At 39.4% G+C, this 144,179-nt stretch overlaps 6 protein-coding genes and 1 long non-coding RNA gene across 7 annotated transcripts; 2 read left to right on the forward strand and 5 right to left on the reverse strand.

Moving 5' to 3' along the window:
- The first annotated feature begins 21,820 nt into the window (after nt 1-21,820).
- Nucleotides 21,821-22,503, forward strand: LOC104242913 (uncharacterized). The gene is made up of 3 exons (XR_011400333.1): nt 21,821-21,854; nt 21,933-22,032; nt 22,327-22,503. It is a non-coding gene; the product is annotated as an uncharacterized lncRNA (long non-coding RNA).
- Nucleotides 22,504-24,200: 1,697 nt separating this feature from the next.
- Nucleotides 24,201-25,788, reverse strand: LOC138868166 (putative late blight resistance protein homolog R1A-3). The gene is made up of 2 exons (XM_070147978.1): nt 24,979-25,788; nt 24,201-24,344 (listed from the first exon to the last, which is right to left on the reverse strand). The coding sequence occupies exons 1-2, from the start codon at nt 25,786-25,788 to the stop codon at nt 24,201-24,203; spliced, it is 954 nt and encodes a 317-aa protein (XP_070004079.1).
- Nucleotides 25,789-26,357: 569 nt separating this feature from the next.
- LOC104242914 (putative late blight resistance protein homolog R1B-14) lies at nt 26,358-27,756 on the reverse strand. Its single transcript, XM_070147967.1, has 2 exons — nt 27,160-27,756; nt 26,358-27,072 (listed from the first exon to the last, which is right to left on the reverse strand). The coding sequence occupies exons 1-2, from the start codon at nt 27,686-27,688 to the stop codon at nt 26,441-26,443; spliced, it is 1,161 nt and encodes a 386-aa protein (XP_070004068.1). The 5' UTR covers nt 27,689-27,756; the 3' UTR covers nt 26,358-26,440.
- Nucleotides 27,757-36,905: 9,149 nt separating this feature from the next.
- Nucleotides 36,906-38,589, reverse strand: LOC104242915 (putative late blight resistance protein homolog R1A-10). Its single transcript, XM_070147979.1, has 2 exons — nt 37,611-38,589; nt 36,906-37,432 (listed from the first exon to the last, which is right to left on the reverse strand). The coding sequence occupies exons 1-2, from the start codon at nt 38,587-38,589 to the stop codon at nt 36,906-36,908; spliced, it is 1,506 nt and encodes a 501-aa protein (XP_070004080.1).
- A 10,090-nt stretch (nt 38,590-48,679) lies between these two features.
- On the forward strand, nt 48,680-51,319 carry LOC138870191 (uncharacterized). The gene is made up of 3 exons (XM_070147980.1): nt 48,680-49,644; nt 50,081-50,668; nt 50,869-51,319. Exons 1-3 carry the CDS (start codon nt 48,680-48,682, stop codon nt 51,317-51,319), a joined length of 2,004 nt encoding a protein of 667 aa, XP_070004081.1.
- A 9,708-nt stretch (nt 51,320-61,027) lies between these two features.
- Nucleotides 61,028-62,256, reverse strand: LOC104212759 (disease susceptibility protein LOV1-like). Its single transcript, XM_009762112.2, has one exon. The coding sequence runs from the start codon at nt 62,008-62,010 to the stop codon at nt 61,339-61,341; it is 672 nt and encodes a 223-aa protein (XP_009760414.1). The 5' UTR covers nt 62,011-62,256; the 3' UTR covers nt 61,028-61,338.
- Nucleotides 62,257-68,509: 6,253 nt separating this feature from the next.
- Nucleotides 68,510-71,370, reverse strand: LOC104228941 (polygalacturonase QRT2-like). The gene is made up of 7 exons (XM_009781497.2): nt 70,982-71,370; nt 70,752-70,886; nt 70,422-70,593; nt 70,277-70,351; nt 69,545-69,639; nt 69,103-69,219; nt 68,510-68,917 (listed from the first exon to the last, which is right to left on the reverse strand). The coding sequence occupies exons 2-7, from the start codon at nt 70,809-70,811 to the stop codon at nt 68,510-68,512; spliced, it is 927 nt and encodes a 308-aa protein (XP_009779799.1). The 5' UTR covers nt 70,812-70,886; nt 70,982-71,370.
- Between the last annotated feature and the right edge of the window lie 72,809 nt (nt 71,371-144,179).

Here is a 144,179-nt window from a genome sequence, read left to right on the forward strand (position 1 = left end):
TTTTATGACGAAAATAAAGTAAAGAGTTAAAAATAGTTGAAATAACTATATTAGGCCTAAATTAAATATTTATATGCAAAAATAAGAAAAATCTTGGGGAGGGTCAAAAATCACATATCTACAGAAATGATGGAAACTGGGACACCATGTAAACGAACAATCTCCCGACTATAGATCGCTGCCAACCGTTCTGAAGAATAAGTAGTACACAGAGGAATGAAGTGCGCGGACTTGGTCAGCCGATCCACAATAACCCAAATAGCATTGAATTTCTTCACAGTTCGTGGGAGTCCAATTACAAAGTCCATAGTGATCCTCTCCCACTTCCACTCTAGAATATCCATCTACTGAAGCAAGCCACACGGTTCCTGATGCTCATATTTCACTTGCTGACAATGGAGACACCGAGCTACAAATCCCACAATGTCTTTCTTCATTCTCCTCCACCAATAATGCTGCCTCAAATCCTGATACATCTTCGCGGCACCCGGGCAAATGGAATACCACGAGCTATGGGTATCCTCCAGAATCAACTCCCAAAGTCCATCTACTTTGGTTACACAAATCCAGCCCTGCATCCTTAACACCACATCTTCACCAATGGTCACATCTATAGCATCATCATGTTGAACTCTGTCCTTAAGGACAAGCAAATGCGGATCATCATACTGGCGCTCACTGATATGATCATATAAGGAAGACCGAGAAATCATACAAGCCAATACCCGATTGGGCTCCGAAATATCTAACCTCACGAACCGATTGGCCAGGGCCTGAACATCAACTGCAAGAGGTCTCTCCCCAACTGGAATATATGCCAAACTCCCCATACTCACCGCCTTTCGTCTCAAGGCATCGGCCACCACATTGGCCTTTCCCAGACTATACAATATAGTGATATCATAATCCTTTAGCAACTCTAGCCATCTTCGCTACATCAAAGTCAGATCCTTCTGATTGAACAAGTGGTGGAGACTACGATGATCAGTAAACACCTCACAAGACACACCATACAAGTAATGCCTCCAAATCTTCAATGCGTGAACTATGGCAGCCAACTCCAAATCATGAACGGGGTAGTTCTTCTCATGGGGCTTCAACTGACAAGAAGCATAAGCAATAACTCTACCCTCTTGAATCAATACACAACCAATACCAACTCTCGAAGCATCCCAATACACGATATATGAACCTGAAGCTAATGGAAAAACTAACACTAGAGCTGTGGTCAAAGCTGTCTTGAGCTTTTGAAAGCTCTCCTCACACTCGTCCAACCATACAAATGAAACACCCTTCTGAGTCAACTTGGTCAAGGGCGATGCGATAGATGAGAATCCCAAAACAAACCCGGGAATAATAGCCTGCCAAGCAAGAAAGCTGCGAATCTCTGTGGCTGAGGACGGTCTGAGCCAATTCTGAACCGTCTCTATCTTCTTCGGATCAAGCTGAATACCCTCGATGGACACCACATGCCCCAAGAAAGCCACTGAACTGAGCCAAAACTTACACTTGGAGAATTTTGCATAAAGTTTCTTCTCCCTCAATCTATGCAACACAACTCTCAAATGCTCCGCGTGCTCCTCCTGACTATGCGAATACACCAGAATATTATCAATGAAGACTATGACAAACGAGTCAAGATAAGGCCGGAACACGCTGTTCATCAAATGCATGAACGCTGCTGGGGCATTCGTCAGCCCAAAAAACATCACCAAGAACTCATAATGACCATATCACGTTCTGAAAACCGTCTTAAGAATATCTGAGTCCCTGATCTTCAAATGGTGATAACCTGAACGGAGAACAATCTTGGAGAACACTCTCGCTCCCTGAAGTTGGTCGAATAAATTATCAATGCGAGGCAAAAGATACTTGTTCTTAACTGTTACTTTGTTCAATTGTCTTTAATCAATGCACATCCTCATAGTGCTATCCTTCTTCTTCACAAATAAAACCGGCGCACCCCAAGGCGACACACTAGGCCGAATGAACCCCTTATCAAGGAGTTCCTGAAGCTGCTCCTTTAACTCCTTCAACTCCGCTGGTTCCATACGATACGGCGGAATAGAAATGGGATGAGTGCCTGGCACCAGGTCAATACCAAAATCAATATCTCTGTCCGGTGGCATGCCCGGCAGGTCTGCAGGAAACACATCGGAAAAATTCCTCACAACTGAAACAAAATCAATACCGGGAGTCTCAGCACCGACATCCCTCACAAAGTATAGATACGAAAGACAACCCTCCCAACTGATGTTTGGCTATAATTATATATTTTTAGTACATTATTTATCTTACATTTTGGTGCTTTAATGCTAAATTACTATATTTGTGCTTAGTTGAGTTGATTTTATGTGTAGGTACTTTGGAGATGAAAGTGTGAGTAAAGTAGAAATTTTATACACTACAATAATGGGCTCATGATTCTCTAATGATTAGTGATGATTGAAGACATAATGATTGGTTGATGATTAAAATAAGAAAAGGAATTAAAAAGTGAAAAGGAAGAATATATGAAACAAAAATAAGGAAAGAAAGGTGAAGGCATTACCTGGAGAAGATGAAAAAACAACAATTTGAAAGAATTAAAGGAAAGCAAAAGTTAGGCACACCAGCACTACAAAGAATGAAGCAGCAAAACATTTACAAAGAAGCGGCAGGCAACGAATTGAATTTGGAAAGCGCAGAATTCAAGGCAAAAACTTACTGGATTTAGCGTCAGGGCCAGCGCTAGGCGCTGCCCAGGATGCTTGAATCGGGATTTTTCCTATTCCGCCCGGGACAGGTTTATTTCGGTCCTACACGGTCTCAACTTGTATAAAAAGAATCTTAAACCTATTTTGGAGGGCGTGGAACGTTTGTGAAAGGAAATTTTGACGAAGGGAGAGCACAGAGCTGTCGTGGAGGCCGGGTTTCATCTTTCTTTCACCAAACTTTGTAATTTTTATGTTTCTTTGTATGATTTGTTGTTTTGCTACCATGCCTATGTGGAGCTAAACTTCACGTTTTAGGATTGTGGTTCTTTCATGACTATTGTTATTCGAATATTGATTCGCATTCTTGATTTATCATATTGGTTTATTTATTCAATCTTGCGCTTAATTATTTGATTGTTTGGTCACCCATTGAATAATATCTATGAATCTAGAGTTGAACTCAAAAGTGAAAATTTAGATTTCTTATAGGATTGAGTGGAGCAAGTTCTTGAACTTGGACATCGGGGAATGGATTCGCGGTTAGGATAGACATATACCTAATTGTCTTGCTTGGTTGATTTACAGGAATTATAAATGCGTTCTTGTTGATTCTAACTCCATAGACATATAGGCGTTAGGTTAGCTTGAATAGGCGAGTAAGAACTCGACAGATTCTTATGAGCAATATTAACCCTGTCAACCAATAAACTAGATAAATTAGTTAGTCAATTCAATTGAAGAATACAATAGGAATGTTAGATAGCCCATAACCCTAGATCGTTTTCATTACATTGATATCATAAAAATTTGTTCTTCCTCTGTTCAAAGTTCATTATTTATATTTCTTTATTTAATTAGTTTAGAATCGAATATTTCTAGGTTTAATTCTTGTTTAGATAATTAGGATAGTCTAATTTAGTTAATAATTAATCACAATTCCTCATGGGTTCAACATCCGACTTTTAGTCACTTTATTACTTGACGACGCGTATACTTGCGTGTGCGTTTGACCGCAACAAGTTTTTGGCGTCGTTACCGGGGACTTAGAATTAGCTATTTTCTAGATTAGACTTTTACTTTTATTTTTACAGATTTTGTTTTTTTTTTCTTTTTGCAAATATTTTTATTTTTATAACAATTTAATTTTTCTCTTAGTGTGTTCCTAGTTCTCTCAACATGACATCTGGAGATGAAATATCCGGAGGTAAGGTTATTGATGAAGACGCTTGGTTGATGGAAGACTTTTATGGCCTGTCTTTTTGGGCTTGTCATAACCTGAATTTTGGGAGGTCTGAATTTGAATATGGCAGTAAGGGTTGGTATAAGGATGGATATTCTCGATTAGGCGAATATACGGAACGACGTTGTCTTCTAACAACGTTGGTGAATGATTGATCTAAGGAGAGAGATGAACTTGCACATAAAATTGATAATTTTGGCTTGGTTGTACATAACTTAGATGCATATTTGAGTGCAAAGGTTGATGCGTGTAACGCCCAATAATTTAATAATGAGTTGTGTGAAGCTGAAAAAAATCTTCTAGACCAAATTGAGGAGCTAAAACGAGAATACCAATCATTAGACCATGTTTTTCTCGAGGGTGCCAATATTGAAAAAAGTGTTCTAAAGTCATGCGAGGAAGTAAATAACATTACTTTGGGAGACTTGAGTGTATGTAAATACGGGGATGCAAATAGTAGTAAATTCATGAGTCAGGGTGCATTAGACCTCATTCCAATCATTTTTTCACATTGTGTTTAGATAGTAAAATAGTAATCGAGCCATCTGAGCCTATGATGGAATCAAATGGTGGGTATGAGAGTGTCTATATTCTTGAATTTATTGTGCGAAAAAGCAAAAATTACATTCCTCATCTAAAGGTCGAGAAGTGCAGAGTGAAAAATTTATTACTTGGCCTGGTTATCTTTGTAGCCCCACCAAAGGAGCATAGCCACATACTGGATGCCCTGTTAGGGGTACAATTCATAAGTTCAAGGTGGAGACAAAAAGTAGTTCAAGTCATGCCGCGACTTTAAATTAGGCGCTTATTGGGAGGCAACCCAGCTTTACTGCTTTCTTTTAATTTTGTTTAATTTTTTTTTTGTTATTTTTCTATATTTTTGTAGTTTTATTTTATTTTGTAGGATTATGAGCTTAGGAAGAAAGCCATTGGAAGTGTGCAAAAGCGAGCTAGTCGGTTGGAACTAGTGTGAGGTACCCGCACAAAGGACTATCATTTGGAGAAGTCTGAGTATCTCGTGAGATGCTATTTCCCCAACATTTAGCCTTTCAGGGAGTTTCTTGTTCACCGTTGTTATTTTTATTTTATTTGTGCATTGGGGACACTACACTCTTTTAAGTGTGGGGTAGAAGATTCTTTGTAGTTTGTATAGTATTATATTAGTATACTATTAGTTTCTTATCTTTTAATTGTTATCTAGCCTCTTGATTTTATTTTCATAGTTAGTAGAATTAAGGGTATAGTATAGTAATTGTAGTTTTGGCAGCTTAATTAAAAAATAAAAATAAAAATCAGAAAAATCAAACAAAAAAAATAGACTTTTTCCGACGATGAATTTCCTAGACAGTTTTCTTGAGGGATTAAAGTCTAACCAAAAAACAATTTTGAAAACTATAAAAATCTAAAAATATGTCTTTTAGCTTTCTTTAGGTAGTAATAATCCCGCATGGTTTTGCTTTGTGCCTCGGTTCTTTTCCATGGGATGTAGTTTGAACCGGGTAATATTTTTTTCTTTTCTTTTACCTTTTCTTAGAGTAGGACTTTGTGATGACCCGGTCGGTCGTCTGAAGAATTAACGCCCCGATCCCCTATTAACTGCTTTCCCCAAGTTTACTTCTTCTAATGTGATTTGCCGGGATGTTCGATTTTGTGTTTCGGGGAGTTTTGGAATACTTAGTCCTTAAATGAGAGCTTAAGTGCTGGAAAAGTGACCATAGTCGGAACAATGTGCAGACGGCCTCAGAATGGAAATTCGGTGGTTCCGTTAGCTCTGTTGGGTGATTTTGGGGTTAGAAGCGTGTTCAGATTTTGTTTTGGAGGTCCGTAGCTAATTTAGGCTTGAAATGCCGAAAGTTGAATTTTGAAAGTTTCCGGTTCGATAGTGAGATTTTGATCCAAGGGTCGGAAGTTGCTGTAGTTTCGTTATGTCATTTGGGATGTGTGTGCAAATTTTCAGGTCATTCGGACGTGTTTTGGTTGAGTTTTTGATAAAAACGGAATTCGAAAGATTTTTGAAACTTAGGCATGAATCCGATGTGTTTTGGTTTCTTTGATGTTGTTTGAAGTATTTTGAAGATTTGTACAAGTTTGAATAAGGTTTTATGATATGTTGATGCCTTTGGTTGAGGTCCCGGGGGCCTCGGGATGAATCCAGATGGTTAACGGAGAAAATTTTGGAGTTGAAGTTGGGCAGCAGCTGGCCTTCTAGTATTTTCGCATCTGCGGTTTGGGGACCGCAGAAGCGAAAATTGGCCATCTCTCCAGGAACCACAGATGCGGGATATTTTCCACAGAAGCGGTACCGCACGTGCGGGTAAAGGGCCGCAGATACGGAATCTGGCCTTAAGTGGAGAAGTCGCAGATGCGACATTTGTTCCACAGAAGCGGGACCGCAGATGCGGTCCAAGGACTGCAGATGCGGAAACTACTGGGCATTATTTTAAAAGAGGTTCCACGACTTGGGAGTTTATTTCCACCATTTCTAATCGTTTTTGAAGCCTTTGAGAGAGATTCTTGAGGAAAACAAAGGGAAATCGCTTGGAGGTAATATCCTTGACTTCATAACTAATTTTTATATGATTAAAGACCCAATTGGTGGTGAGAAATTTGAGAAAAATGGTTAATTAGAGCTTGAGTTTAAGAGGCCTTTAAATGAGGATTTGAGGGTGTAGACATGTGATTTTTGACCCTCCCCAAGATTTTTCATATTTTAGCACGTAAATATTTATTTTAGGCCTAATATAATTATTTCAACTCATTTTTACTTTTTTACTTTATTTTATTATAAGAAAAATCAAAATTACAAAAATTGTTCCACTAATATTTTGTAGTCATTTTTAATTTTGAAAATACCAAAAAAAAAAATAGTTTATTTTAACGGTCACTCTTATTTTAACATTTATTTTATTTAAGTAAGATTAATTAATAAATGAGATCGTCTTTTAATCTCGTTCGCGAGGAAAGAATAAAACTTGTGCTCGAGCAACCCATCTTTAGGCCTAATTTTTGGACCTAATCCATAATTACCAAGCTCCCATGCCCCAACCTAATCCCTACCACCCTTGTATAACAGTACCTAATCCCTACATAAAAAGAGAGACCTAGCGAGTTCCCCGCCGTTCAACGCACAGAGGGAACGGACGCCGAAAAGAAAAGAAGCAATAGCCGCGAGAGATAAAAATGGACGAGAAGGCAGATTGTGTTTTTGTTCTGAAATTTCACCCAAAAGCGGCCGAATTTCTCCTGTTCTCCGTTCAAATTGTTCATTGCTTAATTACATGGAGAAAAGTGGAATGATAAATGTTTGGCTCTAAGCTATCCAACGACCGTCACCATTTGGCAATTGTAGCCAATGCTTTTGATTCTCATTCACTCCTCTTCTTTAGTCTTCACCGGAAAAACTTAACCTCTTATCTTTCGATCTCAAAAGCTTTCAGTATTTCGCCGGTGAAATGACCTCTCTTCTCCCAAATCTCTTTCTGGTGCCGATTCGAGTTTCCGTCCGCGATTCGTCATATTTTTGAGTTCAAAGCAGTGAAACGATCAAATTTCAGCTATATTGAGGTCCAATTTCTCTTCCTTCCAGTAATTTATTTTATATATATTTATCTGTCTTTCTTAAATTTGCTGCTTGTTGAACTACTTCACGAAATGCTGTCATGGTTGATATTATCTTTTGTGTATTAATTTATTCTCAATTGCGCAATTGCTATGTTTGAATCACTGCCTTTTCAATTTGGAACATGAAAAATGAACTGGTTTTGAGTTGCTGGGATATAATATTATTCTTAAATCTCATGCTAAATTTTCGATGTATGCCTATCATTGTTTATTCTGAACTAACATGCTAAATGGTTGTTTTAAATTATACTTTTTCATCTCTTGTGTTTCGATGGTTCACTGCGAGAAATTTTGTAATGAATGTGTTTGGTCTTTTGTCATTTCGTTATTAGTTTAGTATATTGGAATAGTGAGAGTGATTAATAAATTAATGAAAGGTTGGCTTGGTTGAATTGGTCGATTTACTTGGTTGTTGAATCCGTACATGTTAGGTAGGAAAATTGGATTATAATTTTGTGGTGAGAATTAATTTCTTATAGGCCCATATAGTAATTTTTCAGAATGGAAATAAATAATTTGGGCCATGAGGCTGCACGAAGCTGAAACGCAGGCCTCTCGTGTTGGGCCTGTCCATTTCGACCTTTGGTTTTATTGTTGGATATGACACGAGCCATTTTTCTTTAAATAGCCAAATATGTTTTCTTTCTTCAATACAACTTTGCTTTTTGTTAAATTAGCGTAAACGTTGGATTTAAAAGCAAGAGGGTGAAATCCCTATTCATCTATTGTTATTAATTAGATTTTGTTAATAGTTGAGTTGAGCCCTAGTAGATAGCAAGACATAGTTTATGGCTCTCAAAAGCTTAGTTTTACATTCTCTTTAAAAATTGGAATCGAGGTGTGCCGTGCCGAACAAAATATCAAAATGCACGGCCCTCACTTAAATAATTTTAATCCTTAGAAATCGAGGTGCGCCATTTAGTTGAATTTTCCATGGCCCTCGTAAAGATTGAAGGTGCGTAGTTGCCTCAGGCGCGCTATTTTAAAAATAACCTTTCTAAACTCGGGTGTGCATTTATGTGACCCAAATTCAAATCCCAACAATGTTAAATAAAATGTGTCGTGGACCGCAGGTGCATTTATGTGACGTGGTTCAAGGCGTGTTTTAGATGACGTTGAATCTTTCTAAAAATAATAAATAAAAGCGGTTTTTAAAGTTAAAATTGCACCATAGGCTAAAACATGTATTAAAATCAAGTAAATAGGCCAAATATAACAGTTGAGCGACCGTGCTAGAACCACGGAATTTGGGAATGTCTAACACCTTCTCCCGGGTTAACAGAATTCCTTACCTGGATTTCTGTGTTCGCGGACTGAATAACAGAGTCAATCTTTCCTCGATTCGGGATTTTAAATCGGTGACTTGGGACACCATAAATTATCCCAAGTGGCGACTCTGAATTTAATATAAATAATCTCATTTCGATTGTCACTTAAATTGGAAAAACTCCCTTATACCCCATTTCGGGTGTGAAAAAGGAGGTGTGACAGAGGGGTCATTTGGACTCCGATTTCAGTGTTCTTGTTATGTATGGACTTGTGAGAGTACGAGGTTTCTGAAAATGTAAATTTCACCTGATTTTGAGATGTGGGCCTGAGGGGCTTTTTGGTCATTTTACATAATTTTGCATATTAGCTTAGAATTTAATTGTAGAATCAGTTGCTTAAGTGTTATTTACATTGTGAAATTGAATTGAATAGATTTGGGCCATTTGGAGTCGAGTACTCATGGCAAGAGCGTGATTTCAAGTTAATTTTGAACCGGTTAGAGGTAAGTGGCTTGTCTAACCTTGTGTGGGGGATCTTCCCCTTAGGACTGGTATATTTGGTAATTGAAATGCCTTGTACATGAGGTGACGAGGGCGTACTTGTGCTAATTATTGGAAATCCAATTTTCTTAAGTAATTGCTAGTATGTTTCCTTTCCTGTTTCTATTTCTTGCACTATTAAGCCTGTTGTTGGCTTAGGAAAGCATATCTAAGTGACTTAATTTGCTTTATTTGATTTAACCTGCCTTACTTGAATTTTGTGCAGCATGCTAGGCTAGAATCTCTTGTTGCCTTAATATGAAATCTTGCCATTTCTGTATATCTTCCTACTATTGTTGTGTAATTATTTTGGGACTACGGATGTGGGATTCCGGTAGCTCCCCCCTTGTCTGTTTACTTTGGGACTACGGGTTAGATTCCCGGTAGATCCTCTGCACACTTACTTTGGGACTACGGGTTAGATTCCCGGTAGATCCCCCTGCACGCTTACTTTGGGACTACGGGTTAGATTCCCGGTAGATCCCCTGCATATTTACTTTGGGACTACAGGTTAGATTACCGGTAGGTCCCTCTGCACAGTTATATGGAACTACGGGAATGCACCCGGTAGATTTTCCCCAGTACTGGGTATTTACATTTGGGACTACGGAACGGGATTTCGGTAGATCCTCGCGCACTATGAGTTGGACTACGGGACAGTATCCCGGGAGATCCTTCGGACATATATATATATATATATATATATATGATGGACTACGGGACGGTATCCCAGATGATTCACTGGATATGTAAAGATGGGACTATAGGACGGTATCCTGGGAGACCCACGATTGTTATTGTCGGTGCTGAGCTATATTTCCTTTCCATGTTTACCTTGTCCTGTATAGTTGTTGTTGTTCTGTTCATCCTGTGTTATTGTACTACTATACTTATTTATACTGTTCAGTCCTATATTGTTAATCCTTATATTTTATTTAACCTTAGTAGGGGCCTGACCTTCCTCGTCACTACCCAACCGAGGTTAGGCTTGGCATTTACTGAGTATCGTTGTGGTGTACTCATGCCCTTTCTGTGCATGTTTTTCATGTGCAGATCCAGGTACCGCTGATCAGGCCTACTATCGTTGAGGGAGGCGACTGCTTAGAGACTCCGAGGTACATCTGCTCCGTCCGCAGACCAAGGAGTCTCTTTCTATTCATGCCTTTAGTATTTAGCCCTTCTGTACTTTTCTGTTCTTTATTAGAAATTCCGGAGTTAGAGCTATGTAGTATTTCTTTTCTTAGCTTGTGATTCATGGGTTTCCGGGTCTTGGATTTATGTTTGGTATTGAGAGTTAAACATGGTGTATGCCGAGCGACACATTTCAATACTATGATTACTTTATTTCCTTTTTAAATTGTTTATCACCGCAAATTTTGGTTTTTCTTCCGCAAATTAGGCTTACCTAGTCGTAGAAACTTGGTGCCGTCACGATGGTTCACGGAGGACGAACCGGGGTCGTGACAGACTTAGTAAAAATGGAGGAAGAAAGATGAGTCTCCTAGACGCCCTTGACTTGTTTAATAATAGCATATTTAGGCTTTGGCATGCGTAGTATCTTCCCCATATGCTAAAAATTATTGATGATGCTTTGCTTAGTTGGATAGCATGTTTTGTGACGCCTATGTCTCATTTACTTGACTTATGCCACTTTATGCTCAATACTTAGTATCTCGTGGATTTGTGAATACTTAAATTTGTTGAGAGTCGGAATGGGATTGTCCCTAGTGAGTCATGTGCCATGTACGGTGAGGTTTTTATGTAGTCCATATTTTTGTACTTGTGTCTAGAACTTGCCCGGTATGTGAGTTGAAGCGAAATTTTAGGTAATGCTCTGTTTGAAAAATGATTTTAAGCTTTCTTTGACATGTTTTTTTAAGCTTAATTTCTTATCACAAATAAAATCTATCCCTAATTAACCTTTTTGAGCCTATAGACTTTTATTTGGCACCCACATTACAAGCCTATACCCTTTTTGTTCTTAATTAATATTATTTTGATCTTTTTGCCTCTTAAAGCACTTTAATTGTAAAATGAGTGCTAAAAGAGGTAAGAAGGGACTAAGTGTGGAATGACTTTTGAGTGGAACCAATGAAAGGAAGAAATGTGCACTTGTTTTGTAAAAGAATATGCCACTAGTGGAAATTGCAAAAAAAAAAAAGGAGAAAAAGAAAAAAATGCAGATGAATAAATGTCTTGTTCTTGCTGGTGGGATATAAATTAAAGTAGTGCTTAATGAAAGAGGAACATTATTGGGGTGATTGTAGTTGTGAAATTAAAGTGGACTGAGGAATTTGCGCTTAAGTTATCATGTGATGTGTTAAAGTGCTTAGGAGGTTGAGTCACTGTTCCTAAAATATATCCTACCCATCCCTTAGCCCACATTACAACCATGAAAATGTCCTAATTGATTTTAGATGGACTGAGCCTATATTAGTAGAGATTTACATTAAGTGTGGTACGAATTGCATGCATGTGACTTCTTTGTGAGAGTGAGCGATTTTCTTTGATATACATGAGTCATTAAAATATATTTGATCATGAGATTCGACTGTGTGGATTGAACTTGGTCTCTTGTTCTTGTTGTGAGGACACATGGTCTCACGAGGGATAGGTAACGTTATTAGACTTCTCTATGACGTTGGGTGTTCAAGCCAAGCGTGCATTGTGACATTGAGTCGGTTTTTGAGGCTAAGATTGTTGTGATGATGTTGTCTTTGTTGTAAATAATTTTTAAGAATAGTATGCGTTTGTGACGACCCAAAGGGTCATCACCGTAATTCTTCCTTGTTCTGTGCTTCCGAGGCCTTGAAAACCTCGCTTTTAATTGCCTCGATTTGCGTGCGCAGTCTAGGCGCGTAACCGGAAAGCTTTTATGTTGAAATATGCGAATTATGTGAGAAATTTGATGAATTTTGATATTAATATGCATAATATTGACTTCGGTCAACATTTTGGGTAAACGGACCCGGACCTGTGATTCGACAGTCCCGGAGGGTCCGTTGAAAAATATGGGACTTGGGCGTGTGCCCGGAATCAAATTCCGAGGTACCCAAGCCCGAGAAATGAATTTTTGTGTGAAATTGTTTCCTGAAATGTATTAAGGAAAATGAAGAAGAAAATTGATCAGAATACTATGGTATCGGGCTCGTATTTTGGTTCCGACGCCCGGTACGAGTCTTAAATATGTTTTAAGCACTATCTGTAAAGTTTGGCTAAAAATGGACGTCATATGACGTGTTTCGGACTTAAATGGGGAATTTGAATTTTATGAATGTTGAAAGAAAATAATGAGTTTTGAGGCTTGATTCTATGTATATGATGTTATTTTGGCGATTTGATCGCACGAGTAAGTCTGTAACGTGTCTTCGAGATAATATGAATGTTTGGTTTGGAGCCTCGAGGGCTCGGGTAAGTTTTGAGTGGGGCCCGGGAGGTCTTAGACTTAAAAATGCAGGTTCAGATGTTGCAGGCCCCAATGCGGCCACGGTCATTTCCGCGCGGTCCGCGCTGGCAGCCACGCGGCCGCGGTGCTTTTCTGTACGGTTCGCGTGGTGGGGTTCAGAGGGTCGACCAGCGCGGCCGCACACCAAATCAGTGCGGTCCGCGCTGGGTGGGTTCAGAGAAAGCCCACTTCTTCCCTCCCTCGGCGCGGTCGCAGTACATTTCTGCGCGGTCCGCGCCAGCCCCCAGCAAAAGTATATATATTCGGGATTTTCAGTCATTTTTCCACTTTTCAAAAACCCAAAACATAAGAGGCGATTTTCCAAACAACTTTTCTTCTCCAAAACCATTGGTAAGTGATTTCTAACTTAATTTCTTCACTTCTTAACATCTTTTAACATGATTTCAACTTCAAATCAAAGATTTTCATGGGGAAATTGGGTGTTTTAGGTAGAACCTAGGTTTTCTACAAATTGAGAAGTTGGACCTCAATTTGGGGTCCATTTTTAAAACAAAACATATATTTGGATTCGTGGGAGAATGGGTAACCGGATTTTGGTCCGAACCTCGAGTTTCGACCACGTGGGTCCGAGGGTATTTTTGACCTTTTTGGGAAAAACCTTGTAAAAACTATTTTTATGCATTGGGGTTAGGTCCAATAGTAATTATTAATGCATTCAAGTAATTTGTGACTAGATTTGAGCGGTTGGGTGGTGAATTCGAGAGGTAAAGCTATAATCGAGACTTGAGTTGGAGCATTCGAGGTAAGTGTTCGGTCTAACCTTAGCTTGAGGGATTAGGAGTTGAGTCATAGTTGCTACTTGCTTCTTGTTGAGTACGACGTATAGGCAAGGTGACGAGTATCTATACGTTGGTGTCAAACATGACTGTGAGTCTTATATTGTGATTTCCATGATTTTGTTGTATTATTCATGCCTTGATGAAGATTTCTATTTTTGTTGTGTAAAGTTGTGGAAAGAATTGTGACCTATGAACATTGAGGAGCGTTGACTCCAGTTGTGTAATGAATTGTGAAAGTATAAGTGATAATTGAAACTCTAGAGTATTGGCTCGAGCGGTGAAGGGGGTTGTGAAGTAAAAGTGAGAAAGGGAAGAGATTATCACGTTGCACCCTTGCCGGGCTATTGTTGAGTTGTGGTTCCCTTGCATTGTGTTCTTATTTGATATTACGGATGCTTAGGTTGATGATTCTTTGTGTTAGGTGTTGTAATAAGTTTAGTTATAGCTGAAGTAGTTAGATGTTGTAACGAGATTGATTATAGCTGAGGTAGTTAGGTGTTGTAACAAGTTTAGATATAGCTGAGGTAGTTAGGTGTTGTAACAAGTCTAGATGTAGCTGAGGTAGTTAGGTGGTAACAAGTTTGGTTATAGCTGTTTCTCCCTTGCCGGGAAGTTAGTATATTCCTTATGTTCCCTATTTGGATTTGTTCGTGATTGTTTTCATTGACGATATTGATGAACTAAAATGGGAGCGGGTGGTACGCCTACCACAAGATAATGAAATGGGAGCGGGTGGTACGCCTACCACAAGATAATGAAATGGGAGTGGGTGGTACGCCTACCACAAGATAATGAAAATGGGAGCGGGTGGTACGCCTACCAAAAGATATGATGAAATGGGAGCGGGTGGTAGGCCTACCACAAGATAATGAATTGGATCGGGTTGCACGCCGCAACTGCTATATATATATATATATATATATATATCGGATCGGGTTGCACGCCACAACAGATATTATATTGGATCGGGTTGCGCGCCGCAACAGCTATATATATGTGGATCGGGTTGCACGACGCAACAATGTTAAATGATAAGGGATCGGGTTGCGCGCCACAACAATATTGTTATTGTATCGTTGTAGATATTGAGCTGTCCTTTCATATTTTAATAAGTTTCTTTTGTTGGTCTTGATATGTTTCCCCGAAGCATGTACCCCTTCCATTTTAAACTGCTTATTCATGTTTATTTTCCGCAATATATTATATATCTGCACAGGTTTATCTGGAGTCTGGTCCTAGCCTCGTCACTACCTCGCTGGGGTTAGGCCATGCACTTACCAGCACATGGGGTCGGTTGTGCTGATGTTGCACTTCTGTGCTTTTTGCACAGATTACGGTACCGGAGCAGCTTTAGGACCGCAACAGTAGCGTATTGATCGAGAGCTGACTTCAGTCCAAAGACTTCAAGGTAGCCTAGTTGACGTTCGCAGGCCGAAGTCCTTCTCCATGTTTAGTTTGTCTTTATTGTACCGAGACAGATATTTTGTATTTCCATTCAGACTTGTTTGTAGCACTCTTTAGCAGTTCGTGAGTTAGTGACACCAGATTTTAGGTAGAGATTTGTCTTAAACTTCCGGATTTGAATTTCAGTTTTATAAACTTAAAGTCTTTCGTTTTTTTTTATTTAATTGCTTTCGTATATGGTTATTGTTGAGAAGTTATCAGAGAATGTTTAAAGTTTGGCTGCCCTAGCTCCATTAGTAGGCGCCATCACGACTCTCGATGGTGGGGAAATCCGGGTCGTGACAAGTTGGTATCAGAGCTCTAGGTTGCGTAGGTCTCACAACTCGCGGACAAACTCAGTAGAGTCTGAGGGATCGATACGGAGACGTCTGTATTTATCCCCAGAGGCTACAGAGTTAGGAAAAAATTTCACCTTGTTCTTTCTTGTCGTGCGATTCTGTTTCTCAATACTGATTGCCGTTCTACTCTGTTCTTTCGCAGATGGCGAGAACACGTGCTTCACCTTCTACTGCGCAGCAGCCCGAGTACTTTGGTCTCATAATAAATAGTATTTGTATTTGTGATAAACGATGGAAGCCAACACTAGTAGAATAGTTACTTTAAATGGCACAAATTATGTCATTTGGAAGGGCAAAATGGAAAATTACTCTATGTCAAGAATTTTCATCAACTTGTTTTCGCCATTATAAAGCCTGATAATAAATCAGATGAAGAGTGGAATTTGTTACACAGGTAGGTTTGCGGCTTTATTAGACAGTGGGTTGACGATATTGTTTTGAACCATATTTCTGGGGAGACACATGCTCGGACCCTATGAGAGCACCTTGAAAGTTTGTATGCTCGGAAAACTGGAAACAACAAGATGTTTCTGATAAAGTAGATGTTGGGTTTAAAATACCATGATGGTTCCACGATGACAGATCATTTGAATAATTTTCAGGGGATCATGAACCAGTTATCTGCTATGAGCATTAAATTTGATGAAGAAATTCAAGGCCTGTTTCTACTTGGTTCCCTACCAGATTCTTGGAAAATTCTTAAAACTTCATTATCAAATTCTGCTCTGGATGGTGTGATATCAATGGATCTTGCCAAGAGCAGCCTTTTAAATGAAGAGATGAGAAGAAAATCTCAGGGTTCCTCCTCATCAGATGTCTTGGTGACTGACTCTAGAGGGAGAAGCAAGAATTGGAGTTCTCAAAATAGAGAACAAAATAGAAGCAAATCCAGAAGCAGACTTAAAGATATTAAGTGCTATCATTGCGGGAAGAAAGGGCACACAAAGAAGTTCTGCCGGATTTTGAAAAAAGAGAATAGAGACAAGGAAGACAAGAAAGAAGATGACAATCATGTGGCCACCGTCACTACAGAAGATCTTGTTATAGTGCTTGATGCAGATCTGATAAATATTGCTTGTGATGAGTCAAGCTGGGTTGTGGACAGTGGTGCCGCATCTCATGTGACATCAAGGAAGGAGTTTTTTTCATCCTATACTCAGGGTGACTTTGGAACTTTGAGTATGGGTAATGAGACTGTATCTAGGGTGGCTGGTGTTGGAACGATTTGTTTGGAAACTAGCATTGGAACTAAACTAGTTTTAAACAATGTAAATCATGCACCTGATGTTCATTTGCACTTGATCTCTTTTGGTGTTTTGGATGATGAGGGATATGTCAGTACCAATGGTGCTGGAAAGTGGAAGCAAACTAAGGGCTCCATAATTGTGGCTCGTGGGGAAAAGCGTCGTGGTCTATACTAGACTACGGCTTCTACCTATGTTGATACGGTGAATGCCGTTGAGAGCCATAACTCTTCAACGTTATGGCATAAGAGGCTTAGCCACATTAGCGAGAAAGGACTAAATGTTCTGGCCAAGAAGAAATTGTTGTCAAATTTTGAAAGTGCAAAATTAGAAAAATGTGAGCACTGCTTGGCTGGAAAACAAAAAAGAGTTTCTTTCCAGTCTCATCCTCCTTCAAGAAAGACAGAATTGCTTGAGTTGGTGCATTCAGATTTATGTGGTCCAATGAAGACAAGAACTTTGGGTGGTGCACTTTATTTTGCTACCTTTATTGATGATTGTTTAAGGAAACTTTGGGTCTACATCTTGAAGACTAAAGACCAAGTGTTGGGTGTCTTTAAGCATTTTCAGGCTTCAGTTGAAAGAGAAACTGGAAAGAAGCTGAAGTGTATTCGTACTGATAACGGTGGTGAATATTGTGGACCGTTTGACGAATATTGCAAACAACAGGGTATCAAACACCAGAAGACTCCTCCTAGGACTCCTCAACTTAATGGTTTAGCAGAAAGGATGAATAGGACCTTGATGGAAAGAGTCAGATGTTTGCTTTCTGAAGCAAAGTTGCCGAATTCCTTTTGGGGTGAGGCTTTGTTGACCGCCGCACATGTTATTAATCTATCCACTGCGGTTGCTTTGCAAAGTGATGTTCCAAACAGAGTTTTGTATGACAAGGATGTTTCCTATGACCACTTGAAAATGTTTGGTTGCAAAGCTTTTGTACATGTGCCTAAAGATGAGAGGTCAAAATTAACTGCCAAGAGAAGGCAGTGCATCTTCATTGGTTATGGCCTTGATGAGTTTGGTTATAGGCTATATGATCCAATTGAGAAGAAGGTCGTGAGAAGCCGTGATGTTATCTTTAGGGAGGATCAAACCATTGAAGATATTAACAAAGCGGAGAAGCTAAAATATCTAAGTTCTGAAGGTTTAGTTAATCTTGATCAAGTTCTTCATACAAATGCGGATGATGTTGGTGGGCTCAATGATAATGGTGATGCCCAGAATCATATTCCATATCAGCATATTGATGGTGATAGTGATAACAATGCTAATGTTGATGAGGTAGATGCTCCTACTCAAGAAGCTGTGGACGAGTTAGATATTCCACTCAGGAGGTCTTCTAGACCTCGTACTCCTTCCTCCCGTTATTCACCCAATGAGTATGTATTACTCACTGATCGGGGAGAACTTGAATGTTATGCGGAGGCCATAGAAGATGAGCACAAGGATCAATGGATTGAAGCCATGCAAGATGAGATGAAATCTTTGCATGAGAACCATACTTATGAGTTGGTGAAATTGCCTAAGGGCATGAGAGCTTTAAAGAACAAGTGGGTGTTCAAAGTTAAAGCTGAAGAACATATTTTGAAGCGCAAATACAAAGCTAGATTGGTTGTCAAGGGATTTGGTCAAAGGAAATGTATTGACTTTGACGCAATATTTTCTCCTGTCGTGAAAATGTCCTCCATTCGGACAGTTCTTGGTTTGACTGTCAGTCTTGATTTGGAGATTGAGCAGATGGATGTGAAGACTGCTTTTCTTCACAGTGACTTAGAAGAGGAGATTTATATGGAACAACCTGAAGGCTTCAAGGCAAAAGGTAAAAAAAATCTTGTATGCAAACTTAAGAAGAGTCTATATGGATTGAAGCAAGCTCCGAGACAGTGGTACAAGAAATTTGAGTCTGTTATGGGGGAGCAAGGCTACAAGAAGACTTCTTCAGATCACTGTGTGTTTGTACAAAGATTTTCTGATGACGATTTTATCATCCTCTTGCTATATGTGGATGATATGTTGATTGTGGGTAGGAATGCTTCTAAGATTGACGAGTTGAAGAAACAGTTGTATAAGTCTTTTGCAATGAAAGACTTGGGTCATGCTAAGCAGATTTTGGGCATGAGAATTACTCGTTCGAGAAACGAAAGGAAGCTTTACTTGTCACAGGAGAAGTACATAGAATGTGTACTGGAGCGCTTCAAAATGAAAAGTGCTAAGTTGGTTCGCACATCCCTTCCTGGTCATTTGAAGTTGAGCAAGAAGATGTGTCCAACAACAACGGAAGAAAAAGAGAGAATGGCCAAGATTCCTTATTCCTCTGCCATCGGAAGTTTGATGTATGCAATGGTATGCACTCGACCAGATATTGCTCATGCAGTCGGTGTTGTTAGCAGATTTCTCGAAAATCCAGGAAAAGAGCATTGGGATGCTGTAAAGTGGATACTCAGGTATCTAAGAGGAAGCTCACATGAATGCTTATGTTTTGGAGGATCAAATCCAATTTTGAAGGGCTATACAGATTCTGATATGACAGGTGACCTTGATAACAGAAAATCCACTACTGGATATTTATTTACTTTTTCAGGGGGAGCTATATCATGGCAGTCGAAGCTGCAGAAGCGTGTAGCACTATCTACAACTGAAGTGGAGTATATTGCGGCTACTGAAGCTGGCAAAGAGATGATATGGCTCAAGAGATTTCTTCAAGAACTTGGATTGTGATAGATGGAGTATGTTGTCTATTATGACAGTCAGAGTGCAATAGACCTGAGCAAAAACTCCATGTACCATGCGAGAACAAAACACATTGACGTCAGATATCATTGGATTCTTGAGCAAGTGGAGAACAAATCACTTCAAGTCAAAAAGATTCACACGAATGAAAATCCTGCAGATATGTTGACCAAGGTGGTACCAAGAGACAAGTTCGAGCTATGCAAAGAACTTATCGGCATGCACTCAAACTAGAAGATAGTGCTACCTCCTCTAGATGAATGAGACTGGAGGGGGAGATTGATATCGAATCTCATTCAAATGTTGGTAGCCAATTTTGTTGACTTGGTTTGGTTTGGTAGTCAACCTTGTTGAATTAGTATAATTTGGTAGCAAATTTTATTGACTTGATTTGGTTTGGTAGCCAACCTTGTTGAAATTGTAAAAAGGGTGTGTACATTGTCAAATATTGTAGGCTTTAGAGAGTGATGTTTTGGCTATAAAAGGAGAGCCTTAACTCTCATTTCTACACACCAACAAAGATAGAAAAGAGAGAGCAAGGTATTCCATAAACTATAAGAAAATAGTTTGTAAAGAAAAATAGAATGTGAGAGATATTGTAGTGAGGTGGAAAAAACAAAAGAGTGTTTATATCTTTTGAGGGTGTAGTGGTCTTAGGAGTATTTTTACTTGTTACTACACAGTGTAAAATTCCTCTCTATAGTGATTTCAGTTGCTCTTCTTGGCCGTGTTTTTTTCCCTTATTCAGAAGAGTTTTACGTAAAATCTTGGTGTCATTATTGCTGTATTTCTATTCTTGCTGATTTAACCATAACTTAGTGTTCTGCGTTTATCACTAATACCGTGAATACTATTTTTACGGGGTTTATTCCCAACACTTAACTTATTAAAGAAGGTTATTTTTCTATTATCAAAGTTACTGTATTCAGCTTGCTATAAAGAGTTATATGTTGTAGCAGATTTTTACTGTTGGAACGATTTCACAGGAAACAATTTTTTTAAAAAATACTTAACACTTTACTTTGGAAATGTATAGTTTGGATTACAAAAAGTATTTGTATTTATACAAAAAAAATGATTACATAATAGGGAAATGTATAGGTACTATCTGCAGGCTTTTATACTTAAACTTTCCTGGAACTCTAAACTTCCTTTCATATTATCACTAGAAAGTTTGGCGATTCTGCAATTAAGGGTCCTCTGTTTGGACTGGAATTACTTACGTTATCATGAGCCTACAGAAAAAAGTTTGGTTTTGAAAAATTTGCAACGTCTGTCCGGATGGAATCCTTGGTATTGTATTGGGTCTCTCTTTAGACTATTTCCCAATTTAAAGAAGTTGCAAATACATGGCACCCGCGAAGACTTTCATGGTCACAAAGACCTCTATGATTTTCGCTACTTAGATCAGCTCGAGGAATTCGAATTTTATCAGTCTTATCCAGACACATTTGCTTGTGATTAGCATACTGCTCCAATCCTTTGGATACCATCTATTTACACCAATCATTAACATGTGTATTCCCAAGGGCTGTATTTCGTCATCTGAAAACATTCAGAAGAGGTACATGTAGCTTCATGTAATACTATTTCAGGAGAGATACATGTCCAGTTGTAATATGATCTCTGATCTAGATTATTGAACTTTCAATACTAGCTGGAGGGTGGTCGGTACTGACTGGGAGAGCATGGATAAGATTTTGTTTTCTCATCCTTCTGCTGTAATGTGTGAGAGATTCAGAGGCTTACTTGGTATTAGTGATTCGTTGATGCAGCGTATGCATATTTCGGAATGTCATCTATAGTTCTATTGGAGGACTAGATGAGTTAACGCTGTCTGTGCTTGGGCAAAATATGCTATTTATCTTGTAATTCCCGTATATATCATTCAATGTCAATAGGCTTCCTTCTGATTCATGTTTAAGTTTCTCATTGAGTGTCAATGAACTTCCTATTAGTACAACTCCATCGGTCCAACTCTATGTGTTTTGGTCTATCTTACTTTCGGTTGCTGATAGAAAAGGCAGATCTTTCGCACCAGCCCTGATGCACTGATGATAGTACATAATATCTCCTTGGAAATTTCCTTAATTCCAGGACACAAAATAGATCCTGTGGGTGGTCAAATCTTAGGAATTGCAGTTAGTTTTTATTCCATTAAACGCTGATACAAAAAATAAATTCTCTTTGCCGTCAAATATTGGATATACAGTCGTATGCTTAGTCTTACCTGCAATTCTTGTGCTAACTGGATCTACATTGCTCAGAGGTGAATAATTATCATGCATAAAATCTCTGTAGTAAGCTAATTAGAGTAATATTTTGATTGGTCCCTCTGCTCACATCATTTTATATTCCAGGAGGTATATCGCAATGGTGAAGATGTGCCAGATTATTAGAGATAGGAATAAACTGATGACACTATTACTTTTACTGATGAATATTATCCTTGTCCATTTTCAGGACAGGTATTGTTGCTAATACATTTTTTCTTTCTTTCATGGTTATGCAAATTCTGCTTGCTTACCTTCAATTGGGCGTTGCAGTTCTTTTGAATGTGGCACCAAACCATACGCAAAAGACGACTTGTATTTGCTTTGTGGAAAGTTAATCTCAGCTTTGGAGAGGCTTGAACTTCTAAGCGAGGTATGCTAACTAAAACTCCTCTCCTTCCCTGCACCCTAAACAATATAAAATTCTGATATTTAAGTGGAGAAGGGTAGAAGGGCGGACCCATTATTCATTGAGTTTCGAACCGCGCGCCATTGGCCCTTGAGGATTCTCAAAAAAGACTAAAATGCTTGTGCAAATTCTCTTGTTCAGCCATGTTTAGCAATATTTAAACTTTGTAACCTGCATGCTAATGCTTGTTATAATTGTCTCTTTGTCCTTAATTATGGGAATTTAGCATTTCATTTTTGATCCTTCATTTGTCTGCAGGATAAAACGGGTCATGACCTTAAGGTGTTCCGAAGATTTGCTAGTTCTGTGAAAGAAATATCGATTCAGAAGTCACCTGTTTGAGTAGAGATCTTGTTCATTCTTTTTCTTTTCTAAATTTTAGCATAGTTAGGATGAGTTTGGATGTCGTTTAAATGTAATTGTATATCGTCTTTTATCCAGTATCGGTCTTGTAATTTTTTTAATCCTCCAATCAGTTGTACATATTGTATATCATACAACTTGCTGTAATGTGCAATTTAGTATTTTCCATTTCAATGGAGTTTTATTTTGTTTGTTCTAAATTTTTTCACATTAAAATTGAATTATTATGATGTATTTTCCAAATGCTGTATGAAATTTATTATTGACGACATAGTAATTTTATTGGAGTTGGGCGGTGGTGTTGCGAGTTTTCTAGTGATTATGGTGAATGATTCCTAGGTTGCAGGTAGTGGCGAAATCAGAAATTCGAATAAGGAGATTAGAGAAACAATACACTAAAAGTTTTCTTAATATAAAGGGAATTTTATAAGGTTTATGTATATTTAAAATTATTTTTCTCTAAAAATGCAATATAATTTTCCGGTGAAAAGGATTCAATTGAACCCATTCACCGTACATAGCTCTGCCACTGAATGTAGTTGTCTGGTGAATATTTGATGAAGCTTAGAGGAAAAATGGGTACTCCTGTATTAATGGCGTGACTCAATTGATTTTGTACTCTATTATATTATTTTTAGTTTTATGTCAAATCTTTCAAGAGATTTTTGTTTTTACATGTAAGAGATCAAAGAATAAAATACAAGAGTGTTTGGAGGATCCAATAAAATACTTAAGGTGGTACCGTCATAATAAAATGGTTAAAATTTGGTGGGTGGAGGTAGTGTTTGTTAGGGAGAAAATGGTTACGAGAGTGAGTAATCGAAAAAGTCAACTATTTCTCAAAGATTGCTGGTATTTGAATTCAATTCCCCCAGATTTTGCAGATATAATCACACTTGCTCTTAGTTAATATATTTTCAGTTTGATTAGACAACTGTTATACACAATATCGACTTTTTACAGCTATGTAGTACAAATGTACAATCGATTGTATTATAGGGATTTTTACACAAATAGCCGGTCATATCCATTGTTTATTTTTTACAGTCATATACATGGATTATACAATAATTATACATATATAATACACAAATTATGTATATATTATAGGCAAAATGACATCTTGGTCACTTAAACTTGCACCCAATTGCCAACCGATAAATAAAATTATAATATTCTCATTTGAACACTTCTACTTGATCAAAACCCATATTTTAAACACCTCCATCAGAGCGTGAACCTCAACTGCACTGACAAGGATTACACGTCATATGACAAGGTGTAATTTGTGGGTCCCACATCAATCGAGAAAAGGAAAGAAAAGAAGAGAACTTAAGGAGGAATTGGGGGAGGTGAAGGGATCGGGAATAATGGGGGTGGGAATACCAAAAAGGGGAAAGAAAGAGGGAGGGGTCAAATGAAGGGGGAATGGGGAGGGGTTAAAAGGTAGGGGAATTACAGTTTTTTTTCATTTTCCTTTTTTGTTTTTTTAAGTTTGTGTTTTTGTCTATTTCAAATGAAGGGGGAATGGGGAATAAGTTTGTGTTTGTGTTTGTGTTAAAGTCAGATTCTTATTTGTGATCACATATTTTCCCAAGACATTATATCTTCTTGAGTAGTTCTTAATCTTTAAAGCACAAAAGAGATAATGTTGATGGCCAAATTTATGAAGTATAATCGTGATTAATTTTATTTTTATTGATCTTGAGAAAGATCAAAGCAACTGTACCAATGACATTTTCATTTGATATTTCAATTCCTCAAGCTGATCAATATGTTTCTTCTTCTTCATCGTCTTCCTCTTCCTCTTCTTCGTCTTCTTCCTCTTCCTCTTCTTCATCGTCTTCCTCTTCCTCTTCCTCTTCTTTGTCGTCTTCCTCTTCCTCTTCCTCTATAGGCTTGAACTCGAGCTCCTGTTATATAAGGAACTTTTTAATCAAAAATTCAAAATCCCCCTCACTTCATTACCACATACTTGCAACTTCTTTAGATCGCAAAGCAGTCTAAAGAAAGATATAAGAATTACATATTTGTCTTGGTTTTCTTACCATGTTTGATTTTCCTATCTCTTGAAAAACATGACAACATATTTACAATAATTGGGTTTTTCGTCTTTTAGAAGGAATTAAACCACGTTAAATATTTGTGTTTCTTTTGGTATATTTCTCTTTTATTGTCTCATTTATGGTCTTTAGGATTTGTTGAACTAACTTCCACTTGACACATAATAATTTCAAATCCTAACAGAAAAACTTTCATAACCAAACTTTTCACTGTCAAAATGAGTGATCATAATAAATGGATCACTCTTGACCTAAAAAACCCATGGATATTCAATTTGAGCATTTCAAGATTGGGAAAATTTATCAAGCACGTCATGTCACATGTAAACTAACTAGTGATTGGTTAATGAGGTTTCTATCCTAATTTGGACAGAAAACAAAACTGATCTCTACAGAGATTTCTATATATGGTAATTTAAATGGAGTAATGGTTAAAAGTAAATGAATGATATAAGAATTAAATTTAAGGAAGAAGATGTCTTACTATATGGACCACAAGGGAGGAACTACCATAGTTGTCTAGCATGTCCTGTTGAATTTGCTTGGCAGAATTCCCAACAGATTCTGCACAACTCCATACAACAATATGAGCAAGTGTGGTTATATCTGCAAAATCTCGAGGGATTGAATCCAAAGAATAACAACCTCCAATAACTAATCGTTCAAGGCATGGAAAGTGATGACAACTAGCTCTCCAGTACTGAAAATCCACTTCTTCAAGGTACAAGAACTTCAACCGAGGAAAACCGTGGTCCGCTACTTCCCACTCTTTGCCTTTACAGGCATTAACTATTAGTTTAAGAACCTCGAGTTTGGGCAATTTACCAACAATGCTCAAATTCTTCCAGCACAAACAAGTGTTAAAAAGAGTTAATGTCTTCAGATTTTGTGGAAAAGCATCCGGAGGAGGTAGGAGCCAAGGTGGAACAACATCTGGAGGAGTTGGACCTCGCATTTTCAGAAACCTCAGAGGATCTTGTGGAGTAGCACCTGAAGGTGTAATGCTTTCTAGAAAGCAAGCATGATAATCTGCATGAGACATACAAAATCCCAATTCTTCGAGTTGATCTAAGCAACGAAAATCATAGAGGTCCTTGCGACTACGGAAGTCTTCTTCAACACCCCATATTTGCAACACCTTTAAATTGGGAAATAGTCTGAAGAAAGATCCAGTACAATACCAAGGATTCCACATTGAGAGATATCGCAAATTTTTCAGAACCAAACTGTTATCTGTAAGCTCATGATAATACAAGTAATTCCAGCCCAAACAGAGGTGCCTCAGTTGTGGCATAGTCAAAATTTCCGATGGTAATATCAAAGGATGTCGTGGAGCCTCGTAACATGGCTGACCAAGAATAAATGTTTCTAAATAACATAGTCTAGATATGGAAGAAGGAATGTCTATTGACGAGGGAGTCTCTTTTCCTAGATAGTAATGCAGGAAAGACGCAAAGCTAGGTATCTCAAGTGAATTAGATCTAGTATCCCACTAGGAAAAACAATAAAGTTCATTAAAGCAAGATCTAGTACTCTTAATAGCTTAAAAGGCAACAACTCTGACATGAACCCCGACTTACTATTGAAAAAGAAAACAGAACGAGCCTCATTATTAGGACATCTAGCCAATTTTTTCACAATAATACGGTAGTTCAATTGGGTACTGGTCCGACCTCGACTATTTGAGGAAAAATGAATGGATAGTGCACATGGATTTTGATCATTCTTTTCTCCAATAAAATTCACAATATTCATGTTTCGAGCTTCCTTCAGGCAGAGTTCACGGATCACGTTATGTATTCTACAAAACTTCGTCCCTTCATAAAATTTCTCATCATGGATGGAAAGTAAACTTCTATCTATTAAATCTTGTAGACATTTTTCTGCCACTTCTTCTATACTTTTCATCTCTTCTACCTTCAAAAATCCCTCTGCTGCCCATAATGTCAAGAGTTTATTGACATAAATCTTTCATCCTCTGGGAAGATTGCAAAATACAGAAAACATGCTTTTAGGTAATGTGGCAAGTGATGGTAACTCAAAGCAAGCACTCTCATGCATTGGACGTCAACATCAGTGCTTACCATTGAACTTACTTTCTCGGAAACACTTTGCCACTCATCCAATGCTTTACCAATTTTGGAGAGAAGTCCAGCAATCACAGTAATTGCAAGAGGTAATCCTCCGCATTTTAATGCAATTCCTTTTCCAATTTTTTCAAATTCAGAAGAGAAACAATCTTTCTCGAAGACCTTTTTGTACAGTAAATCCCAACTTTCATTAAAATCTAAAAGACGCATTTGACAAGGAGGATTACCTGAGCTAGCATATTTAGCTACTTCCACATTCCGAGTGGTTAAGAGTATTCGGCTTCCATTGGTGTAGTCCGGGAAACATAACTTTATATTATCCCAAGCTTCTGAAGTCCATATGTCATCAATGAGGATCAAGTATCTCCTGCCTTTTAGAAGCTTTTGCAGTTGGTCTGCTAGTTGGCCATCATCTTGCTCGAAATATTCATTAGTCCTTCCACTTATAGAAGAAAGAAGTCCTAGTAGTACATTTCTCGCGCAATACTCTTGTGAAACAATAATTTTTGCACGAATGTCAAAGTGAGACATAATGAATGGATCAGTGTAAAGCTTGTTAGCTAAAGTTGTCTTACCGATGCCGCCCATCCCTACAATCGAGACAACTTCTAGTTCACTTGATCCTCTTGCAAGTCGATCCTGCATCATCTCGAACTCACTTTCATGGCCAACCATAATATTCTCGGGCTCTACAGCACGTTCAGGTATACTGGCTAGAGAAAACTTTTGTGCTTTCAAACCTTTGATGTTAGTGTACCAGTCCCGTATCGCCATCCACTGCTTCATGATGGAATCAATGCGTTCTACTGCTTGTTCCAAGCAACAACAGAGTTTCCAGAAAGCGTTGCTCCGTAAAGTTGGTGTTTTTGAATCAAGAACTTTTATTGATCTCGAGTCAATCTTATCTTCTGCATTGAATACTACCTCTTTGATTTCAGCTTCCAAGCTTGTCAGCGCTTCAATATCCTCTGTTATATTACAGGGTTTCTCCATAATAGATCTCAAGGATTCAAGTTTCTCATAGAATGACAGCAAATTACATCCAGTAAGTTGCATTGATTGATTTATGGTGCTCATAAAAGAAGTAATAGCAGCATAAGCCATAATTATGTGTGATAAAAATAGGAATGTTTCTGCAGAGAGAAGAAGTAGAATATCTCGCAGTGTGTATGTGATGCAATTGGGAGTTTGTGCATAAAGAAAAAGGCAGAACCTCTTTGTGTTGTGTAATTTCTACAAGTTGGTAATTTCTCAATTTTAAAAACAGAAAGTGGAAAGGTCTTTCTTTTGTTTATTGAAATCACAAGAAAAAGGCAGAACCTCTTTTGTTTAAAAACATTGCTTTATATTCCAGCTGGAAAGCTCCACTCTCCACCATAGGCATTATTGGAGTAAAATTGACGGAAGACTTCCATTATGCCAAAAGCTACAATATTTTACTATCCAATTTCCTGCTCAGCTCCAAGAAATCAGCACAAAAGCCAGTAATTGAGGATGGTATGTGTCACGCCCCGATCTCGGGGAGCGGGACCGGCGATCAACCAAAATACCCGACCGAGCAAGCCTGTTAGATTTCCTTCGACCCGACTCGCCCAAAAATAAAGAGAAGATACATTTCATTGATTAAACACCAAAACGATTCCATAAACAACCCCAAATCCATTACCATTGGTTACTCTAAGTCTCAAAATACAAATACCTTCATAGTTTGAAGTGGAACATGTAATACACATACAACATTAGTAACTTGACTTTTCCGACACCAATACACAACCCACACTATGTTTACGGAGCCTCTAATAGATACAAAAAAGTATAATGATAGTGCCGGCAACAAGGCTCCAGCTATACCTCAAAACATAATACACACGGAACAAAAGATGCATGACCAAGAAATGAAGTAGAGCTCACCAAGTCAGGTGGGAAGAGGGTGTACCGCTATCACTGATATGTGACTACCCGGCCGGTCATCTTAAGAATTAATGACCCGATCCCCTATTGACTGCTTTCTCCATGTTTATTTCTGCTATTTTGATTTGCAGGGATGTTCGGTTTTGAGTTTCGGAGAGTTTTGGGGCACTTAGTCCCTAAATGAGAGCTTAAGTATTGGAAATTTGACCGTAGTCGGAACAGTGTAAAGACGGACTTCGAATACAATTTCGATGGTTCCGTTAGCTCCGTTGGGTAATTTCGGGCTTAGGGGCATGTTCGGATTGTGTATTGGATATCCGTAGCTAATTTAGCTTGAGATGCCGAAAAGTCGAATTTTGAAGTTTTCGATTCGATAGTGAAATTTTGATCCGAGGATTGGATTGGAATTCCGGAAGTTGGAGTAGCTTCGTAGTGTTGAATGTGACGTGTGTGCAAAATTTCAGGTTATTCGGACGAGATTTGATAGACTTTTTGATTGAAAGCGTAAATTTAGAGTTTCTGGAGTTCTTAGGCTTGAATCCGTGGTTGATTCGTCATTTCAATGTTGTTTTAGGTGTTCTAAGGATTGATATAAATTTGGATAGTGACATATGACTTGTTCGTGCGTTTGGTTGAGGTCTCGGGGGCCTCAGGATAATTTCGGGTGATTAATTGTATGATAGTTGGTGGTGGTTGTGGGTGCCGACTAGGGTGGTTGTTAGTGGTGGTGTTGGTTATGGATAGTCGCTAGTAGTGATGGTGGCTAGCAATAACAGTTAATAATGACGGTTGGTGGTGGCCGCTAACAATTGTAGTGGATGATAGTAATAGCTAATGGTGGTTGTGGTTGATAGCTATGGTTGGCGATATATAATAATGGTTGATGTGCTGACTGTCGTTGTGACTATAGTTATGTAATAACGGTGGTTGGTAATAATAAATTGTGACAAGTGGCTAGTGGTGATGATTGTTGACTGCGATGATTCGACGGTGGTGGTTGTGATTGAGGATGGTATGTGATTGTGAGTGATGGGTAGTGATAGTTGATAATGATGGATGGTGGCCACCGTTGGTAGTGAAAGTCAATGATCAGTGGCAGAGCCACATTGAACCAAGAGGTGTCGCTTCGCTTGAAAATTACCTATATTGCTAGATAATTTTTTTTTATTTTATGTATATTTACTATACATTAACTCCTCTTGACTTTTTGATGTAACTAATTATATTTTGACATCCTTTGATGAAAATTTTGGCTCCACACTGTTAATGATAACATCTTAATGATTATATATATTACTAAGATTTTGTTATAGATTTTGATCAATGGCGGAGCCTGTTGTGTGTTTTATAATATGTACAACAAATTGGAAGATAAAAAATTATATAGGACAGAGACAGACACTACATAAAAGATAACATACAATTGAATTACAGGCCATCAAAATTCATCCGACCCGCTATGCTAAAATTTAGAAAGGAAAAAAAATTAGGAAGGAGATGGCCACTCAAATATGTGACTTTTGAATCGATATTTCTTTCAAAGAACTAGCTAATCTTCGAAACACCTTTAGGTCATGGCCTATTTTATCCTGCAAACAAATAAAGAATAAAAATGTAATTATGTCCCCAAAATAAAATAACAATTGAAAATTATAACAAGCAGTGCCATACAGGTATAAAAAGTTTAGATATCTATGAATTAGAGCTATATATTAATATTCGATGTTGCTTGTGTTTTTTTTTTTTTTACCATCTTGTTATTGCTAATGTTTTCCTGACTTCCACATTACTACATTTTCTTTCTATATATTGTTGTGATTATGCATGTACCGAAAGACGGACCAAATAAGACAATTTTTTATCCTTCATTTGTTAGGATAAAACAGGCCAGGACCTTAAGGTGTACCGAAGGTTAGCTAGTTCTCTGAAAGAAATATCGATTCAGAAGTTACCTGTTTGAGTGGACATCTTGTGAATTCTTTTTCTTTTCTAAATTTTGGCATAGGTAGGATGGGTTTGTTTTTTGGATGTCGTTTTAATGTAATTGTATATCATCTTTTATATAGTTTGTCCTGTAATTTTTTAATCCTCCATGTTGTTTTACATATTGTATATCACACAACTGGCTCTAATGTGCAATTTAGTAATTCCCATTTCAATGGAGTTCTGTTTTGTTCTTTCTAAATGTTTGTAAGTTAGAATTAGATTTTTGTGATGTCTTTCTAAATTTAATTATTTACAAGCTAAGGGAGTATTTTTATTGGAATTGGGCGGTGGTGTTACGAGTTTTCTAGTGATTATGATGAAATTTGAAGAAGGGGATTAGAGAAACGTTACACTAAAAGTTTTCTTAATATAAACGGAATTTTATAAGTTTTATGTATATTTAAAAATGTTTTTCTCTAAAGATGTTGTATAATTTTCGGCAAAGAGGACTCAATTGAACTCATTCTCCATACATAGCTCTGCCACTGAATGTAGTTGTCTGGTGAGTATTTGATGAAGCTTATAGGAAAAATGGGTACTCCTGTGAGTCAATTGATTTTGTAGTCTAAAATATTTGCACCATTTATTTTCTCCGAGCCATGTTAATTTACTATTGTTAAATGATTAAATGTGGTAGAATATGCATAAATTAACCATGATCATGTGAAAGAAGCTTATATATAAACCACATTTAATTTTGGTATACATATATTAAATTAACCACGGTCATGTAATTATACGGTGAATTAATGAGTGAGTCCCATGATTTTCGACTAATAAAAATGTTACCTGACAATGGTTTTGGTTCTCTTGTTCATTCTTGGCTTGCAATGACTTCCTAATACTAATGAAATCTTTTTACTCTGTTTGTATTAAGCATTGGAAGCACATGAAAAACGCACTTTGGACTTTGGACATAGCATACATCTATCTTGAGACAATTTTAAGGTTCCTTCCGACCTGTTTCTGCTAATCCTCATCCCAAACATTTGCTTAGCTTGTCCTAAGTCTTTCATTTCAAACTCCTTTGCCAGTTATTGCTTAACCAAATTGATCTCATTTATGCTAGATCCTGCAATTAGCATATCATCAACGTGCAACAGTAAAATAATATAGGATTCATCAAGATTTTTGATATAACAACAATGGTCCATCTCACATCGTGTGAAACCATTTTTATGCATGAATCCATCAAATTTCTTGTACCATTGTCGGGGAGCTTGTTTCAAACCATACAAACTCTTCTTCAACTTACACACAAGGTTTTCTTTACCAGAAACTTGAAAACCTTCAGGTTGCTTCATGTAGATGTCTTCTTCAAGGTCACCATGCAAGAAAGCAGTTTTAACATCTAGCTGCTCCAAATGCAAATTTTCTGCAGCTACGATACTTAGCACCAACTTGATAGTAGTTAATTTGACTACAGGAGAGAAGATCTCGGTGTAGTCCATTCCTTCCTTTTGCTGAAAGCCTTTTACTACTAATCGTGCTTTGTATCTCTTCTTACCATCATGCTCTTCCTTGACTCTGTACACCCACTTGTTCTGCAATGCCTTCTTTCCTTTTGGTAACTCCGTAAGTATCCATGTTTTATTCTTTTGAAGAGAATTCATCTCTTCTTTCATGGCTAGCTTCCACTTATCAGAGTCTATCACCTGCATTGCTTCAACAAAATGCTCTGGTTCTCCAGCATCAGTAAGAAGTAAATAGTGAAGAGAGAGAGTTAACCTATCTGGAGCATTCGTGACTCTTTTAGATCTCCTCAATGTAGGTTCATGAGTAACAGAATCCGAATTTGATTCAGGTCCTGATTCCAGATTTGGTTCTGCATTTAATTCTATCTCTAGTTCCGGTTCTGGTTCTGATCCAGGTTCGGCTTCTAGTTCTTCTTCAAATTCGGCTTCTGGTTCTTCATCTTCAATTTCAGAATCAGTTGTAATCCCTCTAGCCACTTCATTTTCTGAGATTTCTTCTAACTCAACTATCTCAGACATTGTCTGTTTGCTGGTGTTGGTTGGTTCTATTTCAAGCTTGTCCTTGTACATCACATTTTCATTAAATGTGACATTCATGTGTCTTAGGATCTTTCTATTCTGATCATCCCAAAACTGATAACCAAAATTATCATCACCATATCCAATAAAGAAACATTTTTTGGCTTTAGGATCAAGCTTATCTCTATTATTAGAGTTTACATGCACATAAGCAACACAACCAAAAAATTTCAGATGTGAGAGAGTTACCTTCTTTCCTGTCCATACCTTCTCAGAAATATCAAAATTCAGCGGTACAGAGGATCCCCTATTTATGAGGTAATCTGCCGTGTTAATAGCCTCAGCCCAAAAATACTTCGGCAATCCAGAATGTATTCTCATACTTCTGGCTCGTTCATTCAGGGTTCTGTTCATCCTCTCGCAACACCATTTTGTTCTGGTGTTCTAGGAACTGTCTTGATCATTCTGATCCCATTCTCCAAGCAAAATGCTTTGAACTCTTGGCTATCATATTCTCCTCCATTGTCAGACTTCAAACATTTTAACTTAAGACTTGTCTGATTTTCAACTTCAGCTTTCCATCTTTTAAAGGTAACAAACACATCAGATTTATTTTTCAGAAATAAACCCATACCTTTCTTGTAGAATCATCAATGAAGGTGACATAATAGCGTGAGCCTCCTAGAGAAGTTACAGGAGCTGGTCCCCACACATCTGTATGCACTAGTTCCAGCTTCTCTTTCTTTGGCGTCCTTCCCACATTTGAGAAACTAACTCTCTTTTGTTTCCCGTAAATGCAATCTTCGCACAAACCTAATTCAACATGTTTTAGGTTTGGCAACTTCTCTTTGGATGCCAAAAGCTTCATTCCCTTCTCACTCATATGCCCGAGCCTCCGATGCCACAATGTTGTATCATGACCATGATCAACTGTTGCTATAGTATCTCTTTCTATTGCAGTTGCATACAGTGTTCCCCTTTTGAAGCCTCGTGCCACAACCAAATTCCCTTTGGTTATCTTCCACAATCCGTTGCCGAATGTTGTTGTATATCCTTCATCGTCAATCTGATCCATAGATATCATATTTTTCTTGAGGCCAGGAACATGTCGTACATTTTGCAATTTCCATAGCGTGCCTTGTGAAGTCTTTATATGAACTTCACCTTTTCCGGCAATGTCGAGAGATTTGCCGTCTGCTAGATAAACTTTCCCAAATTTTCCAGCAATATAATTATGCAATAATTCTTTGCATGATGTAGAGTGAAAGGATACACCTGAGTCCAGAATCCAAGATTCGACTGGACTGTCTGCACAACAAATTAGTGCATCACCGACTTGTTCAACAATTATATTTGCTGAATTTTCTTCCTTCTTCTTCTTTGGTTCTCTACACTGGCTACTGTAGTGACCCTTTTTATCGCAATTCCAACAAGTAATGTCCTTGCGATTTTTTGGATTGTCCTCTTCTCCTTGACTTTGATCTGCCACGACCATAACTCTGTCCTCTTTGGTTGATTCTCCCCCTGCTTTCGGTACTAAAAGCAGATCCTGGGGAATCACTTGATTCTCTTCGGTGAATATCTTCACTTAGAACCAAGTCTCTAATATCATTCAATTTGAGTTTGGTACTTCTTGATGAACTGCTAACTGCAGTTACTGTTGCAGACCAACTCTCCGGTAGAGATGATAGTAGAATCAACGCCCTGATTTTGTCATCAATTGTTATATTAACAGAACTCAACTGAGTTAATATTGTATTAAACTCATTGATATGTTCTGTGACTGATCCACCTTCAATCATCTTTAAGTTGAACAATCGACGCATCAAATAGACTTTATTTGAAGCAGATGGCTTCTCGTACATATTTGATAACGCCTTCATCAGGCCTGCAGTGGTCTTCTCGTTAATGATGTTAAATGCCACATTTCGTGTTAGCGTCAAACGAATCACACCAAGAGCTTGGCGATCTAAAAGATCCCAATCCGCTTTGGCCATAGTCTCCGGTTTCACCTCGGTCAGAGGTAAGTGTAAATTTTTTTGGTACAAATAATCCTCTATTTGCATTTTCCAGAATCCAAAATCTTTGTCATTGAACTTGTCAATCTTAACCTTCCTTTCTTCCGATGCCATTTTTCACAAAAAAATTTATGTGAATAGTACGATGATCAATAGTGTCGCACTATTCTTGTGAATAGTACCTGCACCAATACTATACTTTTCTATCAGAAATACACTGTCTGTGCTCTGATACCAGTTGTTGGGAAGCATGTCAAGCTAATAGAAGGAAAATAATATTTAAGAGAGAAAAGCAATAAATTGCACAAGACAAGACAAGACAAGATTTACGTGGTTCGACAATTTTTGCATACTCCACGACCACACAAAGAATAGCTCTTTATTAATTGAAGAGAGAAAGAAGAAGTTTTGGGATGATCTACAAATGAAAACGTAGATCCCTATTTATAGGCATTTGAATGCCCTGCCGAGGTAAGCGCTTACATCATAAAAATGCCGATATAAGCGCTTACATCATAAGAATGTCGAGGTAAGCGCTTATATCACAAGAATGTCGAGGTAAGCGCTTATATCACAAGAATGTCGATGTAAGCGCTTACATCATATTTTCATCTCTTTTTGATTTTTCTTTCTTTTGTTTTGGCTACTTTCACATACAACAATAGGTTTGGTCCTATCACACAGAACCTTAAGAAATTAGCTTTTCGTGGGACTTATTTGCAGTGCAAGGATTTGAACATTGTTGGTAAGTTTCCCAAACTCGAGTCCCTTAAACTTCAAGGATTTGAACATTGAAGGGTACCCTTGCTTGACGTTCCTACTACTAAAAGATTTGGAGATTCAATACTGGAGAGCCAGTTGTGATCACTTTCCGCGCCTTGAACAACTATTTCTCAAAGGTTGCTGGTATTTGAATTCAATCACTCGAGATTTTGCAGATATAATCACACTTGCTCTAATTGATATAAGCGACTGTGAAAAAGCTATCGGGATTTCAGCCGAGCAGATTCAACAGGACATGCAAGACAAGTATGGAACATCTGTTGCTTGTATTTCTGCTTCAAAATTATATATGCCAAGGCTAAAGCTTGTTTGATCAGAATATTTAATTTAGTTAATGTATTTTCAGTTTGATTAGAGAACTGTTATACAGAATATCGATTTTTAGAGCTATTCGTTGAGGCAAAATATGATGTTTATCTTGTAATATATAGTATATACTTTTGATTGATGATAAAAAGACAGAACCAAATGAAAAACTACTACCAATGTTTTGCTCAAGTAATTAATTGCATCAGGACATAATATCTCCTTTGTTACTTTCATATGGTTCACTTGTGATCAGCATACTGCTCCAATCCTTTGGATACCATCTATTTACACCAATCTGCTCTATTTCCTTATAAGGACAATGTTTGTTGGCGCCGATACTTGTTATAATTTTCTCATGTTCAGTGATGCAACAATAACTATAAACTTAGTATGCAGCCTTACCCCTACCTTATGCAGGTAGAGAGGCAGTTTCCGATAGACCATCGGCCCAAGACAAACATGCATAATCATAACAATATATAGAAAGAAAATGCAGTAATGTGAAAGTCAGGGAAGCTATCATCAACTTTCACGACTAACTGTTGCCACCATCGCAAAAGAAATTTGCAGATCACTGAATGAGAAGTTTTGATTTCCTTGTTTATACAGGTCTATTTTTATTATAATCCACCAACATCTAGAAAAGACTAAACAAAACTCCAATTTTGACCTACCAAAATTTAGAACATATAAATCAAAAATCCACCAAAACTGGAATTGCTAAATATGTACATAAAATTTGGAGCATTTAAAAAAACACTGACAGACGGCTATACTCAAAATCATATACAATTAAGTTATGAATTGACATTTCTTTCATAGAATTGGCTAATCAGTGACGCACCTAATAGGTCATCACCTTTTTCTGCAGAAAACAAAAAAATATTTAGATTTTCCAAAATTAAGGAACGAGGGAAAATTATAGCAAGACAGAGCATGTAGGTAAAAGAACTTGCACAACATTATTGGACGGATTTGAATATAATATTAATGCAGTTTAACTTATTAAAGAAGATTATTGTTCTATTATCAAGGTTATTGTATTCAGCTTGCTATAAAGAATTATATGTTGTAGCAGATTTTTACTGTTGAAACAATTTCACAGGAAACAATTTTTTTTTAAAAACTTACACTTACTTTGGAAATGTGTAGTTTGGATTACAAAAACTATTTTTTATTTAAACAAAAAATGATTGTATAATAGGGAAAAGGTATAATTTAACTCAGTGGCTTAAATAAAGATCAGATTCTTATTTGTGATCATATGGTAATTTAAATGGAGAAATGGTTAAAAGTAAATGAATGATATAATAATTAAATTTAAGGAAGAAGATGTCTTACTATATTGACCACAAGGGAGGAATTACCATAGTTGTCTAGCATGTCCTGTTGAATTTGCTTGGCAGAATTCCCAAAAGATTCTGGACACCCAGTTAAACTAATACGAGCAAGCGTGGTTATATCTGCAAAATCTTGAGGGATTGAATCCAAATAAGGACAATATAAAATAGCTAGTCGTTCAAGGAAGGGAAAGTGATGACAACCAGCTCTCCAGTATTGAAAATCCACGTCTCGCAGGTACAAGAACTTCAAGCGAGGAAAACCATGGTCCGCTGCTTCCCACTCTTTGCCTTTACAGGCATCACCTATTAGTTTAAGAACTTCGAGTTTGGGCAATTTACCAACAATGCTCAAATCCTTCCACCACAAACAAGTCATACAAAGAGTTAATGCCTTCAGATTTTGTGGAAAAGCATCCGCAGGAGGTAGGAGCAAAGGTGGAACAGCATGTGTAGGACTTGGACCTCGCATTTTCAGAAACCTCAAAGGATCTAGTGGAGCAGCACCTGAAGGTGTAATGCTTTCTAGAAAGATCATGATAATGATAATGCAAGTAAGTCCAGCCCAAAAGGAGGAGCCTCAGTTGTGGCATAGTCAAAATTTCCGACGGTAATATCAAAGGATATAGAGGTGCCGTAAGTTCCTCGTAAGGTGGCGGACAAATAATAAAAGTTTCCAAATAACATAGTCTAGATATGGAAGGAGGAATATCTATTGATGAGGGAGTCTCTTTTCCTAGATAGTAATGCACGCTAGGAGAAAGACGCAAAGCTAGGTATCTCAAGTGAATTAGATCAAGTAACCCACTGGGAAAAACAATAAAGTTCATTAATGCAAGATCTAGTACTCTTACTAGCCTGAAAGGCAACAACTCTGACATGAACCCTGACTTACTATTCAAAAAGAAAATAGAACGAGCCTCATTATTAGGACACGATCTAGCCAATTTTTTCCCAATAATACGGTAGTTCAATTGGGTACTGGTCCGACCTCGACTATTTGAGGAAAAATGAATGGATAGTGCACTTGGATTTTGACCATTGTTTTCTCCAATAAAATTCTCTATATTCATGTTTCGAGCTTCCTTCAAGCAGATTTCACGGATCACGTCATGTATTCTACAATACTTCGTCTCTCCAAAAAATATCTCATAATCGATGGAAAGTGAACTTCTATCTATTAAATCTTGTAGACATTTTTCTGCCACTTCTTCTATGCTTTTCGTCTCTTCTACCTTCAAAAATCCCTCCGCTGCCAATAATTCCACAAGTTTATCGACATAAATCTCTTCATCCTCTGGGAAGATTGCAAAATACAGAAAACATGTTTTTAGGTGATGTGGCAACTGATGGTAACTCAAAGCAAGCACTCTCATGCATTGGACGTCAACATCAGTGCTTACCATTGACCTTACTTTCTCAGCAACACTTTGCCACTCATTCAATGTTTTACCAATTTTGGAGAGAAATCCAGCAATCACAGTAATTGCTAGAGGTAATCCTCCGCATTTTAATGTAATTTCTTTTCCAATCTTTTCAAATTCAGGAGAGAAACAATCTTTCTCAAAGACTTTTTTGTGCTGTAAACCCCAACTTTCATTAAAACTTAAAAGGCGCATTTGATAAGAAGTGTTACCTGAGCTAGCATATTCAGCCACTTCCATGTTTCGAGTGGTCAGGAGTGTGAGCACGTGATTTTTGCTTCACGGAAATTACTCCAAAAGAAATCGAAAATAAAACAAGTTACCTTCGAGTACAATTTTAAGAATTTGCGTGACATTTTTGGTAATTATTTTTGTCCGTAAATGTTTACTTTGTTGTAGTTAATCATAAAATATAAGAAATACATGTTGCATGCATATTTAGGATTTAATTGTGCATTTAGGAATTAATCAAATCATAGTTTGGTTCTAAAAGGAAAATCGCAAAAAATACTTATTTTTTCTTTTATGTGTCGTCATTGTGTGATTTTATTTTAATCAAATATTTTTATTTATGTGTTGATTATTGTAAGTGTTAATTAATATTTGTGTAGTTTATTTTGATTTTACAATTTAATTAGAAATTGTGTTTTTTTAATTAGAAAGTAAAGAAGGAAAAGAAAATAGTGCAAAAAATTGAGAAAAAATTCGGACCTGGGCTCATTTTAAACCCAAGGAAAATCAGGCCCAAAACACATTGATCTAGTTCGTCCCTCAGACACAAGAAACGACGCCGTCTTGGCACCTTCCATCTGGACCGTTGGTCAAACAGATCTAACGGTCCAGTTCAGCTCTCTCATTAATCCGAACGACGCCGTTTAGGCATGACCGATCAGAGTTGTTCATCCCATCCAATCCAACGGCTCCAAGCTTTCCCCAGATACCCGACCCACTGGTACCCGGATTGACCCATTCCCAACACTAAACCAAACGACGTCATCCCTTTAAGTGAAAAGATCAAGGCCGTTGATCATCAATGATCCAACGGCCGAAATTCAACTCCCCCGTCCCGTATATAAACCCTCCTCTCTTACCCCCACTCCCCTAAGCCAGACCCCCTCCCTCATCCTCGTCTCTCTCAGAGACTGAATCGAAACCGTCAAGAACTCTAGCGCCGCCCTTCCATCCCCCCACCTGAAACCCGGTGACAAAGACCACCAAATTAACACCCCTAGTGCACCTCGACCCTCTGGACACGGATCTGCAAACCGTTTGGTTCGAATCAACTTACATCGTCTCGAATCTTCATCTGAAGATTCGAGCCAAACCTCAACTTATACCAACCGATCCCAAATGCACACCAGTTACTCCCCTGACCTCCCTCGTGACCAAACCAAGCCTGGTTTGGTTCGAAGCTAACCAGAAAAGCTCAAACCCCTAATCTGAGCCCCAAGAACCCTAGAAATCCAAAACCTGGGGGTTTGTCCAATTAAACGAAGGATTGGGGTCTAATAGACCTTAATCGAGGTGTTCTCAGTTGAGAACACTTCGATTAAAGTCCGTTCAACCCCAAAAGAGGTCCGAGTCAGAATCCAAGACGGGTTCGTCTAACCTTCAATTTCTTAAGGTATTTTCTTTTCCTTGTCAGTTTCATGTTTTGTCTATGTCTGTTTATGTGTTTAAATGTCAGTTTGAGTTTGTTTTCAATTGTGTCGACTATTCTGTCCACCTCGCCTGGACCTTTCATTTGGTCGAATTTGCTTCTGCGCGTTTTGTTGCGTGTAATTACAGTTTGGACAATCGAGTCGAATAGGCTCCGCCGATTGGTTAAGTTTTGCGTAAAATCACTGTGCCTATCAGTATGAAATCACCCCCGTACCTGTTCGAGTTCGATTATTTGTTATCGATTGTATATGTTGTAATATATGGTCTGTTAATAAGTGTCGTCGATTAGTTTCGCAGTCTTGAATGTTAAAATAACCTGATGACAATTTGGTTTATATTGCTTCAATTCTGATTGAGTCAATCTTTACCATTTATCTATCAGTCTAGGAACTGTTTTAACTGATTGAATTGGATTTAATTCACTGCTTTAAACTGTTAGTGGAAGCCATGTGTGGACAGATGCTTTTGAATTAATCAGTTTATCCGACCATGCTTGATTAGAATTAAATATTATTTAAACAACTACTAATGGCCTGCAGAGAATAACAGGCTTTTCAGATTTAAAAAAACTGAAAAGAATTGCATCTGAAAAGGGGTATAGAATGAGTGCTTTTAAAATAAGGAAGCATGGGGGGTCAGTTTTTAATTGGTTTTAACAAGCTGGAAATCAGTAACAACATGGGTTTAATGATAAAAAGCTGAAGATGCACATGAAAATGGTAGTGGAACATGCTGTACAGTAGGATATTCACTACATTTTTGAACTTCAGAAGATTAAAAAGAGGAAAAAACTCCATGCCTAGAGAATCCTAAGTGGAAATGATAGCCATGAGGAGTTATTTTAAGCCATGGGCAGCCTGTCTTTGGAGGGAGGTCCTTCTCTTCTAATAGGATATAAAAGGGAGACTGAAAGAGAGCAGAGGGGGGAGAACTGAAAATAAAAGAGGTTAGAACCCAAGGGAGCTGATCTTGAAAAAAAAGAGAGCTCATTTCTGGACTTCCATCCTAGGTAGACAATAAACAAAAAACCTTTGTTTGCTCTATTGAAGCTGAAAATTCTGCTTTTCTTCACTTTTACTGTTTCGAAATCAGCATTAACTGCTTTGTTCCATTGAAACTTAGGCTTCTTCCTTTGAATGTCTTGAAACATCAGTAAACTACTATTGTCTCGTACCTGTCTCCCTTCTGCTTTGGCTCAGATTGCATTTTGGTGATTGCTGGGTTTTCAATTGTTTGCTCTTGAGTTTGCTGGGTTTATTTGCTACTGCTTCCATTGGTTATAGCAGAATTTTCACTGGGATTTATTCTGCTTATTGTTGCTGTTGCTGCTGTTATTTGTTGGTTACTGCTGCCGTTTGCTGCTGCTGATTTCTACTTTCTTCTTGTTGTTGTTGTGTTTCAACATCCAGGTATATAACTGATCCACTAGCTCAATGTAAGCTGAAATTTGAAGCATGAATGAAAAATGAAGAGTTGAAGTTGTTTTGAATATTTTTTAGTTGTATAGTGAACACTAAGCGGTATACGTATAATTGTTCATGTCTTCTACTAGAATCATGTAGGTATGGGCTATGTATAACTGAACAATATTTTGTAGTAGTTTAGTTGTAAACTTCCTCCCTTGTGCGCTTAGTTAAAATGGATTGATGTTGTAGAAAACATGTTCTGTTGTTTCAGATTTAACAACATACTTAAGAGTAAAAATGGTACGTTCTGTTAGGCCTCTTAGACTATTTCCAAAATACTTAATAGTTACCTCATGGAACAAAAGGCTTGTTTTAAAACTTACAGGAACATTGTTTAATTAGATAGCACGGGTTCACATTTCAGCCCCTTGTAAATATCAAACATATATAAAATAAGTCAATTAGGCCCAACTGGAATAAGGATGGCCCAGGCCTAGTTTCACGCCATGCACATTAGGCATGGGCCCATAACTGTCAGACGGACTGCTCTTATTGCGTTCATTTTAGATTTAACGAATCATGTTCAAAACTTAACTATAATAACTCGAAAGTATGTAAATAAAGTAAGACCTTTTCTTCATTTATCTTAGAGACAAACGAAAAATAGAAAATGTAGTCATTCTAAGATTATCCTTTTAAAAAATAATGAGAAGAGCCTCGCCAAATAAAAATGCAAATTGCGGGGCCCTCAATAATTGGTCATAATAAATACTTAGATTTTCTGGGATGGGCCGTCTAGCGAACCTCACGGTTTGCCCCAAAGATAATAACGTGTTAGACTCTTTAGATGCGATTTTTAATTAAATTACATGCTTAAATTCGGGTGCGCATTTATGTGACCCAAATCCAAATCTCAACGGAGTCAGAACGTATTAACAACCACGGGTGCATTTATTGTGACGTGGTTCGAGATGCATTTTCACAACGTTGCAATTCTATTAAAAAATAATAATAAAAGCGGTTTTAAACTTAATAAAAGCACACAGGTTATAACATGTATTAAAATCAGATATTTAGCCATTATAACAATTTAAGCAACCGTGCTAGAACCCCGGGATCTGTGGGTGCCTAACACCTTCCCTCGGGTCAATAGAATTCCTTACTTAGAATTTTTGGTTCGCAGACTTCATTTGGAAAGTCGAATATTTTCCTCGAATTGGGATTCAAGATAAATCGGTGACTTGGGACACCAAAAGCCAAACCTTTCCCAAGTGGCAACTCTGAATTAAATAAATAATCCCATTTCGAATATTGTCACTTAAATTAGAAAAACTCCCTCACGCATTTATCCTCCGGGGTAGGTGCGCAAAAAGGAGGTGTGACAGCTCTGGCGACTCCGCTGGGGATCGAACCCAGAATCTCTGGTTCAGGGTTCAAGAGTTCGAGCTTAGAATAATTGTTATATTTGGCTTTATTATCTGATCTTTATTACATGTTTGGGCATAACGTGCTAAATGTTGCCTTTCACCGCTTTGATATTATCTGAACTGTATATAAACTGTGTCGAAACCCTTCTCTTCTTACCTCCGGGGAGGAGCTTGCTGGTCAAGACTCCCTATTCTGTTAGTGTCAATACCTTGAAATAAGAAAGAGGCCGGACAAGTTACAAAGCCGGACGATCTCGCGGGTCCCCGGTACGTATCCCCCTCCTCGATTCGAGTTGTCCGCTCGGGTACACAGTCTAGAACAAATAACCAGGTTATAAACCTAGTATAACAAGACCTCATGCCGGATCCCTAGTAGGAACGCGTATTTGCATCATGTTTCATTTGACATAGGGGGCTCAACACAGGGGTTGGGTCCGTCTAGGACAAGCAACCCGAAATGAAAAGACCATCATACTGCATCCCGTTTATTTTGCGCATCTATTTGCTTCAGATCTGCATGCTGACCGGTTTCTGAAATCGAGAAATTTTTTGAAAAGAGGAAAAGAAAAATAGCAGTGTAGGGAGGTAACTACTTATTTTTAGAAAAATAAAACCAATGTCCAAGTAGTGTCAAAACCTCGCCGAATTTTTTTTTTAAAAAAAATGAAAACAAAATTTGTCTTTTAGTTTGATTTATTTTAAAAAAACAAATATATATAATACAAAAAAAATATTTCCTTTTAATCACTCTCAAAAATCCAAAAAATATTTGTTTAAAAATTAAAAAAAAAAATTCAAAATTCAAAAATATTTTTTCTTTTGTAGTATCTCTTTCATAAGTTCAGACTAATAGTCCAAATACTTCCTTAGGAGATTTTTCGAAATTTCAAAAGAAGTTAAAATTCAAAGAAAAATATTTCTTTAGTCGTCGTTTCTTTTCAAAAAAAAAAAAATCGAAATCCAAAAATATTTTCTCCTTTTCTTTGTAAGTATTTTATTCGAAAAAAAAGGGTTAGTTTATTTCCTCTATTCCTGATCGGCCCGAACTACGCCGATTTGATTCTCACAGGGTGTGAGATACGTAGGCAACCCTCATCGGGTCCAACCTCCCCTTTTCGGAAATAGCCAAAATGTCGGAATTTTAATTTCATCATAAATGAGTCGGGTGATGCCGTTTTGTCAAAGAATAGCCGAATGTTCCCGAAAGGGACGCCGGAAGGCTGACTTTGCATAAACAGCCATTTTTGGTCATTTTTTAAAATTTTGACCAATTTGCCCAATGGCCTTAGGATCCTCGTCCCCGAGGCTCTGTGAGGCCGTGTTCCCAATGTCGGGTCACTATTCTGAAAAAAAAAAGAAAAAAAAGAGAGAGTCATAAATACATCAAGTGATGTTGGTTTTGTCAAAAAATAGCCAAATGTTCCCGAAAGGGACGGCGGAAGGCTGACTTTGCATAAACGGCCACTTTCGATCATCCTTTAGAGTTTGGGTCGATTGACCCGCACAGCCTTAAAATCATCATCCCCGAAGTGCTGAAAGGCCGTGTTCGAAAATCGGATCTCTCTTTTCTAAAAAATAGTCAAATCATTTTTCGAGTCAAATCATTTTTGCTTAAATCACCTTAATAAATGTGCAGGATGAGCACAATGCAAAATGAACGCTTTTCGATAATGACTAAAATCCCTGTCAAGTTGCGGCTATGGTGGAATGATCTAGTTGGTGAAGGGCAAGATGAAGTCAAGAAATATCTGAAAGGTCTCACGGGTTTATTGGAAATCCAGCCTCGGGGATATATCATAAGAGCTTTGGTCACCTACTGGGACCCAGTACACAATGTCTTCCACTTCTCCGAATTTGAACTCACCCCGACTCTAGAGGAAATAGCCGGGTACATCGGAAATGCTGAAGTTCCATTAAGGCAAAAATACCTGGTTGCCCCAAGAGCTGTCACTGTGCATCGTTTTCTAGATTCATTAAAGATACCCAGGATGGTCCATAACCCAGATTTGGCCGTAGGTTTCTGTAATCCACACTTTATATACGACAGATATGGTCATGTAGGAGGATTCAACAACCCGGGTAACAAGTTATGCAGCAAAGGCAACCGTCAGAAGTGGGAGGAGCATAGACGAGTGGCTTTCATGATAACATTTTTGGGTCTTTTGGTGTTTCCGAGGAAAGACGGGAACATTGATCTGAAAATATTCGGGGTCGTCAGTACCTTGCTCACTCAAAATAAAAGCACTCTCGTGCCTATGGTAGTATCTGATATCTTTCGAGCTCTCACAGCCTGTAAAGCCAGGGGGGAATTTCTTCGAGGGGTGTAATTTACTGCTACAAATATGGATGACTGAACATCTCTGCCATCGTTCCGAGCTTTTGAGTCATGGTTCCTCGAAGAAAACTTGCATAGAAGAGTTTTACACGAGAACCAAGGAGGTCAGTCTACCCGAAGGAGTTACGGCATGGACGTCATTCTTTCAGACTCTCACTGCCAGCCAAATACAATGGACACTGGGATGGTTGCTTATTGATGAGGTCATGTATATGCCGGCGGCTAGAACCCACTTTCTATTGATGGGACTTAAGAGCATTCAGCCTTACGCTCCCTATCAAGTTTTGAGACAACTCGGGAGATGCCAGATAGTGCCACACGAGGAAGATCTTAGTGCTCAAGCAATTAAGATTAGCCCTGACGGACAATTTCCTGAAACAAAAGTCCGCCAAATCTAGAATGAATGCCAATGTTTGAAAGCAGATACTTGTGTGCAGGATCGGGCCAAAAGTGAAGTAGCGCCAGGGTACCTTGCGTGGTACAGAAGAGAACTTGAACACGAAAGGCCGGCTAAAAGACCCCATATCCTGAATTTTACCGAGTCATCACAAAAGCAATGGGATTGGTTAGCAAAAGAAAAAGGCTATCGTGCTGAAATCAGCAAATTGAAACGTCAAATTGAAGGTCTAAAATATGAGCACAACGTGCAAGTTGCTACTGGTCTGGGATAAAAGAACAGGTTGGCCCAGGAAAACGAGGCGCTTAAGGCCCAAATCCAGCAAATAAGGATAGCCGCTGATAACCAACAAAGAAGCCGGTCGGATGAGCGACTGATAAAAGGTTTAAAAATGGAAATTAGGGAGCGCCGGAGTGAGTTGGAGAATTTTGAGAATACCATAGCAGGACTCGAGGCACACTGGGCAAAAAGAACAGGGGAGCGCAACCGGTACCTGCAACAGTTGAAAAGGGATCACAAGCAAACCATTGCCAATTTGAAGAGAAAGGTGGTCACTCTTGAGGACAGAGCAGCTGAGCAAGCCCGAACCTTTGAAGCTGAAAATAGACATTGCTATGATTTACTGGCCCAAATGGAAGTAGAAATTCAGCAGTGGCAGAATCAGCATCTCCAGAATTCTCGGGTTTTGAAAGCCCGTAATGATCAAATAGAGCGCCTACTCATAGAAAAGGGGCAAACCAGGGATAAGATTAAGACCATTGCCCACGCCATCATTAGGAGGTGTCTACGATGTGAAGATATGACCCGCATTACCTTTTTCTCGGCAGTGATGATTTATGTCAAGCAGACCATGTATGAGCTGGAACAACTTCAAAGGGACATCACACCTAAGCCCGCGGCGAGGCCGAACGATGCCCCGCGGGCGCCAATTCTTAAAACTTTAATGTATTTATAGGTCGAGTCTGTATTTTCCGTCTTGGCGTCTTTTGTTTGTCTTTTCGCATCAGGGTGTATCAGTAGTTGTTGAGTTTGTATTTATTTCAAGTCTGTTATTCTCCCTTTTTCAAAAAATGTTAGTTTGTAATAGATTGTTTCAGTAATAAAAAAATGCTTCTTTATTTTTACACTTATTTGTCTTGAACTACGTAATGATCTGATTCACGCGGCATCGTGATACGTAGGCAATCCTCATCGGATCCGTTCACGTTTTTTAACTTCAAATAATAATAAATAAAAAAAATATAATAATAAAAATAATAATAATAAATAAAAGGGAGCATAAAGAGAAGCCGGAATGACGCATGTCATCGATGCAAACATGTAGAAATTCACTTAACTCTATAGGTACATTACACCCCAACGTGAGATTACATGTCTGTTATTTGTTTCAAACTAACCGTTTGCTTGCTGCTAAGTCCAGGTTTTTAGAAAGGTGGTTTGGTTTGGTGGAGGTCTGGCCTCACATTCATACTTTACAAGGTCGAAAGGAAGTGTTCAGTTGCCCGTCACTAAGTCGAGAGGAAGTATTCACACTTACTTCACGAGATCAAAAGGAAGTGTAGAGATGTCTTCAGAAATTCCTTTGCCAACAATTCCTGTCTCCGAAGAGAGTTCAATCTCGGCCATCCTAACTTCCGAATCAGCAACTGCTGAAGAAAACAGAATCTTGCGGCTTCGCATGTTGGAAATGTTGGATGACTGGAACAATGGAAAAGAGCCACCGAGTGTAATCCCTGGATTCCCCGAGTTGTTCTCTAGGACAAATGGGACTTCCAACGTCCCCATAAGTTATCCAACTAGCCCATTCGGGTACCCTACCATTTCAGCCCACTCCGCTGGATCACTCTCTGATTCTTATCCCCGGATGTCAACGACAGATGTGGCTACAAACATATTCACTGCACCGCCCTGTCCAATCGTGGCACAACCCGCTACACACAGGCCTAATTTGACTTTTCCTCATTCACATTTCAAGCACCATCCTTCTTGCTGGAACCAACTCGGCTTGCCACCAGCACTCACCCTCAGCACCCTCAATACGAGCTTACGCCTAGGTAAGACCAAAATCCCAAAGCTTTTGAACAAGATGAAATGGCAAAAAGAATGAGGAGCCTTGAGCAGAGTTTAAAAAATATGCAAGGTTTAATCGGGCAGAAGAGTGTTTCCTATACTGATCTGTGCATGTTCCCTCACGTGCACCTGCCTGTAGGGTTCAAAACACCGAAGTTTGAGAAATATGATGGGCATGGCGATCCCGTTGCTCACCTTAAAAAGTATTGCAACCAATTGCGTGGGGCTGGCGGCAAAGAAGAATTGTTGATGGCATACTTCGGAGAAAGCTTGGTGGGCATAGCCTCAGAATGGTATATGGATCAAGACATATCTCGATGGCACATTTGGGACGATCTTGCCAGAGATTTTGTAAGGCAGTTTCAGTATAATATTGACATCGCACCAGACATGAATTCTTTGTCAAACTTGAAGAAGAAACCCTCAGAAAGCTTCAGAGAATACGCTATTAAATGGCGCGAGGAAGCATCAAGGGTAAAACCTCATATAGATGAAATAGAAATGGTCACTACTTTCCTCCAAGCTCAAGAATTTCCAAAACATGATGTCGGCCATGGGGAAACATTTCGCAGAAGCAATTAAGATCGGAGAAATGGTAGAAAATGGGCTAAATACGGGTCGAATTCTAAGCCAATCTGCTATCAGAGCTACCTCCCAAGCCATCCAGGGTGGGTCTGGAGGAATAGCAAAGGGAACGAAAAGGGAAGAAACGTTCATGGCAACATCGGGTACAAGGAGAAACTATACTCCCGGACCTCTTTTCTCAGAGAGGACCCCGCAGCACTATTACCCTCATCAAGATTTGGCCTATACTCCCCAGCCCTACTCGGTCATGAATACTCAGCCTTATGTCTGACCACCGCAACAAGCCAATCGGAACCAAGCTCCACCTCCCAGAAATCAGCCTCCTTACCGAAACCACTATAATCCACAACTACCCCAAAATAACTTCCGTCCTCAAGAACCACCCAGAAGACAAACTTTCACACCTATTGGTGAACCGTATTCTACCCTATTCCCAAAACTAGTCCAGATGGGTTTCTTGCAACCAGTCCCTCAAACAAGGCACAATCCAGCATCACCTGCTTACAAAGCTAGTGTCAGGTGTGCTTATCATTCGGGAGCAGAAGGGCATGATACCAATGATTGTTGGACTTTAAGAAGGGAGGTAGAGAACTTAATAGAACAGGGAAAGATAGTATTAAGGGACGAGGAGGTCCCAAATGTGACCAACAATCCGTTGCCCGCTCACAATAATGGGTCGTTGATTGGGATAATCTGTGAGGACAAGGAGTTTGATCCTGCCCTGAAAGCTATAATCGCCATTGTCGATATAGAGAGAAAGCCTAAAGAAGCCCCGAAGCAAGAGAAAGGGGAAAAGAAGACTAATACTGTCAAAGCTGAGCTCGAGAAGAAGGCTGGGACAAAGACGGAGACGATGTTGCCTTCGAAGAATGAAGTTCTCTATATTCCACGAGGTCGATCAGAGAAGCCACAAAGATTCGAAATAAAAAGGGCAATACCGATGTACGTGTCGAAAGGGGCCTATGTGGTCCGGGGGACGATTAAACCGCCTTGGCTGAATGAGCTAGTGGTTATCGGACGCGTGCCACAGAAGCCAATGACAGACCCGTCTACGGTACCGTGGAATTATCAACAAACATTGGTTACATACAAAGGGAAAGAAATCACGGGGAAACTTCCAGAAAATACTTCTGCTGGAAAATATTCAGACATTCAAGAAGTGAACAATGCCACACGGAAGCGCTTCCCACCCAAGAAGCCTGTAAGCACTGAAGAGGCAGAGGTTTTCTTCCAGAAGATGAATATGCCTGACTATGAAGTGGTGGACCAGTTGCGCAACTACCCTGAGCAAGTGTCTATGCTATCTTTGTTAATGAGGTCTGCCGAACATCAGAAGATCTTGCTCAAAACCTTGAACGAAGCGTATGTACTGGCTGAGACTTTAGTTGAACAACTTGAAAGAATGACGGAAAGGTTCTTTGCGGTTAATCAAGTTTTTTAGCAAGAACGATTTACCTCCAGAGGGAGAGACTCACAACAAGGCTTTACATCTGACGGTCAAGTGTGAAGACTACTACGTCAAGCGAGTAATGTTGGATGGAGGTTCGGGTGTCGACATTTGTCCGCTCTCTACGTTGCAAAGAATGGAAGTTGGGTCCGGAAGGATTCGCCCCAATAATGTATGTGTAAGAGCTTTTGATGGCATCAAGAGGGACACCCTTGGGGAAATAGACTTGATATTGACTATAGGGTCGGTAGAGTTCGAAATAACTTTCCAGGTACTGGATATGGACACATCTTACAATTTTCTCCTCGGAAGACCTTGGATTCATGCTGCAGGGGTTGTACCCTCCACTCTCCACCAAATGGTGAATTTTGAATATGAAGATCGGGAAATTGTGGTCCACAGAGAAGACGAACAATCTATTTATCGGGACCCATCCATCCCATATCTCGAAGCAAGGGAAGGGTTTGAGCACACAGATTATCAGGCTTTTGAAGTTGTGCTGGCGGAACAGTATAAAGAAGGGAGCCCTTGTCCCCAACCTTTCTTGTCCAACGTTTCAATCATGGTTGCTAAAGAAATGATCCGTCAGGGATTCAAACCAGGAAAAGGGCTTGGAAAATCACTGCAAGGAATAACTGAACCGATCACCTTGCCTTCCACTAAGAAACTCTTTGGGATAGGCTTCCAACCAGCTCCAAAAGATGAAGATTGGGCAAAGAAGAGAAAAAATGAGGGGTGGAAGTTGCCTCAACCATTTCCACATTTGTACGAAACTTTCGTCAGACCAAAGTACATTGAAGAAGAAGATGACGAGGCCTTTACGGCCGAAGAGATTGAAGAAATATGTGGGGCAATGAGAGAAATGCTTTACGAAACTCACATGGTTCAGCTGGGAGAAGGCACAAGCACCGCTGAGGTGCTATACATGGGGCCAAATGTTAAGCTTCAAAATTGGGAGGCCACACCGTTCCCAGTTAGGCAGGAGTCCGGGTAGACCTGTCCTGCCACCTTTCCTGCATCACGAGTTATCCCAGGGTGTAACTCAGATGTTTTTCTTTAGTTTCCTGTTTTAACTTCCTGAATTATAAACCCTGTTATCTTCCCAATTCTAAGGAATAAAATCAGTATTTCATCATTTTTCCTTTATTCTTTCTGATTTTTGCTATTTTTCTTTTATCTTTTCCTTTTAGTTATAATAGTGCGGCTTTAAATAATATGACATGCTTGCGGACTTCACGCCCAGATCCAAACGAGTTGTTTAACTGTGAAATAATGAACCAAGAACCGGAATATGACGAAGAAGAGGCTTTTAGGGAAATAAATCTAGAACTGGAACACTTTGATAATAAACCTATGCCGAATTTGAATGACACCGAACCGGTTAACTTGGGAACTCTTGAAGAAGTCCGAGAAACCAAAATAAGCATTCACACAGATGAGAAAACGCGCAATGCAATAATTCAACTCCTCTTTGAATTAAAAGATGTGTTTGCTTGGTCATACGATGACATGCTAGGATTAGGTATTGATCTAGTGGTGCATAAATTGCCAATTTACCCTGGTTGTCCTCCAGTTCAACAGAAGCAGAGGAAGTTCAAGACTGATATCAGTGATAAGATCAAAGAAGAAATCACAAAGTAGCTGAAAACAGAAGTAATTCGGGTAGTCCAGTATACTACGTGGTTGGCTAATGTAGTTCCGGTACCGAAGAAAGATGGGAAAACTCGGGTGTGTGTGTGGATTATTGAGATTTGAATAGGGCAAGTCCCAAAGACAATTTCCCGTTGCCCAACATCCACATCCTTGTTGATAACTGTGCCAAATATGAGATACAGTCTTTCGTAGATTGTTACGCTGGATATCATCAGGTGTTGATGGACGAAGAAGATTCCGAGAAAGCCGCCTTCACTACACCTTGGGGTACTTACTGTTATCAGGTTATGCCGTTTGGTTTAAAGAATGCCGGGGCAACTTACATGAGAGCCATGACTGCCATTTTTCATGATATGATGCATCAAGAGATAGAGGTGTATGTAGACGACGTGATAGTCAAGTCCAGGACTCAGGACGATCATGTTCGAGACTTGAGGAAATTTTTTGAGAGGTTGAGAAAGTACGACTTGAAGCTGAATCCGGCTAAGTGCGCCTTCGGATTCCCATCGGGAAAGCTTCTGGGTTTCATAGTAAGCAGGAGAGGTATCGAGTTAGATCCAACAAAGATAAAGTCTTTCTGAGATCTACCTCCTCCAAGAACGAAGAAAGACGTGATGAGTCTATTGGGCAGGTTAAACTATATCAGTCGATTCATTGCCCAACTGACTAGCACATGTGAGCCCATATTCAAGCTATTGAGGAAGGATGCAGCAATCAAATGGATGACTGAATGTGAAGAGGCTTTTGACAAGATCAAAGAATATCTTTCAAATCCTCCAGTCCTGGTCCTGCCAGAGCTAGAGAGACCCCTGTTCTTGTATCTGACGGTCTTGGAAAATTCCTTCGGCTCGGACAACATGACATAACTAGAAAGAAAGAGCAGGCGATCTATTACTTAAGCAAGAAGTTCACCGGTTATGAAGTCAAATACACTTTGTTGGAAAGAACGTGTTGTGCTTTGACATGGGTCGCTCAGAAATTGAGACATTACCTCCAAGCTCATACTACTTACCTCATAACCAGGTTGGATCCATTGAAGTACATATTCCAGAAATTGATGCCTACTGGGAGATTAGCAAAGTGGCAAATCTTGCTTACTGAATTCGACATCGTCTATGTCACTCGCACGACAATGAAAGCCCAGGCATTGCCGGATCACTTGGCTGAGAACCCGGTTGATGAGGAATACCAACCATTGAGTACTTATTTTCCAGATGAAGAGATAAACAACATAAGAGTAGTCTCAGAAGACGCTCATGCTTGGAAGATGTTCTTTGATGGGGCTGTAAACGCCAAAGGTGTAGGAATTGGGGCAATCTTGGTCTCACCCACTGGTCAACACTATCCGGCTACAGCTAGGCATCGTTTCTTTTGCACGAACAATACAACTGAATATGAAGCTTGCATCATGGGCATAAATATGGCGATCGATCAAGATGTTGAAGATTTGTTGATTATGGGGGATTCTGATTTGATTGTCCGACAAGCCCATGGTGAATGGGAAACTCGAGATGTCAAGCTTATTCCTTACCGGCAGCACGTGGAGGATCTCGGCAAATGATTCATATCAATAGAGTTCAGGTATATCCCACGGTGTCACAATGAACTAGCCGATGCATTTGCCACCTTAACTTCAATGTTACCTTACCCGGGGAATGCCCGCATCGATCCTTTGGAGATCCAAATTAGGGAAAGACACGATTACTGTAATGTAATTGAGGCAGGACCAAGTACCCAGCCATGGTAACATGATGTTAAGAAGTTCTTGAAGACACAAGAATACCCCGAACATACTACTGGAGATCAAAAGAGAACTATTAGGCGGCATGCGAGTGGATTCTTTTTGAGCGGCAAGGTATTGTATAAAAGAACCCCGGATCTCAACTTGTTGAGATGTGTTGACGCAGAAGAGGTTAGAAGAATCATGCACGAGGTACACGCGGGAGTATGCGGGCCCCACATGAATGGGTACGTTTTAGCAAAGAAAATCCTTCAAGTGGGTTATTACTGGATGACCATGGAAAATGACTGTTTTAGTTTCGTTCGAAAGTGTCATCAGTGTCAGGTGCACGGTGATTTGATTCATGCACCTCCCACAGAACTGCATCCCATGTCTGTACCTTGGCCATTTGTTGCTTGGGGCATGGACGTCATTGGGCCAATCGAGCCAAAAGCCTCAAATGGACACAGATTCATATTGGTCACTATTGATTACTTCACAAAATGGGTCGAAGCTGTCACTCTCAAATAGGTCACTAAGAAAGTCGTGGTGGATTTTGTACATTCAAATCTTATCTGTCGTTTCGGTATTCCTGCAACTATCATCACAGATAACGCGGCAAACCTGAATAGTCACTTGATGGAGGATGTATGCGAACAGCTCAAAATAACGTATAGGAACTCCACTCCTTACCGGCCCAAGCCAATGGCGCTGTTGAAGCAGCAAACAAAAACATCAAGAAGATTTTGAGGAAGACAATCCAGAGTTCCAGACAATGGCATGAACAGTTACCTTTTGCCTTGCTGGGATATCGCACTACAGTACGCACATCAGTAGGGGCAACCCCATACTTGTTGGTTTATGGGACCGAGGTTGTGATACCAGCAGAGGTAGAAATTCCTTCGCTCCGAACCATTGTTGAAGCAGAGATTGAAGATAACGAATGGGTTAAGACTCGATTGGAGCAGTTGACCTTAATTGATGAAAAGCGAATGGATGCGGTCTGTCACGGGCAGTTGTACCAACAAAGAATGGCCCGCGCTTACAACAAGAAGGTGCGACCCAGGAATTTTGAAGTAGGTCAACTAGTGTTAAGGCACATTCTTCCGCATCACCAGGAAGCGAAAGGAAAATTTGCTCCTAATTGGAAAGGTCCATACATTATTAGGAAGATATTACCAAGAGGAGCGTTATATCTAGGTGATATTGAAGGAAATGATCCTGAAACAGCTGTGAATGCGGATGCGGTCAAAAGGTACTATGTTTGAGTTTACTTCGGTGACGTCTTGGCACATTTGAGATGATGAAGGCTTTTTATTCCCGCTACCCAAACACTATCAACTCTTTTTACAAACCTTTGAGCCGGTTACATTTCTTTGGCTACCCTCTTTGGAATCCAAAAAGCACTGTTGAGAAAAAAAAATTTGATTGGCTTGAACTACGTCTGACTTGATTCCGAAAGATACGTAGGCAGCCTCTCTCTGGGGTTCAGTCACACCAAAATAAAAATCCATTTCCCTCAAAATGAAACTGGGGCAGATGTTATAATGGTCCCGCGGTAATCCCGTTTTGAATGGTTCCAAAGTTGTGAGGCAAGAAAAGGTCACAGCTACTTGGATCCGAGGCAAGAAAATGAGAGAAATAAAATGAGAGAGACTTATTGGTGAAAACCCACACGGGCACCGTAAGGCAATGGTGAGCAGAGAAATCGAAAATGAGAGAGCTTGTTTAGTAAAAACTCGCAAAGAGTGCTATCAGGCGACGGTGAGAAGAGAAATGAGAGAGGTCGACTAGCGAAAACCCGCAAAGGGCGCTGTCGGCTGAAAAGATGATTTCACCACAGAAAGTTCTGGCAAGGTTCCCTGGTTGGGAAACATAGATCTGTTTTTGGTTCATGAGGAAATGCAAGTTCGTGAGGGTCAGACATCCAGTCCAAAAGGCATGTCATGTCAGTTTAAAGCCAACATGCACCCCAGATAAGTCCTTCTTTTCCCCCGAAAGAGACGTTTCTCTTTTAAATTCATTTCTCCGCTCTTTGATTACCTTTTCTTGAATCCCTTTCGTTTTAACTCTAAATTCCAAAATGTGTTGGAAAGAAAAGGTGGCAGGACCGGTTTCACAGAGCTCCGTCTAGCAAGAACTGAAGAAAATACCCAGCCTCAGTGATGCGTCAGTCCAATCCCGACTGATCATAATGTTGATTGCCTCCTAAGTAAAGACACAAAAAAAAATCCCCAATGAGTCTGCCCCAGTAAAAATCCCCAAGCAGAATGAGATGGAAGGACCAAAGCCTTACACGGGCGAATCATCATGAAATCCGAAAATCCGAGTTTGATCAGTTTGAAAGGGGGTCGCCTGTGAATCCAATCAATGGCGGAGTTTCTCAATAGAAATGAGGCCGAGACCAAGCAATTGGAACGATCAAGGTCACCGAACCAACCACCATTTTCAAACTGACAATTGTTCTTTGTTTGGAGAATTGAAACAGGTGCAATCCAAAGCAACCGTGCAAGAAGCAGGTTCAACCAAAAGGGAAAAGAAATGCACAAGTGTAAGAAACTGCTTTTCAGCAAGGAATCAACCCAAGAGGGAAGTTTCCTCCAAATTCTTTCCTGCATTTTTACTGAACAAAATAATAAAACAAAACACCAAAAAAAAACGAAAAAGAAATAAGAAGAAAATTCCAAAAAAGGGTTAGTTTAGAATCCCCAGTATCAACCTATTTTGCGCCAACATTAGGGCTTCAATCCCTAAGTTGAGACTTTAGACATAGGGTCTCCATTCCCTAGTCGCCTTTATCAATATTAGGGCTCCAATCCCTGAGTTGAGCGATTTTTCTTTTAGCCGACATTAGGGCTCCAATCCCTGGGTTGAGCGATTTTCCTTTAGACTACATTAGGGCTCCAATCCCTGAGTTGAGCGATTTTCTTTTAGTCGACATTAGGGTTCCAATCCCTGAGTTGAGCAATTTTCCTTTAGCCGACATTAGGGCTCCAATCCCTGAGTTGAGCGATTTTCTTTTAGCCGACATTAGGGCTCCAATACCTGAGTTGAGCAATTTTTCTTTTAGCCGACATTAGGGCTCCAATCCCTGAGTTGAGCGATTTTCCTTTAGCCGACATTAGGGCTCCAATCCCTGAGTTGAGCGATTTTCCTTTTAGCCGACATTAGGGCTCCAATCCCTGAGTTGAGCAATTTTCTTTTAGCCTACATTAGGGCTCCAATCCCTGAGTGGAGCAATTTTCTTTTAGCCGATATTAGGGCTCCAATCCCTGAGTCGAGCGGTTTTCCCTTTTTAGCCAATATTAGGGCTCCAATCCCTGAGTTGAGCATTTTGCCTTTTGCAAACATTAGGGCTCCAATCCCTGTGTTGCGCCTTTTAGACTAGAGGTTTCCCATCCCCTCATCAATTCTGTAGATTTTTATGGCAATTAACTCACGAAATTTTTCTAGTGAAACTGGGGAAGAAAAATTTCGTTTGTTTGTTTGTTTTGTTGTCTGAGCAGGTCTGACCTCGAGGCACATGGATCGAGATGACCTACGGAGTGAGTCTCAAATCCAGAATAAAGAAAGGAAGAAAAGAACAAAAAGAAGACGTTCCCAAATATTGGAGCAAACAAAGTGCGGATCGCTCAAAATCTGATTGAAGTCACGAGCTCCGCCAATCCCGTTTCACTCAATGCTGCAGAAATAAACAAGCGCCTACAACTTGTGAGCATCAAGATTCGGATCGAAGTCTACAAACAGAATCAGCGAAGACTCAAGATCAAGTGAATTATAGATAGGAATCTTGTAACTAGTGGTTGACAGGCATAGGTAGCTAGTTTAGTTTCAATTTTCCTTGGTTGTAATAAGGAGGTCGGTAAAGCAGTAGCGGCAGCAGCAACAGCAGTAACAGCAGCATTGCAGTCCCATGGTAGTCCCAGCTACCAAAATTTCCCGAACTACATTGACCTGATTCTTGTTTAGCCCAGGATATGTAGGAAACCTTTGAAGCAAAAGAAATCGAAAATAAAACAAGTTACCTTCGAGTACAATTTTAAGAATTTGCGTGACATTTTTGGTAATTATTTTTGTCCGTAAATGTTTACTTTGTTGTAGTTAATCATAAAATATAAGAAATACATGTTTCATGCATATTTAGGATTTAATTGTGCATTTAGGAATTAATCAAATCATAGTTTGGTTCTAAAAGGAAAATCGCAAAAAATACTTATTTTTTCTTTTATGTGTCGTCATTGTGTGATTTTATTTTAATCAAATATTTTTATTTATGTGTTGATTATTGTAAGTGTTAATTAATATTTGTGTAGTTTATTTTGATTTTACAATTTAATTAGAAATTGTGTTTTTTAATTAGAAAGTAAAGAAGGAAAAGAAAATAGTGCAAAAAATTGAGAAACAATTCGGACCTGGGCTCATTTTTACCCAAGGAAAATCAGGCCCAAAACACATTGATCCAGTCCGTCCCTCAGACACAAGAAACGATGCCGTCTTGGCACCTTCCATCTGGACCGTTGGTCAAACAGATCCAACGGTCCAGTTCAGCTCTCTCATTAATCCAAACGACGCCGTTTAGGCATGACCGATTAGAGCCGTTCATCCCATCCAATCCAACGGCTCCAGGCTTTCCCCAGATACCCGACCCACTGGTACCCGGATTGACCCATTCCCAACACTAAACCAAACAATGTCGTCCCTTTAAGTGAAAAGATCAAGGCCGTTGATCATCAATGATCCAACGGCCGAAATTCAACTCCCCCGTCCCGTATATAAACCCTCCTCTCTTACCCCCACGCCCCCTAAGCCAGACCCCCCTCCCTTATCCTCATCTCTCTCAGAGACTGAACCGAAACCCTCAAGAACCGTAGCGCCGCCCTTCCATCCCCCCACCTGAAACCCGGCGGCAACGATGTCGGTGACCACCAAATTAACACCCCTAGTGCACCTCGACCCCCTGGACACTGATCTGCAAACCGTTTGGTTCGAATCAACTTACATCGTCTCGAATCTTCATCTGAAGATTCGAGCCAAACCTTAACTTATACCAACCGATCCCAAATGCACACCAGTTACTCCCTTGACCTCCCTCGTGACCAAACCAAGCCTGGTTTGGTTCGAATCTAACCAGAAAAGCTCGAACCCCTAATCTGAGCCCCAAGAACCCTAGAAATCCAAAACCTGGGGGTTTGTCCAATTAAACGAAGGGTTGGGGGTCTAAAAGACCTTAATCGAGGTGTTCTCAGTTGAGAACACTTCGATTAAAGTCCGTTCAATCCCAAAAGAGGTCCGAGTCAGAATCCAAGACGGGTTCGTCTAACCTTCAATTTCTTAAGGTATTTTCTTTTCCTTGTCAGTTCCATGTTTTGTCTATGTCTTTTTATGTGTTTAAATGTCAGTTTGAGTTTGTTTTCAATTGTGTCGACTATTCTGTCCACCTCGCCCGGACCTTTCATTTGGTCAAATTTGCTTTTGCTCGTTTTGTTGCGTGTAATTACAGTTTGGGCAATTGAGTCGAATAGGATCCGTCGATTGGTTAAGTTTTGCGTAAAATCACTGTGCCTATCAGTATGAAATCACCCCCGTACCTGTTCGAGTTCGATTATTTGTTATCGATTGTATATGTTGTAATATATAGTCTGTTAATAAGTGTCGTCGATTAGTTTCGCAGTCTTGAATGTTAAAATAACCTGATGACAATTTGGTTCATATTGCTTCAATTCTGATTGAGTCAATCTGTACCATTTATCTATCAATCTAGGAACTGTTTTAACTGATTGAACTAGATTTAATTCACTGCTTTAAACTGTTAGTGGAAGCCATGTGTGGACAGATGCTTTTGAATTAATCAGTTCATCCGACCATGCTTGATTAGAATCAAATATTATTTGAACATCCACTAATGGCCTGCAGAGAATAACAGGCTTTTCAGATTTTAAAAAAACTGAAAAGAATTGCATCTGAAAAGGGGTATAGAATGAGTGCTTTTAAAATAAGGAAGCATGGGGGGTCAGTTTTTAATTGGTTTTAACAAGCTGGAAATCAGTAACAGCATGGGTTTAATGATAAAAAGCTGAAGATGCACATGAAAATGGTAGTGGAAGCTGCTGTACAGTAGGATATTCACTACATTTTTGAACTTCAGAAGATTAAAAATAGGAAAAAACTCCATGCCTAGAGAATTCTAAGTGGAAATGACAGCCATGAGGAGTTATTTTAAGCCATGGGCAGCCTGTCTTTGGAGGGAGGTCCTTCTCTTCTAATAGGATATAAAAGGGAGACTGAAAGAGAGCAGAGGGGGGACAACTGAAAAAAAGAGGTTAGAACCCAAGGGAGCTGATCTTGAAAAAAAAAGAGCTCATTTCTGGACTTCAATCCTAGGTAGACAATAAACAAAAAACCTCTGTTTGCTCTATTGAAGCTGAAAATTCTGCTTTTATTCACTTTTCCTGTTTCGAAATCAGCATTAACTGCTTTGTTGCATTGAAACTTAGGCTTCTTCCTTTGAATGTCTTGAAACATCAGTAACCTATTGTTGTCTCGTACCTGTCTCCCTTCTGCTTTGGCTCAGATTGCATTTTGGTGATTGCTGGGTTTTCAATTGTTTGCTCTTGAGTTTGTTGGGTTTATTTGCTACTGCTTCCATTGGTTATAGCAGAATTTTTCACTGGGATTTATTCTGTTTATTGTTGTTGTTGCTGCTGTTATTTGCTGGTTACTGCTGCCGTTTGCTGCTGCTGATTTTCTACTTTCTTCTTCTTCTTGTTGTTGTGTTTCAATATCCAGGTACATAACTGATCCACTGGCTCAATGTAAGCTGAAATTTGAAGCATGCATGAAAAATGAAGAGTTGAAGTTGTTTTGAATATTTTTTAGTTGTATATTGAACACTAAGCGGTATACGTATAATAGTTCATGTCTTCTACTAGAATTATGTAGGTGTGGGCTATGTATAACTGAACAATGTTTTGTAGTAGTTTAGTTGTAAACTTTCTCCCTTGTGCGCTTAGTTAAAATGGATTGATGTTGTAGAAAACATGTTCTGTTGTTTCAGATTTAACAACATACTTAATAGTAAAAATGGTACGTTCTGTTAGGCCTCTTAGACTATTTCCAAAATACTTAATAGTTACCTCATGGAACAAAAGACTTGTTTTAAAACTTACAGGAACATTGTTTAATTAGATAGCACTGGTTCACATTTCAGCCCCTTGTAAATATCAAACGTATATAAAATAAGTCAATTAGGCCCAATTGGAATAAGGATGGCCCAGACCCAGTTTCACTCCATGCACATTAGGCCTGGGCCCATAACTGTCAAACGGACTGCTCTTACTGCGTTCATTTTAGACTTAACGAATCATGTTCGAAACTTAACTATAATAACTCGAAAGTATGTAAATAAAGTAGGACCTTTTCTTCATTTATTTTAGAGACAAATGAAAAATAGAAAATGTAGTCATTCTAAGATTATCCTTTTAAAAAATAATGAGAGGAGCCTCGCCAAATAAAAATGCAAATTGTGGGGCCCTCAATAATTGGTCATAATAAATACTTAGATTTTCTGGGATGGGCCGTCTAGCGAACTTCACGGTTTGCCCCAAAGATAATAACGCGTTAGACTCTTTAGACGCGATTTTTAATTAAATTACATGCTTAAATTCGGGTGCGCATTTATATGACCCAAATCCAAATCTCAACGGAGTCGGAACGTATTAACAACCACGGGTGCATTGATTGTGACGTGGTTCAAGATGCATCTTCACAACATTGCAATTCTATTAAAAAATAATAATAAAAGTGGTTTTAAACTTAATAAAAGCACACAGGTTATAACATGTATTAAAATCAGATATTTAGCCATTATAACAATTTAAGCGACCGTGCTAGAACCACGGGATCCGTGGGTGCCTAACACCTTCCCTCGGGTCAACAGAATTCCTTACTTAGAATTTCTTGGTTCGCAGACTTCATTTGGAAAGTCGAATATTTTCCTCGAATTGGGATTCAAGATAAACCGGTGACTTGGGACACCAAAAGCCAAACCTTTCCCAAGTGGCGACTCTGAATTAAATAAATAATCTCATTTCGAATATTGTCACTTAAATTGGAAAAACTCCCTCACGCATTTATCCTCCGAGGTAGGCGCGCAAAAAGGAGGTGTGACTTTATATCATCCCAAGCTTCTGTAGTCCATATGTCATCAATGACGATTAAGTATCTCCTGCCTTTTAGAAGCTTTTGTAGTTGGTCTGCTAGTTGGCCATCATCTTGCTCAAAATATTCACTAGTCCTTCCACTTATTGAAGAAAGAAGGCCTAGTAGTACATTTCTCGCAATACTCTTGTGAAACAGTAACTTTTCCACGAATGTCAAAGTGAGACATAATGAATGGATCTGTGTAAAGCTTGTTAGCTAAAGTTGTCTTGCCGATGCCACCCATCCCTATAATGGAGACAACTTCTAGTTCACTTGATCCTCTGGCAAGTTGATCCTGCATCATCTCGAACTCGCTTTCATGGCCAACCATAATATTCTCGGGCTCTACAGCACGTTCAGGTATACTGGCTAGAGAAAACTTTTGTGCTTTCAAACCTTTGATGTTAGTGTACCAGTCCCGTATTGCCATCCACTGCTTCATGATGGAATCAATGCATTCTATCGCTTGTTCCAAGCAACAACAGAGTTTCCAGAAAGCGTTGCTCCGTAAAGTTGGTGTTTTTGAATAAAGAACTTTTATTGATCTCGAGTCAACCTTATCTTCTGCATTGAATACTACCTCTTTGATTTCAGCTTCCAAGCTTGTCAGTGCTTCAATATCCTCTGTTATATTACAGGGTTTCTCCATAATAGATCTCAAGGATTCAAGTTTCTCATAGAACGACTGCAAATTACATCCAGTAAGTTGCATTGATTGATTTATGGTGCTCATAAAAGAAGTAATAGCAGCATAAGCCATAATTATGTGTGACAAAAATAGAAATGTTTCTGCAGAGAGAAGAAGCAGAATATCTCTCAATGCGTATGTGATGCAATTGGGAGTTTGTGCAAACAGAAAGGTCTTTCTTTTGTTTATTGAGATCACAAGTTAGCTTCCATCACATTTCCAGCTGGAATCAGATGCTGATCATAAATCTTTCACCTTTTCCCTGTTAGGTCAGTGCATACTTTTAGGATGTGATAATTATCACTAATTCTCATTTCCGTTTTTGAATTGGAGAATCTGCTTTTTAAAAGAGACCAACCACCAAAACCCCTGATTTTACACCATGAGATCTTCTTTTGTTGGCTTTTGACCTAAAGATAGAAGATAATATTCAATAGAATTTTCTTTGATGCTTTTTTTTGTTTGATTCTTTTTGTTTGCCGTGTTGGCAACGGGTCTCATGGACAAAAAGGGCATCCTGGTGCACTAAGCTCAAGCTATGCACGGGGTTCGGTCGGGGAAGGGCCGGACCACAAGGGTCTATTGTATGCAGTCTTACCCTACATTTATACAAAATATTATTTTCACAGCTCGAACTCTGACCTTCTAGTCATATGACAGTAACTTTACTGGTTACGCTAAGGCTCCCCTTCTCATAAACAAATTCTATAAATAAAAGATAGACCCTTTATTTCTTCTGTTTTTAGATTGTGAGAATACGAGCTTATTATAATAGTGCCTCTACTATCATACTCTGAGATTCTGCTTTTTTTTTTTTGGCACAAACTCTCCCTATTGTCATAAAACACGTAAGAGAGAAAGAGAGACATGGCTTATGCTGCTATTACTTGCCTTATGAACACCATACAACAATCAATGCTTCTTGTGCAAGTTACTGGAAGTAATCCAATTTCACGAAGAATAGTTTCTTGGAAACTTCTTTTTTTCATGAAATTAGCATTAGGACGTGTTAGATAGTTATATAGTTAAAATGTAATTAGTCCGAGTCCCATATTGACCAGGAGTAGAATCTGTATTATGTATAGTTATAAATAGGGCTCATTGTATTATAATTAATTGATCAATATAGATTTTCTCCCGTGCATTTTCAAATGGTATCAAAGCATCGGTGAGAAAAGATCGTTGTGCGTCATTCCAGCGACATCCGGAAAGAAAGAACTAAGTTACCGTGCGATTTTCCTGTGACCTAAGTGGTTGTTTGCGTCAAAGTCACTAATTATCGGTGTTGTGCAAAATCCAACATCACAACAAGCTTCCCAAGAGAGAGGCGACAAAATCCAGAAAGATTCTCCTCAAAAAGCCCACTCACACCCCCCCCACGCGCCTGTCAGAGATCTGCCGCTATCGGCACGTCTGTACTACGCGTCGGCGCGTGAGGACTATGTTGAAGTTTGGCAAAAATGTCAAAGTCCCACATTGGTTGGGAGTTAAGTTTGGGGGGGATTTTTCCCCTATAAAAGAAGGCCTAATGTTTAGGATTGAAACACACCTCTCATTTGCCTTCTCATCTGTTTAAGGCATTTGTATCTTCTCTCTTTAGTATTATTTCACTTGTATTTTGGAGTGAAATAAAATATTGGTTGTGTCCGAGGAGTAGGCAAAATTAGCCGAACCTCGTAAATTCTGGTGTTCCCTTTATTGTTGCTTTATTGTCTTATTTATTATTTGGTGGCTGTCATAATTTTGGTATAGTAGTTGTGACTTATTCACACTATATACATTTGGCTTCCGCAACAATTGGTATCAGAGCCAAGGTACTGTCTAAGTATGCTCTGTGGTTGCAGCATAGTCTGATCTTCCACATCAGAAAAGATTTATCTTGGTAACTGAGTCAAGGTTCTGTCTGAGTATGCTCTGTAGTTGCAGCTTAGTCTGATCTTCTACATCAGAAAGGAAATAATCTTGATTTGTGTCGTCAGCTATTAAATAATATTTGTGTCAAATATGGGGGACAATAAACAAGAAGAATCTACATCAAGTGTCAACAATACGTCATCATTGGCATCTTCGCTTATGACAAGAATTGTGTCAAATGCGAAATTTGCGGTAGAAATTTTTGACGGGTCCGGACATTTTGGGATGTGGCAAGGCGAGGTTCTAGATGTCCTTTTTCAACAAGGGCTAGATCTGGCCATTGAAGAAAAGAAACCAGATGTTATTGGAGAAGAAGATTGGAGAATTATCAACCGTGTTGCTTGCGGTACCATTCGATCCTACCTTGCTAGAGAGCAGAAATATCCATACACAAAGGAAACTTCTGCAAATAAATTATGGAAAGCACTGGAGGATAAATTTTTGAAGAAAAACAGTCAAAATAAATTGTACATGAAGAAGAGACTGTTTCACTTCACCTATGTTCCTGGTACCACGATGAATGAACATATCACCAGTTTCAATAAGTTGGTCACAGATTTGCAAAATATGGATACAACTTATGATGATGGTGACTTGGCCTTAATGTTGTTGGCGTCACTTCCTGATGAGTACGAGCACCTTGAAACTACTCTACTCCATGGAAATGACGAAATTTCTCTCAGAGAAGTTTGTTCAGCTTTGTACAGCTATGAACAAAGAAAGCGAGAAAAACAGAAGGGCGGAGAAGGAGAAGCACTGTTTGTGAGGGGTCGTCCTCAAAATCAAACGAGGACAAAGAAGGGAAGATCCAAGTCAAGATCCAGACCCAGCAAAGATGAATGTGCCTTTTGTCGAGAAAAAGGGCACTGGAAGAAAGACTGTCCGAAGTTGAAGAATAAGGCCAAACATAACAATGGAAAGGCTATTATGGATTCAAATGTAGCTGATTGTGATGATTCAGACTTCTCATTAGTTACAACAGAGTCATCAACATCATCAGACATATGGTTGATGGACTCGGCTTGTAGCTATCATATGTGTCCCAATAGGGACTGGTTCGTGGAATTTCAAGAAGGAGAATATGGAGTCATCCACACAGCGGATAACAGCCCTCTTACCTCATATGACATTGGTTCAATACGATTAAGGAACCATGATGGAATGATCAGAACATTGATAGATGTTCGATATGTACCGGATTTGAAGAAGAATCTCATCTCTGTGGGAGCCCTAGAATCAAAAGGGTTCAAAATCATTGCAGAAAATGGAGTGATGAGAGTATGCTCCGGTGCACTAGTGGTAATGAAGGCTAATCGGAAGAATAATAATATGTACCGCTATCGTGGCAGTACAGTTATTGGGACAGCGACAGTAACATCCAGTGACGACAAAGAGGCAGAAGCAACCAAGCTATGGCACATGCGCTTGGGACATGCTGGAGGAAAATCCTTGAAAACTCTATCAGATCAAGGATTGTTAAAAGGAGTAAAGGCTTGCAACTTAGAGTTTTGTGAGCATTGTGTTAAAGGGAAACAGACAAGGGTTAAATTTGGTACAACGATCCATAATACTAAAGGCATTTTGGATTATGTACACTCTGATGTTTGGGGTCCTTCCAAAACACCTTCATTGGGTGGGAAGCACTATTTTGTAACCTTTGTTGATGATTTTTCCCGAAGAGTATGGGTGTATACAATGAAGAGCAAAGATGAAGTGTTGGGAATTTTTCTCAAATGGAAGACGATGGTGGAGAATCAGACAGGCAGGAGAATCAAGTGTATTCGCACAGACAATGGAGGTGAATACAAAAATGATCATTTCAATAAGGTCTGTGAAAATGATGGCATCGTCTGACACTTCACTGTTAGACATACACCACAACAGAATGGAGTGGCAGAACGTATGAACCGGACCTTGCTGGAGAAGGTACGGTGTATGTTGTCCAATGCTGGCTTGGGCAAAGAATTTTGGGCTGAGGCAATTACATATGCATGCCACCTCATTAATCGTCTACCATCTGCTGCTATTGATGGCAAAACACCATTTGAAAAATGGTACGGAAAACCTGCTGTAGATTATAACTCTTTGCACGTGTTTGGCTCAACTGCATATTATCATGTGACGGAGTCAAAATTGGATCCAAGGGCAAAGAAGGCTATTTTTATGGGAATTACTTCTGGAGTCAAAGGATATCGCTTATGGTGTCCTATGACAAAGAAAGTAATATTCAGCAGAGATGTTACCTTTGATGAATTTGCTATGGTAAATAAGGTAACAGAAGATACCAAACAAAATGAAGGTGCTTCTAAGCAGGTGGAGTTTGAGGGAAAATTTATTTTTCCTACACAAGAAGCAGAGGAGGAAACAAATGAAGATTACCCTCTGGAAGGAGAGCCAGTAGAGGAGATTCCAACTCAGGAATCTCAACAACAACTTGAATCAATAGCAACCAGCAGGCCAAAAAGAACAATAACGAAACCTGTTCGTCTCATAGAGACGGTTGCTTGTGCAACCTCAATTGTAGCTGATGATGTTCCTACTACTTATAAAGACGCTGTTCAAAGTTCAGAAGAAGATAAGTGGAGGATTGCCATGAATGATGAGATACAGTCCCTTCATCAGAATCATACATGGAGATTGGCCAATCTCCCGAAGGGAAAGAAAGCAATTGGGTGCAAATGGGTATTTGCAAAGAAAGGAAGGATTTCCTAACCAAGTAGATGTTCGCTACAAAGCAAGATTGGTGGCCAAAGGATATGCTCAAAAGGAGGGAATTGATTACAATGAAGTGTTTTCTCCAGTTGTAAAACATTCCTCCATTAGAATTATGTTGGCTTTGGTAGCACAATTGGATTTGGAACTAGTTCAGATGGATGTAAAAACTGCGTTTTTACATGGAAACTTGGAGGAGGAAATCTACATGACTCAGCCAGAAGGATTCAAAGTTGCTGGAAAAGAAAATATGGTGTGCAAACTTGAAAAATCGTTGTACGGATTGAAACAATCTTCTAGACAATGGTACAAGCGATTTGACGAGTTTATGTTGCGGCAAGGGTACAAGAGAAGCAAATACGATCATTGTGTGTATTTGCACAAGCTTAAAGATGGTTCCTTTGTATATCTTCTCCTATATGTTGATGATATGTTGATAGCTTCCAAGAATTCGGAAGAAATTGATAAGTTGAAGATTCAACTGAAGAAGGAGTTCGAGATGAAGGATTTGGGTGAGGCAAAGAAAATTCTTGGCATGGAGATAATTAGAGATAGACGTTCAAAGAAACTCTGTTTATCTCAAAAGGAATATTTGAAGAGAGTACTTCAACGTTTTGGCATAGATGACAAGACTAAGCCAGTTAGTACTCCACTTGCTTCCCATTTTAAGCTAAGTACTACTATGTCGCCAATGGATGAAGCTGAACGAGAGTATATGTCAAAGGTACCATACGCAAATGTTGTTGGTAGCTTGATGTATGCAATGGTTTGCACAAGGCCTGACATTTCACAAGCTGTTGGAGTTATTAGCAGATATATGCACAATCCAGGGAAGGAGCATTGGCAAGCTGTGAAGTGGATTCTACGGTATATTCATAATACTGTAGATGTCGGGTTAGTTTTTGAGCAGGAAGACAATCAGTTTGTAGTTGGATATTGTGACTCAGATTTTGCGGGTGATATGGACAAACGAAGATCAACTACTGGTTATGTGTTTACTTTTGCAAAGGCACCAGTTAGTTGGAAGTCTACTTTGCAGTCAACAGTTGCTTTGTCTACAACAGAGGCAGAGTACATGGCTATTACAGATGCTGTGAAAGAGGCAATTTGGCTTCAAGGATTGCTAAAGGAGCTTGGTGTTGAACAAAAGGGTATCACAATTTTTTGTGATAGTCAAAGTGCTATTCAATTAGCGAAGAACCAAGTTTATCATGCAAGGACGAAACACATTGATGTTCGGTATCATTTCGTACGAGAAATCATAGAAGAAGGTGGAGTCACGGTGAAGAAAATTCATACTACAGAGAATCCTGCTGATATGCTGACAAAGGTGGTGACTGCGGTCAAGTTTCAACATTGTTTGGATTTGATCAACATTGTTGAACACTGAAGATTGAAGATGAAGACACAACCAAAATTTGTTATTGAGAGAGAATTGAAAATGTGGAATTTTGCCAAGGTGGAGATTTGTTGAAGTTTGGCAAAATGCCAAAGTCCCACATTGGTTGGGAGTTAAGTTTGGGGGGATTTTTCCCCTATAAAAGAAGGCCTAATGTTTAGGATTGAAACACACCTCTCATTTGCCTTCTCATCTGTTTAAGGCATTTGTATCTTCTCTCTTTAGTATTATTTCACTTGTATTTTGGAGTGAAATAAAATATTGGTTCTGTCCGAGGAGTAGGCAAAATTAGCCGAACCTCGTAAATTCTGGTGTTCCCTTTATTGTTGCTTTATTGTCTTATTTATTATTTGGTGGCTGTTATAATTTTGGTATAGTAGTTGTGACTTATTCACACTATATATATTTGGCTTCCGCAACAGACTATGCCGGCCAAAATTTGAATACTTTTTTGTTGGACAGTGTCATCGCCATGCAAATTCGAGGTTACCCATCCAACATCAACTATGGTACTACATAGAAAATTAGCAGTACATAACTTAAACCTTAAATCAAGGCCAAAACAAAAATTTGAATGTACAACAATACTGTGCTACAACACTGACAAGTTTGTTTCATTTTGTTGGTCTTTTCCTTTCCTTTTCTGGTTATGCACACAACAAAGAATTGTTGCCTGTTGGTGTTAGCACTATCATGTAGGTGTTGAGAAAGAGTAAAAATCTCAATATTCTGAGATACAAGGACCAGGTTCAATACTATATTCTTGGCCATCAACATTCCTACAGTAAGCAGTGGTGTCGCTGTTCCTGCTGTCGCTGATGTTAGTTGTATTAGTTGCATTGTTATATCAATACATGGCACTGACATACTGCGGTTCAGCTTTATGGCGATAGCTGTGCTCGGTGTTCCAAATATATTCTGGTAAATAACATTGCTGATTTGCACTCCAATTACCTATCATGAAAAGGGTAACGAATATTTATTTGTACTCGGTGTTATACACCAAATCAAGAAATTTTAACTTAACAGAAAAAAGTGTGTGAAAGGCATTTGTTGTGCATTCATTGGTTTGGTGTGAATATTTAGACAAGTTTTTATTAAGCTGAATATGCATTTAAAGCAATGTTAACTTGTATTACCATTTCCTTACAAGCTCCTCGAACATCACAATAATTCTGGTCAATTATAATGGGATTCTTGACTGAGTTAAATTCAAGATTCTCAAATATGACATCTCGTACATATCCTCTGCCAACCTATTCACATGAAGTTAATGGTAAGCGGCTGATGGATTTCATATACTATTATATACTATGAGATCAACTGAAACCATTATTTTCGACACTAAACATAGATATATACTAAAAAACTACTAAAAAATTCAACAAATACTAAATTATGAACCCATAATCACAAAAAGCTAATTAAGAACCTTGAACATTGAGTCCATTGAGTTTAAATCTTGAATCTGCCTTTCGTTTTGATCAGACATTTAGGAAGAGTAAATTCACGTGTGAAGTTTCAATAGTATTAGTCCTGCTTTTAGTTCATTTTTTCAATGGCTAAGTCTGGTTAGTATACCTGCCATGTCTTGATGCGAGCTCCATTTGTAGTTCCATAGAAGAAAGCATTGCTCACATGAATGTTCTCTACTTGAGCAAAATTACCACCTTTCCCTACAGATTTAGAAGATAAAAACTGCTACAACTGTTGAAGATTCTTTTGTCTTTAGCTTTCAGTAAAATTCATTTACCATAAGAAAGAAGTTAATCTCTACTGCATGTTAGCTGAGTTCAATTTTTGGCCTCGTTGAAGTCTCTATGCCAAAATCCTAATGATGGGGTGGGATGGCCGGAATCTCTATGCCAGATCAAAATATTATTTCCTTTTTGCCGGAAACCTTGGCAACCCATAAGTGAACGATCCCTTCATTTCAAGCCAATTTAAACTTAAGGAACTCTTATAGTCTTTTTCCACCTTTTTTTTCCATCATAGTATAGTTTATTGTTATTAGAATATTAGAACTTCACCACAAAAGGATGGAGTGGGATGGCCGGGATCCCTTCGCCCTTAATCAGGGGCTCAAACTCGAGCCCCAAGAATAGAGAATTTCTTAGTAGGGAGTGCTTAACTCCCTTAGTTGGCCTACCCTGTAGATATCTGGATTAGTCAGACCAGTGGGTTGCAGAAACTGGATAGATAAAACGAATAAAAAGAAAGATCATAACATGGTTTTTGTGGCTGCAAGGGGGACAATAAAATACTGTCGACTTTAAACTACCGCAAAACACCGATGAGAAGACAACCTTATACCATGACCTGGTCCACATTGAATGTTGTATCTTTGGACATTAGAAGAATAATCTCCAATTGAAATGCAATCATCCCCTGTTGATCACAAGGCTAAAACAAGTCAATACATGAGTAATTAGTAAAACATTTGACAAGTTAAAAGTACCAGTGCTGATTTTAGAATTGGTAATGGCCACATATTGAGAAGACTGAATGTGAATTCCATCAGTATTTGGACTATTTCCTGGAGATTCAATCATTACACTATCCACTTTGAATCCATTGCATTTCTCTATAAGTATATGAGTTTGAGCACTGTTGCCAAAGTAGATGTTACTCTGCAAAATTAATAAGAGGTGAAGAATTTAAGTAGGCTTGCTATTCATTTTACAAATTTCTTTAGATTCAAGTTTACATGACCTAGTGCGTTTGATATGACGGAAGTCATTTTTCGGGTAAATGTTAAAAAAAGGAAATCAAGTTAAAAAAAAATTACCTGTACATGTCTAACTGATACTGATCTCAATAGAACCTCCGTAGTTTTCTTCAATGTCATATTGAATCTGCTTGGCAGAATTCCCAACAGATTGTCTACAGTACCTTATCTTAATTAGCTCAAGCGTGGTTATTTCTGCAAAATATTGAGGAATCGAATCTAAGAGCCCACACTCTTCAAAAGATAGTCGTTGAAGACATGGAAAGTGATTACTGCTAGCTCTCCAATACCGAATTTCCAAAAATTTCAGTTGCAAAAATTTTAACTGAGGAAATCCTTCCTCAACTACTTCCCACTCCTTGCCAATGCCGGCGTCAAATAGTTGAAGGGCCTCAAGTTGGGGCAACTTGCCAACAACGCCCAAGTTCTTCCACTGCAAACAAGTTTTGTACAAAGTTAGGTTTTTAAGGTTTTGTGGAAAAGCCTCTCGAGGAGGAAGGAAAATAAATGGACTTCCCTTCAATTTTCCCCAACATGGATGATCAACTCGATAAAGTATATCTTCTTCATTTTCTGCCGCTACCATGTGAAATCTCAATTCATGGAGGTGATCTAAGTAGCAAAGATCCTGAAGGACCTTGTCTTTGCTACGACATCTGTAGTCATGACCGATGCCACATATGTGAAGCTTCTTTACGTTTGGCATTAGTCTAAAAATTGACGAAGTTCAATATAATGGATTCCATCCAGACAGACATTCCAAATTTTTCAGAACCATATACTTATCTCTATAGGCACATGATAATACAAGTAATTCCAATCCAAGCTAAGGTGCCTCAGTTGCGGTAACTTCAACATTTCTAATGGTAATACGAAAGGATTTTTAAAGGAGTCAAAAGGTGGACTCTTGAGTATAAATGTTTGCAGATAAACTAAGTATCAGTGCATTAGGTAATATTATATCGAATATAGCTTATATATATATATATATACTTACACTATACTATGCACTGAGTATTAGTGCCTTAGCTAATATTATATCGAATATAGCTTATATATATAATAGGGAAAATGCATAAGTACCCCCTTGACCTATACCCGAAATCCCAACTACACACTTTTTCTTTGCGGGAATCATATTCCCCCCTAAACTTATTTTAAATGGAATTATTTGCACCTTTAATGCTGACGTGGCAGAGTGTGTGTATTTCACTCTCTTTTGGGAGAGTGAGAAGAAGGAAAAAACGATTTTTCAATTTATTTTTTATTCTTTTTTACCATTTTTTCTTACTTTTTTTTCCTTTTCCTTTTCCTTTTTCTTTGTCTTTTTTATTTTACTTTTTTTTCATTTTTTCTCTATTTCCGGCAGATATTCATTCACCGGCGACTTTGTCTAACCGTTTTTCTTCCATTTTTTCTTTTCACACAAAAATTAAACTCTCAAAAAGATCTATTCATAAGCAAAGCAAAATACACTCAGATTTGGGGGGAAAAATTCATCATCGGAAAATCTTCCCACGTCGGAAAAAAAAATGATGTATTGAAATTTTAGCTGGAAAATTTTTTCTCAACTTACATTCGTTTTTATTTCTTTTGCTCTTCCTCCCACACATAAATTACACTTTCAAAATATATATATATATATATATATATATATATATATATATATATATATATATATATATACATATATATAAAAACACACTTAGATCGAGATAAAAATCTGTCGCTAAGAAAATCCGCCAGAAAAAATGGTGTTTGTGAAATTCCGACGACTACCATTTTATGCCGCCGGTGACCAAAGCAAAAAGAAAGAGAATGAAATAACAAAATAAAAATGAGAATAATAAGAAATAAGAAAAAAAAGGATAAGAAAAAGAAGAAAGAATAAAAAAAGTACTAAAAATACATGTGGGGGCGCGTGTAGCTCACCACTTGCCAAGAGTTTGGTTGTCAGCGTTAAGGGTGCAAATAATTATATTTAAAATAAGTTTAGGGGGGTAATAGGATTCCCGCAAAGAAAAAGTGTGTAGTTGGAAATTCGGGTATAGGTCAGGGAGTACTTATGCATTTTTCCTATATAATATATATACTTACACTATACTATGCACTAAGTATAAGTGCATTAGCTAATGCAATGATACTTAGTGCATAGTATAGTATAAGTATATATATAGACACACACGCACGCTTTGTAGTACTATTCATCCCTTGTATTACAAAAGTATAGTGTAAGTATATATATATTATATATATATATAAGCTATATTCGATATAATATTAGCTAATACACTAATACTTAGTGCAGAGTATAGTATAAGTATATATCACAATATATATATATATATATATATATAAGCTATATTCGATATGTATATAGTAGAAATTTAGGATTTTAATTCAATTTAAGCTATATATATATAATATCAAAATAGAAAAAAAAGTAAATTCATTTTTTTGTAAAATAGCGACCAACTTTGGTCGCTATTTTGGTCAAACGGTCAAATATAGCGACCAACTTTGGTCGCTATTTTGGTCAAATGGTCAATACTTATATAGCTACCAATTGGTCGCTATTTTTAAATCCAGGAGTAATAATCGGGTTTCCCCTCCCAATCTCTTATTTTCTCCCCAAAATTTTCCCACACTCTCTCTCACCATGTTCTCCCCCGTTCTCTATTTCCCTTACACAAATCAATTCCCCCACCCCTTGCCACCACTGTGACCGCGCGCCACCACGCCAGAGCCGCTGCTAAACCTGTCGCCGGAGCCGTTGTCCGCCGCCACCACTGTCGCCGGAGCTGCTGTCCCCCACCCCTTGCCACCACAGCTTTTTAATCCTCCTTTTAATCTACCAAGGTTAGTAATCGACCTTATTAGCTTTTTAATTTTTGCTATATAATTTTATGTAATTTTTTAGAGTTTTTGTCGATTTAGTATTAGAGTTTTTGGTTTGAACTACATTAGATTTATGAACTTAAGGTAGAAATTATAATCTTTTAGTTCTTGTATTAATTTATATTGAGTTTAATTGTGAAAAGAAACAATTCATTGTCTTAGAAGAGGAGCAATACCTAAATAAGAGTACCTAAATTCATGCTTTAAACTATGCATTATACATTTATAAGATAAGAAAAAAGAATTAAAGGGAGGAGTTTATTAATGTATTAATTATGAACTTAAGGTCATATTGGACTTTTAGGATATGAATTGGAATTTTAGTTAACTAAAAAAAGATTAGGCTATGAATTAACTAATTTAATTTGTTCTTGCTTTATTTATATAGATGGAACATCGTACTTGGATGTACAATAGGAATTATCCTAATCGGCGGAGATTGCGGGAGGATTTTTTAGAAGGGGTTGATGACTTTATTAGACATGCAATGTCACTGCCGCCATACATAAATAAAGGAGTAATTAGGTGCCCTTATGTCAGGTGCGACTGTATGAAGTTTGAAAAACCGGAGGAAGTTAAGGTTCATCTTTATAGTAAGGGGTTTATAGCGAATTACTTTGTGTGGACTAATCATGGAGAGATCGATGATAGCCACGGGATATTTCATAACATGGTTGTTGGTGAAAGTAGTTGTGAGCACGTGATTTTTGCTTCAAGGAAATTACTCCAAAAGAAATCAAAAAATAAAAACAAAATCCATCTGTGTACGATTTTTAGAATTTACGTGACATTTTGGTAATTATTTGGTCCGTAAATGCTTGTCGTTGTTGTGATTGATATATATATATATATATATATATATGTTGCATGCACATTCAAGATTTAATTGTGCCTTGTAGAGTCGATTAAACCATGTTTTATTTTTAAAGAAAGAAAATCACAAAAAAGGCATTTTTGTTGTGTTTTGTCATTTATGTGTGCCGTGGTGTAATTTTATTTTTTAATTAAATGTTTGACCTTGTGTGTTAATTGTTGTTAAGGTGTAACATTGTTGTAGGCTAATTTTGGTTTTACAAAATTATTTTAGAATTTTGTTGATTGTTAATTAAAGTAGAAAAGAAAAGAGTTGAAAATATTAAAGAATACCCGGATTTGAGCCAAAAATTGAGCTGAAAATCAGGCCCAAATAGCACCAAAAATCAGCCCAAGTCAGTCAGCCCAGAAGACCCGTCTCCCACGCCATCAAACGACGTAGTCTGATACCAGAACTACGTCGCTTCGATGACAGTTGATCCCAGCCGTCCATCTAGCCCTCATCCAACGGATGCAATCAGTACCCATATCCAAAAGCCTGACCCGACCCATTCTCATACCCGGTCTCACCCACCACTACTCCAAACGACGTCATCCCCCTTCAGTGAATAGATCCTGGCCATTGATCTCACCTGATCCAACGGCCAGGATCTAGCCCCCTAAGTCGTATATAAGCCCAACCCTGTTACCTCTACCCCTATCCAAACACCCCCTCTGTTTCATCGTCTCTCTCAGAGACAATCCCAAACACCCCCCCCCCACCCAAAAACCTAGCAGCCTCCATAGCTCCCTTTCAACGTAAACCCGTCGGCAATAACGCCACCAGTCACCATAGCTACACCACTGAACCTACAAACCACCCTGAACGAATCCTCGGTCACTTAACTTCGAATCATCTCCAGGGTTCTCGAATTTTCGATCAAAGATTCGAGCCAAAACCCTAAATCACCTAATGAGTCCCAAATTCACACCAGTCACTCCCCTGACATCTCTCATACCCTAATCAACGTTGGTTTTGTTCGAATCTAGGTAGAACTCTTCGAACCACAAATCTGAGCTCAAGAACCCTAAAAATCGAATCCATGGGGGTCCGTCCAAATCAACAACAGGTTGGGGTCTAATATACCTTAATCGAGGTGTTCTCAGTCGAGAACACTCCGATTAAAGTCCATTCGACCTAAAAAAAGGTCGAGTCCGGTTTGATCCTGGGTCATTTGTTGTCCTACAGGCATTAAGGTATTCTCTTCTGTTTTCTGCTTTATTAGGATTCTGATAATGTGTGTTTGCATGATAGTTTTTGTTTGTTTTCTTGTTTGATTATTCTTCCGTTGTTTTCTTAGTTCCACCTGTCTTCAGTAAACCTTTCATTTGGTCAATTCCTTCATGTTTGTTGTTATCCTTTGTGTACATATAGTTGATTAGATAAATGTCGCCAATTGATTATCATACTAGCCTATTCCTCTTGTCCATATTGATACTAGTATCAATGTGCCTAATCAGTAGTGTTTCGATTTTAGTTTGCCTGCTCAACTTCCCCCTGATAAATTGAGTGTGAGTTGGTCAGGATTGGTTTCCAATATGGCTAACTCACACCATCTGATTAGCACCCCTGTTGGATTAAATTCAAGTCATTGGTTAAGCCTAAACTGAGAATTAAACATAGGTGTAATACCCTGAGTATTCAACCAGAAATCAGTCTTAAGGTGCAAGCTTATATAGGCTGTGATTCTAACTTCTGAGTTTAGGGTTAGACAGTAATAACAGTGGATTAAAAGGGTAAGTTTGGTAAGTCTAAAAGGGTCTCAGCAGGCCCTGAGTTCAAGTCTGCCCATTTGCTAATAACTAACCTTAGTTTAGTTGTTAATGGGGAACCAAACAGTGGAGCATGGGGGCTGACTAATAACACTTTAATCACCCATACCTCTTGAATAAAATAAAAGGACAAGTATGGGGAACAATATAACTGGCATCAAGAAAATACATTTAGGCATGGGAAACTAAGGGGTATGGGCAGGAAAAGGCTGAAAGAATCAAGGCAGTCTGGGGCCTGCCATTTCTGCCTATAAATAGGTTCATTTAGAACAAGAAAAGGGCTGGAAGATTATTAAGTGTCCAGAAAAAAAAAGGAGCAAAAACGAGGTTGGTCTTCCAACTTGGAGAGGGCAGTTTAGTTTGAGAGCATAGGTTGGTTTTTCTGATCCTAAAATACCAGATAGGTTGGTTGTTGAAATCAGTATTCACCTCTGTTACTGTTGCATTGAGAGTTGTGGAAATTTTCTGAAAGTCTGTTGGTCCATCTTTTATTGCAAACTCAAGTTTTGGTCATATTGTGGTGGTTTATATTGTTGTTGGGCATTTTGGGTTGCATTCTGGGATTTTTCTGGTGCATTTCTGAAGCTATTGTTGGTTTCTAATCTACTGTTGGGTTATTTGTGGCTGCTGCTGTGTTACTGCTGTCCGTTCGTTTGTTGTTGTTGTTATTACTGCCTGGCTGCTTGCTGCTGATATTCTTTTTTTCTTCTGGTTCTTGTTGTCTAAATCCAGGTACACATACTAAGCTGATGTAATTCCATGTTGAAGTTGACATTTGAAACATGAATATACACATGAAGAAGTTGAAGTTATAAACTGAATTTAGTTTTCTTTACTGATTGTACTAAAGCCATTTTATGTATCACTGATATGTAGACTCCTGCCAAGGAGCTGTATAACTGGACAGTTTTCACATACGCAGTCATTTAGTTTATGAGCTCCCTATGTAGGCCCTTAGTTAAAAGAAGGATAGGATGCTAAAGAGCACCCTGCTTATCTCAGTGTGTTTGTAAAGATGCATGTCAAACTAGAATTATGCCAATATACTTCTAATTGTCATGACAGTCTAATTTCAGTACGCAAATGGTTTGAATTAGGATTAAAACTAGATCTTTAAGTTCTTTCATGCCAACAGATCGCTTACTTTAAAATTTACTACAAAATGTTAAATGAAATAGTACCAGTTTATCTTTCAGCTTTGCAAATTCACGAATAGGTATAGAAACAATTAATTAGGCCCACATCGGAATGAAGGTGGCCCAGGTTCAGTGTAATACCATATGCATTGGACCCAGGCCCATGATTTGGCAAACGGATGACTTATACGCGTCCTCGCATTCGGATTTTATAAATTTTGTTCGGAGATAGACTATAACAACTTCAAGTATGTAATGGGATTAGGATTATTTTTCCTCTTTCATTTTAGAGACGAAAAAATAGAAGAATGTAGTCGCTTTAGGATATCCTTTTAAAATAAAAATGAGACGAGCCTCGCTAAATAAAACGCACAAGCTGCGGGGCCCTCGTTAAATGTATATATTAAAATACTTAGTTTTCGGGATGGGCCGTTTAGCAAATTTCACGGCCTTCCCAAAATAATAACGCGATAGTCTCTTTAGGCGCGTGTTTAATAGTTTACTTTCTTAAGCTTGGGTGTGCATTTCATGCGACCTAAATCCAAATCCCAAAACATCAAATAAAATGTGTTCCGGATTGTGGGTGCATTTCATGCGACGCAGTCCAAAGACGTGTTTTAAACGATGTTCACATTCTTTTGAAAATAATAATAATAAAGTGGTAAAAAGTCAAAATTGGCACACCGGTTCATAATTGTATTAAAATCAGATAAATAAGCCGAATATGACAGTTGAGCGACCGTGCTAGAACCACGGAACTCGGGAATGCCTAACACCTTCTCCGGGGTTAACATAATTCCTTATCCGGATTTCTGGTTCGCAGACTGTAATATGGAGTCATTCTTTTCCTCGATTCGGGATTAAATTGGTGACTTGGGACACCCTAAATCTCCCAAGAGGAAACTCTGAAATAAACAAACAAATCCCGTTTCGATTGTCCTTTAATTGGAAAAAACTCCTTGTACCCTCACGGGGGCGGAAAAAGGAGGTGTGACAGCTCTGGCGACTCTGCTGGGGATGGTGACCCAGAACCATGGGTTCAGGGTTAGAAATTGAGCTTAGTATAAATGTTATGTTTAGCTTTATCTGATTTTGTTACATGATCTGTGCTTAATGTGCTAACTAACTGCTTTTACCGCTTTGATATTTTGTGAACTGTATATAAATTGTGCCGAAACCCATATCCTCTCTGCGTCTTCTGAATCATGAAGAAGGGTGTACTTCGTACGACTTCATTTCTGTATAGTGTCAAATCCCAATTTAGAACGAGGTTCGGACAAGTTGCTAAGCCGGTGAAGCTTCTGTATTCCCAGTACGCTACCCCCCCCCGGCTCGAGCTGTCCGCTCGGGTAAGCCAGGTCTAGAACAAACACCCAGATTCTGAACTTAGTATAACTAAGCCACATGCCGGATCCCTAGTAGGAACGCTTATCTGCATCATGTGCATTTTTTGACTTAGGGGACTCAACACAGGGGTTGGGTCCGTCTAGGAATAGCAACCTGAAACAGAAAAGACCATCCTGATGCATCCTACTCAACTCTGTGCATTTACTTGTTTTGAACTGGCATGACGACCGACTCCGAATACATAAAAAGAAAAAAAATATTTTTTATCTTCTATTTGAAAAGAAAATAACAATGTCCCAATAACGTCGAAACTCTCACGGAATTTTGAGAAAAATATTTTTAATATGGTTTGTTTTATTCAAAAAAAAAAGAGTCTATCATTTTTAGTTTGTCTGGTCTGCAGAAATGGAAAATGAAAAGATAATTTGTTCTGTTATGAGGAAAGTGTCTTGATTTTTGTTTTAGCTTATTTGCCGACGAAAGCAAAAATAGTTTTGTTTATATAGTTGTTTAAATTGGGCGAACTATGCCGGTTTGATTCTCACCGGGTGTGAGATATGTAGGCAACCCTCATCGGGTCCAACCCCCCTTTTTTGATAAAAATAACCAAAACATGTCAAATGTTAATTTCATCAGATCAAGTCAGGCTGTTTTGCCATATATAGCCGAGTATTCCCGAAAGGGACGCCGGAAGGTTGAATTTGCACAAACAGTCATTTTTTTTGATTTTATGACCGGTATACTCACGCAGCCTTAAAATCTTCGCCCCTGAAGTGCTGAAAGGCCGTATTTGAAAAACCGAGTCCTTCATCTTCAAAATTCAGAAAAAATCAAATATAGATAGTTCTGTTTTGAGTCTAATAAGAGTTTTTCTTTAATTACCCTAATAAATATGCAGGATGAGCACAAATCAAAATGAATCGTTCTTGGCCCTTAGCGAGGTCCCTCTACAACTCCACATGTGGTGGAATGATCTGGAAGCCGATAGTAAAGAGATAGTGGGAAGAGTATTGGGAGGTCTTGTCAATCTGCCGAGTATCTAGCCAAGGACAGATATTCTTGAAGCTCTAATACCGTTTTGGGACCCAACCCGCAATGTATTCCGTTTTGTTGACTTTGAACTTTCACCTACACTGGAGGAAGTCGCCGGATATGCGGGGTTGAATGGGAAGCTAAGAGGGCAGTATTTACTTTCACCCAGGCCAGTATCTCTGCACGCATTTTTGGATTTGCTAAGCATTAGTCAGAAGGTACAGAATGATGATTTGTCGAGAGGATGTTGTGCTCTCCAATTCTTGTTTCAACGGTACGGAACTCCTCAGGGTTTTGAAGAACCAAACCTCGGATTAACTCATGGTAGGAACAGAAACAAGTGGGAAGCAAGACGTACTTTGGCATTTATCGCAGCATTTCTGGGAATCGTGGTTTGTCCCCGCAAAGACAAGAAAGTAGAGATAGACCTTGTAGGTATGGCCGATGTTGCAATCAAAAGAACCGACAATACTGTGGTTCCTTTGATTTTGTCCGAAATCTACCGAGCTTTAACTATATGCCGAGAAGGAGGCAAGTTCTTCCAGGGATGCAATCTGTTACTTTAGCTATGGATGCAAGAACACCTCCATCACCGAGCAAGATACATGAACTACGGGTTGACTGAGAGAAATTGTATCAGCAGCTTTGAGAAACGCATGACAGGCGTCAGATTTCCTGAAGGTGTCGAAGCATGGTTTACACGATTAAGGTCAACAACAGCCGACCAAATTGAATGGGCATTCGGTTGGCTGACTGATACTGAGGTGATATACATGGCAGCTGAAGAATGTCATATTCTTTTGATGGGACTTCGTAACATCCAACCATATGCTCCTCATCGGGTATTGCGCCAGCTAGGCAGGTTTCAAGTAATTCCTACTGACGAAGATCTAAGCAAGCACGCCATTGAGCTGAGCCCGGGAGTCGTATTTCCTGAAGAAAAGATTAGAAAGTTGTGGCACGAATGTAGATTCTTGGAACCCAAGACTATGGTTCGAGAACTGGCTAAAGGTGAGGTACACCCAAAGTACGATGATTGGTTCGAAAGAAGGTTCCAGATTTGTCAGAGACCTGCTAAAAGAGCTCACGTCCAACAATTCATGGATGATTCGCAGGAGCAGTTGGGCTGGTTAAGGAGGGAGGAAGGCTACCGGGCTTAAATTGGGAAGCTAAAGCGACAAATCGAAAGGCTTACATTTGAGAACAATGTGCAAGTCGCCTCCGAGCGGGGTGAAAAGAACAAATTAGCCAAAGAAAACCAGACACTAAAAGCCCGCATTCGCCAAGTCAGTAAGAGTAACAGCGACCGGCAGAAACATCGCTCCAACGAAAGGTTGATAGCAGAGTTGAGGGATCAAGTCAGCAAAAGCCGGGAAGAATTAGAGGGATCGGAAGCTTGCATAGCAAGAATAAAAGTCAGATGGGCAAAAGGTACAATGGCCCCAAGGCAGCGTCTGCAACAAGTTATAAGAGATTATGAAATGAGCATCGGGATATTAAGGAAAACGAACTCCACTCTTCAGGAGCGGATCTTCAAACAAGCACGAGATGCCCAAGCCGACAGAAGACGCTGTTACGATGCAATGACCAGAATGGAAAGACAAATGGAGATGTTCTAGGATCGACTTGCCGACAATGCTCAAGCACTGGGATTAAAAAACTGGCGAATAGAGCAATTGTTCGTGGAAAGGGACAACATTCGAGGAAGGATTGATGAGATTGGGCACTACATCTACATGAGATGCCTAGCATGTGAGCAAATACCTCGGAAAACCCTCCTTGTTTCCATCATGGGCTGCGTCCACCAGATCATGAATGAGTTGAAGAGCTTGTAGAGAGACCTTACACCAAAGGCCGCGGAAAGGCCGAATGATGCCTCGCGAGCCCTTAAGTTGGAATTGTAGCCCCTAGTTCGAGTCTTGTTTAAATTGGCTTTGTTGTCTTCCTATGTGTTGTTTTCTTTTCTTTCATCGAGTCAGGTTAAGAACTTTGGAATCTGTACTATTGCTGTTCTTGGTTTGGGATAAGTAATTTGTAATAGCAAATTTTGATGATGAATTAATTGATTCCAAAAGAATTTGTGTGTGTCTTTACTTTGTGGCAGAACTACGCCCGGTCTGATTCACGCGGGGACGTGATACGTAGGCAATCCACATAAGATTCGACTGCCATTAAAGAGAAGGGAAAAGAAGAAAAGAAAGGAAAATATATATATATAAAATAAAAATAAAATACAAGGGTTCCCAAAGTACTTTAAAGGGGCAAATAAGCAAGCCAAGATGACGCATGTGTTTGAAGCAAAGCATGTTAGAAATGGTTTACTGCCTAGGAGCATTGCATCCACAATGTGCTGTTATCAAATCTGTTAAACTCTAACGCTAACAAGTTTGTTGTTTTCCACAAATATCAGACAGTTAGTTGTTAAAGCATTCTGGCAACACACCCTTACCAAACCAGATCCAAAGGACCGGTAACGACGAGCATGACTACTACAGAAAATAGTACCGAGGAAGAAAGGCCGTTGAGCCAGTTGTTAAAAGAAGCGATGGAAAAGATAGAAAGGATGAGACTAGAGATGAATGCAATGCAGTTAGCTCTAGCCAAAGCACAAAAGAGCCCTGAACCACTGGGGCCCATGCCAGAATACCTTCACTCCGGCCCTTCAACAAGCCTCCCGAATCACCGTTATCTTCAGGAGAGAAGCCCCCATGATTCCCAAGCTCCACAACCCCATCAACCTCTCCCAACACCAAAAGTTCCCACTTTTATGGGACCCACCTCAGCCACCCTGCAAAGATCAACCAGCGAGCCATTGTTTCAGGCTCACGATACGCAATATTATCCCCTTGAGCCCACATTCAATGCACCAGAACCCCATACCTACAATCCGCGCTTGGAGGTACCGGTAGAGATTGAAAAGCCGGTTAAGGTCCCGGAACAAGATGAGGTAATGAGGAAGTTCAAAAGCCTGGAGCAATCCTTCAGGAGATTGGGCAACCAGGTCAGCGTGGCCTACAAGGATCTATGCCCTTTCCTGGACGTCCAACTCCCGGCTGGGTTCAAGATGCCTAAGTTTGATTTATATGAAGGGCACGGTGATCTCATGGCACATTTGTGGGGCTTTTGTAGCAAAATGAGAGGGGCAGGCGGCAAAGATGAGCTTCTGATAGCTTATTTCGGTCAAAGCTTAACTCGATCGGCACTGGAATGGTATACCGGGCAAGATTCCAGCAGATGGAACACTTGGGATGATTTGGCGCAAGCTTTCGCGGGTCACTTTCAATACAATCTCGAGATAGTCCCTGACCGTCTCACATTGCTGAGGACCAGAAAGAAGCTTGGGGGAAGATTTCGGGAGTTCGGTTTCCGCTGGAGAGAACAAGCAACCAGAGTTGATCCTCCCATGAGAGAGGGAGAAATGGTGGACTATTTCTTGCAAACACTGGATCCAACTTACTTTGGTCACTTGGTGACGACGGTTGGAAAATCCTTCAATGAAGTAGTAAAGATAGGGGTCATGATAGAGGAGGGTCTGAGGTCTGACAAAATCCTAAATTACTCAGCGCTCAAGGCAACGACCTAGGCTATTCAGAGCGGCACGGGAGGTGCGCCAGGAAGGAGGAAGAAAGAAGAAATTGCCATGATTGAGGCAAGCAGTTGGTCCAGGTCCGGCAAACCATACTACAACCAACCCAGACCCCACGGGCCAAACTACCCATACAGCTCTCCACAACCCTACTACCCACCACAAGAACAACATTTTTCCGTCCATCATGCCCAAACTTACACCCAGCCTCCGGCTCGTCCGCAATGGCGTGCACCGGCTCCCCAACATACATATACACCTCCACAAAACACACATTCACCTTCACAAAACATGTATCCGCCACCGAGGTCCTACAAGAATCCTTCAGGACCGAGCTTCCGCGGAAATCAGGCTTTCAGGAATGAAAGGATGCAGAAGCCAAGAACATTCACTCCGTTGGGAGAAACCTATACTACTCTGTTTCACAAGTTGAAGCAGATAGGCCTACTAAGTCCTGTTGAAGCCAAATTGCCAAGTCCCCTCCCCGGAAATCTGAACCATTCAGTAAGTTGCGAATATTGTTCGGGTGCTCCCGGGCATGATACTGAGAAATGTTAGAGGTTGAAGACTGCCATACAAGATCTTATTGACACAAATAGGATCGAGGTTCAGGCACCAGGGGCACCCAACATCAATGAAAATCCGTTACCGATGCACCATGAAGCTCACATGATCGAATTAGTGCACGAGGGGAAACCAAAAACACCCTCACAAACGGTAATGATAATTCGCGCCAGTACTAATGAAGAGTCGACCAGTGGAAAGGCAGTGGTACAGTCGGGAAAGGTATATGACAAGCCCTTTGTGATAGCAGGGAAAGGGTCGTCTATTACTGCGAAGAGGCCAGAGTCAGTCAGAGTAGTGTTGCAGGGAGTAGCAAACAAACCAAGGTTGGTAGTAAAAGGGGTCCATGTGGGACCAGTTGCTATCAAGGCAGTCATACAGTTGCCGATGACAAGTGAGAAGGCTGTGTCGTGGAACTACAGTCAAGTGACGGTGACGCATAAGGGGAAGGAGGTTGTGGAAGACGTATGCGAAGCACAAGGGTTAACTCGACCGGGAAGGTGTTTTGCTCCCGCAGAGTTGAGAAAGGTCAATCCTGAAACAATAAAGAAACCTGTAACAGAGGAAGAGGCAGAGGAATTTCTGAAGAAGATGAAGGCACAAGATTACTCAATTATAGAGCAATTGAGAAAGACCCCAGCCAGATTTCATTGCTATCCTTGTTAATCCATTCAAACGATCACTGTCAGGCCTTAATGAAGATTCTGAACGAGGCCTATGTCCCGGACAAGCTCTCAGTGAACCATTTGGAGAAAGTAGCGCACAAGATCTTTGAAGCAAACCGAGTGACATTCTCGGACGATGAGTTACCGGTAGAGGGTACTGAACACAACAGAGCACTCTATCTAATGGTAAAGTGCAAAGAATCGGTGGTCACTCAAGCATTAATTAATAACGGGTCAAGTGCCAATATCTATCCTCTGGCCACTCTCAACAAGCTAAAGGTTGCTGATGACAGGATCCACCAGAACAGTATCTGCGTCCGAGGTTTTGATGGGGGCGGCATAAACACAGTAGGTGATATCGTACTGGAACTAACCATTGGCCCAGTCGAGTTCACCATGGAATTTCAAGTAATAGATGTGGCAGTGTCGTACAATCTTTTGTTGGGGCGACCATGGATCCATGCAGCTAAGGCAGTGCCTTCTACGCTGCCTCAAGTGGTCAAATTTGAATGGGATAGACAAGAGATTGTGGTACACGGGGATGACGGCACACACGCCGCTAGTGATACTATTGTGCCCTTCATAGAAATCGACGATGATAAGGACCCATGGGTTTATCAGGTTTTTGATGCAGTCTTGGTGGACAAAATTCCTGAGGGCTAGGGCCTTCCACTTCCCAGAATCACAGCCGCAACCATCATGATAGCGTCAGAAATGTTGAATAGCGGGTTTGTACCAGGGAAAGGTTTGGGGGTTGATCTGCAGGGAATGATCCAGCTAGTTTCTTTGCCCAAGAACCTGGGAACTTTTGGGTTGGGATTCAAGCCCACCACAGCGGATGTGAAGCGAGCCCACAAATTGAAGAAAAGAGTTTGGGTCCTTCCTAAACCAGTCACACGCCTGTCCAGGTCATTTGTCAAAGCAGGGTGAAGAAAGTTGCCAGTCCCGGAAGTTCTTGGACCACTGATGGGGCCAAACGAAGATTTGAATGAAAGCTTTGGAAGAGTGTTTATCGACGTCAACATGATAGAATCTGGAGAGGGTTCCAGTAAGGCAGATATACAGTTTGTGGGTCCCAGGGTCAAGGTCAACAATTGGATGGCTACTCCTCTTCCTACTTGGAGGGAGTCTTGGTAGTTGACTCTGATTTTCCTTTTCTGTTTTCTGGATTATTCTAGGGTTGTAATCCAGACTTCTTTTTATTATGTCGAATACAGTGTGAAACCTTGTTATCCCGTAATTCAATAAAACGAAGAGTTTCTTCTTTATTTCTTATCTTTTTTTATTATTATTTATTTTAATTTTGCTTCTTTCGTTTCTTTCTCTGAACAGTTCTTTTCATACTGATTCTAATGACATGGCATGCACAACGGATCTTCAACCTAGTCTAAAAGATCAATCTGATTCCGAGCTAAACATACAAGAGTTCGATTATGATAATGAATCAGAATACAATGAGGATGAAGCATTCGAGGAGATAAACAGGGAGTTGAGCCAGTTTGAAGAAAAATACAAACCCAACTTAAATGACACAGAAGCCATCAATTTAGGGGATGCCGGCGATATTAGAGAAACTAAAATAAGCATCCACATTGCACCAAATATCAGGGAGGAATTGGTCAAAACACTTATTGAGTTCAAAGATGTTTTTGCATGGTCGTATGATGACATGCCGGGGTTAAGCACAGATTTAGTGGTTCACAAATTGCCCACTAACCCGGCATGCCCTCTCGTCAAGCAAAAATTGAGGAAATTCAAAACGGATATGAGTGTGAAGATTAAAGAAGAAGTAACCAAGCAGCTGCAAGCAAAGGTTATTCGCGTCACTCGATATCCTGATTGGTTGGCTAATGTGGTGCCGGTACCAAAGAAAGATGGAAGGATCAGGGTATGTGTCAATTACCGCAATTTGAACAGGGCAGGCCCTAAAGACAACTTTCCTTTACCCAACATCCATATCTTAATCGACAATTGTGCTGGACGTGAGATCGGATCTTTTGTGGATTGCTATGCTGGGTATCATCAGATTCTGATGGATGAGGAAGATGCGGAAAAGATAACCTTCATTAATCCATGGGGAACTTATTGCTACCGGGTAATGCCATTTGGTTTGAAGAATGTTGGGGCAACGTACATGAGGGCAATGACCACTGTGTTTCATGACATGATACACAATGAAATTGAAGTGCACGTAGACGATGTAATCATAAAGTCCAAGCATCGGGAAGACCACGTAGCAGACCTAAGGAAGTTCTTTCAAAGACTTCGAAGGTATGATATTAAGCTCAACCCGGCCAAATGCGCATTTTGTGTTCCATCTGGGAAGCTTTTGGGATCCATTGTTAGTCGGCGAGGTATTGAACTGGATCCATCAAAAATCAAATCTATCCAAGAGTTGCCATCGCCAAAGAACAAGACAGAAGTAATGAGTCTGTTGGGAAGGTTGAATTACATCAGCAAATTTATTGCTCAACTCACAGCAACCTGTGAACCCATTTTTCAGCTGTTGAAGAAGGATGCTGCAATAGGATGGACGGCGGAATGTCAGGTGGCATTCGACCAGATCAAAGAATATTTATCAAATCCACCTGTATTGGTTCCCCCTAAGCCGGGAAGACCGTTAATTCTTTATCTGACGGTCTTGGAGAATTCATTTGGTTGCGTGTTGGGGCAACACGATATTACGGGAAGAAAAGAGCAAGCCATCTATTATCTCAGCAAGAAGTTTACAGTATATGAGGTTAAGTACACTCAACTCGAGAAGACATGTTGCGCCCTAACCTGGGTGGCCCAGAAGTTGAAACATTATTTATCCTCATATACTACTTATCTCATTTCCCGTTTGGATCCATTAAAGTATATTTTCCAAAAACTATGCCCACAGGAATGTTAGAAAAATGGCAAATATTACTCACGGAGTTCGATATCATCTATGTGACGAGGACAGCCATGAAGGCCCAAGCGTTGGCAGATCACTCGGCTGAGAATCCTGTTGATAAGGAATACGAGCCGTTGAGGACGTATTTTCCCGATGAGGAAGTAATGCAAATAGATGAGTTGGAGTTACCTGAGGAACCCGGTTGGAAGCTTTTCTTTGATGGAGCCGCAAATGCGAAGGGAGTTGGAATAGGAGCAATGCTTATTTCTGAAACAGGACATCATTACCCTGTTACAGCTCAACTGCGTTTCTATTGTACCAACAATATGGCTGAGTATGAGGCATGCATTTTGGGTTTGTGATTAGCGGTAGACATGGATGTCCAGGACGTTTTGGTCTTGGGAGACTCGGACCTCCTGGTGCATCAAATTCAGGGTGAATGGGAAACACAGGATTTGAAGCTCATACCATATCAACAATGTTTGCACGATCTGAGCAAGCGATTTCGATCAGTAGAGTTCAAACACATCCCTAGAGTTCACAATGAGGTTGCTGATGCATTGGCCACTTTAGCATCAATGTTGCACCACCCAGACAAAATTCATGTTGACCCATTGCACATCCAGGTTCACGATCAGCATGCCTATTGCAACATGATAGATGAAGAAGTGGATGGCGAGCCATGGTTTTATGACGTCAAAGAGTATCTCAGGATGGGGATATACCCGGAGCAGGCTACCGGAGACCAAAAAAGAGCCATTCGGCGATTGTCTAGTGGTTTCTTCCTCAGTGGAGGAGTGTTATACAAGAGAACCCCAGATTTGGGATTGCTGAGATGTATAGACGCCAGTCAATCCACGACGGTTATGACAGAGGCACATGTTGGAGTTTGTGGGCCCCATATGAGCGGATATGTATTGGCGAAGAAGATTCTTCGAGCAGGGTATTATTGACTCACCATGGAGCATGATTCTATCAAATTCGTGCGGAAATGCCATAAGTGTCAGATACACGGCGATCTGATTCATTCTCCACCAACGGAATTGCACACAATGTCAGCACCATGGCCATTTGTGGCATGGGGGATGGACGTCATTGAGCCTATTGAGCCGGCAGCTTCGAACGGTCACAGGTTCATTCTGGTGACCATCGATTATTTTACTAAGTGGGTTGAAGCCAAAACTTTCAAGTTAGTAACCAAGAAGGCAGTGGTGGATTTTGTCCATTCCCATATCATCTGTAGATTTGGGATCCCGAAAGTGATAATCACGGACAATGGTGTTGATCTTAACAGCAGTTTGATGAGAGAAGTATGCGAATAGTTTAAGATTACACACCGTAATTCCACACCATATCGTCCCAAGGCAAATGGAGCTGTTGAAGCAGCCAACAAGAACATCAAGAAGATACTGAGGAAGATGGTAGAAGGATCCAGACAATGGCATGAAAAATTACCATTTGCATTGTTGAGTTATCGCACTACCGTCCGGACTTCAGTAGGTGCAACCCCTTATTTGTTGGTGTATGGAACTGAAGCAGTGATACCGGCGGAAGTGGAAATTCCATCCCTTCGGATTGTCGCCGAGGCTGAGATTGATGATGATGAGTGGGTCAAAACTCGTTTGGAACAGTTGAGCTTGATTGATGAAAAGAGATTGGCAGCTGTGTGTCATGGCCAGTTATATCAAAGGAGAATGGCGAGAGCTTACAACAAGAGGGTGCGCCCCAGAAAATTTGAAGTGGGGCAACAAGTGTTGAAACGAATCCTGCCACACCAAGCGGAAGAAAAGGGCAAGTTCACCCCGAATTGGCAAGGACCATTCATTGTAACCAGAGTATTGTCCAATGGCGCTTTATGTTTAACAGATATCGAAGGAAAATGCATATACATGGCTATCAATTCCGACGCAGTTAAGAGATATTATGTATGATCTCTTTTGATTGTAATTGACATTTGTTTGGGGTTGGCATTTATCGGAGAATGAGATGACGGAGACAATTCTTTCTTCTATCAAAACACTTTAACCTTTGCTTACCCTTTTGAGCCTTATTTATTCTTTCATATCCCTCTTTTGGAATCAATAATTAAAACAAAAGATAAAAAGAGAGAAAAACAATAATAAAGACAAAAGAAAAATCACAAGAAAAAACAAAGAAAGTGGGAACTACGTTTGACCTGATTCCTCAAAGAAGGATACGTAGGCGCCTCACGGCTCGGTCATAGTGTCACAAAAAATAAGAATCCCCAAGCAAGAAAACTGGGGCAGAAGTTGTGTTTATAATTTTGGGAAAGAAAGTTTGATTCCAAGAGTTGTAATGTTTTACCCGTCAAAATTATTTTGAGCCTTTTGATACCCCTTTTCCTTTTTTAGCCATACACAAAAAACCATATTGATGTCCAAAAAAGACCTCCCGATCAGTATTCGAGAAGTGCCAAGTTCATGTACATGGAAGTCAGGAACAACACTCTGATCCCCAGCAGAGAAAAGGATCAAAAACTGGAAACGAATTGATAGCCGAAAGAATCCCCACCAAAGAGCATCGTATCGACACGCTCCAATCCCCAGCTGAAAAATAAAATAAAATGAGAGAGTCTCATTGGTGAAAACCTTCACGGGCACCATGAGGCAACGGGAGTTGAGAGAAATGAGAGAGTCTTATTAGTGAAAACCTCTCAAAGGGCACTATGAGGCGACAAGGCAAGATTGACGGAAAGGGTCCGCCTTTGGCAAAAGTCGAATATTCATTTATCCCCAGTGAGATGAGACCATCCGAAAAGTCGATTGATACAAATAGACTGGGTTGATCGATCTGGAATGCACGACATGGTCGTTGGGATTGGATATATCATTCAGATAAGTTCTTTTCTTTTCTTTTTCCCAGCGTTTGTTCAGAAAGACTTCTTTTTCTATCTTTAAAATTATCACTCTTTCATTTTTGGATTTTATTCCCCCCAATAGTTCATTTTTGAAAAGGATTTTCAGAATCTACTACCAATTGCCAAAATGGTGCAAGGCGAAATGCGAAAAGGACAAGCCAAAGATAAGGCGATAAAACGAAAAGAAATTTTTCGCAAGACCAAAAGATGAAGGGGTCTAGATCCTAAGAGGCCCACATCTCCAAGGGAAGTCATGGATCAAATTCCAACATGATCTGCAGCAGCTTTGCGGATACAGGGACAACTCCGACAAGTTCCCGATTAAGCTCCACAATGGTCGGACGACACGGAGTGGGGAAGGAAAAGAAACGACATCCATCCCCAGCGGGAATATCAGCCCCAACAATCAATATTCTCCCCAGAAAGTTTTATAGCAATGCAAGGGAAAGAAAAGGGAAAAACCATCCTCAGCAGAATTGGCACAACCACTCGCCCCATGTTAAACTAACGAATTTTTCTTTGATTTGAAACAGGGAAAAGAAATATTATTGACCGCAGGAAGACAGAGTCACAAAGCAGATTATCAAACTGGGGCACAAAATTTTCTCTCATTACGAAAATTTTCTCTGAATAAGAAGTTGTCAAAGTCAGGAGCCCGCCTGGAGAATGGAGGCTGATTTATTTTAAGAAGTTGTCGAAGTCAGGAGCCTGCCTGGAGAATGGAGGTGATAAAATTTAAGAAGTTGAAGAAGTCAGGAGCCCACATGGAGAATAGAGGCTGATCTATTTTAAGAAGTTGTAGAAGTCAGGAGCCCGCCTAGAGAATGGAGGCTGATTTATTTTAAAGAAGTTGAAGAAGTCAGGAGCCCGCTTGGAGAATGGAGGTGATTTATTTTAAGAAATTGGTGAAGTCAGGAGCCCGCCTGGAGAATGGAGGTGTTTTATTTTAAGAAGTTGAAGAAGTCAGGAGCCCGCCTGGAGAATGGAGGCTGTTTTATTTTAAGAAGTTGAAGAAGTCAGGAGCCCGCCTGGAGAATGGAGGTGTTTTATTTTAAGAAGTTGAAGAAGTCAGGAGCCCGCCTGGAGAATGGAGGTGTTTTATTTTAAGAAGTTGAAGAAGTCAGGAGCCCGCCTGGAGAATGGAGGTGATTTATTTTAAGAAATTGGTGAAGTCAGGAGCCCGCCTGGAGAATGGAGATGTTTTATTTTAAGAAGTTGAAGAAGTCAGGAGCCCGCCTGGAGAATGGAGGTGTTTTATTTTAAGAAATTGGTGAAGTCAGGAGCCCGCCTGGAGAATGGATGTGTTTTATTTTAAGAAGTTGAAGAAGTCAGGAGCCCGCCTGGAGAATGGAGGTGTTTTATTTTAAGAAGTTGAAGAAGTCAGGAGCCCGCCTGGAGAATGGAGGTGATTTATTTTAAGAAGTTGAAGAAGTCAGGAGCCCGCCTGGAGAATGGATGTGTTTTATTTTAAGAAGTTGAAGAAGTCAGGAGCCCGCCTGGAGAATGGAGGTGATTTATTTTAAGAAATTGGTGAAGTCAGGAGCCTGCCTAGAGAATGGAGGCTGTTTTATTTTAAAGAAGTTGAAGAAATTAGGAGCCCGCCTGGAGAATGGAGGTGTTTTATTTTAAGAAGTTGAAGAAGTCAAGAGCTCGCCTGTAGAATGGAGGTGATAAAATTTTAAAAAAGTTGTCGAAGTCAGGAGCCCACCTGGAGAATGGAGGCTGAATTATTTTTGAGAAAGTTGTTGGAGTCAGGAGCCCGCCTGTAGAATGGAGGTTGTTAAATTCATGTTGTTGAAGTCAGGAGCCCGCCTGTAGAACGGAGGTTGTTATATGTTGAAGATTGATGAAGTCAGGAGCCCGCCTGCAGAACAGAGGAATATCTTACAAGATCAAGCAGTAACCCACCGGAAGGCAGAAGGTTACAACAAAAGTCCCTAGCAGAATGAAGAAAACCGCATCCTCAGCGGACAGAACAAAATGATGAATACTGGTATTCGGAAAAGCAAAAGACCAGTGTCATCACTAGCAATTGTCAGAAAAGAGAAGCAGCGGAAGAAACACTAGCCGACAAGAAAGCAAGACATCAAGAACAAGTTTGAAGATAGATAGGATCTTGTGATCCGTAGTCTAGTCTAGCACCTTATTTTCTTTTTAGCACAGTGTAATAAGGAAACCGGTAGAGCAGCAGTAACAACATACAACAGCAGTAGCAGCAAACATTACAGTCACATGGTAGTCCTAGCTACCAAAACTTCCCGAACTACATTAACCTGATTCCCTTTTAGCCGGGGATATGTAGGAGATCTTTGAAGCAAAGGTTCGGTTAAATCTTTTTTCAAAAAATGCTTCACACGGAGTACTCCAACAGGGCAAAATCACTCGTATTTACTCACTTTATCTTTGCGCGAAAGCTCTTTGTGCTTTCGGGCAAAGAGGGGCAGCTGTGAGCACGTGATTTTTGCTTCACGGAAATTACTCCAAAAGAAATCAAAAAATAAAAACAAAATCCATCTGTGTACGATTTTTAGAATTTACGTGACATTTTGGTAATTATTTGGTCCGTAAATGCTTGCCGTTGTTGTGATTGATATATATATATATATATATATATATATATATGTTGCATGCACATTCAAGATTTAATTGTGCCTTGTAGAGTCGATTAAACCATGTTTTATTTTTAAAGAAAGAAAATCACAAAAATATGCATTTTTGTTGTGTTTTGTCATTTATGTGTGCTGTGGTGTAATTTTATTTTTTAATTAAATGTTTGACCTTGTGTGTTAATTGTTGTTAAGGTGTAACATTGTTGTAGGCTAATTTTGGTTTTACAAAATTATTTTAGAATTTTGTTGATTGTTAATTAAAGTAGAAAAGAAAAGAGTTGAAAATAGTAAAGAATACCCGGATTTGAGCCAAAAATTGAGCTGAAAATCAGACCCAAATAGCACCAAAAATCGGCCCAAGTCAGTCAGCCTAGAAGACCCGTCTCCCACGCCATCAAACGACGTAGTCTGATACCAGAACTACGTCGCTTCGATGACAATTGATCCCAGCCGTCCATCTAGCCCTCATACAACGGATGCAATCAGTACCCATATCCAAAAGCCTGACTCGACCCATTCTCATACCCGGTCTCACCCACCACTACTCCAAACGACGTCGTCCCCCTTCAGTGAATAGATCCTGGCCATCGATCTCACCCGATCTAACGGCCAGGATCTAGCCCCCTAAGTCGTATATAAGCCCAACCCTGTTACCCCGCCCCTATCCAAACACCCCCTCTGTTTCATCGTCTCTCTCAAAGACAATCCCAAACACCCCCCCAAAAACCTAGAAGCCGCCATAGCTCCCCTTCAACGTAAACCCGACGGCAACAACTCCACCGATCACCATAGCTACACCACTGAACCTACAAACCACCCTGAACACGAATCCCCGGTCACTTAACTTCGAATCATCTCCAGGGTTCTCGAATCTTCGATCAAAGATTCGAGCCAAAACCCTAAACCACCTAATGAGTCCCAAATTCACACCAGCCACTCCCCTGACATCTCTCATACCCTAATCAACGTTGGTTTCGTTCGAATCTAGGTAGAACTCTTCGAACCACAAATCTGAGCTCAAGAACCCTAAAAATCGAATCCATGGGGGTCCGTCCAAATCAACAATAGGTTGGGGTCTAATAGACCTTAATCGAGGTGTTCTCAGTCGAGAACACTCCGATTAAAGTCCATTCGACCTCAAAAAAGGTCGAGTTCGGTTCGATCCTGGGTCATTTGTTGTCCTACGGGTATTAAGGTATTCTCTTCTGTTTTCTGCTTTATTAGGATTCTGATAATGTGTGTTTGCATGATAGTTTTTGTTTGTTTTCTTGTTTGATTGTTCTTCCGTTGTTTTCTTAGTTCCACCCGTCTTCAGTAAACCTTTCATTTGGTCAATTCCTTCATGTTTGTTGTTATCCTTTGTGTACATATAGTTGATTAGATAAATGTCGCAAACTGATTATCATACTAGCCTATTCCTCTTGTCCATATTGAGACTAGTATCAATATGTCTAATCAGTAGTGTTTCGATTTTAGTTTGCCTGCTCAACTGCCCCCTGATCAATTGAGTGTGAGTTGGTCAGGATTGGTTTCCAATATGGCCAACTCACACCATCTGATTAGCACACCTGTTGGATTAAATTTAAGCCATTGGTTAAGCCTAAACTGAGAATTAAACATAGCTGTAATACCCTGAGTATTCAACCAGAAATCAGTCTTAAGGTGCAAGCTTATATAGGCTGTGATTCTAACTTCTGAGTTTAGGGTTAGACAGTAATAACAATGGATTAAAAGGGTAAGTTTGGTAAGTCTAAAAGGGTCTCAGCAGGCCCTGAGTTCAAGTCTGCCCAGTTGCTAATAACTAACCTTAGTTTAGTTGTTGATGGGGAACTAAACAGTGGAGCATGGGGGCTGACTAATAACACTTTAATCAATCATACCTCTTGAATAAAATAAAAGGACAAGCATGGGGAACAATATAACTGGCATCAAGAAAAGACATTTAGGCATGGGAAACTAAGGGGTATGGGCAGGAAAAGGCTGAAAGAATCAAGGCAGCCTGAGGCCTGCCATTTCTGCCTATAAATAGGTTTATTTAGAACAAGAAAAGGTCTGGAAGATTATTAAGTGTCCAGAGAAAAAAAAGAGCAAAAACGAGGCTGGTCTTCCAACTTGGAGAGGGCAGTTTAGTTTGAGAGCATAGGTTGGTTTTTCTGATCCTAAAATACCAGATAGAGAGATTTAAAGAAGAAGAATCTGCTTTACTTTTACTGTTGAAATCAGTATTCACCTCTGTTACTGTTGCATTGAGAGTTGTGGAAATTTTCTGAAAGTCTGTTGGTCCATCTTTTATTGCAAACTCAAGTTTTGGTCATATTGTGGTGGTTTATATTGTTGTTGGGCATTTTGGGTTGCATTCTGGGATTTTTCTGGTGCATTTCTGAAGCTATTGTTGGTTTCTAATCTACTGTTGGGCTATTTGTGGCTGCTGCTGTGTTACTACTGTCCGTTCGTTTGTTGCTATTGTTATTACTGCCTGGCTGCTTGCTGCTGATATTCTTTTCTTCTTCTGGTTCTTGTTGTCTAAATCCAGGTACACATACTAAGCTGATGTAATTCCATGTTGAAGTTGACATTTGAAACATGAATATACACATGAAGAAGTTGAAGTTATAAATTGAATTTAGTTTTCTTTACTGATTGTATTAAAGCCATTTTATGTATCACTGATATGTAGACTCCTGCCAAGGAGCTGTATAACTGGACAGTTTTCACATACGCAGTCATTTAGTTTATGAGCTCCCTATGTAGGCCCTTAGTTAAAAGAAGGATAGGATGCTAAAGAGCACCCTGCTTATCTCAGTTTGTTTGTAAAGATGCATGTCAAACTAGAATTAGGCCAATATACTTCTAATTGTCATGACAGTCTAATTTCAGTACGCAAATGGTTTGAATTAGGATTAAAACTAGATCTTTAAGTTCTTTCATGCCAACAGATCGCTTACTTTAAAATTTACTACAAAATGTTAAATGAAATAGTACCAGTTTATCTTTCAGCTTTGCAAATTCACGAATAGGTATAGAAACAATTAATTAGGCCCACATCGGAATGAAGGTGGCCCAAGTTCAGTGTAATACCATATGCATTGGACCCAGGCCCATGATTTGGTAAATGGATGACTTATACGCATCCTCGCATTCGGATTTTATAAATTTTGTTCGGAGATAGACTATAACAATTTCAAGTATGTAATGGGATTAGGATCATTTTTCCTCTTTCATTTTAGAGACGAAAAAATAGAAGAATGTAGTCGCTTTAGGATATCCTTTTAAAATAAAAATGAGACGAGCCTCGCCAAATAAAACGCACAAGCTGCGGGGCCCTCGTTAAATGTATATATTAAAATACTTAGTTTTCGGGACGGGCCGTTTAGCAAATTTCACGGCCTTCCCAAAATAATAACGCGATAGTTTCTTTAGGCGCATGTTTAATAGTTTACTTTCTTAAGCTTGGGTGTGCATTTCATGCGACCTAAATCCAAATCCCAAAACATCAAATAAAATGTGTTCCGGATTGTGGGTGCATTTCATGCGACGCAGTCCAAAGACGTGTTTTAAGCGATGTTCACATTCTTTTGAAAATAATTATAATAAAGTGGTAAAAAGTTAAAATTGTCACACCGGTTCATAATTGTATTAAAATCAGATAAATAAGCCGAATATGACAGTTGAGAGACCGTGCTAGAACCACGGAACTCGGGAATGCCTAACACCTTCTCCCGGGTTAATAGAATTCCTTATCCGGATTTCTGGTTCGCAGACTGTAATATGGAGTCATTCTTTTCTTCAATTCGGGATTAAATTGGTGACTTGGGACACCCTAAATCTCCCAAGTGGCGACTCTAAAATAAACAAACAAATCCCGTTTCGATTGTCCTTTAATTGGAAAAAACTCCTTGTACCCTCGCGGGGGCGGAAAAAGGAGGTGTGACAGTAGTAAGTCGGTGGAGAATACAAATCGTGATTCCAGAATGCATTATATGGTTGCGGATGCTTTTGGAATGCACTTAGGAGGTGAGCCCAATGAAAATGTTGAACAAATTCCTAATGATGAAGCAAAATATTTTTTATGAACAGTTAGAGGAAGCTAGTCGTCCACTACGTAAAGGAAGTCCGCACTCAGAGTTGTCTGTTGCAGTTAGATTACTAAGTATCAAATCTGATTGGAATATTTCTCAAGGAGCCATGGACTCTATCATTGACCTTATGCGTGAACTAGTTGACTCCGATATCGAATTACCTGGTGATTTCTATAAGGCAAAGAGATTAGTTTCTAAGTTAGGACTTTCGTCAATGAGAATTGATTGTTGTGAAAATGGTTGCATGTTATATTATAAAGATGATGCAAATTTAAGCAGTTGTAAATTTTGCGAAAAGCCGCATTTCAAGAGGCTTTCCAGCGGGAAGATGGTCGTTATCAAGGCGATGCATTATTTACCTCTTATACCTAGGCTAAAGAGGTTATATGCGTCGATGAGTTCTGCTCCTCATATGAGATGACACTTTGAAAATAGAAGATCACCTGGTGTTATGTGTCATCCTTCAGATGGAGAAGCTTGGAAGCACTTTGATAGGACATATCCAGATTTTGCTAGTGAACCAAGGAACATTCGGTTAGGTTTGTGTGCGTATGGCTTCACGCTTTTTTCTGTATCTGCGACACCGTATTCATGTTGGCCTATCTTTCTTACACCTTATAATCTACCACCCGAGTTGTGCATGACTAGTCCATATATATTCTTAAATTTTATTATCCTCGGTCCACGTAATCCGAAAAGTTTGATAGATGTATATTTTCAACCTTTGATTGATGAGCTAAAACAATTGTGGTACGATGATGTTGAAACATATGACATATCAACCAAGCAGAATTTCAATTTGCGTGCTAATTTAATATGGACAATTAACGATTTTCCTGCGTATGGAATGTTTTCTGGGTGGATGACTACTAGGAAGCTAGCTTGTCCTTACTGCATAGAAAATAGTAAAGCGTTCACTTTGAAACATGGCCGAAAGCAATCATGGTTTGATTGTCATCGTCAATTCTTGCCCGAGGGTCATGAGTTTAGAAGGATGAAAAATACATTCAAAAAGAATAAAATGGAATATGATTATCCACCTCCGATACTTTCAGGTGAGGAAATTTGGGAGAGGGTCCAGAACTTCAGTAAAATTACTGAAGCTCCACCTTATAGATTCCCCGAATACGGTGTTACTCATAATTGGACTAAACAGAGTATATTTTGGGAGTTGCCTTATTGGAAGGATAATCTTCTCTGTCACAACCTTGATGTCATGTATATTGAGAAGAATTATTTTGACAATTTGTTCAACACAGTGATGGATGTTAAAGGTAAGACAAAGGATAACCCGAAGGCTAGAATGGACTTACAAGAATATTGCAGGCGGCCTGAATTACACTTGCAGACAGCAAACAATGGTAAGATATTCAAGCTCAAAGCAAGTTACACATTCACTTTGGAGGAAAGACGGCAGATTTGTGATTGGGTAACGAAATTGAAGATGCCTGAGGGTTATGCATCGAATTTTGGGAAAAAAAGTTGATATGGAGGTAGGGAAGTTGAGCCATTTGAAAAGTCATGACTGTCATGTTTTCATGGAGACCTTAGTGCCTATTGCATTTTGTGGTTCGTCTGAAAGAATCTGGAAATCCATCACAGAGATTAGTTTTTTTCAAAGACTTGTGTTATTCCACATTAAGGGAAGAAAACCTACAGCGGATGGATCAGAACATTCGTGTAACTTCTTCTAAGATGGAAAAGATATTTCCATGTGGGTTTTTTGATGTGATGGAACACCTTCCAATCCACCTTGTACACGAGGCACGACTTGGAGGGCCTGTTCAATGCAGATGGATGTATCCCTTTGAGAGGTAATATTATATATTTGATGTAATTTTCTGTTTTATTTGAATGTTCTTAGCTAACCTGAAATTATGTAGGACAATTGGCAAATGCAAATAATTTGTTAAGCAGAGGAATAGGATTGAAGGATCTATATGCAAAGCTTATCTTGCAAAGGAAACTGCTCATTTTTGTTCTTATTATTTTGAGTGTAATGTGCCATGTTCTAGGAATAGGCCCAACAGGCACACGGTCGACCTTAAGAATGATCCATTATATCCGCCTATGTCCATATTCAATCAACCAGGCAGATGTTCTAAGGATATTAGAAAGAGAAGTTTGAGTGATATAGAGTTCAAGTCAGCTACACTTCACGTGTTGCTAAATTATTCCAAAGTTGTACCATTTCTCAAGTAAGTATTGATTTAGTGGTTATCAAAATATAAAAATTATTGTGATTACATCTCAATGCAACTACTAAAAATATTTGATGTGTCACAGTCACTTCGTGGGTCAATTTGGCCATGATACTGTATATACGAGATTTGATACGTGGTTCAAACAATTTGTAAGTTTCTCCTTAAAATATTCTAACACTATGTAGGTAAACAATGTTGAAAGTTATGCTAACTTATGAATTTTTTTAACAATATGTAGGTAAATGATCCAAATAATGGTGTAAATCAATTTTTGAAAGATATATCTTGGGGACCTGGGGTTGAGGTCACAACAATGTCTAAGTACGTTGTCAATGGTTATAAGTTTCATATAGAGGATTGCTCTAAAAATAAAAATAGCAACAACAGTGGAGTGTGGGTTCAAGGTGGTTATGGCAACCAAGATGGAGATATTGATTATTATGGTGTGCTCAAAGAAATAATAGAACTAGAATATACAGGTTGTCCATATAAGAAATTGATACTCTTTAGATGCAAGTGGTTTGACCCACATCCAACAAGAGGTACAAGAGTACACAATCAATACAACATAATTGAGGTTAATCATACCAGGGAGTATGATCGCTATGATCCTTTCATAATTGCACATAATGTTAGGCAAGTGTATTATGCTCCTTATCCATTGCGGCGGAATAAGTCCGATTGGTGGGTTGTAATAAAAACTAAGCCTGCAGGTAGGGTGGAAGTCGAGAATGTGTTAGATGTTGCATATCAAAATGATATCTCCAGTGTTGACCAAATAGTGGACGAAGATTTAGAAAATGATTTGGAACATCCTGAACACATATTGGAAGAAGTTGATATAAATGAAGTAAGAATTATAGAAAACGTGGAAGAAGAATCAACTGATGAAGCTCAAACTAGTGAGGAAGAAGAATTCTCGGACGAGGAACTATACGTTGATGAGCTTTAAAAAGTTGGTTTCTTTAATAACTCTTGTTTATAGCTAGTTTCTTTATATGTTTCAATCTAAATATGTATTATATTATGCAGATGACAGGCAAGGGTCGAGAAAAGGCTATGAAACCAAAGAGGAGGGTAGAAGATAATCCTCCATCTTTTCCTGTCTCTTCAGAGATGCCTATGCTTATGCCTATGACTTTGCCTCCACCCCAGGGCTATTCTGAGCTGCCACAGCATCACCAGCCCTACACCTTCGTGCAGACACCAGGTTTTTCATCACAGGGCCATAGGACTGTACGTCCGACATACAGTCCAGATACCGCACGACCACGTGGATCGCAGCCATCTGCTTCGCATGGATCGCATCGATCCATGTCACATCCACATGGATCACAAGCATCAGTGTCACAGCCACTCAGGTCATAGCCACTCGGGTCACAGCTATCAGTGTCACGTCCACTTGCGGGCCATACAACTATGTCGCAGTCACAAGGCTCGCATCCATCTTCATCTGAAACTCCACCTATTTCAGGCCTTTGCCTGCGAGATACTAGCTCTGACCCCCCTACAACTTCCACACATGCCTCTGATATACATGCTTCGAACGGTGATGCTGATGATGACGAGGAGGTGCATTATGATCAGTATGGCAGGATCATCATAGTCCCTAAGGGTGATGGGTAAGAGTTATTTGTTATTTTTACGTTTATTGTTTTGTACAGTTTTACTAAGATATTAAGGTATTTTTTTATTAAATTGCAGGTTCATCCCTAGTAATATTACTACAAGGATTATCACCAAAGCCACCAGAAAGCTTTATGATGGCCCTTATGCGTCTTGGAGTGATTTTCCATTCGCGCTGAAGGAGCAAATTTTCAATGACTTTAAGGTATAAATGTTCTTTTAAGCAGTACAATTATTTATATTTATGATATTTCCATCTAAATATGTATTATAGAATATAGCTTATATATATATATATATATTATACTTACACTATACTATACACTAAGTATTAGTGCATTAGCTAATATTATATCGAATATAGCTTTTATATATATTCGATAAAAGCTTATATATATATATATATATATTAGCTAATGCACTAATATACTATATACTATATTATAAGCAGTCAATGCACTTAACTTTTGAATAATTATTAGCTAACAAAAGCTAAGTATAATATATCGAATATAGAATTTATGATATTTCCATATAATACTTAACTTTTGAAATACAGAGCAAGTGTGTATGGGAACACCGCTATAGCACGGATGTGGCTGCAAAATTTCATCTAAAAGCTTGCAAGCGGTTGTCGCATTGTTTCTCCAAAGCTAGAAAGTTGAACCAGAAGCCTGGCTGGTTGCTTCAGAATTTATGGGAGGATTTGCAAAGGCAATGGCTTACCGCAGAGTTCTTAGAGAAGAGCGAAAAAGGAAAGAAAGCTCGTGCATCTGAGAAGGGAGGATCCTTGCACACTAGAAGTGCGATCAGCCTAGGGACAATAAAGAGAAGAATGGTTCGTAATTGCTTAATTTATTTTAATTTTCAAAGTATATCTATTCTGTTTATTAACTAAAATTTATGAGTTTTCAGGAGAAGGAGTTGGGGCATCCGATGAACCAAGATGATCTATTCAAGGAGACTCATATTGTAAAGAAGAAAAAAGGGTCGAGGGCCGAGCCACGACTGTACATGTAAGTTTTCACTTTTCATTAAGTATTTTGATTTACTTTTATATGAATTTTGAAATACTAATTCAATGTAATTTTTCTTATAGGGTCGCTTCACAGCTGAAGTGGAGGAATTCATATGCAGTCAGCCACCCAGTGAGTCGGGCGACCCAATCCAACCTTCGGATGAGGATGCTGAAAGAATCTGGATGCAGGTTGCTGGGGGTCCAAAATGGGGGAAGGTATACGGGCTTCCTACTAAGAAATTCCATCGCTATAAGTGTGGAATGCAAGGAATAGGGACTTCCTCGCAAGCCGAGCAATTTGATGGGGAGAGCCTCTCCTCTATGCGGGAGACTGTGACAAAGCTCACATCCGAGCTAGAAGCCTCCAAGGAGAGAGAAAAGATTAGAGATGCTCAGTACATTGGCATGCAAGAGCAGATCAAATCTCTCCTAGCTTCTGGCAGTTTTCCGATTCCCCGGTCTCGTGACTCATCGCCAGAGGCTCGCCTTCCCCGTACTCATTGTAGACACCTGATTTTTGACCCTCCCCGAGAATTTTCACATTTTTAGCGTGAATATGTGAAATTGGGGCTAATATAGCCATTTTAACTATTTTTACTTTATTTCGTCGCGAAAGAAAAAAATTACAAAAAATATATATATAAATTTTTAGTTTATGTATTTCTCATAAACTTGAAAAAATACAAAAATTGTACTTTATTTTTGTACTTTATATAATTTCGAAAATTACCAAAAAAATATAGTTCTATTAATGTTTTATAGTCATTTTAATTTTGAAAAATACAAAAATATTACTTTATATTTTATCTTTATATTAAAAAATGAAAATTACAAAAAATAGTTTTGTTAATATTTTTGTAGCTATTTTAATCTCAAAAAAATATTAAGAAAATAATAATATAGTTTTGTTTTAAATAATTAGTCTTAATATTTTATCTTTATATTAAAAAACGAAAATTACAAAAAAATAGTTTTGTTAATATTTTTGTAGCTATTTTAATCTCGAAAAAATATAAGAAAATAATAATATAGTTTTGTTTTAAATAATTAGTCTTATTTTAGTAGCTATTTTGCTTACATAATCAGTTGAGCAACGTCGTGTTCCTATTTCTCGGGTCCGGACAAAAGAATAATATTCGGGTTCAAACTACCCGGTTTTAGGCCTAATTTCGGACCTAGCCCATAATAATCCGAGTCCACCACACGTGAGGGGACACGCGTGGGGAACACGGACGGAATCCCATACACGGGGAACCCCACCACGCGTGGGGGACACAAGCCTCGAACCCCACCACGCGTGGGGCTCATTTTCCTTGGCAAGTGCTACAAATGCACGGGCAAACACAAGGCACAAGGGTTGGACTTTGAAATATTGGAAAGGGACATAGACAGACTTGGAAATTTTTTGAAAGGGAAGGGATACTGTTGATCTTCTTCTTCCTAAAGAAGAAAAAGAAAAACCCTAGCAACAACCCAACCAAAAACACCACCTCCATCGTCACCCTCACCCCCAAAACCACCAACAAACCACCACCCAAATCGTCCGCAACCCCCCAGCTTCGCCATCGTCGACACTGTCCAAAACCAACGCCGGAAACCATCACCACTCCTCCTCCTCCTAGCTCCGTCAAACCATTTTCCGACGAACCTCCATTAAAGCCGTCGAGCAGCAGCTGTTGCTGTTGCGTCGTCGCTGTCTGTCGACCCTACGTCCAAACGACATAACCAGCCCCAACTCCATCGCCTTCCTCACGTCGAAAATACCACCACCATTGCTGCCTGCCACCCAGCCTACCAGCCCACTCCGCCATCGTCGGCCACCTGCTGAACCAACCAGCCCCACGACCACTTCTTCTCCTTCCTCGACCAACTTCCGACCACCCCAAACACCTACACTAAACAGACCCCAAAAACCCACCAAAACCACCGTCGACCACTGCTTAAACAGCCCCCCTCGCATCCCCGGCAGTGAAGCAAACCACCAGCTCCCCGTCACCACCAAACACCACCCTAAACCATCGTCACCCCCCAACGCCTAAAACACCAGCGCAACAGATCACCAGCTCGCTGCTTCTGCCTCCTACTTCACCCGTTCCTGCCAGTCGCACCCCCCAACCCTAACAAACCCTACTCCAAACACCATGACCACGACCAACAACAACAACCCATCAGTCCTCGACCACTGCCAAAACAGGCCCGTCAGCAGCCCCCTTGCGTCGACCTTACTGTTGTCGACGTTGTTTCACCTTTCGCGAGCAGCTGTTGGTGGCTGTGATTCTGCCTTGCCGAGTTTTCTGTTTTTCCGTCGAGGTCAACTTTGGTCCGAGCTTTCTATTTCCATCGAGGTCGTCTTTGGTTCGTCGAGGTCCGGTACGTCGAGTTTGTTCCGAGGTTTCGTCGTTGTTCCTCGTCGAGTGAGGTCAGGTTCGAGTTCCGTAGGAGGCACTGTTTGTCGTTCTAGGATTGTCGAGGTTCGAAGGTTAGTGTTCTTCGTCCTTTGTTTCATTTCATTCGTTTTGCATATTATGGTTCAAGGCAAATGAGAATATTCGATATTGATGAATGTCAACAATGCAATTTTTTATTGTTGTGTTAAAAATATTTATTCTATGTTTAGTTACTGCATGCTTAAAGTAAATGTGAGCATATGAACGGTTTGTGTGTCGTCTTTGTTAAATTGCTTTGTTTTTTTTCATTTTTACCATGGATATTATTACCTGTTAGAATCGTTGTTTTTTTTTGTTTAATCTCAGATGACTTCATCGGTAGAAAATCGTAGTTGTCTTAAGTTTGCCCTCAAATAATAAGAACGAGACGAGCTTCGCCACATAAAAAATGTACAAATTGCGGGGCCCTTACAAAATATACGTATTAAATACTTAGATTCCGGGACGGGCTGTTTAGTAAATTTCACGGCCCTACCCAAAAATAATAATGCGATAGTTGCTTTAGGCGTGCCTTTAATAATGTTATCTCCATAAACCCGGGTGCACATTTATGTGACCCAAATCCAAATCTCAACGGAGTCGAAATATGTCTCTAGTCACGGGCACATTGATTGTGGCGTGGCCCGAGATGCATTTCCATGACGTTGTAAATTCATTTTAATAATAAATGAGACGAGCCTCGACAAAAAAAAATGTAGAATCTGCGGGGGCCTCTAAATGCATATATATTAAAATACTTAGAATTCGGGACAGGACGTTTCGCAAATTTTACGGCCTTCCCCAAAATAACAATACGTTAGTTGCTTTAGGCGCGTCTTAATAATTTATTCTCCTTAATTCGGGTGCACATTTATGTGACCCAAATCCAAATCTCAACCGAGTCGAGATATGTCAATAACCATGGGTGCATTGATGTAATGTGGTTCGAGATATATTTTCACGACGTTGCAATTCTCGTAAAAAATAATAATAAAAGCGGTCAAAATTTAAAATTTGCACATAAGTTAATTGTATTAAAAATCAGATAATCAAGCCAAATATAACAGTTGAGCGACCGTGCTAGAACCACGGAACTCGGGAATGCCTAACACCTTCTCCCGGGTTAACAGAATTCCTTATCCGGATTTCTGGTACGCAGACTGTAATATGGAGTCATTATTTTCCTCGATTCGGGATTAAAACTGGTGACTTGGGACACCCTAAATCTCCCAGGTGGCGACTCTGAAATAAATAAACAAATCCCGTTTCGATTGTCCTTTAATTGGAAAAAACTCCCTTGCACCCTCGCGGGTGCGAAAAAAGGAGGTGTGACAGCTCTGGCGACTCTGCTGGGGACTGTTTCCCAGAACCACTAGTTCAGGGTTAGAAATTCGAGCTTAGATAAATTGTTATATTTGGCTTTATCTGATTTTTACATGTTTCGAGCCTAATGTGCTAAATGCTGCTTTTACCACTTTGATATTATCTGAACTGTATATAAATTGTGCCGAAACCTTTCTCTTCTTACCTCTGGGGATGTGCTTACTGGTTGAGACTCCCTATTCTGTTAGTGTCATACCCTAAATAAAAGAGGCTCAGAAAGTTTCTAAGCCGGCTGGCCTTTTGGTTCCCGGAAAGGAGCTCCTTCCTCAGCTCGAGTTGTCCGCTCGGGTACACTGTCTAGAACACCGACCCAGGTTTTGAACATAGAATAACGTGACTTCATGCCGGAATCCCTAGTAGGAACGCTTATTTGCATCACGTTGCATTTGACTTAGGGGACTCAACACAGGGGTTGGGTCCGTCTAGGACTAGCGACCTGATATGAAAAGGCCATCCTGATGCATCCTATTTGTTTTCCGTGCATTTATTTGTCTCGTGCCCACATGCTGACCGGTGGTTGAATATTATGAATATTGTGAAATTGAAAAAAAAAAAGGGAATTAGCGGTTAGGGAATTGATTGTTTATTTTTGAAAAAAAACCAATACCCAAATACTGTCAAAACTCTGCCGAAATTTTGAGAAAAAAAAACGTCTTATTAGTTTGTTTTATTAAAAGCAAAGGAAAAATAGAAAAAAAAAGTCGTTGTTCTGTTTTGTTTTTCAAAAAAAAATTATAGAAATATATAGTTTGTCTTGTCATAAAAATTAAAATTAAAAAGAGTCTTATTTTTAAAATGGTTTTTTTTTATGAAAATTCAAAAAATAATAATAATAAAATTCTAGTGAAAAGGTGAGGGTCATTTATGTATGCACATGGGTAGACAACATGCTCATAGGGAGTACTATTTACAAATTCTGCATTTATGCATATCATATAGTACTCCTGCCTATAAGTCGTGTCATTATTACATTAGAAACCATGCCTTTAAGTTTCTGCATATAGAAATCATGTATAAGTTTCTGCACTTATGCATTTAGAAATCCTGCCTATAAGTTATGCATTACACGTAGAAATCCTGCCTATAAGTTGTTTTATTACTGCATTAGAAACCGTGCCTATAAGTTTCCGCATATAGAAATCATGACTATAGTTTGTTTATACATTTCTACATATTCATCTGTCGTTAGGCAAACAATCATAGGTTTAATAATAATCAACTTCATTCTAGATACCATGCCTATAGGGCTCTTTCACTTACATAATCATTTTAAAATCAATAACGCTTAGAAATCATGCCTATAGGAGCAGCCTTCTGAATCTGTTTCGTCTATTTTATCTATAAGTCTAAAATCAGTAGTTATATTTGTTTAATATTTGCATAATTTAATTGGTTCTAAAATCAGTAACCCTTATTTAAAATCAGTACACTTCCACTTAGGTAAGCAGTAGTTAACTGTTTAACTGTGTCAGTTTTAATAAACTGCAACCAGACAAGGCCTAATTCGAACTCCTCATCTGAGAAATATGTGATGAAGCAGCCTGTCGTAACACTTTAAATTTAATTCAGACTATAACTAGTATTTGAAGTCATGCTAAATAATTTGCTCCTTTTAGTGAGGAGGCTTGTCTGAGCCCTTAAACTGCTATTTGTTTCCCCCTGCTATGCTTATGTGTTTTGTTTGCCGCATTAAAATTTTGTCCTTTTAAAACTCTAAAAAGTCCCAACCTCCCTCCCTCTAGGACTAGTAGTCCCAAATGCCTCCGGGACTGATAGGATCGGGATGGGTAATAGCATGCAATAAGTAATGACACTATTTTGCGTTTAATACCTTAACGGGGTGGGAAAGGGTAGATATGAACATGATGACCGGTGCGCTAATACCATGTGTGATCCCTCTTCTAAGGAGTGATTGTCAGGTATTACATTGATGTGATCCATATTGTTTGTAAACCTAGGACCCCTTCCCCTTTACTTGGTATCCCTTTTTTAACTGTCCTGACTATTTGCTTAAGATTTCTGTTTTCTTTATCTTTCTTCAAACATCCAATTCACTTGCAACATTATGTGTAAATCCCCTTCTATTTGAGACCTTTATTTTCTTACCTGTTAGTTAAAGTCACAATAATAACATGGTTGGGAACCACACTAGTGGATCTTGGGGGGTGCCTAACACCTTCCCCTCGAGATAATTTCTACCCCTTACCCAAACTCTGGTTTTCCAACTCGAACTCTTCTTTAGTGTCCTAATGCACTTTAATCATTAGGTGGCAACTCTTCAACCCAAAAAACCCAATTCCTAAGAGGGAACGAATTGTCCTCACAAATGTCATGAACCCGATTTCGCCTTAGAAAAAAGGGGTGCGACAGCACGACGACTCTGCTGGGGATCTTTCTTTTAGGCTTTTACCATTTCATGTTAGTTGTGACTTTACTGCTTCTTTATTGCATTTATTTAATGTCTTTATTTCTCTTTTATTACGAAACTGACTTGGCTCCTTGTTTCTTTTCTCTAATGCTTTCTTCTGCTGTTTTCCTTCAATACTGTTGTAATTATGAGCAATTATTGTAATCATTACTTTATGAACATGCAAATACATGACAACTTGTTTCACTCTTGTAATTGCATATTCAACATCATATTCCACTCTTGCCAAACAAAATACCATAGCAACGCTTATAATGAGTGGGTGCACCCTTCCAATATTATCACCCCTTAAATTTGGCAAAGGCGTATTTGTGATAAAACCAGTCGATCAGCAGTGCAGTCGACAGTTCCTGCCTTTCCCTCTTGAGTTGTCCGCTCAAGGGTACCGGTCTAATACCCCATAGAAACCTTACTCTATTCAATTGTGCATGCATCACTGTCAAATGTAGTTGAGTCAGTTATGGTGTCCGCACAATAACTCTTTAAGATAGCCTTGTCCAAAGTCCATTGGGTTTCCTTGGAACCCAAACGGACATTACCATGCCTGTGCATTTATTCGGAGAACTAAATGTTGCTTATGCCAATTATTGATATTTCAATAGTCGAGTCTGGCGGGGGTAAGGGTCTAACACTTTGTTTTGCAGAAAATGAGGCACGAAGTCCCCAGATTCAGCATGGTAACCAACATCCACCCAAGGTTGCTAAGCTGGTAGGAATACCTTCACTCCAGTGATCAGACCCTCGTCCGCAAATATTTGGGAGATTTGCCTTCTCTCTTGGAAATCCAACCCGACAACAAAATCATAGAGGCTGCAACTCTATTTTGGGATGGCGATAGATCGGTGTTCCACTTCGGGGACCTTGAAATGATACCTATGCTCTAGGAAATAGGAGGATTAGCTGGTATTCCATGGGAGACTCTGGGTTTACTTATGCCGGAAAATCGCAGGGGTAGGGTTTTCTCAAAATGATGGTACTAAATAAGAACACAGACTTGACCTGTTTGAAAGATTCCTACATTCCTTTCGAATATCTGTATGAGAGGTAGTAAGTCTTACCGCACTTACCCAGATGAATTCGCCCTCACATAATTGGGGCATATCCATAGAAGGGTCTTTGTTTTTATGTTCTGCTTCTTGGGGATGATAGTGTTTCCTATGGAGAAAGCAAGGATTCACACCAGGCTAGCTATGGTTAGTAAAACCTTATTGGAGGGAATTGGTGGACAACCCTTTAGCATAGTGCCCATGATCATTGTAGAAATGTACCGAGCCTTGGTAAAGTGTCAACAAGGAGCCCCACACTTCGAGGGCTACAACTTGCTACTCCAGCTCTGGCTCATGGAGAATCTTCAAAAGGGTGAATATCGACAAGAGATTCAGCGTAAATATTGGGACAATCATATAGCCTTCCATCAACCAAGGCGAATGAACTACATGCCCGACATGTTTGCTCAGCCAGAAGATGCCAAGGGATGGGTGGAGCTGTTTGAAAATCTGACTGAGGATCAAATACAATGGATGTTCGAGTGGTTCCCTACTGACGAGTTCATCGCCGGATCCAGGGATGCACCATTTCTTATAGTGATCGGTTTGAGAGGAATCTACCCTTATGTCCCTCTTCGGGTCATGAAACAGGCTGGTAGGAAGCAGGTTATACCAAGGGTCGACAAGATGAGTCACTTCCGGGATGACTTCCAAGATGATGACAGTCTTATAAGTGCCAAGCTCAGCATATATGGCATTGCAAGGTCATCATGGGAAGAGATACTATCGAGCCAGACAGATACCATGTTGGCTGCACCCTATATTATCGAGGATGGATGGAGGATAATCACAATGATCTGGGCCAACCTGGGTTTGTTCGAGATCATAGGATCATCGATGAAAAGGCTAAAGCACAGGTCAAGAATAACCAATTGCGCAAGAGGATCCGGGAATGCGAAAGTGAGCACCGGGAAATTCAAGAAGCCCATCAAAAGTTGATTGAAGAATGGAAAGATATGGTTGTCAGTGCCAATAAACGACTAGGGTATTTGGAGCGGGTTTTAGTTGAGTTGGAAAGGAAGTTCATCCAGAGGATTGAAAACTATCAGAACGCTGAGGGAAATGAAGGAGGACACTTGGCTAGAGCCTAATTGCTGTTGGGACTGCGTGAGCTGGTGAAACTGTTCGATAGAGCTAAAGATGCCGAGTCTGGGGAAGGTCCTAGGAGCTCATAGAAAGATAGCGAAGTCAGATAGTTCTTCCTTGCTTTCCTTCTATCTTTCTTTCGGGACTAAGTAGTTAGGTTCTTTTCTTTTTGCCTCAAATGTAATAAGGCCAACGACCATTAGTGATATTTAATTTTCTGCTATTTTAGTGTTGTTTTGGGATTCGTCTTATTTTTATCAATAAAATGAGGCATTTAACATGATAAGTTCTCCAAATCAACTTGTTGCTAGGCGTACCTTGGGAACAATGAGGCTCCCAAATTAGGACACAATTTATATTCTTGCACTATATGTTTAAATATTGCAACGTTTTCTTCTCAAAATCCGCACTAACTTGCTACCCTTTGTTTTTACCTTTTTGTTTTATTACCCTCCCCAAAGGTTAGTTCGTGCACTCTAGCATCATCATCATACTCCACAAGATCCAATGAACCTCCCCTGAGTCCTAACAGGAACAAGAATAAGGAACAAATAGAAGATTTGAGCAACATCATAAAAGAGAACTCAGTTGAAAGGGTAGATGTTCCTCAGGGTATTCAGGTTTCCAAGGAAAGTGCCTCCCAGCTCGAATAGAAGTTATTGAAATTTCAAGAAGAACTGGAACAAGTTTGGAACTTGGAAAGTTTGTCGTTTTTCCTCACTACCCCTAATGTCAGTTTTCCAAACACTTAAAACCCTGCACCTCCGCAAAACATCCCGAAACCACAAAAACAATTAGCTCCCCATCACCATTGAAACACATGCCACACTTCGGACAACACCCCACTGCTCATCCCTGAACCACTAAATTCCACAAATGAGCATCTCCACAATGCCCCCATCTATGTGGAAACCATGCCACACTATACTCAACCTATTTCGAGAACACCTGAGTCTGCTGACAAAGACTCTATTATCAAGAATCTGGCTGCGGAACTCAAGAAGCTAACTAGCAGAGTTCAGGGTGTTGAAGGAAGCAAGGGGATCGAGGGATTGAATTATGAAGACCATTGCATTCATCCAGATATCGAACTGCCCGAGGGGTACAAACCTCCCAAGTTCGAGATGTTCGATGGCACCGAGGATCCCAGAGTTCATTTAAGGACATGCTGCAATAAGCTGGCGGAGTAGGAAAGGATGAAAAGATTCGCATGAAGCTCTTTATGAGAATTATGAAAGGGGATGCTCTATCTTGGTACATTAGCCAAGACCCAAAGAGGTGGTCGAATTGGGTGGGTATGGTATCCAATTTCATGGACAGATTCAGATTCAACACGAAGAATGCACCAGATGTATTCTACATCCAGAACTTAAAGAAGAAACCTACGGAGACATTCCGTGAGTATGCTACTCGTTGGAGATCAGAAGCTTCTAAGGTCAGGCCGGCTTTAGAAGAAGAACAAATGAATAGGTTTTTCGTTCGGGCTCAAGACCCATAATATTATAAGAGGTTGATGTTGATTGAAGGCCAAAAATTTTCCAACATCATTAAGCTAGGGGAAAGATCGAGGAAGGTATTAAAAGTGGTATGGTCACAAACTTTGAAGCGTTACAGGCCACCAACAAGGCTCTACATTCTGGTGGCACATCCAAGAGAAGGGATGTGAGTACCGTGATGGTTGCACAGAGAACAAAGTCCCCAATCAAATACCAAACCTACCCATTACCTCTACTCATATATCAGCCTACCCCAAATTACCAAGCACCCTTGCCCTCTTACTAAGCTCCACCGCCTACTTACTAATCATCTCCACCTCCCACATATCTGCCAACTTTGCTCAGATACTCTCAACCCGCACATGTCTACCAAGCCTATAACACATAATAAACCCACTATAAATCACCTCCCCCTTGCCAAATTTCCCTAGACCCCAACCAAACTTCGATCGCAGACCCTCCCAAATAGTATACCGCCATTGCTGAACCTATCGACCAGCTGTATGAAATGCTCAAAGATGCTGGTTACATCACCCCTATCCCTGCCATAAACCCCGAAAACCCCTCCCAATGGGTCAACCCAAACAAAACCTGTGCATACCATTCCGGCATGAAGGGGCATACCATTGATGAGTGCCGCTCTCTAAAGGATAAGATCCAAGCTTTGATTGACAACAAGATCATCGTAGCAAAGGAGCCAGCTTCGAATGTCTGCAACAACCCTCTGCCTGACAACAAGGGTAGGTGTGTTCACATGATTGAGATAGAGGACGATTGGAACCCCAAATTGTCGAACGGATTGATCGCTGAAGGTGACGAGCCAAAGAAACCAACAGTCACACTTAATCCGATTGTGGTCCAGATCCAGCCTTCTAAAGGCGATGAAGTAAACATGTCCATACCACTTGGGTTTGAAGCACCTTATTCTACAAAGACGCAAGGACCTATAGAGGTCGAGTTTGGGTCCCCAAAGGCACCTGTACCATTCGAAGTGGTTGTGCTACCATCCAAGACAAAGGTACCCATTCCAGTAGCTACGTCATCCATAGCACCATTCCATACGAAGGCCATACCTTGGGATTACACCACCGAGGCAAGAAGGAAAGGGAAAACCAAATCTGTAGAAGCAATTGCAGCACAGGGTATGACAAGAACCTGTAGGGGTTATACTCTAGAACATCTAGCCGAGTCCAGTAAGCAGGCCTCTGGACGACTAATCATCATTGAAACTAGGCCTGATGATCTCTGGAGGAAGATACAAGCCAAAGAGTATTCAGTCATTGATCAGTTGAACAAAATGCCAGCCCGGATCTCTATCTTAGCTCTGCTACAAAGCTCTGACGCACATAAGAATGCCTTATTGAAGGTGATGAGTGAGGCATATGTGCCCAGCACCATAACTGGAGGAGAAATGGAAAACATGGTAGGGCAAGTATTAGAGAGTCACAAAATCACTTTTCACAAAGATGAGCTGCCACCTGAAAGGCTAAGCCACAACAAGGCATTGCATATCACTGTGCAATGTGAAGATTATTTCATCACTAGAATCCTGATTGACGGAGGGTCCAGCCTCAATATTTATCCATTGGTGACTCTCGGAATATTGGGAAAGAGCCTGCATGAGATGAAGGATGGAGCCATCAATGTCCGATGGATCCCAAAGGTCCACTATTGGGGAAATTAGTTTGTGTCTGCAAACGGGACCGACTTGGTTCAACGTTGATTTTCAAGTGATAGACGTCCCAGCATCTTACAACTTGCTATTGGGATGGCCCTGGATCCATGCCGCTGGGGCTGTAGCATCAACCCTACATCAAGCAGTGAAATTTGAGTGGAATCACCAAGAGGTAATTATTCACGGACACGGTAGCAATCCCATATACAATCGCCAGACCATCCCAGCAATCAGAAGAAGAAGGGAGATAGGCAGAGAAACTTACCATCACATTGAGCGAGTCAACACCGTGGACAAGGATAAATGGTGGGATAAAAAATTGAAAGTATATTGAATTGGTGTGGATACGAACATGGCAAGGGACTTGGCAAGAATCTCCAAGGAATCGTTAAGCCTATCAAGTTGAAGAAACACGATACCACTTTTAGTTTGTGATATAAATACACTTGGGAGGAGTTCAACCACTGGTTGCCACCATGGCGCAGTCCCTACTACCCACTGGAACATCCGATACCTCACTTGGAGTAGACTTTCCAGCCAGCTGATGTCATATATGGGTCGGAAAAAGAGGAATCACTGGCGGCAATGAGGAATTTGTTTTTGGATAATGATAATATGGACTATTGTGTCATTTTAGAGGAGGAGGGGGAGGAAGACACTTCTATACAAGCTGCGAGCCGAAGAGCACGCCTCAATAATTGGTCCATCAGAACCACCAGGACCCAGAAAGCTTCGGGGTAGCAAGGCTGAACAAAGCACCAAGCATTGTCTTTATTTTTCGCTAGTTGACTTTCTTTCCGCATTTTTAATATTGAAATAAGAGCTACAATGTTCAAAAACAATTATGAAATTTATCAAAGCATTTCAGTCTCTTATAAATCTTGCTCTTATTACTTTTTATCGTTTACTTTATTTACACAACATTACTATTACTTATATTGATGAACCGCCGATTTTGACATGCAATGAGACAATGCAACAAATGGATATAGACTCAGAATGGGATGATATACCAGAAGAGGTTGTTAAAGAGGCAGAGGATTTTGAGAATAGAACTAAGTCTAACCTAGACAAACTGAGATTGTCAACCTGGGAGATGCAAAAAATGTTAAAGAAACGCACATCAGTGTTCATCTGTCACCATCAGAAAAGAAAGAGTACACGGAATTTCTAAGGGAATATGAGGACATATTCGCCTGGTCGATGACATGACTGGTCTCAGCATATCTATTGTAGCTCACAAATTGCCAACCGATCCGACATGTCCACCAATAAAAATAGAAGCTCAGGAAGCTCAAACCTGACATGAGTTTGAAAATCAAGAAAGAAGTCACGAAGCAAGTCAAAGCCAAGGTTCTCAGGGTAGTAAAGTATCCAACATGGTTAGCCAATATTGTGCCAGTGCTGAAAAAGGACGAGAAGGTTAGAGTCTGTGTCGACTACTATGATCTCAACTGGGCCAGTCCGAAAGACGACTTCCCCTTGCCAAACATACACATTCTAATTGACAACTGCGCCAAGCATGAACTGCAGTCGTTCATTGATTGTTTTGCTGGGTATCATCAGATATGGATGGATGAGGAAGACGCGGAGAAAACGGCTTTCATTACACCATGGGGGATGTATTATTACAAGATGATGCCATTTGGGTTAAAGAATGCTGGGGCTACCTACATGAGGGCCATGACTACTATTTTCCATCACATGATACTCAAAGAGATCGAGGTATATGTAGACGACATCATTATCAAATCCAAGAGAGCTAATGACCACATGGAAGATCTGAAGAAGTTCTTCAACAGACTAAGAAGGTTCAACTTGAAGCTGAATCCCACCAAGTGTGCATTCGGGGTTCTTGCCGGAAAACTACTTGGGCTCAATGTGAGTTGCCGAGGAATAGAACTGGATCCGTCAAAGGTCAAAGCCATCCAGGAATTGCCACCACCAAAGAACAAGAAAGAGGTTATAAGTTTCTTGGGAAGACATAAATACATCAGCCAGTTCATAGCTCAATCCACTGTCATTTGTGAGCCAATCTTTAAGATGTTGAAGAAGGACGCCACTACCAAATGGACTGATGATTGTCAGAAAGCCTTTGATAGAATCAAGGAATACTTGTCAACGCCACCAGTTTTGGTCCCGCCCGAGCCGGGTAGACCTCTATTACTCTACCTTGCAGTATTGGATGGAGCTTTCGGTTGTGTTCTGGGGCAGCATGATGAAACATGAAGAAAGGAGCAGGCCATCTATTATCCCAGCAAGAAGTTCACCCCGTACGAGGCCCGGTGTTCTCTATTGGAACGCACTTGTTATGCTCTGACTTGGGTAGCTCAGAAGTACATCTTTCAGAAACCCATGCCCACTGGCAAGCTAGCCAAGTGGCAAATCCTGCTGAATGAATTCGACATTGTATACGTGACTTAGAAGGCAATCAAAGGACAAGTATTGGCAGATCATCTTGCTGAAAATCCTGTGGATGGAGAATACGAGCCTCTAAAGACGTATTTTCCTAATGAAGAGGTATCTTTCATAGGGGAAGATATTGTAGAATCCTATGATGGTTGGAGAATATTTTTCGATGGAGCAGCAAACTTCAAAGGAGTTGGCATAGGAGCGTTCCTAGTATCAGAAACCGGCCAGCATTATCCGGTGTCTACCAAGCAAGTTCCCGTGCACCAACAATATGGCCGAGTACGAAGCCTGCATCTTAGGGCTCAAGCTGGCCATTGACATGAACATTCAGGAATTGCTAGTGATCGGAGATTCAGACCAGCTTATACATCAGGTCGGAGAAGAATGTGCAACCAAGAAATCCAAGATACTCCCTTATCTGCGACATGTATAGGAATTGAGGAAGATGTTCATAAAGACAGAGTTCCAACATATTCCCAGAGTTCAGAATGAGTTTGCCGATGCATTGGCTACCCTATCGTCTATGATACAGCACCTAGACAAGAACCTCATTGATCCTATTTCGGTAAAGATCTATGATCAGCCAACTTACTGTGCTCATGTAGAAGAAGAAGCAGACGGAAAACCTTGGTTTCATGATATCAAGGAATATTTGACGAAGGGAGAATATCCAAAACTTGCAAATCCTACATAGAAGCACACACTTCGGAGATTATCTAACAACTTCTTTCATAGCGGAGGAATCCTGTATAGGAGGACTCCTGATTTGGGATTACTAAGGTGTGTCGACACAAAGGAAGCATCCAAGCTATTGTAGGAAATTCATGCAGGGACCTGCGGTCCACATATTAATGGCTTTGTCTTAGCCAAGAAAATACTCCGAGCTGGTTATTTTTGGATGACTATGGAAATGAACTGCATCCAGTATGTTTGAAACTGCCATCGTTGTCAGATACATGCGGACATGATAAAGGTGCCTCCAAACGAGCTTACTGCAACAAGCTCGCCATGGCCATTCGCCGCTTGGGGAATGGATATTATCGGACCTATCAAGCTTGCCTCATCAAACGGGCACAGGTTCATTCTAGTGGCAATTGATTATTTCACCAAATGGGTTGAAGCAACATCGTACAAAGCAGTGACTAAGAAAGTGGTAGAAAATTTTGTCCGCGACCGAATTGTCTGTTGGTTCAGAATTCCGGAGTCAGTCATCAGTGATAATGGTTCCAATCTCAACAATGACCTGATGAAAGCCATGTGTGAACCCTTCAAGATCAAACACAAGAATTCTACAGCTTATAGACCTCAGATGAACGGAGCTGTAGAAGTCGCCAATAAGAATATCAAGAAGATACTAAAGAAGATGATACAGAAGCATAAGCAGTGGCATGAGAAGTTATCATTTGCTTTATTGGGATACCGCACCACAATTCGCACATCAACCGGGGAAACTCCCTATATGTTGGTTTATGGTACAGAAGCAGTCATTCCCGTCGAGGTAGAAATTCCCTCCTTGAGAATTATACAGGAAGCAGAACTTGACGATGTAGAATGGGTAAAGAGTCGCTACGAGCAGTTAGCTCTTATAGATGGGAAAAGAATGAATATAGTTTGCCATGGTCAACTTTATTAGAACAGAATATCCAGAGCCTTCAACAAAAGAGTTAATCCGAGACAGTTTACACCGGGGCAGTTGGTATTAAAGAAGATTTTCCCGCATCAAGATGAAACCAAAGGGAAGTTCTCTCCCAACTGGCGGGGTCCATACATGGTTCATCGGGTTCTAACCGGAGGAGCCCTCATACTCGTAGAAATGGACGGTGAAGTTTGGCCGAAGCCGATCAATTCAGATGTAGTGAAGCGATACTATGTGTAACTTTTACAATTTCCTGTATGATGTAATTTGAACTACGCCTGACCTAATTCCTATTTAAGAGGGGATACATAGGCAGCCCTATGAGTTCAGTCACAATTCAGTAAAATTTTCATCCCCCCTCCCGCTATTGAAAATTGGGGCAAAATTTTGAGGAGGACCCTCAAAATTACGAAGTTTATTTCAGCCATTTATCGCACGCAGCCCTCAGAAGTACAAGCCCAGTAAACTGGGGCAGACTTTTAAGGAGGACCCTCAAAATTCTGGAGTGAGAGAGTTTGCAATGTTGTGAACCGCGTCGCATTTGTCGATTCATCTAAAGAAAACTATTTTAAATTATGTATTTATGTTACATTTTTTCTAAATCATGCATGTCTGGTATCAAAATTGCTTTGTTTAGCAACGCTACCCCACTGATACACAACGCCAAGCAGGACAAGCGAAGCTCATAGGGAAACAAACTAATTTTTCCCCCTTTTACAAAACTCACGATTTTTCTTTGGATGCAGGCACTCAAGTCGTAAAATCATTAGATATATTTATACACTCATACTTCCCGGGAGTACAACTCTCAGAATCATCACCTATTTACAGTTGCTATCTGTACACGACATCCACAACAGCCACAATAGAGCAATCAGCTATCAGCTATCATCTATTAGCTAAGAGATTTTACTATTATTCGGCTTTTACTTTTCCGCATTGCATAAGGCTACCTTTCTGCCTTCCGAGGATAAGCTCTACCTCCATCCTGCATTTTCTGCATTATATAATGCTACCTTTCTGCCTTCCGAGGTTAAGCCCTACCTCCATCTGCATTTTCTGCATTACACAAGGCTACCTTTCTGCCTTCTGAGGTTAAGCTCTACCTCCATCCTGCATTTTTTGCATTGCATAAGGCTACCTTTCTGCCTTCCGAGGTTAAGCTCTACCTCCATCTGCATTTCTCTGCATTGCATAAGGCTACCTTTCTGCCTTTCGAGACTAAGCTCTGTGTCCATCCTATATTTTTCTACATTGCATAAGGCTACCTTTCTGCCTTTCGAGACTAAGCTCTGTCTCCATCCTGCATTTTTTGCATTGCATAAGACTACCATTCTGCCTTCCGAGGTTAAGCTCTACCTCCATCTGCATGGGTCAAATATCGCCACCTTTATTTAAATTCTGTATCGACTGAAATATCGCCACATTTATTTAAATTCTGCATTGGCTGAAATATCGCTACCTTTATTCACTTTTCTTACATGGCTGAAATATCGCTGCCCTTATTTATGTTTTGTATCGGCCAAAATATCGCCGCTTTATTTGCTTGCATGGTTGAAATATTGCCACCCTTATTTATGTTTTGCATTGGCTGAAAGATCGCCACTTATTGCATTGCATCGGCTGAAAGATCGCCACCTTTTGCATCTCACGGGCTGAAAGATTGCTAAATTTTCCGAAGGCGTCATTGTTCGGAGGCATCATTTTCATAGCCTGAGAACGCCATGCCATGGCCTGAGGACCCCATCTTATCTTTTGCATATCATTATTCAAAGGTATCATAGTTCGGAGGCATCATTCTCATAGCCCGAGAACATCATTTCATAGCCTGAGAATCCTTTATTATACGCTTCATGGCCCAAGACGTCATGGTCTGAGGACGTCATCCTAACCGTCCAAAGACAACATTTATGGTCCAACGGGAACTTGCATCATGTTTAAATTTATACACGATATATGTTCGCATTACTCATTTGCAGGTAAATCGGCCAGCAATGGCCATCTCAGCATGAGCGATCCCGCTCCAGTTCCCGCAGCCTATTAGACTCTGACCATCTTTCCCAACCTGAACATCGCGTCCATTTTTCGAAAATTGCCATCGGCATATTCCACCAATGGATCCTGAACTACATATGACCTGATTCCTTTAAGACCAGGGATATGTAGGCAGCTCAGGAACCAGAGCTCGTCAAAATTCTTCAAATTGTTTCATTCGGTCAAATTGCCATCATATCTTTATCCGACAACTCTTTCATCCTTCTTGGGTAAAAAGGGGCAGTTGTTGATACCCAATTTTTCCTATGTATTTTTATGCACAAAATGCTTTCAAAATAACATGTATATGCATATATAAGCATGCCCAAGTGTTTTGGTATTTTTTTCCTAATTTTTTAAAGATTTTTAAAATCAATTTATTGTCTATTTTAGTAGTACAAAGACCAATAATTACTTCCAAAATCATTTTTGATGAATAATTTATTTTATTCCCATATTAATACTAAAATATAGTGAAGGTAATTTTTGTATATTTTTACAAATTTATTTGGTATTTAAAAGACTAAATTGCATATAATTGCAATTATAGCCTACTTTAAGATTAATAGTATTTTATAATTGTAAAATTGGGTCCAGTATTTTTAAATTAATATTTATATACTATTAATTGTTTCAGTACTTTTAATTTGCTTTTTAAAATCATCTTCACTATTTTTATAAAATAAAAAGGGAAATTGGCTATTTAATATTTAGCCCCATTTTTATTTCAATAACAGCCCCATTACATTGCAATTGTAGCCCTTAATTTGACTCAACTAAACCAGCCCAATTCCATTTGGACCCAACCCACGACCCAATTCCAAATGACCCACCTGATTCCTACTATTGATCCAGGCCGTTGATCATTTGATCAACGGCCATAAACCACCATTACCTTTTTTAACCTAAATGACTACCCTAATCCCCTCATTCTCACCTGACCCACCGCCTTTGAAACCTCTCGTCTCTCAAACTCTCCAAAACCCTAGCCCCCTTTTACCCCTGTTCAACTACCACTCCACCAGAATCCATGGCTTCTCAGGCCATGGATGGTTGGTACTAGCTCCCTTCTACCACTCAACCTTGTTTGTTCGATGCAATTGCGACTTTAACTAACAAGTAAGAAAATAAAGGCCTCAAATAGAAGGGTATTTACACATAATGTTGCAAGTGAATTGAAAGTTTGAAGAAAATAAAGAAAACAAAAATCTTAAGCAAGTAGTCTGGACAGTTAAAAAATGGATAACAAGTAAAAGGGAAGGGGTCCTAGGTTTACAAACAATATGGATCACATCAATGTAATACCCGGCAATCACTCCTTAGAAGAGGGGTCGCACGTGGTATTAGCAAATAGAGCATCATGTCCATATCTAATTTTTCCCATCCCGTTAAGGTATTAAACGCGAAATAGTGTCGTTACTTATTGCATTCTATTACCCGTCCCGATCTTATCAGTCCCGAAGGCATTTGGGACTACTAGTCCTAAAGGGAGGGAGGTTGGGGCTTTTCACAGTTTTAAAAGGACAAAATTCTAATGCGACAAACAAAACACATAAGCAAGCATGGGGAAACAAATAGTAGTTTAAGGGCTCAAACAGGTCTCCTCACTTAAAGGAGCAAATTATTTAGCATGACTTCAAATATTGGTTATAGTCTAAATTAAATTTAAAGCGTTAGGACAGGCTGCATCATCACATATTTCTCAGATGAGGAGTCCGAATTAGGCCTTGTCTGGTTGCAGTTTAATAAAAATGACACAGTTAAACAATTAACTACTGCTTGCCTAGGTGGAAGTATACTGATTTTAAAGAAGGGTTACTGATTTTAGAACCAATTAAATTATGCAGATATTAAACAAACATTACTACTGATTTTAGACTTATAGATAAAATAGACGAATCAGATTCAGACGGCTGCTCCTATTGGCATGATCTCTAAGCGTTATTGATTTTAAAACGATTATGTAAATGCAAGAGCCCTATAGGCATGGTATCTAGAATGAAGTTGATTATTATTAAACATATGATTGTTTGCCTAACGACATATGAATATGCAAAAATGCAGAAACAAAACTATAGTCATGATTTCTATATGCAGAAACTTATAGGCATTGTTTCTAATGCAGTAATGAAACAACTTATAGGCAAGATTTCTACGTGTAATGCATAACTTATAGGCATGATTTCTAAGTGCATAAGTGTAGAAACTTATACATGATTTATATATGATATGCATACATGCAGAATTTGTAAAAAGTAATCCCTATGAGCATGTTGTCTACCCATATGCATACATAAATGACCCTCACCTTTTTACAAATTATTACAGACCAGAATGAATAAAGAAAAGTAAAATTGCATCAGAAATTCAAGCTACAACCAATAAGCCTAATTCAGACTCATGGTCTAACAATATGAGATGAAACAACTTCCAAAATCATATTTCCAAAGCCTTTCTCTCTTTTGGGATCTGTCAAAGTTCCCTAAGAGCCTCAAGTAGACTCCAGGCAGTGCTTACACCCCAAACACATTGCAGAATTAGATTATAGTGTAGTGTGGAAGAGTCAGCCCTCAAATGTCCAAGTTCAGAGGGAACTCTGGGTCCCAAAGCATGGCTCGTAAGAGGGGGACGAAACTTAGAATCTAAGAGTAAGTGTATGTGCATAGAGGGGGATTAGGGAAGGCCATGGCAGGCTGGTTGTCATGCCCAGCAATTTAAGAGTACTGGCACACCCCTAACCAGCCTGTCAGCCAAAATTTGGAGTTAAGATCCATTGAGGATCAGGTTTGGACCTGGGCAGTAATTTGGATACTGCCGGGCCATGAACCTTAACTCAAACACATTGAAGGGAATAGGGGTAGGGATTCAAAACAGAAAACAGATACAAGGAAAGAACACACATAGTTAACATTAATCATGAACAACAAAGTAAACAGGATTGTAGAAAACTGTAAATAAACATATAGGGGTAAGGCAGGAAAGCTAAATTAGAACATACTAGTTTCAGGGAAAACAAACAAGTAAAAGTAGTCTTGAAAAACCAAGTTGCAATCAAAAGTTCCAAAAGATCCTAGAAAAGAGTAGAATGTTGGAAGAGTATTGAACTCAAACCAATAAAGTGTGTAAGTAAGTTGAAAGTATTAATCTAAAAGTTCGAGGTATTAAACTTGAAGTGGTGTCAAAAGTGCAGAAGGGTAGTCCCTTTTATAGTGCAGAAAATGAGTAAGAAAGATAAGGAAATAACTCTGAAATCAGTCTCATATGATCTCCCTTCAGTTAAGGGATTTGATTTCAAATGGGTAGAATACAATTGAGGAAAGAAATTTGATTAAAACTCTTCACAGTAGCATAAAAGGGTAAATACATAGAGTTTATTTAAGGCAAAAGTCCATTGGTACTTGGTTTGTAAAGAAAAACGAAAGGGAATCAATCAGACAGCCAGTAAAATTAACATTACAGGCTTAGTTCGAATGAGCCAAGTCAGGAATAGGTAAAGAGGGTTCAATTAAAGGAAACCTGTAACAATCAGTCAAGACTTATTAAAAGGAATTTGAAATCAATCAATTAGTTGGTAAAGACCTTTTGGAAGAAGAGTTCTCATATATAAAATCACACAAACATGTGAATCAAGAAGTTTATTTAAAAGAGAGTTTAATCAAAGAGAGGTTCAGAATCATAAGCAAGAAAGGCTGCAAGTCCTGTTTGTAGACTCATAATGAGTCTGAGAGTTCAGAGTCCCAAAGTGGAACCCTAATTCAAACATAAAAATCAAAATTGCCAAAGGAAACCCTAAATACTGTGGTGTCAAGATGAATCAGACAATAGAGATGAGAAGGCAAACTACTCGATAGAGGCTCAGAAGTCTTTTCCAAAGACTTATGAGAAATAGACAGACACGATACACAGTTAAGAGCATGGAGAACACGTTTTGAGATAAAAAACATAGAACTTAAACAAGTTCAGAAGAAAAAGTGATACAAACTTAGGAAAACAGATGAATCATGCTTAGTAAGAACACAAACATAGTCTAGTAAAGCCAACAACATCAAAGAACTCACAGCAAACACATATAGTAGAAGATTATGGAAAACATAACACGGATTAACATGTGAGTACAAAAGTAACGTGTATAGTAGAAAAAGGAAGTAGACGAACAGTACATGCGTAGTAAAAGAAGTCATACGAGCATAACACAGACAAACACACATAAAGAAAGAACATGGAGAGCATGGAGAACACGTTTTGAGAAAAAAAACATAGAACTTAAACAAGTTCAGAAGAAAAAGTGATACAAACTTAGGAAAACAGATGAATCATGCTTAGTAAGAACACAAACATAGTCCAGTAAAGCCAACAACATCAAAGAACTCACAGCAAACACATATAGTAGAAGATTATGGAAAACATAACACGGATTAACATGTGAGTACAAAAGTAACGTGTATAGTAGAAAAAGGAAGTAGAAGAACAGTACATGCGTAGTAAAAGAAGTCAAACGAGCATAACACAGACAAACACACATAAAGAAAGAACAAAAAGAATCGGAAAGATGCTTTTGAAAAACCTTCAGAACTCCTAAATCGAAAGGAAACGATTTTGAAAAAGGAAATTTGGGAAAAACCTTTTAAATATCAAGTAAAGCACAGACATATTCCAGATCTAAGAAAATAAGCAAGTAAAGAACCTCGTACAACTTAGGGTTTCAGAGAAAACCCTAGAAATGAGAAAGATCTTGAGGAAAATCAGATCCTGAATCGAAAGGGCTCATAGCACTTTGAATATGCCGGAGTACTGGCCAGAGAAGCCATAGATCTATATATCTTTGAAGGATCTGAAGGGAGCCATCAAAGTTCTTGGGGGGTGCCTAACACCTTCCACTCGAGATAATTTCTAGCCCTTGCCCTAACTCTGGTTTTCCAACTCGAACTCTTCTTTAGTGTCCTAATGCACTTTAATCATTAGGTGGTGACTCTTCAACCCAAAAAACCAATTCCCAAGATGGAACAAGTTGTCCTCCCAAATGTCATGAACCCAATTTCGCCTTAGAAAAGGGGGGCGTCATAGGTAACTCAGCCCATTTCTATTCCACCATATCGTATGGCACCGACAAAGTTGATAGAGATGAAGGAGGAACTTTAGGAACTCCTTGATAATTGGTTTATTCGGCCTAGTGTGTCACCTTGGGGTGCGCTTGTTCTGTTTATAAAAGAAGAAGGATGGCATGATGAGGATGTGTATTGATTATAGGCAGCTGAACAAGGTCACAATCTAGAACAAGCATCTTTTGCCTCGTATTGATGATTTATTTGACCAGCTTCAGGAAGGAAGGATGTTCTCCAAGATTGACCTTAGGTCAAGGTATCACCAGTTGAAGATCAGGGACTCGGATATTCTTAAGACAGCTTTCAGGACCAGATATGGTCATTATGAGTTCTTTGTGATGTCTTTTGGGCTAACCAATGCCCCAGCAGCATTCATGCATTTGATTAATAGCATGTTTCAGCCCTATCTCGATTCGTTTGTTATTGTATTCATTGATGATATTCTGGTGTGCTCGCGTAGTTAGGAGAAGCACGCGGGATATTTGAGAGTTGTATTGCAAAGGTTGAGGGAAGAGACGCTTTATGCAAAGTTCTCCAAGTGTGAGTTCTGGCTCAGTTCAATGGCTTTCTTGGGGCACATGGTGTCCAGTGAGGGTATTCAGGTTGATCCTAAGAAGATAGAGGCGGTTCAGAGTTGGCCCAAACCGTCCTCAGCCACAAAGATTTACAGCTTTCTTGGTTTGGCGGGGTATTACCGTCGGTTCTTTTAGGGATTTTCATCTATTGCATCACCCTTGACCAAATTGACTCTGAAGGGTGCTCCATTCAGGTGGTCGGATGAGTGTGAGGCGAGCTTTTAGAAGCTCAAGACTGCCTTGACCATAACTCCCGTGTTAGTTTTGCCACCAGCTTCAGGATCATATATGGTATATTGTGATGCTTCTAGAGTTAGTATTGGGTATGTGCTGATGCAGGAGGGTAGAATGATTGTTAATGTTTCTTGTCAGTTGAAGCCCTATAAGAAGAACTACCCTGTTCACGATCTAGAGTTAGCTTCCATTGTTTACGCATTGAAGATTTGGAGTCACTATCTGTATGGTGTGTCTTGTGAGGTGTTTACTGATCATCGTAACCTCCAGCACTTGTGTTGCGCCCCCCTTTTTCCTCTGCAGAGAATCGGGTTCATGACATTTTGGTATGGGACAACTCATCCCTTTTGGGAAAAGGGTTTTCATTTTTTGAAGAGTCACCACCTAACGATTTTAAGGTGTGTTAGGGCACCTACAAGATTCGTCTACAACTACGTTTGATAACCAGAGACAGGGTAAGGGCTTGAAATTTTCCTAAGGGGTGTTAGACACCCCTCAGGATCCACTAGTGTGGTTCCCGGCCAGACAGTTTTGTGAATTTCTTCAATTATCAAATAAACAAGTAGGGCTTAAATAATAGGGAATTTAAATTTAAACACACAAGTGCTTGAAAATGATTAATGAAAGCAAGGTTTTGAAAAGAGTTACAATCTAAGCATACTTATGAATGTAAAGGGGGTGTCCTAAGTTTGTTTGTAATATGGATCACATCAATGCAATACCCGGTATGACACTACTCAAAAGAGGGGATACACATGGTATTAACGCATCGATCATCATATCCATATCTACCCTTTTCCGCCCCGTGAAGGTAATTAAAGCGAGGGTTGGTCTCGAGCTCTATTGCATGTTGTTACCCGTCCCTTCCTATCAGCCCCGGAGGACTTTAGGACTCATATCCTATAAAGAGGTTCCAGGCAGACTCTCGGGTTTAAAGGCAAAATACTATGGCGACATACAAAACAAGTAGGACTGCATTTAAAAAGGGAAAACACAGAAAACAAGCAGAAGGCTCAATTATACCTCCATAAATAATGCGCATAGACATCATGACTTATACACAGTTAAGTCTGAATTTAAGATCCTAAAGTAGGGTGTTTAAGTGATAAAAGTAGGACCAGATTTATTACATGACTCGGAAAAGAAGTTCGAATTAGGTTTTTCCACTGATTTTAACAGTTAATAATTAAACAAAAGTAGTTCCAGTTTTATTTAATTTATTACCTAAGGCTTACCTAGGCACAAAGCGAGATGCAGTAGATATTCAGAATTATTAAAAGACGGTTGGAGCTTATTTTTTTACCCTAAGAGCATGTTGTTCTAGTCAAATACAAAGATTATTACCAGTTATTTTAAACGGGATAATCAAGTGTGAAGCTATTTTTACCTCTTTCATAATCAGCAATTTACACTAAGTGTAAGTGCAAATAAGATCCTAAAACATGATATCTAAACTGCAAAATTTCCTAAGAGCAGGTTTGCTATGTGCATATGGAAGGAATACAGAATTTCCTAAGAGCAGGATTTCTAAGTGCATATGGCAGGAATGCAGATAATAGTAGAGTGTTAATTATTAGCAGATTTTAAAACATGATGTTGTAAAGGTGCACATGCTGAAACAATAAACACAAGACCTAAGAGCATGATTTCTAATGCATGCATGAACCCTAAGCATGGTTTCTATTAATTAGGAACATATACCTAATAACATGTTTTCTACCCTTAACATGTATATTTACCCTATCCCTTTTCACTAGCCACCCCAATACTTGTTTACAAATTATTACAGACCATGTGATTGAATTATATGAGAAATGCAAAATAAGAAGTTACAACCATAGGAAGCCTGATTCTTACTTCCTCTCTAGGTTACGTAATAAACCACTTCAAATTCCAATATTGTTCCAAAACCTTCCTCATATCTGGGTGTGTTAGAGTTCCTTAAGGACCTCAAGGGATCCTGGGCAGTGCTCACACCCAGATTGCATAACCAAGAATAAGTGCAGTGTGGAAGGGTCAACTCTTATGTGTCCAGGTTCAGAGGGAGCTCAAGGGTCCCAAAGCAAGGCTCACACAATAGAGGCAAAACCTAATGATCTAAGAGTGCATGTGGAGTGCTTGACATAGATTTAAGAGAGTTGAGTTGGAAAATAATTTTTGAAAATGATTGGTTTGAAATAAATTTGCAACAGCAATAGAAGAGTTGCTTAGGGAAAAATAGTTTTTGAAAGGGAAAGGGGATAGGAGCAACAACAGCACACATAGAACAAGTTCAGAGAGTAGTACAACTTCAGCAGTTACAAACAAGGAAGTAGGGGTTGAGGACATAGAGGACCCAAATCAGAAATACATAATTAGTCATGAATCAAGTACATTAGGAGACATGCTAGTTGAGGGACATAAACAGGAACAAGTAAACATGCTGATTACATTTGAACAAAGGAGGGCAGAATTTTAAGCATGCTGAGTAAAGCAGTAAACAAGAAGTACAATTTAACAGCATAAGTCATTAAATTAGTGCAGAAAGGGATAAGGATTGACAAACAAGGGAAGACATAGAGTTGAGTTTCAGAATTTAAACTAAGAACATACCTGTTGAAGAAGCAAAGTGCAAAAAAAAGTAAAGCAGTCAGAGTTCCACAGTCTAGTCTTGGCTTTCAGCCAGCTAGACAAAGTAGTAGCACAAGTAGTAGAGAAAGAAAAGAGAGTTTGAATGTGTATGTGTCTGTTGTGAACTACTTGTTCCTATGTTTAAAGAAGAAAGGGTAGAGTATTTATAGTTTTGAAAACAGGCAGGAATATAAGGTAACAAGTACTGACTTATCATAATTATAAAAATAATACAAGTTAGAATCAATTAAAGACCCGGACTCCCTTCAATTAAAGGGCCATGGTTCAAATAGGTATAAGTTGTATCAAATAAGGAAAAGAATTGCCTGTGAGACTGTTTTTACCATAATAGAAATAGTAAAAGCATGTAGCATGTAATAAGGACCAAGTTCAGAATTGTTTCAACATAAGGAAAGTACACGTTAATTGACAGCATATTTGTGAACATAAACAAGGCAGAGTACAAATTGATTTTGAAAATTAGTTCAAAGAATCATGGATGAGATTGAAAATCACATGGAATCAGTACTAACCAAGGAAAGTATCACAAAAGTAAGGAATCAATTTCGAAAATCAGTATAGAGTTAGAAGGAAAATACACAAAATCAAAGCTCTAGATTTAAGGAGATTACACAGAATCACCATAAATTATATGAATACTCAGTAAAACAAATGATCGGACCCATAAATGACCATGTTTGGACAAAATCAAAGAAACCTTAAGAAAAAATCAAAACAGGAAGCACAAGCGCATATAGAATACACACAAAGCCCAGAAGGTTCATAATAGTAATGCAAACACACCACAAACAAATTCAAACTTCGAATTGAACCCAGAAGTATTAGGGTTTCTTGACCAAAAATGAATCGAGCCAAAAGGAAAGACACAGGTAAAGTTTAAACATGCTAGAATCACATTAATTAGAAAGAAATCGTCTTTTTGCAAAAGGGTTTTGAAACCCTAGTTTGAAAAACAAAGAAACTATCTGAAATCGGAGAAACAGTTGGGGTAACAAGTAAAAACCTTAAGAAACCCATAGATCCATCACAGATCTAAAGAGATCGAAAGATTTATAACTAGCTTTTTTCAGAAAATAGCGGAGGCGAAGAAAAAGGTCGATTAAAACACATGGATACACCTAGATCGAAGACAGATCTGAAGAGAAGTAACAAGTCTCAAGAGCTAGGGTTTCAGAGAACCCAAAGAAGGATGCGAGAACATTAGATCGTTAGCCGGAAAAAGCCATGGATCTGACTTGAACGGCCATGAACGGCGAGAAAAGACCATGGATAGAAGTTGATCAAGGACTAGACTAGATCTCTTTAAGATCTTTCCACGAAATCACAAAAGCGGGCCACTGGGAGACGTAGGAGACAATTACACATCTCAAACAACCATGGGATTCCCTGGATTGGGTGAGGATCGAAGGGGATTAGGGTTAGTTTGGGTGGCAGCGGGTAGTGCTAGAGTGAGATTGCTGAGAGAATTGGAGAGGAAAGGGGATTCAAGGGCGGCGAGTTGGTAGAAAATGAATTAGGTTAGGGGTCATTTGGGTTTATTTTAAGAAGGGGAAATAGGGACCGTTGATCTAAATGATCAATGGTCCAGATGGAATGGGGTAGGTGGATTGGGTTATGAAATTGGGTTTGTGCTTGGTCCGATGGGTTTAATTGGGTTGGGAATTGGGATTTGATTTAGGCTATGGTTGAAATACAAATGGGTTGTTATTTAGATAGCCATTTTTATTTTTTAATTTATAAAAAATAGTAAATAGTTTCTGAAAAATAAATTTTAGGCACTAAAGTAATTTATAATATATAACTAAAAATTTAAAAATACAGGATCCAATTTTATGTGTGTAAACATAATTAAACCTTAACATTGCTAATATTATAATTATGTGCAATTTAGCCTTAAAAATACTAAATATAATTGTAAAAATTACCTTACCCATATTTTGGCATAAATATAGAAATTAAACATATGAATTATCAAAATACTAATTCTGGAAATAATTATTATGTTTTTATGGATAAAAAGGGGAACATAAATCAATTTAAACCTTTTAAAAAATTATAGAAAAATAATAAAACCTTGGATATGCTTATGTATGCATATATATGCTATTTTGAAGGTATTTTTCATATTAAAAATATAGGAAAAAATTGGGCATCAACAACTTATTCAAGTAAAAGGATCTCAATTGGAGGCAGCGGAGATGGTTGGAGCTGCTAAAGGACTATGATATCACTATATTGTACCATTCGAGGAAGGCCAATGTAGTGGCCGATGCTTTGACTAGGAAGGCGGTGAGTATGGGCAGTTTGGCGTATATTCTTGTTGGGGAGAGACTTGTAGTTGATGTTCAGGCCTTGGCCAGTCGGTTTGTGAGGTTAGATATTTTGGAGCCTAGTCGGGTCTTAGATTGTGTTGTTTCTTGGTCTTCCTTATTTGATCGCATCAGAGAGCACCAGTATGATGATCCTCATGTGCTTTTCCATTAGGATAGAGTTCAGCACGACAATGCCGGAGATGTGACTAATTGTGATGATGGGGTATTGGGGATGCATGGCCGGATATGTGTGCCCAATGTAGATGGGCTTCGGGAGCTGATTCTAGATGAGGCCCATAGCTCACGGTATTCCATCCATCCGAGTGCCGCAAAGATGTATCGGGATTTGAGACAACACTATTGGTCGGCAGTGAAAATCTTGATATCGGGATCAGAATGGAATTCTAAAAATTGGAGTAGGTCTGTTGTGTAATTTGGGACGTGTGTGCAAAATTTCAGGTCATTCAGAGGTGATTTGATAGATTTCGACGTTGTTGGTGGACGTGTGTAAAAATATGTAAATATTACCTTAGCCATATTTTGGCATAAATATAGAAATTAAATAGATGAATTATCAAAATAATAATTTTGGAAATAATTATTGGGTTTTTATGTATAAAAAGGGGAAAATAAATCAATTTAAACCTTTTAAAAAATTATAGAAAAATAATAAAACCTTGGATATGCTTATGTATGCATATATATGCTATTTTGAAGGTATTTTACATATTAAAAATATAGGAAAAAATTGGGTATCAACAGCTGCCCCTCTTTACCCGGGAAGGATGAAAGGGTTGTTGGGTAAAGATATGATGGCCAATTTTGACTGAGCGAAATGGTTTGAAGAAGATTTAGGTCGCATCCTGGCTTCTGAGCTGCCTACATATCCATAGTTTTATAGGAAGCAGGCCTTATTAGTTCAGGATCCAACGGTGGAGTATGCCAATGAAGACATTTCAAGAACGGACGCAAATATGTAAGGCCGAGTGAGTGGACGGTTTACGGAAATAGCTAGGTTTGATATGGCTGGGGGAATTGGAGTGGGATCTGTGAGCACGTGATTTTTGGCTCACATGAATCACTCCTACAGAATTCCAAAAATAGATTTTTCTTTTTAATTACTTGTTATTTTAGGAATTATTATAGAATTCTCCTGATTGTTTGCAGTTTGTGTGCATGTTTAATTTTGTTTAATTCACAAAATAAAATATACAAAAATATATTGCATTTGCATTTAAGATTTGATTTTACATCTCTTAGGTTAATTAGAAATTTAATGTTTTACACAAATGAAAAAATCACAAAAATAACTTATTTTTTGAATTTTGGGTAGTTTCTCCTTTAATTTGATATTTAATTAGTTGTGGTAGTTATTATTTTGACTAATTAGTTTAATTTGGTATGATATTTTAGTTTGAGTATTAATTTAGGGTTTTATTTTAATTTGAAGAAGAAAATAAATTCGAAATTGAAAAGAAAAGAAGGAACAAAAAGAAAATCAGAATTATGGGCCTTTTCTATTTAATTTTTCTCAAGCCCAAACAATTACACCTTAATACCCAACCAAATCCCGGCCCAGATCCATGTCTCCTACCCGGTCCACCCATGTAAATCCCAAACGACCCCGTTTTATGCCCGTTGATCACAGTCAATGGATTTATTTCATCCAACGGCTCGGAACTGCTCTTTCTTCTACCATATATATGTTCGAACACTCCCCCCATCTTTCATCACCTCAGAGACCCCAGAGTAACGCCGCCCAAACCACCGTCTGCCGCCCACCAGAAATCGCCCACGGTAGCGGCCAGCGGCCGAATGCCACCAAAATTACACCCTGGAATCTCCTCCACCTCCTTATCCCAAATCCCCGATCCATTCAACTCGAATCCCTTTGAAACTCTTCGAATTTCAGATAAAAGAAGCGGAACCCTAGCACCACCCAATTTTCTCTGGTGGCGGCGCCACCTCCAAACCCCACCAGAATAATACCACATAACCACACTTACCCCCCATACCAGTTCCATCATTGTTTTCCCTCGAGTCACCCTAATCCCTTCGAATCTTGAATCAAAGATTGAAACCTTGAAAACCTAAAAGTGAATTTTGTGCAAAGAACAAGTTATCACGAAACAATAATGACCGTTGGTTCTTGACAAAGAACAATCTATCAACATTATTTTGGGATAAATTGGATGTCTGGTGTTGGTGTCGAATTTAGTCGGTGAGTTTTCTTTATCTTTCTGTCTGTTTTTGTTTTATCTTGCCTATTATTCCTCTTCTCTTTTTCTCTTTTTCTTTTGTTTAAATCTTCACTTTAATTGAAACTCGACCAAGTTTCTGGGCCTAGATTGATTTGTGTTCGGTTGTTCCACGTGTTCCCTTTTCACATCTTTAAAGCTTTCTCGGATTCTTGGTCTACTTAGTGTTTTTAGTGGAACGTTTAAATCTATGATTTCCCCTTTGATTTTAGTTTAGTTTAATTAGGTTTATTTTGATTTAATAACCTAGTTTATTCTATGCCCATTTGTGTTCATTAATCAGTCAGTTGATTCAGATTTTAATTGTTAAAATCATTTCAGTGTTTGTATTTTTCTGTTGCTTACAGAATGTAGTTGGATTAGCTTCTTATTTGGGCTTTAGGTCGTTTCTAACCTATTTGCAAAAAAGAAAGGCAGCCCGTTCAATTTCGGTGTAAGTTGTTGGGTCAATTTAACCCATTTGGGACCCTGAAGTAAAAAGCAGGGGTTCAAGGGGTAGTCTAGGAATTCTAGGTGAGGGAATCTTTAATAATTGAATTGGAAGTTGCCTAGAAGGTGGGGGTTGGGACTATGTTGACAATTGATTTTTAAAGCTAAGGGTATTTGAGCAAAAATGGAAAGATCAAAAGGTTTAAAGTGCAATAGCTAAATTCATTTTATGCTGCCCTAACACCTTGCCTATAAAGGCATCATTTTCTTCAAGCTCAAGGCAGAAAGGAGAGAGAAGGAAAATCCTGAAAAAGCTGAAACAGCTAAGTCTTGAGAATTCTGAAATAATACTGAATTTTCCTGCAATTCATAGTTGAAAACTGCTCAAAATTCTGCTTGATTTTTGGTTTTCTGATCCTCATTGTTTAGTTTAAAACAACTGAAAACATCAAAGTCTTGCATATGAGTAAAATGGCTCGAATTTGGGTTTAAGAGTTTGGGTTTGCATCTTTTGGATTCTGTTTTCTGAAGTCTGGATTTTGGTTTGCTGTGTATCACTGTTCCATTGCTTGCTTTGAGCAGGTTTTGCTTATTTGGTTTCCTGTTTCTGGGTCACTGTTGTTTGATGCTCTCTCACCCTCTTGGCTTTTTCTTTGGCATTTTCCAGGTATATTTTGGAACCATGGACTTCACTTAATTGTAATATGAAGTTGGGACTTGGAAATATGAAAAGCTGATGTTATTTGTTGTTTAACCTTATTTCTTCTCCCTTCAATCTCATGTATAGCTGTAATATTTAGCCATCGAAATGTCTTGATTAGTACATTGATCATGAAAAGATGCCATACCATGATATTGAAGCTTTAAACGTTCAGATGCTTCTACTTAAGTTATCAGTTTTGTTTGAAAGTGACTATAAGTGAAAGAAATGTTTAGGGTTGTATTTGCAGTAACATCTAGGCCACTGTTGAATTATTTCCTGTTGTTTGACTGTCATGTGGTTAGGCTGAAGTGTTTAAATCATGGTTGTTTAATGTCAATCCTACAGGTTCTGTTAATATGAGATTTAGTCCCATGTCATTACTTCAAGTTAGCTTGGGGGCTTTTAAAGCTAAATTTGCATACTGTGTAGTTCTCAAAATTGGACTTTCAACTGTTTTCAAAATTATGTCATTACTAAAATCTTATATAATTGTCCATTGAGTAGTTAAAGGTTGATTGTACATACACTGGTTCCACTGATAGCCATTTGGATTTACGTTGATCCCCTGCGACTTTAGTCATCGCTTGTGCGTATGGGGACTCAATGTTGAGTCCTGCACTCGCTAACTTCAGGGTCCCAAAAATTGCGCTCACTCTTGGGCCCAAACCTAAAGGCGCCTACGAATGGGACTTGGACCCATTTCGCCTTTGGTGAACCCTGTCTTCCCACTAATTGTTTGTGTTGGCCCAAGACCCCTTGTTTACAAAATTAACCTTTCTTTTATGCAAGCCTTTTAGCTAGTTTTGAGTAAAACCCCGAATTCATTTAGTGTTTAATTAATTAGGTCCTTAATTAATTGAGGTGAACCATATTAGAAATCGAGGCGTGCCATTTAGTTGAATTTTCCATGGCCCTCGCAAATTCGAAAGTGCGTAGTTGCTTTATGCTCTCTATTTTAAAAATTATTCTCCTAAACTCGGGTGTACATTTCATGTGACCCAAATTCAAATCTCAACAACGTTAAATAAAATGTGTTGCGGACCGCGAGTGCATTTCATGTGGCGTGGTTCAAAGACATATTTTTGATAACGTTGAATCTTCCTAAAAATTAATTAAAAGCGATTAATAATTTAAAATTATACCATAGGCTAAAACATGTATTAAAATCAGATAATAGGCCAATTGTAATAGTTTAAGCGACCGTGCTAGAACCACGGAATACGGGGGTGCCTAACACCTTCCCTCGGGTTAACAAAATTCCTTATTTAGAATTTCTGGTTCGCGGACTTCAAAAGGAAAGTCGAATTTTCCTCGATTTGGATTTTAAAATAAACCGGTGACTTGGGACACCAGAAAACAAACCATCCCAAGTGGCGACTCTAAACAAAAATAGATAAATAATCCCATTTCGAATAATGTCACTTAAATTGGAAAAAGTCCCTTGTTCTGCCTTCGGGTGTGTAAAAAGGAGGTGTGACATCTCTGGCGACTCCGCTGGGGATCGAACCCAGAATCTCTGGTTCAGGGTTCAAGAATTCATTCTTAGAATATCTGTTATGATTGGCTTTACCTTTTATCTGATTTTCCTACATGTTTGAGCCTAATGTGCTTAATGTTTTTACCGCTTTGATATTCTATGAACTGTATGTAAACTACTACGAAACATTTCCTCTCTCTGAGTCTTCTAAATCATGGAGAAGGATGCACTTCGTGTGACTTCTCTTCTGTATAGAGTCTTATCCCATTTTAGAACAGGGTTCAGACAAGTTGCTAAGCCGGTGAAGCTTCTGTATTCCCGGTACGCTCCCCCACCCCCCGGATCGAGTTGTCCACTCGGGTAAGCCAGTCTAGAACAATAAACCCAAGTTTTAAACCTAGTATAACAAAGCTCATGCCGGATCCCTAGTAGGAACGTTTGTTTGCATCACGTGCATTTGACTTAGGAGGCTCAACACAAGGGTTGGGTTTGTCTAGGACAGGTGTACCTGAAATAAAAAGACCATCATGATGCATTCTACTTGCTACTTGTGCATTTATTGCTTTGAATTTTCATATTGACCGGGTTGTGGATAATAGAAGAAATTGGGAAAAGAAAATAGCAGTGTGAGGGCTTAGAGAGATAATTACTTTTTTTGAGAAATCAGTGTCCAAAATACACCGAAACTCTGCCAAAATTTTGAAAAAAAAAGAAAAGAAAAAGAAAGTTTTGTCTTTAAAATTAGTTGGTTTTCATTTTTGTCAAATCTTCCCGAACTACGCCAGTTTGATTCTCAACGGATGTGGGATACATAGGCAACCCCCATCGGGTGCAACTTTCCCTTTTGCAAAAAAAAAAAATAGCCCAAAAATAACAAATCTTAGTTTGTCACAAATAAGCAGGGTGATGTCATTCTTGTTTAAAATAAGCCGAATGTTCCCAAAAGGGCATCGAAAGACTGTTTTTGCAAGAACAGCCACTTTTGGTCATTGTTTTTATTTTTCGACCGGTTAGCAGGCACGGCCTTAAAATCTTCTTCCCCGAAGTGCTGAAAGACCGTATCTGCGAAATCGAGTTTTATGTTTTAAGTAAAATTTTGAAAATAGTGTTACTCTTTTGGGTCAAAATGAGTTATTAAATCACCTTAATAAACGTGCGTGATGAGCACAAATAAAATTGAACCCTTCACAACCCTTAAAGAGATCCCTTTACTTCTCAATATATGGTGGAATGATCTGGGAAAAGGCAGTAAAGAAACTGTGGTAAAGGTTCTGGGAGACCTCGTCAGACTGTTGAACATCAAGCCAAGGTTGGACATAATTGAAGCTTTATTACCTTTTTGGGACCCAGCTCGTATTGTGTTCTGTTTCTCCGACTTTGAGCTCACACCCACGCTGGAGAAAATTGCGGGTTCATGTGGGCCTTAATGGGAAAGAAGTCGATATCCAGTGTCACCAAGACCGGTATCTCCCCATATATTTCTGGATCTGCTAAGTATTAATCAGGATATCTAGGATGGAAATTTATCAGAAGGTTATTGCACTCTCCAGTTCTTGTATCAATGCTATGGTAACCCCCGAGGTTTTGAAGAGCCGAACACTAGTCTAACCCATACCAGGAATAAAGACAAATGGGAGGCAAGGTAGGGTTTGGTTTTTATAGTAGCATTCTTGGGTGTTGTAGTCTGCCTGCGAAAAGATGGTAATATCGAGGTAGGTCTCGTAGGAATGATCGATGTTGCAATCAATAAAGCCAACGGCACTGTAGTTCCTCTGATCTCGTCTAAAATCTACCGAGCATTGACAATCTGTCTGGAAGAGGGGAAGTTCTTCTAAGGCTGCAATCTGTTACTACAATTATGGATGCAGGCCACTGGGTTGGGTATATGAATTACGATATGACCGGTTTGAGTTGCATTGAAGAATTAAAAGCCAAGTAATGGGTATTGAATTCCCCGAGGGTACTGAAGCTTGGATTGCACATTTGAGCTCCTTGACTGTGGATAAAATTGAGTGGGCATTTGGATGGCTTCCTATCACCGAAGCAGTATACATGTCAGCTAAAGTGTGTTATCTCCTCCTAATGGGCATCCGGAGCATCCAGCCGTATGCTTCCCACAGGATTTTGCACAAATTAGGAAGATTTCAAACCATCCCCTATGATGAAGATTTAAGTAATCATGTCATTGAATTGGGCCCAAAAGCCGTATTTCTAGAAGGGAGAATTCGCCAGGTGTGGAATGGATATAGATTTCTTGAACCTAAGACCATGGCGCGAGATCTAGCTAGAGGTGAAGTGGACCCTAAGTACATCGTCTGGTTCAGTAAAAGATTGTAGATTCTTGAGAGACCTACTAAGAGAGCCCACGTTTAACAATTTAGCGACTCGCAAGAGCAGTAGGGCTGGTTAGCAAGAGAAGAAAGCTACAAAGCAAAAATAAGCCAGTTGGAAAGGCAAGTCATGGACCTTCAGTTTGAAAATGGTTTGCAAGCCACCGCAAATAAGGGAGAAAAGAAAAATCTAACTCAAGAAAATGAAGCCCTCAAAGCTCAAATCCGGAAGATGAAAATAGCTGCTAGAAACCTGGAAAGAAGCCGAGCGGATGAAAGGCTTATAAGCAGTCTGAAAAAGAAAGCCCTTGAGTGTCAAGATGACTTAGAGAAGTCTTAGGCCAGTCTAGCAAAATCATGTGCTCAATTAGCGAAAAACATAAGAGGTCGGACACAGTTTGTGCAACAAATGAAGAGAAAGTATGAAGGAACAATCGCCAGCCTAAGAAGAAAGGTAACTACTCTTGAGAATGAGGCGGTCAAGCAAACTAAAGATTTCAAAGTTGATAGGGAACACTATTATGATTTGATGGCTCAGATGGAGGAAGGAATACAACAGTTACAAAATCAACATCTTCACGACTCTTGAGTGTTAGAAGCCCGAAATCAGCAGATAGGGCGATTGCTTCAGGAAAAAATTAGAATCCGAGAGAGGATCAGAGCCATTGCTGACTACATTACCGTGAAGTGCCAAGCATGAGAGGACATGACTCATACCACTTTCTTCACTGCAGTGATGACTTTCGTTCACCAGATAATGAGTGATTTGGAGCGGCTGCAAAGGGATCTCGCATATAGGCCCGCGGAGAGACCGAATGATGTCCCGAGGGCCCTAGAGGCATTAATGTATTCTTGATTTTCACTTAATCTGTGTTGGAGTCTGTCAGTTTATTTTTGATTCCGTATTTTCTTTCTGTCAGAGTCTGTTAGTCGATTCTTGAGTCTATATTGTCATCTTGCTGTTGGAGTCTATTTGTTTCCTTTTCGAGTCTATTAGTTTTGAGTCGTTGTAATCAAAGTATTTTCTTTTTTATGAAAAAATTGAAAATCCCAAAACATTTTGTTATTTATTTTTTTACATTTATTATCTCCAGAACTACGTCTGGTCTAATTCATATGGAGTCATGATACGTAGGTAATCTCCATAGGATTCGACCAAAACCAAAAAGAAAGAAAGAAAAAAAAGAAGAGAAAAAAAGAAAAAAAAAGAGAGGAAAAACAAAGAAAAGAAAAGAAAAGAGAGAAAATAAGAAATCATGAGGAGGAAACAATGGCAAATCAAGATAGGGAAATGAGAGGATAAAAACAAAGAGAAGACAAGCAAAGAAAGGCAAGAATGAAAAAAAAGGGATAAAAGGAAAGAGTGGGAGTGGAAATAAGAAAAAGAAAAACCGGAATAAGGCATGCAACAGTTGCAAAACATGTAGAAATACATTTAATTGTATAGGTGCATCACACCCCCAACGTACAGTTACCTGTCTGTTATTTGTTCCAAACTAATCATTTGCTGATGTTACAACCAGCCCAGGTTTTATAGAAAGGTGGTTGGTTTTGTGGTAGTCTAGCTTCGCATACATACTTCACGAGGTAGAAGGGAAGCATTGAAATGTCTTCAGAAATGACTCTGCCAACAATTCCCATCATAGATGATAGTCCAATCTCAGGCATCTCGACCTCAGAATTGACAGCTTTCGAAGAAAAGAGAATCATGCGTCTTCGGGTTATGGAAATGTGGGACGCTTGGGCAAATAGAAGAGAGACACCAAGCACAATCATAGGATTCCCCGAACTCTTTCCTAGAGCAAGCGGTACCTCCACTGTCCCGATCAGTCACCCAAACACACCACTAGGACACCCAACTATCTCGCCTCATTTTGTGGGAACACCTTCTGAGGTTCGCCCCCAGGTGTTAATGTCCGGTGCAGCCTCAAATATCTTCACCGCTCCACCTTGCTCGGCCATGACATAGCCTACACTGCCCAGGCCTGGTGTTGACCCCTCAGCTTTCACCTTCCAAACACCCACATTCCCAATGGAACCACCTCAGTTTCCCACTTATACTTACCCTCAACCACCCCGATATGAATTCACTGTGGGGCAAGAAAGGATCACCAAAACTCCTGATCAAGAAGAGATTGTGAAGAAGATGAGGAGTATGGAACAGAGTCTCAAAAGCATACAAGGCTTGAGTGGATAGAAAAGTGTATCATATGCCAACTTATGTATGTTCCCTCATGTACATCTGTCATTGGGATTCAAAACCCCAAAATTTGAGAAGTATGATGGACACGGTGATCCTATTGCTCATCTCAAGAGATATTGCAACCAGCTGCGAGGAGCTGGTGGGAAGGAAGAACTTCTCATGGCCTATTTCGGAGAAAGTCTGGTCGTCATCGCATCTGAGTGGTACATGGACCAAGATATATCCCGCTGGCACATCTGGGATGACTTGGCTAGATATTTTATCAGGCAGTTCTAGTACAACATTGATATTGCTCCAAATAGGAACTCATTGACAAACTTGAAGAAGAAATCCTCGGAAAGCTTCCAAGAGTACGCAATTAAATAGCATGAACAGGCCTTCAGGATAAAGCCTCCTGTGAGCACGCGATTTTTGCCCTAAGCAAATTATTCCCAATTTCAAAATAAAACAATTTCTTATTGTTTTACAATTTTTGTGAATCTTTTGTGTCATTCGCTGGTAATTGTTGCATTTTTATTTGTGCATCTTCATTCGTAGGAAAAATACAAGAGTACATGTGGCATTGGTGTCGGATTTAATTTCATGTTTAGAGTTAATTGATAGTTTGGAGTGACTGTATGCACCTTTATTTTTAGTTTTGTAAAATTTGTTTTGAAGTTTTGAGGTGGGGAGCCCGCCCCTATAACAAGGGAATACATTACAGTCTTTAAATTTTCAAAGTTTTGAAGTGGGGAGCCCGCCCCTATAACAAGGGAATACATTTCGGTCTTTAAATTTTAAGTCTTGAGGTGGGGAGCCCGCCCCTATAACAAGGGAATACATTTCCGTCTTTAAATTTTAAGTTTAGAAATAGGGAGCCCGACCCTCTAACAAAGGAAGACCTAGGGACCGTATCTCTTCTTCCTCATCTTCCTCGTACCTCCCTGACTCCTCGCCGGAATCCTCGCCGCCGGCGAACCAAACTCACGCCAAAGGCCTCCAAATTAACACCATTGATTCACCCTGTCCTCCTCTTCCCATTCCCTATATTGCCATCCCTCGAATCCTTCTCCACCTCGTCGAATAATCGTTTAAAGATTTTCCGGCCACGACGAAACTTATGCCAAACGGTCCCAAATCTATACCATAGAATCGTCACACCATCCTCTACACAACCCCATGACCTTTTGGATCGAATGTAGCCGGAATGGATGGAATTTAGGTTCGAAAATCTTCCGTTAAAACTGGGTTTCATCAAACTTCACCAAAATGGGTGCCACGGGACCCTCCTCGCATTCCTCATGATATTTCTACCGTCACTAGGAGTCAATTGACAACAAGATTGCCCTTTGATTCGTTGATTACTTTGAAGATGTTAGTTGGGTAGGTTTAAGTTGATAGTTAATCACAGTTAAGCGATCAGGGCAATGTTAGAGTCATTTGGTAATTTCTCATGAATTCAAGGGCATTCTAGGTAATTGGTAGTTACAAGAATAATTTAGAATACACTAAGAGCTTCTAGATAGGGTTTTTTAAGTAATTTGTAAAAAATAATAGTGTTTTCTTGTGTGACAAGTTAATAAATGGGGGGGGGTGAAATTCAAAAGGGAGTAGGGACTAAAAAGAAAAGAATTTTTTTTCCCGATGCCTATAAAAGGCAAGCTTTTGCCTTGTTGTAGGGGTTCTGGGCAGCCACTTTGGGGTCTTCTCTTCAGCCCCCTAAGAATCTCACACCGAACTTTTTTTTTGATTTTTTAGAATTAGCTTTTGAATTCAAACCAAAAATCCCAAAAATAGTAGAAACCTCCGGAAAAACTAAAAAATGAAGAATTTACTGTTTCATTGAGGTTTTCAGTTAATTGCTGAGTTCTAGTTTTCGAATTCTATCTTACAGCTTGGGTTTTGGGTTTACGGAAGTATTTTGGAAGTATTTCGAGTCTATTTGGGTGCGTTTCAGTCGGTTTGTGGTTGATCGCCTGGGTGTTACTTGGTTTCCAACTCCTCGTGGCTATTGAATTAAGTTACTAGCTGATTGAATTCTACTCGTGGCTGTTATTGCTGCTGATCATCTTCGTCTTCTTATTGTATTTCGCATCTCCAGGTACACAGTTCGAATTTGGTCATTGTAGCTTTTGGAAATGGAAATGAAATAAAATGTTTGTTCAATCGTTCCTGGGATTCTATCTGTTTAAATTATGTTGCATCAACAGTTGAATAGGCATCCAATGTATTAGTTTAATGTAGTTCGAATGCTGATAAACTCTAGACTGCTTTTAGCTTGAGAACCTTTGAATCCATTCGATGTATTCCTGGAAGAATGTGTCTTCTGTGATTAACATGTTTAATTAGATGAATTCATATATCTAGAGTAGTTGTGGAAATCCAGTAAGCTCTCATATGAGCTCAACTGTACTGTGTTTGAATTGTTTTAATCTGTGATCGCTTAGCTATAATGAAGCCTGGTTGGTACTAAATCACTTGTGAAAGGTTTCCTATTTTATTCATTTAGTTATTGGGCCTGGTTAGTTAAAATTGAATTATAAGAACTGGGTCCTCTCACATGTGACAATTAATTAGGACTGACTTTTATTTTAAGAGATAAGTTAAGTAGAAAATTATAGATTACTTTAGGACTAACCTTTAAATAATAAATGAGACGAGCCTTGCCAAATATAATATAAATTTTCGGGGGGCCTCAGTAAATGTTTATAAATACTTAGAGTTTGGGATGGGCCGTTTAGTGAATTTCACGGCCTTCCCAAAAGATAATGACGCGTTAGTCTCTTTAGGCACGCTTTTAATAATTCACTTTCCTAAACTCGGGTGTGCATTTCATGTGACCTAAATCAAATCCCAAAATATTGAATGAAATGTGTTCAGGATTGTGGGTGCATTTCATGTGGCGCAGTCCAAAGGCATGTTTTCAACGACGTTCAAATTTCTTAAAAAAAATTAAATAAAAAGCGGCTAAAAGTTAAAATCGGCACATAGGTTCATCATGTAATAAAATCAGATAAATAAGCTAAATACAACAGTTGAGCGACCGTGCTAGAACCACGGAACCCAGGAATGCCTAACACCTTCTCTCGGGTTAACAGAATTCCTTATCCGGATTTCTGATTCGCGGACTATTAACAGAGTCATATTTTTCCTCGGTTCGGGATTCAACTGGTGACTTGGGACACCATTAATCTCCCAAGTGGCGACTCTGAATGATTAACAATTAAATCTCGTCCCGATTGTCCTTTAATTGGAAAAACTCCTCTACACCCCTTGTAGGTGTGTAGGTAGAAAAAGGAGGTATGACAGCTCTGGCGAATCTGCTGGGGATCGAACCCAGAATCTCTGGTTTAGGGTTCAGAATTTGAGCTTAGAATAATTATTGTGTTTGGCTTTATCTGGTTTTGTTACCTGATCTGTGCTTTATGTGTTAATTGACTGCTTTTACCGCTTTGATATTAGGTGAACCGTATATAAACTGTGTCGAAACCCATCTCCTCTCTGAGTCTTCTAAATCATGAAGAAGGGTGCACTTCGTGTGACTTCTTTTCTGTATAGTGTCTAATTCCCAATTTAGAACGAAGTTTGGATAAGTTGCAAAGCCGGCGAAGCTTCTGTATTCCCGGTACGCTGCCTCCCCCTCGGCTCGAGCTGTCCGCTCGGGTAAGCCAAGTCTAGAACAAACACCCAAGCTCTGAACCTAGAATAACTCAACCTCATGCCGGATCCTTAGTAGGAACTCTTATCTGCATCATGTGCATTTTTTACTTCGGGGACTCAACACAGGGGTTGAGTCCGTCTAGGGCTAGCAACCTGAAATAAAAAAGACCATCTTGATGCATCCTACTTGTGTTCTGTGCATTTATTGGTTTCGGGCCCGCATGCTGACCGGCTTTTGAATATCGAAAATATTGTGAAAGTGAGAAAAAGAGAAAATGAGAGATGTTCGCCCTTTTAGAGATGTTCCATGAGACAAAGCTGAAGTAGTAGATTGCAGCCTTCGAAGTGTCTCACTCCTCGTTGACACTTCTCTAAGGCTTGGTATATGTCTACAATGATCATGGGTACAATGATGAATGTCTGCCCACCAATCCACTCCATTAAGGTCTTGGTTACCAAAGCTAACCTAGTATGGGTTCTTTCTTTCTTCATTGGAAATACGATCAGACCCAGGAAGCAAAACATGAATACGAATACCCTACGATGAATATGTCCAAAGGACATGATGGCAAACTCGTCAGGGTGGGTACGTTATGATTTGTTGTAATTGTACCTTTCATATAGGTAGTCAAAAGGGATGTATGATTCCTTCAGGCATACCAATTCTGTACTCTTCTTCAAACCCATCATTTTAAGGAAACCCTTGCCTTTGCAGTTCTCAAACATTAGCAAACTTGGAGTTTCCCATACTAGACCGGCCAGTCCTCCTATCTCTTCTAGCAAAGGTGTCATTTCGACGTCCCCAAAGCGGAACACAGCCCTTTCACA

The sequence above is a fragment of the Nicotiana sylvestris genome, chromosome 6 (genome assembly GCF_000393655.2).
Source record: "Nicotiana sylvestris chromosome 6, ASM39365v2, whole genome shotgun sequence".
In the NCBI taxonomy this organism is placed as follows: domain Eukaryota; kingdom Viridiplantae; phylum Streptophyta; class Magnoliopsida; order Solanales; family Solanaceae; genus Nicotiana; species Nicotiana sylvestris.

Bases quoted from the DNA above. Each gene is read 5' to 3' on its own strand.
- LOC138868166 (XM_070147978.1), bottom strand. From the start codon at position 25,788: ATGCCACAACTGAGGCACCTCTGTTTGGGCTGGAATTACTTGTATTAT. The intron at 24,345-24,978 runs GTAAGACATCTT...CTTATATAACAG, and splicing joins CCTCCCTTGTGGTCCATATA to GAGCTCGAGTTCAAGCCTAT.
- LOC104242914 (XM_070147967.1), bottom strand. From the start codon at position 27,688: ATGGCTTATGCTGCTATTACTTCTTTTATGAGCACCATAAATCAATCA. The intron at 27,073-27,159 runs GTAAGACAACTT...TTGTTTCACAAG, and splicing joins TGTAGGGATGGGCGGCATCG to AGTATTGCGCGAGAAATGTA.
- LOC104242915 (XM_070147979.1), bottom strand. From the start codon at position 38,589: ATGGAAGTGGCTGAATATGCTAGCTCAGGTAACACTTCTTATCAAATG. The intron at 37,433-37,610 runs GTTATTTGGAAA...TTACACCTTCAG, and splicing joins TCCTTCCATATCTAGACTAT to GTGCTGCTCCACTAGATCCT.
- LOC138870191 (XM_070147980.1), top strand. From the start codon at position 48,680: ATGGGTTTCTTGCAACCAGTCCCTCAAACAAGGCACAATCCAGCATCA. The intron at 49,645-50,080 runs GTTCTTTGCGGT...TGTGGTCCACAG, and splicing joins CTTGAAAGAATGACGGAAAG to AGAAGACGAACAATCTATTT. The intron at 50,669-50,868 runs GTAGACCTGTCC...TTTTCCTTTTAG, and splicing joins CCAGTTAGGCAGGAGTCCGG to TTATAATAGTGCGGCTTTAA.
- LOC104212759 (XM_009762112.2), bottom strand. From the start codon at position 62,010: ATGGCTTATGCTGCTATTACTTCTTTTATGAGCACCATAAATCAATCA.
- LOC104228941 (XM_009781497.2), bottom strand. From the start codon at position 70,811: ATGACATTGAAGAAAACTACGGAGGTTCTATTGAGATCAGTATCAGTT. The intron at 69,640-70,276 runs GTATAAGGTTGT...CTAAATCTGTAG, and splicing joins TCAATGTGGACCAGGTCATG to GGAAAGGTGGTAATTTTGCT. The intron at 68,918-69,102 runs GTAATACAAGTT...TTTTCATGATAG, and splicing joins GAGGAGCTTGTAAGGAAATG to GTAATTGGAGTGCAAATCAG.